The 121256-nt window shown below is 36.2% G+C and overlaps 12 protein-coding genes, 2 non-coding genes and 1 pseudogene across 22 annotated transcripts; 6 read left to right on the forward strand and 9 right to left on the reverse strand.

Annotated features, from left to right (window-relative positions):
- Positions 1-18704: 18704 nt before the first annotated feature.
- On the reverse strand, positions 18705-24358 carry LOC110623016 (oxysterol-binding protein-related protein 3C). The gene is made up of 10 exons (XM_021767867.2): positions 24018-24358; positions 23731-23824; positions 23447-23563; positions 23279-23351; positions 23074-23192; positions 22397-22518; positions 20966-21142; positions 20282-20426; positions 19344-19522; positions 18705-19228 (listed from the first exon to the last, which is right to left on the reverse strand). Exons 1-10 carry the CDS (start codon positions 24113-24115, stop codon positions 18982-18984), a joined length of 1371 nt encoding a protein of 456 aa, XP_021623559.1. The 5' UTR covers positions 24116-24358; the 3' UTR covers positions 18705-18981.
- Positions 24359-26053: 1695 nt separating this feature from the next.
- LOC110622945 (oxysterol-binding protein-related protein 3C) lies at positions 26054-30386 on the reverse strand. 2 transcript variants are annotated; one of them, XM_021767744.2, is made up of 10 exons: positions 30014-30384; positions 29635-29728; positions 29228-29344; positions 29060-29132; positions 28861-28979; positions 28506-28627; positions 28217-28393; positions 27584-27728; positions 26662-26840; positions 26054-26552 (listed from the first exon to the last, which is right to left on the reverse strand). In XM_021767744.2, the coding sequence occupies exons 1-10, from the start codon at positions 30109-30111 to the stop codon at positions 26306-26308; spliced, it is 1371 nt and encodes a 456-aa protein (XP_021623436.1). In that variant the 5' UTR covers positions 30112-30384; the 3' UTR covers positions 26054-26305. The 2 variants fall into 2 exon arrangements, with proteins under 2 accessions (XP_021623436.1, XP_043815529.1); XM_043959594.1 differs by lacking the exon at positions 28217-28393 and having other exon boundaries at positions 30014-30386.
- Positions 30387-31476: 1090 nt separating this feature from the next.
- LOC110623084 (respirasome Complex Assembly Factor 1) lies at positions 31477-34594 on the forward strand. Its single transcript, XM_021767993.2, has 4 exons — positions 31477-31870; positions 32260-32363; positions 33836-33965; positions 34079-34594. Exons 1-4 carry the CDS (start codon positions 31754-31756, stop codon positions 34115-34117), a joined length of 390 nt encoding a protein of 129 aa, XP_021623685.1. The 5' UTR covers positions 31477-31753; the 3' UTR covers positions 34118-34594.
- An 861-nt stretch (positions 34595-35455) lies between these two features.
- On the reverse strand, positions 35456-35527 carry TRNAG-UCC. Its single transcript has one exon. It is a non-coding gene; the product is annotated as a tRNA-Gly (tRNA).
- Positions 35528-36192: 665 nt separating this feature from the next.
- LOC110623212 (RHOMBOID-like protein 1) lies at positions 36193-40663 on the forward strand. The gene is made up of 6 exons (XM_021768159.2): positions 36193-36712; positions 37258-37421; positions 38157-38320; positions 38428-38687; positions 39080-39206; positions 39544-40663. Exons 1-6 carry the CDS (start codon positions 36345-36347, stop codon positions 39664-39666), a joined length of 1206 nt encoding a protein of 401 aa, XP_021623851.1. The 5' UTR covers positions 36193-36344; the 3' UTR covers positions 39667-40663.
- A 198-nt stretch (positions 40664-40861) lies between these two features.
- LOC110623367 lies at positions 40862-45232 on the reverse strand (annotated as a pseudogene).
- Positions 45233-51030: 5798 nt separating this feature from the next.
- Positions 51031-53260, forward strand: LOC110623277 (expansin-A4). Its single transcript, XM_021768220.2, has 3 exons — positions 51031-51320; positions 51481-51799; positions 52490-53260. Exons 1-3 carry the CDS (start codon positions 51170-51172, stop codon positions 52797-52799), a joined length of 780 nt encoding a protein of 259 aa, XP_021623912.1. The 5' UTR covers positions 51031-51169; the 3' UTR covers positions 52800-53260.
- A 4093-nt stretch (positions 53261-57353) lies between these two features.
- LOC110621253 (cytochrome P450 710A1) lies at positions 57354-59725 on the reverse strand. Its single transcript, XM_021765456.2, has one exon. The coding sequence runs from the start codon at positions 59109-59111 to the stop codon at positions 57576-57578; it is 1536 nt and encodes a 511-aa protein (XP_021621148.1). The 5' UTR covers positions 59112-59725; the 3' UTR covers positions 57354-57575.
- Positions 59726-60363: 638 nt separating this feature from the next.
- Positions 60364-66042, reverse strand: LOC110623500 (pentatricopeptide repeat-containing protein At1g09900). Of its 3 annotated transcripts, none has more exons than XM_021768656.2 (4): positions 65894-66042; positions 63361-65653; positions 62273-62380; positions 60364-61375 (listed from the first exon to the last, which is right to left on the reverse strand). In XM_021768656.2, the coding sequence occupies exons 1-2, from the start codon at positions 65949-65951 to the stop codon at positions 63402-63404; spliced, it is 2310 nt and encodes a 769-aa protein (XP_021624348.1). In that variant the 5' UTR covers positions 65952-66042; the 3' UTR covers positions 60364-61375; positions 62273-62380; positions 63361-63401. The 3 variants fall into 3 exon arrangements, with proteins under 3 accessions (XP_021624348.1, XP_021624274.1, XP_021624202.1); XM_021768582.2 differs by having other exon boundaries at positions 60364-60816; positions 61168-61375; positions 63361-66030; XM_021768510.2 differs by having other exon boundaries at positions 63361-66030.
- Positions 66043-78040: 11998 nt separating this feature from the next.
- LOC110623712 (putative hydrolase C777.06c) lies at positions 78041-84195 on the forward strand. 5 transcript variants are annotated; one of them, XM_021768952.2, is made up of 10 exons: positions 78041-78374; positions 78791-78926; positions 80169-80296; positions 80757-80904; positions 81007-81112; positions 81339-81397; positions 82171-82206; positions 82294-82403; positions 82632-82693; positions 83801-84195. In XM_021768952.2, exons 1-9 carry the CDS (start codon positions 78193-78195, stop codon positions 82687-82689), a joined length of 963 nt encoding a protein of 320 aa, XP_021624644.1. In that variant the 5' UTR covers positions 78041-78192; the 3' UTR covers positions 82690-82693; positions 83801-84195. The 5 variants fall into 5 exon arrangements, 1 of the variants encoding a protein (XP_021624644.1); XR_006351939.1 differs by lacking the exon at positions 83801-84195 and adding an exon at positions 81978-82075 and having other exon boundaries at positions 82171-82403; positions 82632-82671; XR_006351940.1 differs by lacking the exons at positions 82632-82693; positions 83801-84195 and adding an exon at positions 81978-82075 and having other exon boundaries at positions 82294-82400.
- A 692-nt stretch (positions 84196-84887) lies between these two features.
- On the forward strand, positions 84888-90695 carry LOC110624274 (putative hydrolase C777.06c). 2 transcript variants are annotated; one of them, XM_021769402.2, is made up of 10 exons: positions 84888-85440; positions 85583-85718; positions 86859-86986; positions 87498-87648; positions 87738-87843; positions 88066-88124; positions 89117-89152; positions 89437-89546; positions 89701-89762; positions 90359-90695. In XM_021769402.2, exons 1-9 carry the CDS (start codon positions 85256-85258, stop codon positions 89756-89758), a joined length of 969 nt encoding a protein of 322 aa, XP_021625094.1. In that variant the 5' UTR covers positions 84888-85255; the 3' UTR covers positions 89759-89762; positions 90359-90695. The 2 variants fall into 2 exon arrangements, with proteins under 2 accessions (XP_021625094.1, XP_043815573.1); XM_043959638.1 differs by having other exon boundaries at positions 90389-90695.
- Positions 90696-92918: 2223 nt separating this feature from the next.
- Positions 92919-92991, reverse strand: TRNAK-UUU. Its single transcript has one exon. It is a non-coding gene; the product is annotated as a tRNA-Lys (tRNA).
- A 4021-nt stretch (positions 92992-97012) lies between these two features.
- LOC110624413 (serine/threonine-protein kinase PCRK1) lies at positions 97013-100851 on the forward strand. The gene is made up of 4 exons (XM_021769574.2): positions 97013-97751; positions 97951-98211; positions 99539-99661; positions 100024-100851. Exons 1-4 carry the CDS (start codon positions 97320-97322, stop codon positions 100588-100590), a joined length of 1383 nt encoding a protein of 460 aa, XP_021625266.1. The 5' UTR covers positions 97013-97319; the 3' UTR covers positions 100591-100851.
- A 1305-nt stretch (positions 100852-102156) lies between these two features.
- LOC110624479 (probable serine/threonine-protein kinase PBL9) lies at positions 102157-105874 on the reverse strand. The gene is made up of 7 exons (XM_021769700.2): positions 105374-105874; positions 104975-105069; positions 104034-104356; positions 103755-103890; positions 103517-103659; positions 103284-103407; positions 102157-103064 (listed from the first exon to the last, which is right to left on the reverse strand). Exons 2-7 carry the CDS (start codon positions 105024-105026, stop codon positions 102628-102630), a joined length of 1215 nt encoding a protein of 404 aa, XP_021625392.1. The 5' UTR covers positions 105027-105069; positions 105374-105874; the 3' UTR covers positions 102157-102627.
- A 4242-nt stretch (positions 105875-110116) lies between these two features.
- On the reverse strand, positions 110117-114144 carry LOC110624571 (triosephosphate isomerase, cytosolic). The gene is made up of 9 exons (XM_021769807.2): positions 113989-114144; positions 113539-113614; positions 112888-113011; positions 112213-112297; positions 111939-112071; positions 111523-111617; positions 111028-111106; positions 110505-110587; positions 110117-110406 (listed from the first exon to the last, which is right to left on the reverse strand). Exons 1-9 carry the CDS (start codon positions 114025-114027, stop codon positions 110359-110361), a joined length of 762 nt encoding a protein of 253 aa, XP_021625499.1. The 5' UTR covers positions 114028-114144; the 3' UTR covers positions 110117-110358.
- Positions 114145-121256: the final 7112 nt, after the last annotated feature.

Genomic DNA, 121256 nt, shown 5'->3' on the forward strand with positions numbered 1-121256 from the left:
GGTAGGAATTCCGATACCGGAGTCTAGCCGGGTATTACATTCTCCCCCCCTTAAGAACATTCGTCCCCGAATGTTCCTCAACTAATACATGCATAGCGAAACAAACATAACATAGATGTAACACATATAACACATGGAACACATCTCAACTAACCTTAGAAGAGGTGGGGGTACTGCTGGAGCATGGACTCCCGGGTCTCCCAAGTGCATTCTTCCAAATTGTGGTGGTTCCAAAGGACTTTCACCATCGGGATTTCCTTGTTCCTCAACTTTCTGATCTGAGTGTCTAGAATCCGCACCGGCTGTTCAACATAAGTGAGATCCTCTTGGATCTCCACATCAGGCTCGTTAAGAACCTTGCCCGGATCTGACACGAACTTCCTCAACATGGAAACATGGAAAACCGGATGGATTCTCTCCATAGAAGCAGGCAAGTCCAGCTTGTACGATACATTCCCAATCCTTTGCAGGACTTCAAAGGGTCCAATGTACCGCGGAGCTAGCTTACCCTTCTTACCAAATCGAACCACCCCTTTCATCGGAGACACCTTGAGCAATACTAGATCCCCCTCCTGAAACTCTACCTGTTTCCTGCGGATGTCTGCATAACTTTTCTGCCTGCTGGTGGCAGTCTTTATCCTTTCTCTGATAATGGGCACCACCCTGCTGGTGATCTCAACAAGCTCAGGCCCTGCTAAGGACCTCTCTCCAACCTCTTCCCAGCAAACGGGTGACCTGCACTTCCTCCCATATAAAGCTTCATATGGAGCCATCCCTATGCTAGCATGATAGCTGTTATTGTAGGCAAACTCCACCAAAGGTAGATGTTGCTTCCAAGAACCGCCAAAATCTAGCACACACATTCTGAGCATATCTTCTATGGTCTGGATGGTCCTCTCTGACTGTCCATCAGTCTGGGGGTGGAAGGCAGTACTGAAATCTAACCTGGTACCCATAGCACTCTGCAGACTCCGCCAAAACCTGGAGGTGAACTGGGGCCCTCTATCTGACACTATAGATACCGGGACCCCATGTAGTCTGACGACTTCATCCACATAAACCTGCGCTAACTTATCCACAGAGTAGTTGCTCCTAACTGGAATGAAGTGAGCAGATTTGGTGAGTCTGTCCACAATCACCCATATGGAGTCTAGTCTGTTGGATGTTGCCGGTAACCCCACTACAAAGTCCATAGCTATGTTCTCCCATTTCCATTCTGGAATAGGTAGCGGGTTAAGCATTCCAGCCGGCTTCTGATGTTCCAGCTTCACCCTCTGACATATTTCGCAGGCTGACACGAATTGTGCCACTTCCCTCTTCATAGCTGGCCACCAATAAACCTTCTTTAGATCTTGATACATCTTGGTGGCTCCAGGGTGAACACTGTATCTTGCATTATGAGCCTCTCTCATAATGTCTCCTTTTAGCCCGATGTCATCTGGTACACATAGTCTATTCCCATAGCGGAGGATCCCCTTACTATCGAATCTGAACTCACTGTCTTTGCCTGACTGAACAGTCCTGGCAATCTTCACTAACTCCGGGTCCTCGTGCTGTTTCTGAGCCACCTGCTCCAGAAACACGGGGGTTACTTTCATCTGTGCAATCAAAGCACCTGTACCAGACAACTCCATCTGTAGACCCTCCTTAATGAGCTTATAAAATTCCTTCACCACCGGTCTCCTCTCTGCCGTGATGTGGGATAGACTGCCAAGTGATTTCCGGCTTAAGGCATCAGCTACTACATTAGCCTTACCCGGATGGTACTGTATCTTACAATCATAGTCACTGAGCAGTTCTACCCATCTCCTCTGCCTCAAGTTCAAATCTCTCTGACTCAAGATGTGCTGCAGGCTCTTATGATCTGTGAAGATCTCACATTTTACCCCATAGAGGTAATGCCTCCACATCTTGAGGGCAAAGATAACTGCTGCCATCTCCAGATCGTGTGTGGGGTAATTCATCTCATGCCTCTTTAGCTGTCTAGAAGCATAAGCGATCACCCTACCATTCTGCATCAACACACAACCCAAGCCTACTCTGGATGCATCACAGAATACTGTGAAGTCCTCATTGCTGGTTGGCAGAGCTAACACTGGTGCTGAAGTCAACCTCTTCTTGAGCTCCTCAAAGCTTTCTTCACATCGATCGGTCCACTCGAACCTCTGATTCTTTCTGGTCAATCTGGTTAAAGGAGCTGCAATTTTGGAGAAGTCCTGTACGAACCTCCTGTAATAACCAGCCAAACCCAAGAAACTTCTGATCTCTGTCACTGAGGTGGGTCTGGGCCAGTTAGTCACAGCCTCTACTTTCTTGGGGTCTACCTCTATTCCATTCTCTGACACTATATGCCCCAAGAATGATATGCTCCTTAACCAGAACTCACACTTGGAGAACTTGGCATACAAGCCATGTTCCCTCAAGGTCTGCAAAACTATCCTCAGATGATGGGCATGCTCCTCTGCATTCCTGGAATACACTAGGATATCATCTATGAAGACAATAACGAAGTGATCCAGGTATGGTCTGAATATTCTGTTCATGAGGTCCATGAATGCTGCAGGGGCGTTGGTTAACCCAAACGGCATTACAAGGAACTCATAGTGCCCATATCTGGTCCTGAAGGCCGTCTTTGGCACGTCCTCCTCTCTGATTCTCAACTGATGGTACCCGGATCTCAGATCTATTTTGGAGAAACAACCCGCTCCTGCTAGCTGGTCGAATAGATCGTCGATCCTTGGCAATGGGTACTTATTCTTGATGGTGACTTTGTTCAACTGCCTGTAGTCGATACAAAGCCTGAGGGATCCATCCTTTTTCTTCACAAAGAGTACTGGAGCACCCCAAGGTGAGGTACTCGGTCGGATGAAACCCTTGTCTACCAGTTCCTGCAACTGTTCTTTTAACTCTTTCATCTCGGCTGGTGCCATCCTGTAGGGAGGGATAGAGATCGGTCTGGTACCAGGCATTAACTCAATTTCGAACTCTATCTCCCTCGCAGGTGGTAACCCTGGCAGCTCGTCTGGGAAAACATCTAAGAACTCACTCACCACAGGCACTGAGGCGGGCTCTCTAACATGACTATCCAACTCCCTCACATGAGCTAGAAACCCCTGACATCCCCTCCTAAGCAACCTACGAGCCTGAAGAGCTGAAATTAGACCTCTAGGTGTACCCCTCTTGTCTCCTCTGAAGACGACCTCTGACCCATCCTGACATCTGAACTTAACTACTTTGTCCCTGCAGTCCAAGGTAGCACCATGGGTAGATAGCCAATCCATCCCTAGAATGACGTCAAAGTCTGTCAAATCTAGAACCACAAGGTCGGCGGACAAGCATCTTCCCTCTATAAAAACTGGACTACACTGGCAGACTGACTCTGCAACTGACGGGTCACACTTGGGTCCACTGACCCATAGGGGACACTCTAACTCAGAGACCATCAATCCTAACCTCTGAACGGCTCTCGGTGCGATAAAAGAGTGAGATGCACCCGGGTCCATTAATGCATACACATCAGAACACCCAATGATGAGATTACCTGACACCACGGTGTTGGATGTGTTAGCCTCCTGCTGCGTCATGGTGAAGATCCTGGCTGGAGCTGATGGACCTTCACCTCTGAATCCTGCTGAGGAAGAAGCTGACCCTCTCCCTCTGCCTCTGCCACTGGCCTGTGTAGCAGCTGGAGCTACTGGCCGTGCCACACTTCCTGAAGCTGTCTGCTGTGTCTGTGCCATAGGAACTGCTTTAGGACATTGCCATGACATATGCCCCTCTTGCCCACATCTGTAGCAGGTCGTCGTCCCATACCGGCATAAACCCCTGTGTGGCCTACCACACTTCGCACAAGCTGCATTATCTGCCCCAGAACTAGAACCACTGCCAAACCCCAGACTAGACTTGACCTTGTTCCAGAACTTATTCTTCTTACCCTTGGGCTTACCCCATCTCTTACTGCCTGAAGCTGCTGCACTCAAGGTAGAGGGATCTAACCTTCCCCCTCCCGGAGTTTTAGAACCAGAAGCTTGTGCCACTGTCTGTTTGACTGTCCCCTGAACGATGGCACTAGCCTCCATTCTCCTAGCCATGTCTACTATGGCGTGAAAACTCTCTCTATCTGCTGACTGTACCAAGGAGGAATACCTGGGATGGAGCTTCATGATATACCTCCTCGACTTCTTCTGGTCTGTGCTAAGGTCTTGCCCAGCAAAAGGCAGCAACTCCATAAACCTGTCAGTATATTCGTCTACACTCATGTCATCGGTTTGCCTCAACTGCTCGAATTCTATCATCTTCAATTCCCTTGAACTATCAGGGAAAGCCCATCCTGCAAATTCATTAGCGAACTCCTCCCATGATAGGCTATCCACCCTCGGCTTCACATAGTTTTTGAACCACTCACGGGCCTTTTTGCATTTCAAGGTGAAACCAGCCATCTGAATGGCTCTACTATCATCAGCTCCGATCTCCTCTGTGATCATCTTGACCTTCTCCAAATACACAAACGGGTCATCACCTGACTCAAACTGGGGAGCACCCAACTTCATGTAATCTGTCATTTTAGCCTTACTTCCCCCAGATGAGCTAGGTTGGGGTATCTGGGTATCTGGGACGGTAGGTGCTGATGGTGGAGGAGGTACAGCATCCCCTGAGGTAGGGTTTGCTGGATTTGGATGGTATGGTGGAGGTGGGTACATTGGGTACTGTGGATATGGTGGGTAGTATGGTGGGTATGGCATCTGTGTGGAATAAGGGTTAAAACTAGGGTAATCCGATGTACCTCCCACCGAATACCCGGGATTTTGGGTGTAGGGCGGGTAGTGAGGTGGCTGAACAAATCCCGAGGCTTGAGTGCCTCCTTGGGATTCTCCCATACCCTCTTCTGACATACTGACGCCCAAACTGCCATCCCTCCTTTGATCAACATCCATCTGATCCCCCATATCTTCTGACATACCTCCCTGCACTGTTCCTCTGACTGATCTGCTTCTTCCCAGATCTAAAGACCTTCTAGGGTCTCTCACTGCTCGGTCCCTGTTGGACCTACTTGACATTGCCCTAGGCAATGTTGAAGGACGGGCATCAATGCCCTCGTCCTGAGGTGGTATTCCAGTCAATCGTGCAGATCGACGGGTTCCTCTCATCCTGTTTTCTGAGAAACAGTAAACATCACATAAACATTAGCATTAAATGGTTCATGTGGGCACACATGAACCCTCATCACATACATATCACATCATTTATGCACATGCATTTTATCATGGCATATCATATCATCATAGCAAGACAGGACTCTACATCCTATCCTAGTGGACATGACTTTTGCCTATTGTGCTTGACCTTCTATAACTTCTATGAGCCCGACACTCTAGGTCCGACCATATGAACCTAGGGCTCTGATACCACTCTGTAACGACCCGAAAATCGGACCGCTACCGGCGCTAGGATTCAGGTCGACTTAAGGCCGCCGGAACCCGTAGCAAGCCTACATACATCCTGTTTACCTGTTTAATCCCATACATGATCAACAAACATACATAAGAATTAAAAACTTTTCTTTTTCTTCATTCACCAAACTCAACCTGTGCATGCACTATATTCATCATATACATAAACATTAATCCCTCTGTGGGACGTCATCAAAGCCTCAATGGCAATATATATTCTGTGTTGAGTTGGTTCACATATACATCATAAAATAAGATCATGTACGTACCAAGGGATTAACATCTACTATGGTCAAGCACAACTCTATCCTCAATAACATAGTTACATAAACATAATTGTTCAAACTTTACATTACATTCTTATCATTGTCATGTCCACATACTCTAGCTATTACATACATATGACTTTTCTCTTCTTTTCTTCTCTATCAATCCCGTACCTGCAAACCTGGGGTTAGGGGAGAGGGGTGAGCTAAAAGCCCAGTGAGCAGAAACTAAAAACATTATATTAAAATTCATGCTTTCATGGAATGCATCATATCACAGACAATTCACATCAAGGGTGAACCTGTCACCAATTAGTCCCAACATAGTCTCGTGCCAGGCTGTAGCATGGGGTCCTGGTCTTCCTGTCATAACATACATAAAGTCTCGTGCCAGGCCGTAGCATGGGGTCCTGGTCTTCCTGTCATAACATATATAAAGCCTCGTGCCAGGCCGTAGCATGGGGTCCTGGTCTTCCTGTCATATCATATATTAAGCCTCGTGCCAGGCCGTAGCATGGGGTCCTGGTCTTCCTGTCATATCATATATTAAGCCTCGTGCCAGGCCGTAGCATGGGGTCCTGGTCTTCCTGTCATAACATACATAAAGTCTCGTGGACTAATTGGATCATACAGCATTCACCCACAACCACAAAGGAAAATGCAATGCAACATATTCGTGCTCTAATGCAATCAGCCTATTACATATCATCATGATGCGTGAAGCATGCTCAAAACATTCAGTTATTTGATTTAAAACATTAAGCTTGTTTCCACTCACCTCTGGCTAGCTCTGACCAGACACTGAAGCAGCTCACTCACTGCTGGGGTCCTCGGTTCCTCGGGTCCGAACCTACACAGGTGGACTCCAATGAGGGACCAAACATATATAAACACAACTCTAATATATCCCCCAAAAACCCCCTAAAACATCATGAAAACATCACAGAAAATATGCATGAAACGGCTGAACAGGGCACCTTCGGCGGCACCTTCGGCGGCCGAAAGTCCTGGACAGAGACGAAACTCAGCTAGGTTCGGCGGCACCTTCGGCGGCCGAAAGTGCCAGACAGAGACGAAAGTCTCTTTTCGGGGGCACCTTCGGCAGCCGAAAGCTGCCTTCACAAGAGGGGTTCGGCGGCCGAAACTCCCTTCGGCTGCCGAACCTGGTTTCTGCCAAACGGCAGAAACTTGGTTCAAATGAACCTCCTGCCTCCCAAAACCATAGATCATGCATATATCTCAACTAAAACACACATACAAGTTCCTAGGGGCCTCAAACATGCATATACCCCATCTACAACACTTCATTCACACACAATCAAGCTACATTGCTCAAACATCATCAAAACCCATAGACACAACATATGTCCTAACATGCATTTCTACCCATAGATCTTACTTAAAACTTGTTTAAAACATAAAAAGGGTTCAAGATCGACCCTTACCTCTTGAAGAAACGAGAGGAAAGCGATCCTAGCTTGGAGATGGAGAGATTAAGCTCTTTGAACCTCCAAGCACTCAAAACTTGCTCAAAGCTCGATTCAAAAGCTTAAAAACTTCAAAGCAAGATGAAAACTTGTTAAAACCATGAAAGATCTAGAGGAAACACTCAAGATCGAGGGAGGAGCGGTGGAGACTCACCTTGGCCGACAATGGGAGAGAAAAAGCTCGCCCGTGCGGACCAAGGGGACCCTTTTATAGTGGCTGGCCAGGCCACGTTCGGGGGCCGAATGTGCCTCCGCATCCATGCAATGTTCGGCGGCCGAACATAAGGTTCGGCGGCCGAACCTGCACTTCCCTCACTTAGACTTTCGGGGGCCTAACGTGCCTCCCAAAGTCCATGCATGTTCGGCGGCCGAAAGTAAGTTTCGGCGGCCGAACCTGGGTTTTTCCTTAAAGAAATTTCATGCAAAAACTCAATTAATTCCATACTTAAAAACATTAAAAACATGAAAACATTTTATAAAAACATGCTTTCACCCCTTCTAGAGATTTCCGACAACCGAATTCCACCGGACGGTAGGAATTCCGATACCGGAGTCTAGCCGGGTATTACAAGTCACCTATCAAAGGGATCGGAGGAGCACCGGTACTTGTAGAAGGGAAGGTGAAGCTGGCCCTCACCTTGGGAGAAGCACCCAGAACTCGCACTCATTATGAGGTTTTCTTGGTGGTCAAACTCCCACTGAGCTACAATGCGATTTTGGGGAGGCCGGCGTTGTTCAGTTTCGAGGCTGTCACTAGCATCAGGTATCTGGCGCTCAAGTTCCCAACGGAAGGAGGAGTGGGAATGGTCCGGGGAAGCCAGGAGGAAGCAAGGGCAGTATACTTGGCCACAGTGACGGAACCAAACTCAGCCGGAGAAGCGCTTGATTCGGAAGTTTTGGAAGTCAGGGATGAGACAAAGGAAGCCCGGACAGAGCCCGTTGGAGAGCTGGAGACTTTCTCCCTATCAGAAGAAGAAACAAGTAAGGTCTTCAGTCTCAATGCCGGCCTCACCAAAGAACAAAAAGGTGAAGCCATGGCCCTAATCCGAAGTCACTCACCGACCTTCGCATGGAAGCCCTCAGACATGCCGGGAATTGACCCCAAAGTAATGACACACCAATTGAATGTCCTCCCCGAGGCCAGACCAGTAAAGCAAAAGAAGAGAGTAGTGGGAAGAGAGAAGCAGCGGGCAACCCAGGAAGAGGTGCAGAAGCTAGAAGAGGCAGGCTTTATTATGGAGGTTATGTACCCACAGTGGCTGGCAAATCCTGTGTTAGTCAAAAAAGCCAATGGCAAATACAGGATGTGTATAGATTTTACCGACCTGAATAAGGCCTGCCCTAAAGATTGTTACCCCCTTCCCGATATTAATAAGATGGTCGACTCAACGGCTGGTTTTGATTATATGTCTTCTTTGGATGCTATGTCTGGTTACCACCAAATCCCAATGGAAAAAACGGATGAGGAGAAGACCTCATTTATAACTGAAGACGGGACTTACTGCTACAGAGCTATGCCTTTCGGATTAAGAAACGCCGGGGCAACCTACCAACGACTAATGAATAAAATCTTTAAAAACCAGATCGGCAGGAATGTCGAAGTATATGTGGATGACATGGTGGTTAAAAGTTCAACCTTTCAGCAACATATAACGGATTTAAGGGAGATATTTGGGGTGTTAGATCAATACAGGATGAAGCTGAATCCAGCAAAGTGCGCTTTCTTCATCAGGGGAGGAAAATTCTTGGGGTACATGGTGAGCGGAAAAGGCATTGAACCCAATCCGGAGAAAGTGGAAGCCATATTGAATATGCCAGAGCCGACCTGTGTAAGGGACGTTCAGAGATTGACCGGGAGAGTAGTGGCGCTTCATCGATTTATGTCAAGATCGGCAGAAAAGTGTTTGCCATTCTTCAAAAAATTGAGGAAGGTCCCGAATTTTGAATGGACAGGAGACTGCCAAAAAGCCTTCACAGAGCTTAAGGAATACCTCAGCTCGCCTCACGTGCTCAGCAGCCCCGCAAAAGGGGAAGAACTCTTGATATACTTGGCAGCCTCAGAGCAAGCAGTTAGCGCAGTACTAGTAAGAGTGGAAGACGGGGAACAGAAACCTATTTTCTACGTCAACAAGGTACTCAGAGATACTGAGGTTAGATACTCGAACATTGAAAAATTGGCGTATGCCTTGTTGTTAGCAGTCCGGAAATTCAAAGTTTATCTGGAAGGCCATCAAGGAGTTGTGATGACAGATCAACCGTTAAAAAAGATCCTACGAAGGCCGGAAACTTCCGGACGGATGTTAGCATGGTCCGTGGAAATCAGCCCTTACTGTCTGGAGTACCGACCTCGGACAGCTATAAAATCTCAAGCGCTGGCTGACTTCATAGCAGAATGCTCATTCAACAAGGAAAAGGAAGGATCATCCTCGGAGATACCAAGCAAAGAAGGAGAGGGAGGATTTTCCCAAGAGTCCAGCTGGAAGCTATATGTAGACGGAGCATCAGGCTCTAAGGGCAGTGGCGCTGGGATAATACTTAAGGGGCCGGAGGGCTTCAAAGTATGTTATGCCTTAAGGCTAGAATTCAAAGCTTCTAATAATGTGGCCGAATATGAAGCCTTGGTGAACGGAATGTTGGTAGCTCTGGAAATAGGGGTAACCGACCTCGAAATAAATAGTGACTCTCAGCTGGTGATCAACCAGGTGACGGGAATATATCAGGCCAGAGATCCCATCATGCAGAGTTATCTTGATAAAGTAAAAGCTGTGGAAGCCGACCTCACGAGCAGAGGAATATTGACGAGATTTCAGCGGATACCTCGAAATGAAAATGAGGAGGCAGACCTGCTTAGTCGGCTGACCAAAGAAGAGTTAGAGCAGCTCCCTGATGAAGTCTACATACAGCATGTCAGCATACCTGCTTTCAAGAAGATAAACACAGTACTACAGGTGGAGCAGAGCCCAACTTGGATGACTCCATACTTGAGATACTTGGAAAAGGGCGAACTCCCCGAAGATAAAGTCGAAGCCAAAAAGATAGCAGCTCGAGCTGCCAATTACCAGGTAATAAGGGGAACTTTATATAGAAAAGGGAAATCCAGCCCATGGCTCCGGTGTGTGAGTCCGGAAGAAGCTGCAAAGGTAATGGAGGAAATACATAGAGGCCTATGTGGGGCTCACGAGGGAGCAGGGACATTAGCTAACAAAATATTCAGGCAAGGATACTACTGGCCCGCCGTTAAAAAAGAAGCAGAAGAATTTGTCCGAAGGTGTGACGTATGTCAGAGATTTGCTAATGCCATCAGGACCTCTGCCACTCCTCAAGCAAGCATATCCAGTCCATGGCCCTTCTCACAATGGGGAATTGACATCCTGGGACCTTTCCCCAAGACTACGGGGCAAAGGAAATTCGTAGTGGTGGCTGTGGAATATTTTTCGAAATGGCCAGAGGCAGAAGCAATAGCCACAATCACAGCCCGCAAAATGATAGATTTCGTATGGGGGCATATCATCTGCAGATTTGGCATACCAAGAGTACTTATCTCAGACAATGGCAGACAATTTGACTGCAGCACTTTCAGAGCCTTCACAACGAACATGGGCATATGGCATAAGTTCTCCTCTGTGGCTCATCCTCAGACTAATGGCCAAACGGAAGTCACTAATAGAGCTATCCTTCAAGGATTAAAGAAACGGCTGAATGGCGCAAAAGAGAATTAAGCAGAAGAGCTCAATAGCACTCTATGGGCACTCCGGACCACTCCTAGAGCGCCCACTCAAGAAACCCCGTTTGCACTTGCTTATGGCACAGAGGCTGTAGTCCCAGTTGAATTGCAGATCCCCACTCATCGAGTTCAATTCGTTAGTGAGAACGCTAATGGGGACAAATTAAGGAGCAACCTAGATGCTCTTGAAGAAGTTAGGGAAGACGCCCAAGTCCGAACTGCCGCTTACCAACAACGAGCAGCAAGATATTACAATCAAAAGGTCAGAGAAAGAAGCTTGAAGGTGGGAGACCTGACTTTAAGAAACCTGGAAGCCACTGGAAAAAGAGCAGCTGCAGGCAAACTAGCACCGACCTGGGAAGGTCCATTCAAAGTGACGAAAGTGGTTAAGCCCGGGGTATACCGAATTGAAGATATGCAAGGAAACCCCGAGCCCCATGCTTGGAACATCCAACACTTAAAAAGGTATTTCCCTTGAAATATTTGTAAAGAAAAAGCATCGTATTTTGACAAATATGAATAAATGGAAATTGTTTATACAATGAAATTATCTTTGTGAAAACACATTTTTCATGATAAAGAAAAGAACAGGGCTAAGAAAGATCCCTCGCAAACAAGGCCTCAGTAAGGCACAAAAACCAGCTGAGATGACGAAGCGACAGTAAGGCCAATGAGCCTGAATTTTGTACAAAAAACCGGCGAGGCCCCGAGGTCGTCCCGGAAATTCAAAGAAAAGACAGGATCCCGTAAGATCTCCTGGAAACAAAAAACCGGCGAGGTCCCGAGGTCGTCCCGGAAATTCAAAGAAAAGACAGGATCCCGTAAGATCTCCTGGAAACAAAAAACCGGCGAGGCCCCGAGGTCGTCCCGGAAATTCAAAGAAAAGACAGGATCCCGTAAGATCTCCTGGAAACAAAAAACCGGCGAGGCCCCGAGGTCGTCCCGGAAATTCAAAGAAAAGACAGGATCCCGTAAGATCTCCTGGAAACAAAAAACCGGCGAGGCCCCGAGGTCGTCCCGGAAATTCAAAGAAACAACCGGCGAGGCCCTGAGGTCGTCCCAGAAATTCAAAGACAAAACAGGATCCCGTAAGATCTCCTGGAAACAAAAAACCGGCGAGGCCCCAAGCCTAAAAATCCAATTCTGACCTCGGAAAGAGAAAAGCCTAGAGACAAAAAAAAAAAAAAAAAAAAAAAGGGACCGAGCTCCCAGCTCGACCAGACTTATATTCTTACGACACTCAAAGTCGAGCTCCCAGCTCGGACTGATGATTCGCAAAGGCCCAAGACCGAGCTCTCAAACTCGGGTAGACTTATATCCTTAAAGGATCTAGATACGAAGGCCAAAACAGAACGGCCGAGCTCCCTCCATAGCAGGACGCATAAAATACCCTTAGAAGGATAAAAAAGGCTATAATCAAAGCCTAAATCAGTTTATCTAAAACAAATATACGAAGTCACAACGCAGAAAGCAGGACTAAAAACCAAAAACTGACATGATAATTGTCATTAAAAAGGTACGAGACTTGATCCCCCAAAATCATCAGCTAAGAGCTGAGCTCGCACATTCAGAGCTCCTAAAATTATATAGTTTACATCACAAATACAAAGAGTAGAGATAAATGTCAAGAAATATGAAAAACAAGAAAGAAACTAACATTGCATTACTGACTATTACAATTTATTTCTCCGGCGAGGAAGGAGGATAAATAGTCCTTAAAGGACTTACATCAGTAAGTACACCCTCGCCTGCATTATCTCTATTTACAGCCATCCCTGAAGGAAGCTCGGTGTCCCTGGGGCCAGAGCTCTCAACATTAATGGTAGGGGCCACTTCTGACCTAGGGTGGAGGCCGTCTTTCTCAGAATCAAGATCATCTTCCTCCGACCCTACCTCAGATTCCTCTGACGAAGACTCAGATGGCCGGTCTATGTTCCTCCGCGAATCTCCTCGGGGCAAAGGGCAATCATCCTCCCCGTATAGCATTGACTCGCCATCTGAGTCCACTTCGCGCCTCCGAAGCTCGGCCAAAGGAACATCAGGAGCCTGTCTAGCTTCTCTTAAACCGCGATTGTAGCCAGTTACATACATGCGGTAGGCCTTATCAAGGATAGCCTTTTTCATCTCACCAGAAGCTTTATACTCATCAAGGTGTTCTTCACAAGCCTCAGCCACAAATTCCTTAAACTCAGAAGAGTCTTTGTAGTCCTGAAGATGAGCTTCACAGGCCTGATCAATTTTCACCTTCAGCTCATCAGACTCCTGATACTCCGTTATATACTGTTCACGCTTCAGCTGAACCTTCCCTTCGGCATACTTTACCACCTCAAGCAGGGCTAAACATTTACGTTCCAAAACCCTGACTTCATTTTTCAGCTGTTGTTGGCGAAGGTTGAACTCTTCAGCCGTGGAAGACAGATCTTTGATACGTTCAGAACTTGTGCCCAACTCCTGCTCAAGGACCTCCACCCGGGCTAGGGCACTTTCCTTCTGAGCCTTCACCTCACTCAGGTGAGCTTGAAGCCCCTTATAATCAGCCTTTAAGGCCTCATGTTGGCGCTGGACCTCGGTTTTTTGGCCAACAGCCTCATCCCTCTCCTGAAGGGCCGTCGTCATAGAGGACAGCTGTTTTACAACCTCTACACAACGAGTCTCCACTTCAGCTGCCCTCTCATCAGACTCCTGAAGAACTCTGCGAGTACGAGATAGCTCTGACTCCAGGGATTTGCTATGCTCTGTCGCCTCCATTGCTTTGTCCTCAGCTCTTTTAGAAGCCTCCTGGGCAGAATGCAACTCCACTCGGAGAGTTTGGATCTGCTCCCGGGCGGCTGCCAGGTGGCCCCTCGCGTCGCTGGTGGCAGTCAGGTTCTCATCACGACGCGCTTCCTCGATCCGGCGGTCCACGGACTCCCGGAGAGAGAGATCACGGGCATCCACCTCCATAACCAGGCCTAACACCTAGGACGGAAGAACAATTGTCAAGAAAAGACACAAAGCAAACTCAAAAGACAGGTAAAAACATAACTTACCATCAGCAGCATTTCTCCAATTGTGGTTCCGAGCTCCTCACGAGAGCGAGATTGGAAGGACACCTGTTCCTTGGTAGAACTGGCCAACTGACCAGTCAGGGCCAGCAGACGAGGATCTGAAGCCTCTGTTATCCCGCCGAACATCCGTTCCCGGAGAAGTGCGGCAACAGCGGAGGCCGGAGACTCCGAGGAAATGCTTGACAGGTCTAGAATGTTGTCAGTAGGGGACGACGAAGGAACAGCAGAAACGCCCTTCCCTTTCCCAATGGGAGGAAGAGGTGGGGAAGGACCCACAGCAGTCTGGGATTTTTTCCGAGCAGGAGATGGGACAGGCGTTCCAGAAGAGGTCGGACGCTTGCACCCAGTCCTTGAGGGGACACCTTCAGATCCCTCAGGCTCAGTCCTCGCAGGGGCAGGGGCACCTTCACCAGAAACCTCTGGGCTTTGATCCTCTAGGAGGATGACCTCCATCCCTGTCCTAGAGGCCTCCTTCTCGTCAACAGGGGACTTAAGTTTCCCCCCTAACACTTCCTCAGTAGAATGGACGGCACCCTGCCCCCCTTGTTCAGTAACAGCTAGGGAAGTTTCCCTTACGACCTCTGAGGTTGAGCTCGACCCACCTTGGCCAGGTGTCCGAGCTGATTTAATGCTGCGAGAGCTCGGCTTGGAAGCCCGAGCAGAGGCTTTGACAAGAGATCGGCTGATCTTCTTGGAAGAAGCGGCCTGAGCCAGCTCTGCAGCAACCTCAGTTACAGAGCGCCCATCCCCAAAGGCGTCAAAAATCGCATGCATGTTCTCTCGAGACAGTTCAAAATTCTTGGGGAATTTGATGCTATCCATTCTAACCTCGGAAGCTGCGAGAAACAAGAAGTTATAAAGAGTCAGCATACTTCCTGATATCATGAGCAAAGAAAAAAATAGAATAACCGAACAAAGCACTATACCCGTGTCCTGGATATCCCTAAGGTTTGACGCAGACATACACTTCTCGACATCATACTTCCTCTCAACGGAAGTCAGTCGAAGCAACCCGACCTGCTCAATAAGACTCAATTCGGGCAGATCGTTGCAGCCCGGAAAGATCTCCCCCCACCTCAGATCCACATCCCACGATCGGCAGGACCCTAATTTCAACTCCGCCACAAGGAAATTCTCTACCCATCCCTTTATAGAATCCTTGTAGCCCGTAAGAATAGACAGCCCATTACGGGGGGACAAGTAATAGAAGTTTTGCTTCGCCCTGACCAGGCGGAAAAAGGTGACAAACAGACAGGCCGTAGGAGCAAAACCCCAACCCAGACAGATAGACTCGAAACAGGACATGAATAAAATGGAATTTGGAGACAACATTCGAGGAGTTACCCCAAAGTATTCAAAAACCTCAACAAAGAAAGGGGTAAAAGGAAGCGGTAGACCAAATTCGCTCTGCTTCAGGAAAAACACTATACTACGAACCTCTTGGGGATCTACTAAACCAGGAGGGCGAGGGTAAGGAAGAACTATCCTCTCATTTGGAAGAGGTGCTCGGATAAGATACAACGGAGTATCTAAAAGCCTCCGGGAAATGTGATTAGTTATGTTGGAAGGGGTAATATGCGACTCAAGGTCAAAAACATCAGGAAGCTTTAAACTTGCCATAGAAGAACAAGGAAGCGTACCTGAGAACACGATGGGATGAAAGAAGAAACGTAGAAGGAATTGCAGGGAGACAGAGAGCAACCAAGCGCTAGTTCTTCAAAGGACAGAAGGAATTCGAAAAGAAAGAAAGAAAGGCTATTATGAGGCAAAGCGTCGATACTGAACAGTTTTGTCTTGGAGCAGTGCGATCATTAATTGTTCTCGAAGTTTACCCTCTCGACGGTTAGGTAACAACCGGCGAGACGGTAAAGGGGCAAAAGGATGATCGCTGGGCTTCTTTACATTTATCAAAGGCCAAGTATATGATGACAGTCCATCATTTAAGAGCCCATTTGCCACCCACATAATACAGGCCCAACCCATCAGTCAGAGCAACTTAGCCTACTACTTCACCATCCCTATGGTAAATGCCGAGGACACAGAGGGGCAAGTTATGAAAAGACTCAAAAGTACAAGCAAATGGGAGCATGATAAAGGTCAGATTTGTGCATCACTTAAAAATTACAAGATTTGATTTACCGCTATTAAACAAAGGGTGGGAGATCGGAAAGGAGCGCCAAAAGCACCTCGGAGTCATACAAAGCTGAGAGCTTAGAGTTCAACTCATCAGAAGCCGAGCTCAGAGGTCGGATTAGTCCAGCCCGGACAGCACGACTTGAGAGCTCGGCCAGCTAAAGGAAACTCCGAGCTCATTTCACTAAGCAAGGACAGAACTCTCAGGTCGGTCAATTCCGCTCGGACAACATAACCTGAGAGCCCGGACGGATGAAGGAGACTCAAAGCTCAATTCATCGAAATAAAGACCGACCTCACAGGTCGGTCAGACGGTCCAGTTCGAAAACTTGAAAGCCCAGTTGACTAAGTGGATCCGGAGTTCAACCCATCAGAGCTCGCAGATAGGTTAGATTAGCTCGGGAAAAAGCAGGACAGAGCTCAGTTGGTTAAAATTATAAGGCGAGCAATCTGAAGTATTTCACACATGATAAAAAGAGAACAGCTTAAGCATGAGAGCAAAACAAGAACTTCATTAAAAGAAAAGCACATTACAGCACGTTACAAAGGCCTACACTACGGGATGAAAGACTATCCTTAAAGAATTTACATATCCAGATACTTCCTCATCTGCGACTATCACCTATCCTATTATTCTAGTCTTCAGCTCGGAGGACTTCTCGTAGCTCGGAATGAGAGTTTCTCAGAAAAGGCCAAGATCTGTCTCGCTATCACAGGGGAACTGAACAAGTTGATTCCCATAAGCATTTCTCACTGTTCCCTTGGGCGAACATCCGGTTACCCAAATGTGATGCACGGTACATTCGAACAAGCTCAGATATGGTATGCCGACCGTGCACCACGCTTGAAAAACATAAGTCTTCGAGGCTATGGCCCCGAAGAGATCGTGAAGTACACATTCGAAAAAATCGCTGGAGACCTGACTGAATGCAGCAGATCCCAGCCTCACGTAATACTGGTACTTCACACCAAAGGGAATAATAATACTGGTACTTCACACCAAAAGGAACAACGAGCTGAGCGCCGGTGCCACTCCCATTTATATCAAAAGAGGACAACAGGGGCATCGAGGAAATCCCCTTTTTCTCTGCGGAAAAAGGCGAAGTTAGAGCGAACCCCTCAACAGCCCAGAACTTCTCTGGAGCCCGGACAACAAGCAGAGGAGGAGGCCGGCCAGACGACCTGGGTAAAGCAGTTTCAGCAGCTTCCCGAATGGTCCCATCCTTCGGCTGCCATACCAGAAGGATCTCCAATGCACCATCCAGACGCCTTAGAGGTAACATCAAATTTTCAAGAATTTTATACTGACCCATTTTTATTTCAGGAACTGCAAAAAATTTCAAAAAAGAGACAAGTCAGAAACAATTCTCCCTTAAGATGATAAGAGCAAAATCAAAGCAAACCTCTGGGGCACAAGGCAATCTGTTCGAAGAAGGCGTCGAATAGACCTGCCACAGATAAAACAAGAATTTCTCATTTCAACAGAAGGCTCAAGAATGAAGAAAAGCTGGCGCTGATATATACTTGGAGCCTGTGGACTTAGTACGGGGCAGAGCTACACTAGACTCTAAGCCAGCGATATCAGATTCTTAAAAGATATTCACGGAAAAGGAAAGAAAGGAGATGTCCAGATAATGATGACAAGAAAGTAAAGGCGGCAGAGGACAAGGAGAATAGAGAAAAGACAGAAAGAGGAAAGAGCAGATAGAATTCAGAAACTGCGCAACGACTGAAAGATGAAAGGATGTTATTAAGGCACCTGAACCCGAACAGACGCGATCATAATAGTTCTTGGTATTCACCCCCTCGGCAGTTGGAGCAATAACTGCCGAGAAGGTGAAGGGGCAATTGATGACTGCTGAATTCCTTCACCCCGGACCAGGGGCTTGACCACAGCCCAAGGCCCATGACGTAGAGGCCCACACACACCTGATATATATAACAAGCCTGGCTCATCCAACCTTCAAAGCCGGGCTCGACCCATCTTCCTCACTCAAGCCGGCCCGGCCCGCACGAAGCAGGCCCTCTCCACTCAGGCTTAGCATCCGGCCCAACTCTCAGCCCAGTCCAAGATCCAGAATAATATTCACTAGACAGCCTGGCAGATCCGCTCGAACGTACGCACGAGGAGAATCAGAGGCCGTTATGCATGGAGCATGCGGCTGATACCCTAGTACCTCCGAATCCGCATGGCAGAGACGCGTGGCCCAATCCTGGAGAGACCTTTACACGTCACCAGCAGGCAAGATAATGTATAAAAGAGGAGTCCCCTCCTCAGAAAGCTTAAGCCTTATTCAGTAATACAAAACCCTTGTAAAACCCTATTCTATTGGATCTCAGATCATCAACAGGAAAATCAAAATATGACAACAGTAACTTGTTGCCTCCATCATGAATGCAACTGGAAAATGGAATGACAGCAGTAGCTGTACCAAAATTTTTATGATGGCATCCCAACCGCCTATCACATTATTACATATATTGTACAGATATGAAACAGTAATAATTTTTGCCTCTTGTTTATTCCATTACTCCCCTGTTCTGATATTCTGCAAAGGAAATAAATTATCACATGCTTTAAAATAAAATACGCCAGCTGCTCAAAAATCAAATTTTAATTTACACTGGCCCCCTAAAGTTCCACAATCTTTATAAGCATCTTAGCAAGAGAGGAAAAATAAACTAAAACAAAATAGTCACCCTAAAAAGGTTCTTAACATACTAAGAAAAATAATTTGTCTCACACCCAATTGCAAAGTGAGTGTGGAAATGGAGATACAATGTACAGATGCCAACAAACAACAGTTAGATTCCACATTATACCGATTAGCCAACCAACTGCATAACCCAAGCAAACATGCAAATATGAGGACTTCATTCAGTTGACAAGTTACTATACTGCCAAGGATTGAATTCGATTGACTGGACATCAACCTCCACTATGCTGTCTGAGTTGTCCACAACAGCCCTATGTTCAGCGTATTTACCGTTGTACTGGTAAACTTCCAAGTCACCCCATGGAGTTGGGGTAACCTCATCAGTCATATCAAACCATCTTGGTGCAAATTTATGGCCTTTAGCCTCTCGTTCTCTTTTTTCGGCTCTCTGCCTTTCCTCCAAACTGACATTAGAAAGCAAAAGGCAAACCTTTAAACTTCAAAATTAAGTAATCTTGCAGCAGATTTAATTCTAGACATTATTCAAGTGATAAAAAGGCTGCAGAGAGAGAGAGAGACCTGCTCTTTCCAGAGCCAGCTTTTGATAGATCACCCTTTTCAAGTGCTAATCTATCAGGACGCAGGCGAGAATCAGATGCTAGCAACTTCCTTGGAGCTGTGTCAAAACTGTTAATTTTATGTGCAAAATACGTATACTGAAATTTATCATTTGCTGGAGCATCAGCAACATGCCACACCTGCAGAGCAAAATTAAATAAAAACTCAAAATGAGTAATAGTTCCAAGTGAAACGTTTTATTAAGGAGTCCAAACATCAGCAAACCCAGAGCTAGGTGCATTTTTAGTTACCAAAGAATAATCTATCTATCACAAATATTCAGGTAAGCACTGTCAATCCAATCACCATCATCATCCTTAAAAGTAGAGTTCCTTTTGTGCTAGTGGAATATAAATTTAAATTGAAAAAAAAAATGACTCGCAATTCATCTATAATCCAATAGTCCATTTGCAAAAATAGCATGTGTTTCCTATTTCAAAAATTTAAGTCCAACTATAAAAAGAGAAAATTTGTTGTGAATGGTCAAACTTGTTTGGCAGAGTATTTTAGCAAAAACAGTATTCTGAAAGCATGTTCTTGAAGTACCCTGTTTACTGTTTAGGGGAACAGGAAAATAATTTCTTTGCAGTTCTTCTGAAACATATTTCATGGTGGCAGATAGAAAAACAAATTCTCAGTAGACGATATTCTGAAACAATACAATATTCCAATAAACTTTTAATGAGCTCCCTGCAACTAAAGTGACTATTGCACTCCAAGGAAGGTGACAAGCTGTAATCATAACAGAATCTAAGTCATCATCCAAGTTGATATATCAAGATGCTAAATGCAAAAAATTGCATCATAAACCTAAACATACTAGTTACTTGACTTTTGTTTCACATCAAATAAAAACTGAAAAGGAAAACAAAGCAGCATATGGTAAAAGAAGTTCTTGCCTCTTTCAATTCTGAGCCTGGAAGAGGTTCTCCTTCCATATCACATGGTTGATAGCTCATTGACTCATTCCATTTCCCCGTCATCAATATTTTGGGCTCTTCAGCGGCATTATAAACATATCCATCCACCTCATAGCGACCAGCACTGGAATCAAGCATAATTATTCATTCACCACCAGCAGGTTAAGTTAATGGAAATTAAATGCAAGAATGGTAGAGATCTTGAGAAAACAAAATTTGAGGATATGAAGCCAACATCATCCAAGCTCCCAAACCCTACCCCAAACCTTCTATATATATATATATATAGGAGAACAAATAGATGAATAAAAAATACTTCAAACTCATTGAACCTGAACATGGTATAACCAATTCAAATTAAGCATTTCCAGCCTTGTATCATAGCTTCACTTCAATTGAAAACAGAAGTCATTATGGAGAGAGAGAGAGAGAGAGAGAGAGAGAGAGAGGAGAGTGGAAGGACAATGAGAGTGTAAAGTCTAAATACGAGTCCAACTTTATTAAAGCCGAACACTAAACTTCAAGCCATTCCCAAAATTTCCATTTTTCTGAAATGCGAAGGTAACTATGTCACAATAATACATTCATCAAACACCTATATTTAATACATAGATGAAGAGAATGGAATCTTAAAATTAGAAAGAGATAGAAATAGGTGATTACCCAAACCAGCCACATGGTTGAAAATATAGAACAACTTTATCTCCGGTAGTCAAATTCGTCATTATCATCTCCCCAGGTGAATCAACCCATGTCCGTCCAAAAATTAGATTGTTGACCTTTGTGAGGGGTGGTACTAGATCTAAAACCACACCGTCTCTTTTAAGCTTCACTTGTGTTCTGCAAAGGAGCAAATGAATTTGAATTTATAAATTTCTCAAATACTCAAACTTAATCAAATGAAACATCAAAGTATACTAAAATAAACTGCTAAATAAGGAAAAAAAAAACCTAGTTAGCTATGATAAAGCCCCTTATGAGCATGACACATGTTTTCCTTGCTTCGCTGAAAGAAGGCATTACACCAATTGTGCGAAAAGGGGAATTAAGGGAAAAGGAAATGTTATGTGCTGAGTGGAAAATGTGAGGAAAGCTAGTTTACCTTGTTTAGAGATGGGGAAGATGTGTGGGGAAAGAAAACTGAAGGGATCCAATACAAAAAATTTTCTTCATCCCAATAAATGTAACTTCTCTATTTTGGATAAAGTTAGTTATTTCCTTTGCAAACATTTATTCTCCAAAACTAAACATAAAAAAATGCAGTCTCCAAAGTTTTCTCAACGTTTTCCCCTTACATTTTCCTTCTATCCAAACAAAATAGGGGAATACCTTAAGTTTTAAGACAAAGGCTATGGCAAACTCTCCCTCCACTTCCCCATCCCCACCAATGCTTACCCTTGGCCTAAGGCTATAAACAAACCAAGATGAACTTAAAAAAGTTCAGGCTTGGTTCCTTAAAATCTTTTCGGCCCTTTTTCCAAGTCAAATATCAATAAACTCAAGTTTGACTCATTAAGAAACGAGTCAAACTAGGCATTCAATTTTAAGACAAAGGCAAAACTGTTACGAAGGCTACTGCAACCCCCCTCCCCCAACCAAGGTTATCCTTTTTGTCTAAGGGTGTAAACAAGCTGACTTGAGCCCAGTTTTAAAAAGCTCCTACATGATTTGTTAAAAATTTTTCGAGCTCAGCACATTTCATAAACGAGTTAATATACTTCAGAATAACTTTAAAACTAAATAATTTTAGGTAACCAAGTCGTTCACAAGCGGACTTGCGAATCTATTAAATAATTAAGATTGTGAACCCTAACAAGCCAAAGATCAACAAGCTCAAAGCTCATTTATTAAACAATCTTGAAAATTAAGCTCAAGTTTGGTTCATTAGAAAATGAATTAGCCAAACTGAGGTTTTATCCATTTGAGCATCAAATAGCTCGCAAGTAGTTTTGTTCATTTACAACCCTAACATAAGAGCAAATTCTGCCTTGATCGCATTAAGCATCTAAGGAGACAACAATGGAGCACTAAAACCTTAAAACATACAATATAATATGAAAAACAAACAATGAAAATTTTCAATGTAGACATTACCTTCCAACTGGATAAACATCAAGCGAGTTTCCTAGAAATTTAGTTTTTAACTTCGATGTCACATCATAAGTAAAATGCTCATTTTCAGCATGGCCAGCACTCATTGGGGGATGATGACTCACCTGATATAAAAGTATGGTCAGAGAATCAACATGGCAAGCAACATAAACAAGAAACAAACTGAAATGAAAACATCTTTCGACTAGTGAGCTTCTGTAAAATAAAGCTAGACACAAAATCACTTCAAAAGTTTGGATGGAACAAAACGGAAAGGAGAAAGAAAGAGGCTTTTTAGGCACATCTTACAATTGCAAGAATGCAACATAGCACTTATTGGAAATAAAATGAGAGAGTATTATTTAAGATGGTTTAATAATGGTCAATAGAGTGCCAAATGCCCCGGTATGAAGTGCGATAAGTTAGTAAGAGAAGAAGTGAGAAAGGAAAGGAAGAGACCTTAGATGATGCAAAAAGCAATATCAAAAGATTTTCAAGCCTTGAATATTAGTGAGAACTTAATGTCTAGCTGAATAGCAATAAAGGATCCATCTAATTGACCCTAAATAGTTTAGAATTAGTGTGGATATTGCAATTGCAGAAGTACATTTAAGAAATAAAGCAAAGATAGGAATGGAGCAGGTCCTACTTCAAGGGGGAAAAAAAAGTTGAAGACTCACCTGCTCTGCAATAAATGTAATACCACCATGATTAACCATTTCATAAGTCTCTCCAAGAATGGGATTAAAAGGCTTCCATGTTCGTTGGTAGGCATAGTAAACAGAAATAGCCCATGATGCTGCACCAGCAACATAACTTCACTTCATTACCCAACAATACTTGAATGAACCTTGTAAAATTTTAATGCAAAAGTATAATACTCACAAGCATACACCAAACGCATGTAAGGATCCTCGCATTCGTCTGCTTGATCCAACAAGTAGGAGTATTCCATCAACTGTAAGGGGCAGACATAATTTTTTAAAAATGATGTGCATTATACTAAAGTGAGCATCTCATACAATCATAAAATGCAGGGGGAGAGGCACAAACCTCAGCTATTTTTTGAATCATGGTCATTGGCTCGAAAATTAGGACAGGAAGTGTCACCATGGATGTAACATCAGAACCTATGTATTTGTGCATCATTTTCCAATAGCTATCTCGTTCCTATGTAGAATGATACCAAGAAATGAAACATATCACTTGCTTAAAAAAAATGATGAATGAGATGATGAATAGCATCCTGTCGGGTGCATAAGCCAGCGCAGGACTTCAACGGGAGAAAAAAAGGAAAAAAAAATATTGAGGTTGAGGCTTAACAGAAGGTGGCATACCTCCTGCTTCCATCTTCCTCTCTGAGCCTCCTCCTCTGCATCATCTTTGCCACCTTCTGGATTTATGACTTCTACACCTTCATAACCAAGTAAGCTGGAGACATTGAGAACAAATATGTACCCATCAAGTCGAGGACATTAAACATAGAAAATCCAGGAAGTGAATTCAAAAACTCAACACACTAGTTAAATGGATAAATAAATCGCGATTAAATTGAGCTATCAAACTAAATTATTTTCTCACAAGACAAAAATTTAACGAAGAAAAAAGAAAAAACTGGAGTTACCCATTAACAGATCTATGCATAGCGTTGCCAAACATGGTCAAGCCAGAGGTCATGGCCGCAAAAAACCCTTTACTTTGATTGTTATCAGGAGTACCCATCTCTGTGTATAACCCTGGCTGGTTTTCTTGATTCTGAATTTCAGTCCTCAACTCAATTCCTCGACGGAAGATCCAACAGGTCAAGACAGCTCTTCACAATCGCAGCAATTCAACGAGGAATATACTTATTATATATATGCAGAGAGAGAGAGAGAGAGAGAGATTGAATTGGAGCAATAAGTAGTTGATAACTGTGGAATGCCAGAGGGGGACAAGACGAACTTCGAAATTGGTCGTGCTTTAGTAGGAGGGATTTTGATGGATGTTCAATTTATTTTACTTTTAATTTTTTTCTAAAATATTTTATAAATTTTATGTTTAAGTTTTTTAATTAAAAATTTTAAAATTCAAAGGATTAAACTTATTTACTTTTAAATTAATTAATAATTTAATATATTTATTTCAAGATCAATAAATTAACTTACATAATTTTCAAACTAAATCAATTTGATTTTTTAATTTATAATTAATTAATGATAAATTTAATAATATTTTCAATATTATTTTATTAATAAAATAAAAACCCACAAATTAAATTATTTTTTTGTTTAAAATGGGTAAAATTTATTAAATTTCAGTGATTATTTTCCATATTTCCCTCTATGTAAAACATTCCCCCATTCTCTTTATTATTATTTTTTCTTTAGCTTAACTATTTCATTATTTACTTTTGGTAAGTTCAATGAATTATGATGAAATATATATTTACACCTTTTAGTTCTTTTAGATGAAACCATTTAATACTTAAAATATGATTTTATTATATAATTTTTAAATTTATAGAAATTATAATAACTAAATATAAATTAATTATATTATTAAAAATAATTTTATTTATTATCAATTACAATCTAAATTTTACTGACTGTATTATAAATTTTCATAAAATAATAAAATTACTCTTTTCTCACTTCATCAATATATAAATTGAAAGTGCAAATAATAAAATTGAAAGTACGTTTAGCAATATATATTATTAATTTTTCTATTATTATCTCACTTTAAAAATTTTAAAATATAATTTTATTTTTTATATGTACACTTATTAGTTTTTATTTTATTTAATATTAATATGTGAAAAAAGCATTACCATCTAAAGGCTATTTTAGCTAAATTATTTAAAAAAAACTTTTATTTATTAATTTAGATTAATAAATTTTAAACATAATATGTGACACGAAGATAATACATATTGATTTTGGGCATGTTAATTTCAATTTTTTTTTATTTATAATATCAAATAAATGTAATTTCTCAACACTATAACAATTATCATTAAGAAAAAAAAAAAACCCTTTAAGGCATCTCTCAAAATAAATGTGGTTTACTTTATTTTGTAAAATAATATTATTGATTAAAGAAGTACTATAACTATTTCATTAATGCACTCCAAGGTTTCGCCTGGTGGAAAGTGTATCATGTAACCTTGAAAGGTTTAAGGTTCGACTTTCCCGATCCCCTATTTCAAAAAAAAAAAAAAAAATTTCATTAATTGAATTATAATTTTTATTAAAATGAAAAAGTTAATTGAATTATTTATTGTTTAATATATTTTTACGTTTAAAATATACAACTACGAAGGTTATTTTTAAACTAAAAAATAAATTATTTTAACTAAAATCTTATAATATTAGTTTGATAAAAATCTAAATTTTTAGATTACAAAACAAAACACTCTAAATCATTTTTATGATTATTTTTATTAATTATTAATAATTATACTATTTAATTAATAAAATGAAAAGGGTCAGATAGTCACATTTCTCCATATTATCATTTACAATCAATGAAAATGGACCAGATTTAATTTCGATCAGAATTTTCTGTCAGAAATAGATTTCTAACTGGAAGATGGTGATAATCATACCCTCTATTTTTGTTTTTAATTACTTCTTCCAGTTCAGTTGTAAAAGAGTATACATTCAAGTACAAGCATCCAAAACAAAACCTAAAATTTTGCATAAGAAAAGTAACAAGAAAGGAATTGAGATGTTGGGTTTCTAATAAAAATGAACCAAAAAAAAAAAAAATAAGGCTCTTAACAGACTGAGAAAAGTAGAATTTTCCCAAATCAACTGGAAAGGAATTTTATCAAAAAGAACATACACGAGCCAACAAATAATAGCTAGATTTCACATAATGAGAGAGTTGCAGCTGCATAAACCGAGAAAACATGAAAACAAGAGAACCTCATTCTGCAGACAAGTTACCAAACTGCCAGGGGTTGAATTCAATTGATTTGACATCAACCTCCTCTATGCTGTCTGAGCTATCTATAACAGCCCTGTGTTCTGTGTATTTACCGTTGTATTGGTAGATTTCCAAGTCACCCCATGGTGTAGGTGTAACCTCGTCAGTCATATCAAACCATCGTGGTGTAAATTTATGGGCCTTAACCTCTCGTTCTCTTCTTTCAGCTCTCTGCCTTTCCTCCAAACTGACATGATGAAGAAAATGTACTGTAAACACCTTATAATTGGAAGAACAGATTTTGCAGCACAATCAATTCTGGGGCAGTAATCAAGTTTTAGTTAAGAGAAAGATACCTGCTCTTTTCAGCACCAGCTTTGGATAGATCACCCTTCTCCAGTGCTAATCTATCAGGGCGCAAACGGGAATCAGATGCTAACAACTTCCTAGGAGCTGTGTCGAAGCTGTTAAGTTTATGCGCAAAGTATGTATACTGAAATTTATCATTTGGTGGAACATCAGCAACATGCCAGGCCTACAGAGCAAAATTAAACAAAATTTGTACATGAGTAGTAATTCTAAGCATTTCTAGTTACCAAATCAAATATCAGCAAACTTGGAGCTCCTTATTAGTTACCAAAAAGATGTATCCAATAACACAAAAGTTATCCCAACGCTCAACAGATGCATGCTCACAACTGAGTCACCCTCATCTTCAAAAGTAAAATTCTATGCATGCTAATGGGAATAAATGTAAATAAATGAAAAGTGAACACTGATACAATTGCATTCAGACATCTGACTGCTCATTCATGAAAAAGGCATTTGGTTCCCATTTTCAAAAAAAAATAATAATAATAATAACTTCATGCATGAAAAAAGAAACAAATACTTTCAGCGGAAAAAATTCTTTGGGCAACTACCTACTATAAGGAACAGTTATCTGGAAACATGGTCACAAGCTAAAAAAGGTGCTTTGCAATTAGAGAAATAATTCTCAGCAGACAACATGCCAACAAGAAGTTATTCCACAAAAAGTATGTAGCTGTCATGAACTCTCTGGCTACAAGCATCTACTGCATTGCAAGGAAGCATTTGTTCCAAGTAAGAGAACTTTCATCATTACAGCCATTATGGCATGATAAAATTGATATATGCATAAAGAAGCACAATACCAGGGTGCTAAATGCCAACATCGCATAAGAAAACTTAATATTGTATATAGTTGTTGACTTTTGTTCCAACATAAAAGCTGCGTGTGATAAAAGAAGTTCTTACCTCTTTCAATTCTGAGCCTGTAACAGGTTCACCTTCCAGATCACATGGTTGATAGCTCATTGACTCATTCCACTTCCCTGTCATCAATATTTTGGGCTCTTCAGCAGCATTATAAACATACCCATCCACTTCATAGCGGCCAGCACTGAAATGAAGCAAAACAGTTCCAGTCACAACCAACAGGCCGCAATTGCAAAGCCAATATATATAACAAAAAAAGCAAATTAAAATCCAATGACTGATGCAATCCTCGAAGAAAACCACTTCCCCAATATATGTATACAAGAACAACATGTAGAAGACTTAAATTGATGAAATGAACTTACTGAATATGAACATAATGTAGGTAATGAATTCAAAGTTAAGCAATTCTAAATTCATACATATTCAAAGAAAGATAACAGAAAGGAGAGAGAATATGGACAGAGAATTGAATTGGTAAAGTCTAAATACAACTCCAACATAATTGTTTCCAATCATAGAAATTCAAGTCATCCCAAATTTCTCATTTTCAGGAGTTTGATAGGTATTTATGCTTATATATTCATCAAATACCCACATATTTACACTAGAAGAGCCAATGCTGAGGGAATGGAACCATAAATTAGACGGAGATAGAAACAGGTTAAATACCCAAACCAGCCACATGGTTGAAAATATAGAACAACTTTGTCCCCAGTGGTCAAATTCGTCATTATCATCTCCCCAAGTGTATCAACCCATGTCCGTCCAAAAATCAGATTGTTAACCTTTGTGGGTGGTGGTACTAGATCTAAAACCACGCCGTCTCTTTTAAGAGTTACACGCGTTCTGCGAGAAAAAGAACAAATCTCAATTTCTACACTATTAAAAGAGCTCAATCGTAACCAAATTAAGCAAAAATGATGCTAAAGATTGATAAAAAAAGAAATGCAGGTATTACCTTCCAACTGGATAAACATCAACAGAGTTTCCTAAAAATTTAGTCTTCAACTTTGATGTGATGTCATAAGCAAAATGCTCATTTTCAGCATGGCCAGCACCCATTGGGGGATGATGGCTCACCTGATATTAAGACATAGTAAGATAATCAACATTTAAAACAATTAAAAATAATAATAAAAAACAGAATTAAAAATGAAGCATCTTTGGAGACATGAGCTGCATACAGATTAAATACATCCAGAATGGATAAGTTTGGATGTCAAATGAAAAGGAGAAAGGCACTTTCACAAATCTTGCACCATGGGAATGAAACAGGTCTTACATCAAGAAAAAGCAAAAAGTTGAAGTCTCACCTGCTCCGAAATAAATGTAATCCCTCCTTGATTAATCATTTCATAAGTCTCTCCAAGGATGGGGTTAAATGGTTTCCATGTCCTCTGGTATGCATAGTAGACAGAAATTGCCCATGACGCTACACAAAATAACATAACTTCAGTTCATTATGCCAACAGTACTCGAATAAAGTTCATAATGCATAAGCATTCTACTCACAAGCATACACCAAACGCATATAAGGATCCTCGCATTCATCTGCTTGATCTAACAAGTAGGAGTATTCCATCAACTGTGACAGGCAGCAAAAATTTAGAAAATAGTAAAGAATATATGAAGTGTCCATAACATTAAATCATAATTTGAAGTAAACAGAGACGCACAAACCTCTGCCATTTTTTGAAGCATGGTCATTGGCTCAAAAATAAGGACAGGAAGTGTCACCATAGAGGTAACATCTGAGCCTATGTAATTCTGCATCATTTTCCAGTAGCCATCTCGTTCCTGTGTACAATACAGTCGGCTAAAATATCAGCACGTAGTAGCCAAAAATATGTTACGAGATGAATTCACAAATTTAACAAGCAAAGAGCAGATCAAACTGCTCTCGCACATAAATTCCAAGACACTAATTTCAAACTGAAAAATAGGGGCAACACCAAAACACGGTACTAAACACAGTACATGAGAGGATGTTGAGCATCCTGTTGCGTATATAACCCATGGTAGCACACCGATTGGGTAAAAAGATAATTAAACTATGAAGAACCAGGGAAGCAACAGAAGGTAGCTACCTCTTGCTTCCATCTTCCTTTCTGAGCTTCCTCTTCCGCATCGTCTTTGCCGCCCTCTGGATTTATGACTTCTACTCCTTCATAACCAAGGAACCTGTAGATATTGAGAACAAAGTATATTCATCAAATGGAGGCCCTTAAGCACAGAAAAGCCAGATACTGAATTCAAAACTTAACACCCCCCCCCCCCCTCCAACACACACACGCGCGCGCGCACACATAACAACCCAACAACAAAAAATTAAAAGGGTATTATGAAAAGTTAAGAAAATTAAGAGATCACACGATCAAAGAAAGATTTTGGATCGGTGTTCCGCGATGAATAGCTTAAAACTAACCAAATTCAAAAACAAAGAAAGAAGAAGAAAAGTAGAATTACCCATTAACAGATCTGTGCATAGCGTTGCCAAACATGGACAAGCCAGAAGTCATAGAAGCAAAAAAGCCTTTACTTTGATTGCTATTAGGAGTAGCCATTTTTTTTCCTGTATGAATAAGAAACTTTTGTGTTTGTTAATTCAGAAATCAGTTTTTGAACTCAAATGCTCAGCCGGAGACAGAGAGGGAAGGAGGGCTCCTTAAATGGCAAGAGTTGAATAGGAGTCGTCGATATGGACCAAGAAGAATAGAAGAGTCAAAGGTGTGAAATGAAAATAGAGGAAATCTGTGATTTTTCAGAAGGGAAAAGACTGCTTACGAAATCGAAACTGGTTGGCGGTTTCGCAACTCTCTTTTTGGTTGTCATCTCGGATTTGTATTCCATTTTCCAGATTACCGCGTAAATGACGATATATTCCAACTTTTCTTAAAAATCACAATTATGTTTTTTTTTTTATGATAAATGTTTTTTTTAAGTCTTAAGCTATGTAATTGACTATTATATTTGTATATTTTTAAAATTAAATAGTTGTCCAAATGAAGGTTATTTTGTTAAAAATGTTGATTTTATTCTCTTAATTAAATTAATAATAAATTAATTAAAACATCCATTAAAAAATTAAAATAATTTATTATATAGTATCTGATATTTACTTATTTTAATTAATAAATAATTTAATTTATAAATTTTTATTTAAAATTATTTTTTTAATTTTTAATTTTTTAAAATTTATAAATTTAATTTAATAATAAATATATCTAAATAGATGGAAAATGTATATTCTCTACCCTAGTTCCCTTAAACTCACCATTCACATTTTGAAACATTTACACCCATCTTAAATATAAACATTAATTTAAAAATCATAGATGGGCCCGTCGAGACAATGGATGAAGTGGAGGTAAGGGATGCTTCCACTAAGGAAAGTGGGAAAGAGAAATTTGTATATCTTTATTTAATTTATAAGGTAATGATTAAAATGAAAATAAAAATAAAGTAAAAAATATATATTAAATTAAAATTCTCTAATAAGTATGAGATAAAATTGAGCAGTGATGCAAGAATAATTACATACTGTTAAACTTTTATCGGGTGGTTTCTTGTCGGGTGGATGGTTTTCTTAGCTTTTTTTTAAATATTAAAACGTTTTTTACAGCATTCATTGCTTTTACAATTTTGTAATGTTGTTTGACATGATAAAATAAAATAAAATAAAATAAAAACATATCAAACAATTTATACCTTTATTTATTTTATTATGCATATAAATATTTTTATGAAAAGTATACATTATAAATAATTTTATATGATTAATAATGCATAAATGAATAATAAAACTATTACTTTAATTTTCAATTTTATAAACAGATAATGGAAAATTTAACGATTAAAGTAGCACGTGCAGCGCACTAAAGCAGGAATATGTTATATGCATAAATAAATTTCAACTAAAAAAATATATATATCAATCTCCACGATACATCCTCGCTGGTTGCTGCAGATCTACAGCCAGGCACTTCAATTTTTATTATTTTCCTCAAATTCGATCTCTCTTTCGGCAATCAAATCCAACCCTAGTTCGTTTTTGACTCGGCCGCCATTGACAATCCTTCCAACCTACAATCCCTACGAACTGAAAATTAAGCTATTGAAGGACTTCTTTGGTTGCTGACTTGCTGTAGATTCGATTTTCTTTTTCCCTTTTTGCAGAACTTATACTATTTGGTAGTTTGACCAACAATGAAAGAAGGGAAATCGACTAAATTGAATAATCAGCAGTTACAGCAACATCAAAACGGTCATTTGTCTCCTTTCAAATTTGCTAAATTGTTGGATCCAGAGGCTTCATGGGATAAGGTTGCTTCCTTTTCGAATCTTCATTTTCTCTCTCTCTCTTTATATATATTAATTTTTATTTGTTAATTTCTTAATATTCAAGTAATCAATTTTATTGAGTGTCGAGTAAATTACTAGATATAAAATCCGTTGTGGACTCGATTGCCAGACCGCTACTGCATTATGCAGTGAATATAGATTGTTATTCTGGTATGTTTTAGCTTAATACCGGTTTTGGAGTTAAACCCATTAATCCAAATTGGACTCTGGATTACCTTTCAGTGGCTTGTAATAGACATACAAATTGTAATGCCTCAGTGCAAAAGTTCATGGTGAGGAATTAGGGCTTTATCAACATACTTTTGAAGTTATTGATTAGTAATCTGTATATGTGTGTATTTTTTCCTCAGGATCAATTGGGTGATGTCTTGCATTGGATTAGGCAAGTAGTGGCAATTCTGTGTGGGTTGCTTTGGGGCGCTATACCTGTGGTTGGGGGCATATGGATCGCCGTGTAAGTTGGACATTAGGCACCCTTGTCTTCTGTTTGCTAACTGTATAATTTTGCAAACTTTTCTTTCAAATGCTATTTTCAGTTACTATTTGGAGTGTTTCTATTGGAAGAAATTTTAATAAATCCTCTAACTGTTCAAACTATATAACTAAGTCAGGTGGACATGTAATGAAACTGAGATTGCAACTTGCAAGCACGGATTTCATAAAAATTTACTATGATCTTACTTATGCTTGTGATATCAGTATTAGAATAACTAGTCGGAAATATTAACAAATCCCCAAACTGTGCTTCTAAGATCTTCAACATAACATGTTAAAATGGCGCCGCCAGGTTGTGTATTTGAATATAAATGGATATCTTTTAGCAAGTTGTGGTTGATTTTACAGGTTCCATGCCATCTCCGTGTATATCTAGGGATTTGCTGTTTTTTATCGTATAGGAGCTGTACATGGAAAGCTAATGACGAGTGTACAAGTAAATGCCCCTTTGAGCTTCACCAAAATCAGATTGTTGTATCTAGGTTAGAGAACTAAACCAATAGCCTCTTGAGAATGCCTCGAAAAGGAGGCTTTCCCAGTTTTTCTTTAAATAAAAGGGGTTAAGCCATTAAGGTATTAAAGACAATATGTTTTTTATTGCTTGAAGCACCAAGTGCGAGGGAAGTGCACAATATCCTTTACCATGTTACGAGCCACCCATGATGGACATTTTCCAGATGAAAAAAGTGTTTCTGATAAAAAAAACTGTTTACTTTCCTCTTTTGATTTACTGCTGTTTCATATTAATATTCCTGTATTATAGATTTTCGAGAAGAAGGTGACGAACTAAACTGAAATTCTTTTCCTAGAAATACCTTTCTCTGTCTCCAGTTAGACAGTTATTGTGAGAATGTATACTTTTGTAATGATGCAATGATCGAGGTTCCCATAACAAACTGCATCTAGGTAACATTCAGATGGAACATTTAGGAAATGTTATTAGGGACCATCATTAAATCTAATGGGACAAGGTCAAGGTAGATATTATAGAATGGTTCAGATGCACAATGGGGAGTGTGTTTTCGGTCTGTGATGTTGATGTGAGGATGAATTTGGAGTGGTTTAGATGGACAATGTAGGAATAACTAGAGTGGTGTTCAAGTTGTGTGTATAGGCACGGTGGACAAAGTTTGGACTCGCTTGTCGTGTGATGCCAGTTTTCCTATATAGAGTAATTAACATAAGTTCATGTTTCTGACGTTCACCTAGACTAAAATGTCTGCTTCCCACGTATGTATAATTCAAAATTCAAATTGTATGTTTGACTTAATAGGACTGAATACTGTACGTTGCACCAAGTCCAATACACAAATGAAGATATGTAAACATTTTATTTATTGAAATTTCATGGATTTCACTTGAAAAAATCTTTATTGTTTGCTATTGTCCATGGTGGATTGCTAAAGTTCTGCTGGTGATTTGGTTTGGCAGTTTTCTCATGATATCCTCTGGGATTGTATATGGTTATTATTCAATGATATTAAAGGTTGATGAGGAAGAATTTGGTGGTCATGGTGCTCTCCTTCAAGAGGGGCTTTTTGCTTCTATTACTCTCTTTCTGGTACTTATCTCTTTGTCATTATCTCTCTCTCTTTCAATGCAATGCTGTCTTCAAGCATGTTACATTTATCTAAGGAAATAACAAGCCCTATTTTACCTTTCTTTGCTCTTCAGCTTTCATGGACTCTAGTATATAGCTTGGCGCATTTCTGATTAGCTTGGTACACCAATTTGGCTGCCTTGTGCCTCCACTATTAAATTGTCATTTGATCTTACTAAGTTGTATGCGGCACCATTACATATGCCCTGAAAACAATGAGAAAGTTCTTGCTATTATTATCACTTAGATACACCATGATTGTGCAACACCTTTGATTTCAGGATGCATTTAGAATGCAAAGTTCTCATTGATGATAAATCAATGTTATCATAAATGTCAGAAATTGCAACATCTGGGAATCAAAATTCTGAATTGGCTCATTTTGAATGCTCAATGCAGTTTGTATAGATAGGAAGTCTTTTTTTTTTTTCTTCCAGATGAGGAACCTGTGGAAACAGCAACTGGTTTCCTATTCCTAATTGTACTTCCCTGCTGGGAGAGATTGAAAGCAATGTGCTGCAAAGCCAAATGCGTGAAGATTTTGTATGCTGATAATTATAATTGCGTGAGCAAGGGTTTAATTTTACCTATGCTCACTAACTTTTATCTGTGAATTTCAGCAACTTGAATTTGTATCAGCAAAATCACGCAAATCACAAACTTGGAAGTTTTTTTTTTTGTCCGCCCGTTAAAATGCACATTGTCAAAATTTTATATTGAACGTTAAATATCTTGTTCGTGGTTTATGAATTATTAAGATATAGTTGAAATTGGAAATGAGTTTTCTCTCCGATGCAAAAACATTTGATTGATTAGTCTTATTCGAAATTTCTTAAACGTATTCTCGATTTTGTCAATGATCACTTATTTCGATAAATTAATTGCAATTTTAAACAATAATATTTTCAACTTTTTGTTACTAATGAAAGTAAATAAAGTACATTTTTTTAGAAGAAAATAAAAATACATTAAACCTTGTAGTTTTGAAAATTGATTTTCCCCCTCGGGTCTAGATAATTTCGCGGTACCAAATAATATATTTTTATTAATACATTCAAACTCCCATTGATCAATTTCTCATTTATGCTGTTGGATTATTAAGTTAAACATCAATAGAATATCTTTAAATTAAACATTTTACTTATAGAACTTAAATTTAAATATAAAATTATTAATAAATATAAATTTAATAATGTTAATTATTTTTATGTGAGATATCGAAGTGATGTATAAAAAAAATCCAGTAATGTAATAATATATTAAATAAATAAATAGAAGGATGCCCCGTTTTTGAGCTTCTGGATGGTTTTGAAGCCATCAATCTAGCTTTTGTGTAAGCGCCGTTGATAATCAAAACGTGGCGATTGCTCATCTGTTATTATTTTTGCCCCCTTAACGTAACGACGCCGTAAATGCTAAAAAGGACCAAATGGGGAATGCTAAAAAAATCATGCGTCTGCCGGGAGTCGAACCCGGGTCTATTGCTTGGAAGGCAATTATCCTAACCGTTGGACTACAAACGCTTGTTGGTAGGTACCGAAGAATAAATAGATCTCAGATGCAGATTCAATTTTTCCCATAAATGTTACGAGAAAGGTTCCTAGCCTGTTTTAAGGATAATGTTGCATTGGAGGAATAGACATAAGTTTGACGTATGTATATGTCAGTTAATATATATCTTATAAAAATAGGTAATAATAAGAATGTTTAATGAGTGGGATATGTTTAGGGCAAAACTATATTCATTCATCACCAACGTAATCATGTATCTACAATGGAAAGAGCTTGCCAGCTTGGACACCCAATGAAAAAATATATCTCTTATTTGTCACAATGAAGATTCTATTTGGAAACATTTTTAGAAAATATTTTTTATATTTTCTCATGTTTAATGCAATTAAAAAAAAAGTTTTATACTTAAATGAAAAATAAAACCATTTTTAAAGAAGAAAAATGACTTTATTTATTTAAAAGAATAATCATTTTTTGCACTTTTATAATGTTCTTTACCTTTCATAAAAATAAATCTATTGCTTTTTAATTTATTTCAAATTATAAATCTCTATTAATTAATTTATTAATACTTATTTATTTAATATATATTGAAAAGTAATATTTTTAATTTTAATAATTTATTTTTTGATATATATATATATTCAGATTATCCACCATGTTAAATAATCAAACAGACTGCCGACTTATTTCCCTCGCCTCAGCAATCTCCCTTCTCTCTGTCTCCGTGTGATGTGTTCGTGTGACACAACCGTTTCTCTTCACATTTTGTGATCTCACCTCTAATGTGAAGTTGGCAGTATCAGCGAAGACTTTAAGTTCTTGATTATGGCGGTGAGAGAGCTGGCTATGAATGGTGTGGAAGTCAAGGTGCATTCCCAGCGGGGGGAATACGCTGTGCAACCGGTGGCCTCATCTTCTAAGTTGTCGCCCAAAAGATCAACTCCGTCATCAGCATTGCCTTATAATAATCCGCAGCACCAGCAATATGTTTTATCCGACGATTCCAGGCCGTTCAGGCGGTGGATGTCATGGTCGGTTCCACTTTTTGTGATAGCTAATATTCTTCTATTCTTTATTTCAATGTATGTCAATGATTGCCCCAAGAACTCGGAATCTTGTACTGGCAAGTTTCTTGGGAGATTCTCGTTCCAACCCGTCAAGGAAAATCCCCTTCTTGGTCCTTCCTCTTCCACGTGAGTGCCTTTTCTTTTGCTTGCTATTTCATGTTTTCATTTGGAGGTTACTTGAAACTTTAAAGATTTTGAGTTGTGGGATTTGAATATTATGAATCTCTATATTTGAATTTTCATTGCTTGTTCTCTTTATGTTTAGTGGGTGAATATTTGGGGATCTTGATTTTTCCTTTGCTGGGCAGGAAGCGTAGTTGCAATTATTGTGAACTTAGGTGCATTAGTTACTGTGAACTTCCGCTAGATTTTCCGATTTATTTGGCTGGAATGCTAAAACTAGATGAAGCATTTCCCAATTATTGGGCTCGTATTTTGTTAACTTAGCACAAAAATCTTGGAATCTTGCAGGGTTTTCAGGTAGTTTATCCAATTATGCGTTTAAAGACGTGCCCTTTAGAGTTTTTCATGGTTTACTATACTGTTTATCGACAACAGATGGAGTTATATTCTCTTTTTTTGGTTTGGGTCTGAGATAGCAGAGACATTAGTTTTTTATCTTATTTTCTTTTCCCGGGTCTAATGTGTTATTGTGTTGTTCGTTTCTTCAGGTTAGAGAAGATGGGAGCGCTGGAGGTGGATAAAGTGGTTCATCGGCATCAAGCTTGGCGCCTCATTTCTTGCATATGGTTGCACGCTGGTGTTTTCCATTTACTTGCTAACATGTTGAGTCTTGTATTTATTGGAATTCGCCTTGAGCAAGAATTTGGGTTTAGTATGCATCCACTTTCTTATTTTCTCCTTTGCTGTTAACTTTGTCATGCTTTTATGTGAAACCTGCTTCATTTAAGGTTATATTGATTTCAACTTTTGGAAAAGGTAAATGTGGCTGTCTGGTATATGACTGTACAAATAAGTGATACTTAATAGTGGTTCTTTGCGGTGAATGCAAGAATTAATTATTGTTTGTTCGGTCTTTTAAATTATGGGTCTTAAATTAATAACATAAAGGTTGCTGGGCTCATTGGGTTCATGGATCCGATAATTGAAAAAAAAAGTTATGTACTCTACCCAATTTAAATGCCGAAAATATATCTGAATGTTGTCTGTTGTCTACTTTGAGTTGGAAGCTTTTGAAGAAATGTATGATATTTAAAGGTTTGTGAATATCTTGATATCTGTCAATTTGACCCTGTGATGCTAATTATGGACTTGCATCTATGGAATTTCATGGATGAATACTCTATCCAATCACAATGCAGAAATTTGAAACCAGAGAACTTACACAAACACACTAGAAAAGCTAAAAATCTAAGGCTTGGCTGGTTCAGACTGCCCTCATATATAAAAAAATCGGATGATGAATTGAAAAGGGAGTGAGTGGAGAGTGGAAGTCTCTGAACTTGTGTGTGGCATTGGATCATTTTGTTATTCTTGGTTGAAGATTAGTTCTCAGTTAACACTGCTCAAAGTACAAATTATAATTTTTCTTTCATTTACATTTTTACAGTTCGAATTGGATTGGTCTATGTCATTTCTGGTTTTGGTGGGAGTTTGTTGTCGGCTCTTTTTATTCAGTTGGGTATCTCTGTCGGTGCCTCTGGTGCACTTTTTGGCCTACTAGGAGGCATGCTCTCAGAGCTGATCACAAACTGGACCATATATGCAAATAAGGTATATGTAGTTGCCTAGTTTCCTAATAAATATCTCACCGCTCGAAGAATGCAATATTTGTGGCCTAACTAACTTATATGGATTTTTCCTTCTTTTTTTTGGTGCAGTTGGCAGCACTAATGACTCTTGTTTTGATAATTGTAATAAATTTAGCAGTTGGAATCCTTCCACATGTAGACAATTTTGCCCATATTGGAGGATTTCTTTCTGGTTTGCTTCTTGGATTTGTGTTATTAATTCGGCCCCATTTTGGGTGGGTTAAACGAAAGGCTTGTCCTCCTGGATACATTGCACCTCCAGCTAAATCTAGACACAGGACATATCAGTATGTATTATGGGTTGTCTCTCTGATACTACTGATTTTTGGGTAAGTTTGTTTTTGTATGTTTGGGATTTGGTTTACTTATTTGATTGTGAGTGTATTTTAATGGATTCATCAGAATGATTAAAATAGTCTTTTTCAGCATATGGAGAAAATTAGCTAAGTAAGGTATAAATTAGACTAATGGTTAGTTTCTCTTATTAGATTTTCATATTATCATTGCTTGAACTTTTGTACCATATAGGGTACCTTGTGGTACACTGTCCAATTAATTATGTTGTCAAAATGAAATGATTAAGAGAAGGCTCCATTAGTTCTTTACCTTTACCTTATATAACTGAAAACATCATTGTGAATTCAGGAAATGTTTGTCTGGCACTGTTAGAATTCTTGGGAGTCTTCTTAACAGACTCACTGTGCTATTTTTCTTCTTCCAGATTTACATCTGGGATGGTTGCACTCCTTCGAGGAGTAGATTTGAATAATCACTGTTCTTGGTGTCATTATTTGAGCTGTGTCCCTACTTCACTATGGAGCTGCAACTCGCAGAAAGCCTATTGTCAGGTAACTGATTTCTATACTATCCCTTATTTGCATGTTTTTCATTAGTATGGATGCATTTTTCCTGTTGAATAGAAGCAATTGGAGTGGAAAAGATATTACTGAAAGGAAATATAGGATATTTTTGAAAGCTGTATATTTATTGAGATAAGTCAGGCTATGTATGGCCAATGTGCTTCTCTAATATTGGTGCTACAAAGCCTGATTCTTCTTCTTCTTGTGCCAATTCAATCTCTGATCAAACAAAATGATTAGCATTTCATAGTGCTTCTATTGTTGTTTTGCTGTAATTGTTTCTGATTTCTTCTTGCCATTCCTATGACTATCATTGTCTTTCCAGTCAAGCCAAATTGGAAATCAATTCAACTTGACATGCCTGAGCAATGGGAAAAGTCACACCTATCAACTCTCAGATATTTCGTCTTCCCATGTTCAGCAGTTATGCTCTCAGCTCTGCAGTTAATGTCCTCGGATAGATGAAACTGTAGCCAACTTTCTGTTTAACAAAATTGTTGCATGCATTTATGCATTTGTAGCCAACTTTCTTGTGTCACACGATTTACAGAATTGTGTCATAACTAGTCATAGCTGAATGAATCAACTCTATCCGTCTGCATCTGCTGAATTTCAAATTCAAGGATGTGAATTTGGAAATGCATTTGGCCAAAAAAAAAAAAAAAGCTTTGTTTGTTTTAAATTTTGTTTTTCTTTTTTAATGAATGTATAAAGTTGTTCAAAAACTTTAAATTCTTTGAAAAAAAAAAAAAAGAAAAGGTCAGTTTTTGTTTCCCAAAGGATAAATATTCTACTTCATTAGAAAAAATTACAATTGCAAAGTAGCTACGAGATTACTGTCTCAACTCTCAAATCTGAAGAGGGCTTGCTGATGGCAAAGCCAACCCAAGACAAAATGTAGAAAAACAAGCAAAAGCTTTAGGGCTCTTTGATTAAACCCAATGGTGATCGTGCCTACTGATTTTTGCATAAAATGGTGAAAAGTATAAAATCAGAAACTCTATCATGACTAATCTCTCCTTTCTCGGTCCTTTTCCCCCTTCTTTCTATTTTCTTTATGGCCTATTCACCATGAGTTTAGAGTATTTAGTCCGTAGATTTTGCAAACATCAAACTAAGAGATTCCTCCGTCTAGGGACTAGAGGGGTGTTTGGCAATGCGTTTAGGGGTTAAAAAATAACTTTTTTAAAAACTGCACCAATTTAGGTGTTGGAAAAAGTAGTTTGGAATTTTTATTTTTGTTATTTTGATGTTTTTATGATTAAATTATGTTTAAAATATTTTTAAATTATATTTTAATATTCTTTAAATAATACTTCTAAGAAAATGCTTTTTTTTCAACAACGATACTAAACAGACTCTAAATAGTTTTTGCCATTTGAGTTGCAGCTCTACTATAGAGATGGAAGCAAGCATTCCGACTAAAATAGAAAAAAAAAAATGGAGATAACAAATGGGGAGGGATAGAGAGAGAGATTGTAGGAGAAAAAGAGAGATAGGGAAAGTGAACTTAGCAATTTAGAAGGTTTTTTTTTTTTTTTTTTTTTTTAAACTATTGAAATAGTGAGATTTACACATTGTTTGGGTAAGGGTAAATTGGAAGTGAAGGAAAATAAACATTGTTTGGAAGAGAGAACAATAAAGAGGGAAATTTTACTTTTCCCTATCGATTTTTATTTTCTCCTACTTATTTTTTTATAAATAGAAGAGAAAGTGATAAAAGAGTTGAGATTTTGCATTGAAAAGTGTGAATTATTTTCTTTGCAAAAAAAATAAAAATTATTTTCCCTTCCAGCCTTTATTTATCCAAACACTAAAGTGAAAAATAAAGTAGTTATTTTCCTTCGCAAGCATTAAAGTAAATTTGGGGAGAATTGCTCTAATTTTCATATCCCAATGATCAAATTGTTGTTAATGAAAAAATTTACGGACTAATCTTGTTTAGTTAATTATTACACCAAAAATGGATCGTTAACTATTAATCTTGTTTTGCTAACCTCATACCAAACCTATCATTAATCCTTGAATATGGAAGAAAGTTGGCTACAAATGCATGCAACAATTTTATTAAACTGAAAGTTGTTTCATCTATCCGTGCACATTATCTGCAGAGCTGAGAGGACAACTGCTGAAATATCTTACAGTTGATAGGTGTGATTTTTCCCATTGCTCAGGCATGTCAAGTTGAATTGATTTCCAATTTGGCTTGACTGGAAAGACAATGATAGTTATAGGAATGGCAAGAAGAAATCAAAAACAAATACAGTATAAGCACTATGAAATGCTAATCATTTTGTTTGATCAGAAAGAATCAAGCTTTGTAGCACCAATATTGGAGAATGCACATTCGCTATACATAGCCTGACTTATCTCAATAAATATACAGCTTCCCAAAATATCATATATTTCCTTTCACTGATAGTCTTTGCTCCTATCCAACAGGAAAAATGCATCCAAACCAATGAAAAGCATGCAAATAAGGGACAGTAGAGAAACCAGTTACCTCACAATAGGCTTTCTGCGAGTTGTTGCAGCTCAATAATGAAGTAGGGACACAACTCAAATAATGACACCAAAAACAGTGATTATTCAAATCTACCCCTTGAAGAAGTGCAACCAACCCAGCAGTAAATCTGGAAGAAGAAAAATAGCACAGTGAGTCTGTTAAGAAGACTCCCAAGAATTCTAACAGTGCCGGACAAACATTTCCTGAATTTGCAATGACCTTTTCAATTATACAAGGTAAAGGTAAAGAACTAATGGAGCCTTCTCTTAATCATTTTATTTTGACAACATAATTAATTGTACAGTGTACCACAAGGTACCCTACATGGTACAAAAGCTCAAGCTATGAAAATCTAATAAGAGAAACTAACCACTGGCCTTATTTATACCTCACTTAGCTAATTTTCTCCGAATGCTGAAAAATGTTATTTTACTCATACTGATGAATCCATTAAAATACACTCACAATCAAGTAACTAAACCAAATCTCAAACATAAAAAACAAACTTACCCAAAAATCAGTAGCATCAGAGAGACCACCCATAATACATACTGATATCAATGAATACATGCTGATATCAATGTATCCAGGAGGACAAGCCTTTCGGTTAACCCACCCAAAATGGGGCCAAATTAACAACACAAATCCAAGAAGAAAACCAGAAAGAAATCCTCCAATATGGGCAAAATTGTCTACATGTGGAAGGATTCCAACTGCTAAATTTATTACAATGATCAAAATAAGAGTCATTCGTGCTGCCAACTGCACTATAAAAAAAAAGGAAAATAAGTTAGTTAGGCTACAAATATTGCATTCTTCGAGCGGTGAGATATTTATTAGGAAACTAGGCAACTACATACATCTTATTTGCATATATGGTCCAGTTTGTGATCAGCTCTAAGAGCATGCCTCTTAGTAGACCAAAAAGTGCACCAGAGGCACCGATGGAGATACCCAACTGAATAAAAAGAGCCGACAACAAACTCCCAGCAAAACCAAAAATGACAGACCAATCCAATTTGAACTGTAAAAATGTAAATGAAAGAAAAATTATGATTTGTACTTTGAGCAGTGTTAACTGTGAACTAATGTTCAACCAAGAATAACAAAATGATCCAATGCCACACACAAGTTCAGAGACTTCCACTCTCCACTCAATCCCTTTTCAATTCATCATCCATAAACATATTCATGAACCTGCAGATCTACTATGGAGATTTTTTTTATATATGAGGGCAGTCTGAACCAGCCAAGCCTTAGATTGTAGCTTTTCTAGTGTGTTTGTGTAAGTTTTCTGGTTTCAAATTTCTGCATTGTGATTGGATAGAGTATTCATCCATGAAATTCCTTAGATGCAAGTACATAGTTAGCATCACAGGGTCAATTGATATATATCCAGATATTCACAGACCTTTAAATATCATTCATTTCTTCAAAAACTTCCAACTCAAAGTAGACAACACACAATATTCAGATATAGTTTCAGCATTTAAATTGGGTAGAATACATAACTTTTTTTTCAATTATCAGATCAATGAACCCAATGAGCCCAGCAATCTTTATGTTATTAATTTAAGACCCATAATTTAAATGACCGAACAAACAATCATTAATTCTTGCATTCACTGCAAAGAACTACTATTAAGTATCACTTATTTGTACTGTCATATACCAGACAGCCACATTTACCTTTTCCCAAAGTTGAAATCAATATAATCTTAAATGAAGCAGGTTTCACATAAAAGCATGACAAAGATAATAGCAAAGGAGAAAATAAGAAAGTGGATGCATACTGAACCCAAATTCTTGCTCAAGGCGAATTCCAATAAATACAAGACTCAACATGTTAGCAAGTAAATGGAAGACACCAGCGTGCAACCATATGCAAGAAATGAGGCGCCAAGCTTGATGCCGATGAACCACTTTATCCACATCCAGCGCTCCCATCTTCTCTAATCTGAAGAAACGAACAACACAATAACACATTCGACCCGAAAAAAGAATAGAAGAGAAAAAAAAATAAAGTCTCTGCTTTCCCAGACCCAAATCAAATAAAACAGAATATAGCTCCATCTGTTGTCGATAAACAGTACAGTAAACCATGAAAAACTCTAAACGGCACATCTTTAAAGGCATAATTGGATAACCACCTGAAAGTTCCTGCAAAGATTCCAAGATATTTGTGTTATGTTAACAAAAGTACGAGCTCAATAGTTGGAAAATGCTTCATCTAGTTTTAGCATTCCAGCCAAATAAAAAGGAAAACCCAGTTGAAGTTCACAGTAACTAATGCACCTAAGTTCACAATAATTGCAATAACGCTTCCAGCCCAGCAAAGGAATAATCAAAATCCCCAAATATTCACACACTAAACATTATGAGAACATGAAATGAAATTCAGATATTCAGATTCATAATATTCAAATCCCACAACTCAAAATCTTTAAAGCGTCAAGCAGCTTCCAAATGAAAACATGAAATAGCAAGCAAGAGAAAAGGCACTCGCGTGGAAGAGGAAGGAACAAGAAGGGGATTTTCCTTGACGGGTTGGAACGAGAATCTCCCAAGAAACTTGCCAATACAAGATTCTGAGTTCTTGGGGCAATCATTGACATACATTGAAATAAAGAATAGAAGGATATTAGCTCTCACAAATAGCGGAACCAACCATGACATACCCATTTGAACGGCCTGAAATCGTCGGATAAAACATATTGCTGGTGATGCGGATTATTATAAGGCAATGCTGATGACGGCGTTGATCGTTTGGGCGACAACGTAGAAGATGAGGCCACCGGTTGCACGGCGTATTCCCCCCCGCTGTGAATGCACCTTGACCTCCACACCATTCATAGCCAGTTCTCTCACCGCCATAATCAAGAACTTGGAGTCTTAGCAAGAATACTAGGAGCTCAATTTCTTCAACTCTGAATAAGGGGTGGCAATTTGGAATACTTTTGTTGTTGCTCACATTTATTTTTGGTGCTTGATCTTTTAAATTTCTATGGGAATCTCTACGTGATGAAAAACTTTTATATGATTATCCAGGATACCAAACTGCCAATGAATGAAATGCATGGTGAGGGTGATGCTAAAAGCTAGCAATGGCAATATTGAAAGTGAAGTGGAGAAAGAACATAAGATGGAACAAGTGGATAATGATGGTAAGAGTGACATTATTGAAATTGATATAGCTTTCTCGGAAGTAGTGAAGATGAAGGTTGCCACCTCTCGCCTTTTACATTGTAAATTAAAAAAATAATAATGTTTGTGAATCAATCACCAATGACTATTAGAATAGATATGCAACAATTTCTTCATGGAACCCGTATTTAGAGAAATATTCATGTGAAGCAATTGATTTGTGTTGGTCATTATCCCATTTGAATTTCACTATGAAGCATTAGCTTAACTAAGGTTTGCAGCAATTGATAATACTTTTACAACTTGTTGCCTTTTGAGTTTCATGTTTGCTATGAATATGTGTTGATGCAGGACTATGTATAGAACTGAGGCTCAATTAGGATAGTAGAGGAATAGATTTAGGAAGTACAAGTAGAGGGATATAAAGTGTTTGCATGTTGGTCAGCCACCGTGAACCAATGGTACATTGGGTCTAGTCCATTTGGGATCGGCACAAGTTTCACGGGCCTAGTCCATTAACTTAGGTCTATCTCACCTTGGGTCTAGTTTGCTAAGCTAGCCCATAGATCTGCCTGAGTCAGTCTTGATTAGGGTTAGGCTCATTGGGCTCATCTCACCATGTTTGCAGGCTGATATAACTGTTAGGCTTTCACTGCTTTGATAACACATTAAGAATCATGGGCTCAACAGTGTGGAACATCATAACTGGCAGAGCTACGCATTGAACTATAAAATGTAGTGTAATACTGGCTGGAAGCGTAGGCGAAGTGGTAAATATGTGATGAATTACTGCATTCTAAATAAATAGTTTTTCACCGACAAATGGGTACTTGTAGAACGAAAAGAACACCTACCTTGGTGAGACCAAATAATTTCTGGTCATAATCCATCATTCACAATTCTTAAATGAAACATACAGTACACAAATGAAAGCAGGTTGGACCATATTGTATTCTCTTTTGCATGCATTTGGGTGGTGGATACCATGATTTCCCCCAATTACTTTAGCAACACTCCCCTGCAACATGAATATGTTTGGTAAAAAAATATTTTATTAACTACGACTTCAATAATTATTCACTAATAGAACGACTAATAGCTACTACAATAATTAATATTATTTATTTGAGTTATTTAAGTTATTTTTCGAAATTAATGGAATTTTACCTCTACGATATAATAATAAATAATTAATTAATAATAACGTAATTAATTAAATTGGTCGATGTATCCGTTCGCCTTTACTTCTATGACTGAGCTAGTGTAGGAATATGTAAGCAAGAAGATCTTACTTTTGCCTCAAAAGCAAAAGAAAGCAAGCATATTAAGATCAGTAATGTCGTGAGGATGGTAAACGATGGAAAAAAAGAAAGTTCTCAGATATGATTTTATTTTTTATTTTGTTGCTTGTGAAACATTTTAAGTTTTTCTTTTTCCCACATAGAGATTGCGTAAAGTTGAAAAACCAGTTTCTTTAGGCATGCAGGGTTTCATCAAAACAGAAATTGCATTATTTAGATTATTGGTCCCTACGTGCAACTAACAGATTGATTGAGACCCGGCAAAGGCTGCTCATCATAGCTTCCAATTTCATGCTGGTTTCTGCTCAACTATTACCCAATATCATTATTGTTGCTAGTTGTAATTATTGGTTTTGATCCAATTTTCAAACCCCCTGATCATCAAAATTAGGAGGAGAAATTTTTCAAAAAGCTACCTTGATATCATATTTGAATTTTGATTTCAAGTTTCACATTCAATTTCATTAGCAAGACAATAAAAAAGTAGTTCATAATATTATTTTACTGCAATTAAATATAAATTCAGCATCTTTCTAGCTATATATTTACTATTTCTATTTACAGATCAAATTCATCATACAGTGTGAAAAAGATTCATCCTCTTGGATTCTCATATGAATGCTCTTGTGATTTAAAAAGCCTAACAATTATTTTTATTCCCCAATGTAGGTGACAGGTGTTTTCTTGTTTGTAAGGCACAGCAAATCATGAGTACCCCACTCCATGTGAAACCCTCAAGTGAAGAGCAAATCCTACCAAATCAAACTCTCAAAGGACGTATTATCATTTTCTATTTCACCATCATTTTTCCACTGCTCTGTAACCTGTCTGTCTCTTCTGCATTATTCCAGTAAAATTTTGCTTTTTAATTTCTTTTTTTTTTTTATCTATTGTTATTTCCTATAAATAAATAATTCAGGGGGAAAACCCATTTCTTGATTCTGCCAAAATTTTGGAGTTATTCCTGTACCTAGATACTAGAGTTTTTGTAACCCTAACCCATGCTCATACTATTAGACAAGAGAGCGTCATAAATAATATGTTCCAAGATGGAATTCCTGTCTCAAATTTGGGCAATCAATCATCTACTTTGGCTGACACCCTTTAGTCAAAACTGGCTTTGAAGGAAACCATGTCCCTATCTACTTATTCCAAAGTGTAAGACTTTGTTCCAGAAAGTCAGTTGCTCAGGTTGGCTTCTGTAACCCAACAGCTCAGCACCTGCATAATTTTGATCTTAGTGTGCTTCATCAATGCATCAATGCATCAATGTGGGGATTCGGCTCTTTCTTCTTGCTAGTTACTTGGGTTCACAATCATGTCACCCCAAACCATCCCATCTTTTTCTTTAAAATATCTCCATCATCCTATATATTTTTAAATTCTATCCAATCCGATGGTTGAAAATCAATATGCATTGTTTTTCATTATTTTTTTTTTTGTAAAAAAAATAAATTCCCCTGATGAGGTGACATTCTGTTGGTAGCACCACGGGTCATATCCCTCCAAATTTGACAAATAAGGTGATGTATCATGGATTAATTTTATGTATGAAGATCACATGGGAGTGATTGTGAAGGAGCATAGACAAGGATGGTGGGGTGCACATTCACTTGTCCTCTTTCCCAAGTCTGCCCATTTGTATTTCTCCTTACCCACATGCAAATCAATCTTTGCTGCTACTCTTTCTCATGTGTGTTCACAACTTGTGATTATCATCCCTGCACAGCCCTCCCTTTCCTAGATATTAAAGGCCATAATCACATTTTGTTAAGGAACTATATGTGTGTGTGTAATTAACAACCCCAAAAAGAACTAGGTAACGAATGCAAACAAAAAATAAATGATAGCAAGCTGCTAAAATCAGTTGCCAATACTGCAAATCAGATGGTTACCTACTACCAAATACTGCAGAATCTCGAGTCTCATAGGTCCTCAACCTATAAGCTAGGGAAAATTATCGATGTTTTTATTTTTTAAAAAATTATTATTTAACTCCAATATTATAAAAAAATTTACTAATTAATTCATCAATTATGAAAATACATTAAAATATTTTTAATAATTTAAAAAAGTCTATTAATCTCATTAAAATATTTTTAACAGTTTAAAAAAAAATTTATTAATTAATCCCTCCATAGTTATTAAGTATTAAAAAAAAAAATTTTAAACAATTTCGATATGAAGAATTTAACTAATGAATATTTTATAAAATTAAGAAATTATTAATAATTAATAAATTCTTTTAAAATATAAAAATTAAATAGTAAAACATTTAACGACTAAAATTGATAAAGAGACTGATTAATAAATTTTTTAAAATTAAAAAACCAATTAATGAGTTATATCATAATATAAGGGCTAAATAAAAAATATATTTTTGCTTAATTATGCACATCAAATTCATTAAAGGGAAGGAGTAATGGGATTTAAATTTTAAGTCTTTGAGCTTCAATACTAGTAGATATATACTGAATTAGTGAATTATTAGTGTAGTAGTTGTTGACCTAATTGATGGGTAGTTATATCATATTTGAAAAAAACAGAATAATGGAAGGCTGAAAAAAGAAATTATGAAACATAATAAATATGCCAATGCATGAGTTGTGAGCAAAGAGTGGTTGCAGGTATGAAACTTATTTATAATATATAGACTTAAGACTCCTAATTCTTTTTCTTCAATCATGCCTGAATTGGTGGTAATCATATGACCAAAGCCCCAATTCCCCCCCTCCCCCTTTGAGAAATCAAATTTTTTTCTGATCTCATGTGGATAAGATGGAAGCTAGATAGTCAATGAAAATTTAATAATCATAAAAAAAATTATTCCAAGAAATTGAAAAATCAAAGTCAGCAGAATAAGGCAGTTGCCAAAATAATCCCAAACCTACCTAAGAGAAATTCCCTGCAAGTAATGCAGCATGGAGCCTTATTTTCCATGAGCAAAGTAGCAAACCCATGTGGGTATGTTAATGTTGTTCAAAATATTTGACTTAATTAATGTGGGTAATCAAGGTACAGACAGGAATTCTAAGATTGCTTACACAGTTAGCTTGGCAAAGCAGTCATGTATTCAAGAAGTCAACTTCAAATGGTTTGCCTTCATTCACTTTAATTTTCTTTGAGCTTAAAACATTCTTTGTATAAATAAACATCTCTATGTTTTTCCAATTTATTGAGTAAACCCCTCAATTTTATAAATATTAGTAAAAATAAAGCAGAAATAATATTAATATAACCAAAAAATGAAGAGGAAAAACAAAAACTACTTCTTTTATAATTGCCTGTTTACCATCATTATACAATCCAAATAAAGGAGAGAGAAGAAGAAGATGTACAAGTGAAAAAAGTAGGTAGACAAATTAATAAGTTAATATTGCCAATACCCAGAAGAAAAGAACAATAGGAAAGGGGTTAGAAAGCAAGAAATCCAAAAGGTTAATGACCAAATAGCAAAATTCCAAGAGAAAGAAAAAGAAACTATTTGAGCTTATTGCTGAGGTGGTATTCAGGGCATAAAGCTGATGGATTATCTCAAGCGGCATGTATCATCATTTTAGTCGGTAAATTAAAAGTGGTGGTGGAGACTGGAGAGTAGTGATCTTATGCGTGCGCGCGTCTCCACATTGTGTTTCCCTCTCCCTGCCCGGCTTTAAAGTTAAAGCCCACCGGGGTATATGGGCCGATGATTACGGCGATTCTTTTCCTTTCAGTGGGTCCCATTCCCCACGTTGGATGCCCTTTCTCCCCCTCTCTGTCGTCTTATTTGGGCCCCATCATTTTAATGGGGTTTAGCTTGTTTCCACCTCACACCCCATAAGATCTTCCCGCGAACCACTGACTAAAATTCTCCATCAAATCATAGCCGTAGATCTCGCCAAATCTTTCTACTCTAGACCTTAGATCTAATCCTTTTCACGCGCTTTTCCATTTTTTCTTTAGTTTTATCGTGTACTGGATTTGTACTCTTTTCCGCTCCTATCCACTTTTGTCCCTGGGTTCCTTAAGTGATGTCATGCCATGCAACAGCATCCAAGGGCATTTTTGTCTCACCAGAAAAATGGCTCTGTCAATGAATATTCCAGTTGATTTGCCTTTTGTCCCGATTTCCTTATTTAAATAAAATACAATTCCTCCCCTTACCCTTAGGGCATTGCTGTAGTGTGAATGGTGGCGCCCACACGTATTCTAGTTAGTTGCATGGGAATAAGCCCCAATCCCCACACACATATATATAATTATTTTAAAAATTATTTATAAAAAGAATTTAATTATTTTAAAATTTTCACTTCATTCCAAATTGTTTTTAAATATATTTTAATTAATATATTTAAAATGTATTTTTTTCATAATAATTTGTAGTAATTACCAATATCTAAACTAGTTTATATATAAATTAGTAGCAATATAAACTTAATCATAATAATTATAATAGACGAAAAGAGTGTCAAAATTAAAATTAAAAAAAAAGAGAGAGAGACAGAAGATATCTCTCCACGTAGAACACATCATGTGCCCAAGAAATTAAAATGGCAGGCAACGAAACTGGATGTGGAAGGGAAGGAAAATGGGCAAAAAGGTCTAAAAGAAGAATTTTTATTTAAACACTTGCATTAAAGAGCGAGTACGAATTCAACTCCAATCAAGTAGGAGAGAGGAGAGAGAGGGTACTCCAAAAAATCTGGTAGACCCCACTTCTATCCTTCTAAAGATTAAAAACCATAGGGGCGTATTCAGTACGTGCCAGAAAAGAGAGTGGGAGGAGCTTTTGTTATTTTCACACAAGAAAAAGAACAAGGAGAACTAATGTTATGTGCATTTCTAATAAATGCCTCTGTAGCTGCTGCTGCTGCTTGCTGTAGCTACCCCTTTGCCTCTTCTTTAAGTACTCTGCTCTTCCTCTCCTCAGACCCTCACATCTCCACTAAGTCTCTCTCTCTCTCTCAGCAGAGTAGGAGTGGGTATTTGTTGGTGGTTTTAATAGTCAATAAAGAGAGAAAATGGCAGTGGGTAGTGTAATTTCTATTGCAATTCTAGCAATGTCGGTAATGTGGATAGCTGAAGCCAGAATTCCAGGTGTTTACACTGGTGGTGCTTGGCAAAGTGCTCATGCAACCTTCTATGGTGGTGCTGATGCCTCAGGCACCATGGGTATGTCCCTTTGTTTCCCTGCATTTACTCTCATTGTTCCATTCTTGAGAAAATACCTATAAACTGAAGTTCTTTATGAAATTGTAATGTTCTCTTTTACATTTATTGGGATTTTAAAAACATCCTCTTTGCGGGTGTTTGTGTGTGTTTTTTCTCTCAGGTGGAGCTTGTGGGTATGGCAACTTGTACAGCCAAGGTTATGGGGTGAGCACTGCAGCTCTGAGCACAGCTCTGTTCAACAATGGACTGAGTTGCGGTGCTTGCTTTGAAATCAAGTGCGCAAATGACCCACAATGGTGTCACTCAGGCAGCCCTTCCATTTTCATTACTGCTACAAACTTTTGCCCACCAAATTATGCTCTACCCAATGACAATGGTGGATGGTGCAACCCTCCTCGCCCCCACTTCGACCTTGCCATGCCCATGTTCCTCAAGATTGCCGAGTACCGTTCCGGCATCGTCCCTGTTGCCTACCGCCGGTAAGCCAATTTCTCCTTTCTCATTACAACATTATCAACACACTCTCCCATCTTAATTATCAGCCAAATAACAAACATGATTATAGTCATACACATTATATTACTTAACGAAATATTTTTAATTGTTTTTAAGCAGCAAAACATTTTTTTCAGAGTTAATGCAGAAAAATGCCTTTTCTTCTCATTCATAAAATAAGATGGAAAATTGTTGTTGATAAAAAAATAAATATAATTGTGTTCTATGTATGTAGACTGAATGACTGAAATGCCCACTTTGTTGCACTGAATTTACCAACTGATAACCCTGAAAGTGTTTACGAATCCTATGCTGGGGTGGGGACCGCGGGGTTAGTTAGTTAGAGCCGTTTTTTATTCCGTTGTTTACTTGTGGTTACTCTCTTTCCACCGATTAATAATTAGTTCATCGTTAAAATTTGCAAAATATAAACTCCTTACATAACAAACCGGAAGTTTGAAAGAGGGAGGGAGAGAGAGAGAGAGAGAGAGAGATTTCTTCCTCTGGGACTGCGAACACAAGTGTGAAATGGGAACCTCACTTTTTTACTAGAAAACTAAAGCATCACATTGGTCAGATGTCCCACTCTAAAATTACGCTCCGCGTCTCATGCTAACATGTTATATGGTTTAATTTACTATAATGTCCTTATGGTTTGTGGTTTATTCGCGTAGGGTGCCTTGCCGGAAGAGAGGAGGAATGAGGTTCACCATCAACGGTTTCCGTTACTTCAATTTGGTTTTGATCTCCAATGTGGCGGGTGCAGGGGATATTGTGAAAGCTAGCGTGAAGGGTTCAAGGACTGGATGGATGAGCATGAGCCGCAACTGGGGTCAAAACTGGCAATCAAACGCTGTTCTGGTTGGTCAGTCACTCTCATTCAGGGTCACAGGCAGTGACAGGCGCACTTCTACTTCTTGGAACCTAGTCCCAGCCAACTGGCAGTTTGGTCAAACATTCACTGGAAAGAATTTCAGAGTCTGACTTTATTTAATCTAATTTTAACCAAATCCCAAAAACCCAAAAAGAAAAAAAAAATTAAAATAAATGAAGTGTCCCGCCATAATCTATTTCCATTTTTACCCTTTTTGGCACAATTGTTTGAAAAGTTAAAGCAGCTTATTTAGACATGAGGGTGAGAAAAAGGGCCGGTTTTGATGGTTCTGATTGGCGTGCTGAAGTCCATGGGGAGGGTGAAGTTTGAGATGCTGAGGTTTGGGGCTGAAGTGGCTATACAAAAATTGTAAGCCCGCAGCTCTTATATAATATAGTACTAGTCTGTTTTTTGTTTTTTTGTTCTGATCTTATATAAGTGTATGATGATGGGTATACCTTTGAGAATTGTATTGTATTGTATTGTACTGTACTAATTTATAGTTGAATTTGCTATGTATTTGGTTTGTCTCCTATAATATAACATTTTCTCCTTTTTCTTTTGCATTTTATCCCAAATGTGCTACGAAGAATGCTATAAATTTCCATCATTTTCTTATAAGAAAGAAAACAAAAATAAAAAAACTTGGGTTTTTGATGGGCATGAAGTTTCATTAATCAGGTATTGCAGTTGCAGTAGCAAAAATAATGTCACAAATTAGAAAGACCAAAATTTCACATGGTGGGGTTGGGTTCTCTTTCTATCCATCTTTGGTTAAAATTTTTGAGACAAAGTAACTTAGGATTCCCATGTTTTCACCTGAAAATGAAAAAGGAAAAATCCAAAGTGTAAAGAGCATTGGATACCTTAACACAAAATCCACTTTGTGTGTTGATTGTGGAAATAATTGAAGGTTAATGATCCGTTGAGATGTGCATGTGCATGTGCATGTGGTAGGTTAAGGTTGGTACAACATTTGCAGCTTAAAGAAGAGCAGAATTCTTACTCCACATTTTCAGCTTCAATGATTTTCACTTGTTTTTATACGGTTTAATTCAATAATAATTATATCAAAATTAAATTAAAAAAATTTCCCCACCCCTTAGCTCCCTTTAATAACCCTTACCAAAATCTTCATATAAACTGTATAAAATTAACAACAATTACAACTTCCATATATGAAATAATTAACTTATAAATAAAAATCATAAAATTTAAAGGAAAAAAAAAATCACATTGATATCTTAATACACATTTTCTTGGTGGGGATTTTTTAATATTAATCAGCTAAAATTAATCAATTTGATGGAAGAAAGATACTTTACAGGAAAATTAGAGTTGTATTTCTAAATATTTGATAATTATTTTATTTTATAAAATAAAAAATAAATAACATAAATAGTGAAGGATTGAAAAAGATGAAATGGGCATTACTCAAGTTGTTGACAATATGGGCTCAGAAAGTGAATTTCAATGGAGAATTCAAAATTATTTTTTCAAGTGGACACGGACGCCTGTGTTTTTGGGCCCAATCCATAGGAATGGATTTGAATTGGGCTTTTTTATTTAGTATATTTTTACCCAATTTCAAAATTTCTTTTATTATCTTCTAAATAGTTTACTTTTATTTAATTTAGTCACTAAATGTCATTCACTTGTAATTATTACAACTTAATTTCTAAAGATCCAAATGGTTTTTCAAATGATATGCTGTTCAACGTTTTAATCTCTCTAGAATGAAAAAACCTCTGAATAAAGTTGACAAATCCAATTTTCCTTTGGATGAGGATGGAAATGCTGGAAGCCGACAACGTTTCTTGTTGAATAATTTTATGTTTTTCTAGAAACCTAAAAGGTTGACTTAAGGATTTAGGTTTGAATTAGTCATGTAGAAATTAAATCCCAAATTCCCTTCAACAATTCAAACATTCCAGTTTAGCTACTTTATTTGAACTCTTAGGTATTGTTCATGTGCTCGCTTCAAGAGCTTTTTTTCATGCAATAACTGTGGAACACACTCATTCCATATTTATTGATTGAAATATTTTAAAATTTTAAATTATTATATTTTTTTAAAATTATTAAATTTTATTAACTTTTTAATTATATTTATTATAAAAATATTAAATTTTATTAAATATTAATTTTTTTTAAAAAAACTTAAACATAAAATAATATTAATACTTATCATTTATATATTATTATAATATAAAAAATAAAATAATTAAAATTATAAAAAAATTATAAGGTGGTTGAAATATTTCAAGAATTTAAATTATTATATTTTTTAAAAAATAAATTTTTATTTATTTTTTAGAGATAAGTTTATATAAAAATAAATTTAAAATTTTTTTTATTAAATTGTATAATTGATGGGCGAATTTAATTTTTAAAAAACTTTACTTTTTAATATTTTATATACAAATATTAATTTTTTTAATTTTTTACAAATTTAAGAATTAATTAATAAATTTTTTAAAATTATAAAAATCACATACAAAATTATTTTAAAAAAAATTTTTAATCTGAAATACTTCTAATTTTTATTTATTAACATTTAGCATTCACATGATTAAATTTTAGAATAAGAAATATTATACTTCAATTTTCAATACATATAATAATTAAAATTATGATTATATATAAAATTATAATTTATAATTTTATTTTTATATGTCAAAAAAATATATATATACATAGTCAAAAATAAATTTGAGTAAAAGAAAGAACTTGATGATGTTGGAGATGTTGAAAGGAGACAGATCTAACAAGGAGGGAGGTGGAGAGGGAGAAGAAACTGCTGAGGTGATTGGAGAAGAAAATGTTGAGAATGGAGAAGAAAATGTTGAGAAGAGAAGTTTATTATATAATTACTTAAAATATTTATGCTAAATATAAAAATTCATATGTAAATATTTAATTTAATAACAACTAAAATTATATTCATATGAAATTCTGCGTCAGCAGAGTATATGACATTCTCATTAATTGGGTGTAGGATAGGTTTCTGTAATAATCTATAATGGGCCTATAAGATTTTTTTTTTTTGAAATAGGGATTGGGGGAGTCGAACCTTAGACCTCTCAATGGGCTTATAAGTTTTGTGTTCCAGTTTTTCAAAACACGTGGCATTCATGCATTGTGTTACAGTTACTTTTTCTAAATCCAAATTTTTTAAAAAAATATTTGTCATCCTAAAGCAATTAAAAAAAGGGCTTAATTTTTGTATTAATCAAGGCAAACACAAAGATAAAATAAAAATATTTTTTATAAAATAAAATGGAGCACTATTACCCTAATAATTTAATAAAAATAAAATAATAATAATTAAAAAAAAGAAGAAGGAAAGCATGACAATGCGAATTCTAATTTTGGACGAGAATTGAAAATTGTAGATTGACTTTGATTAAAGGGCATATCTGTAATAATAGGGTGGGTGTTGTCAACTTCTATATTGTGTAAGAAAAGACAGTTGCCAACTATAGTGTTTCCATTACAGCCTATCCTACCTCACACCCTACGTTCACTTTTTGCTTTTCCTAATTCATACAAACCCTAATCCGTTAAAATAATATAATCCTCACCCGAAAGTAGTGCTCTTCTTTTATTAAAAAAAAGGACTGAAGCGAAAAATAAATGAGAAAGATAAATTATTTTATATTAAGAAAAAAAAATAAGAGTGAAAAAATTAAATATATAGATAATTTATTAAAAATAAATAAAATTATATTTTCATTCCTATAATTATTTATTTTAATGGCAAATAAAAATGATAAAATAGAGATTTTACTATTAAAAAAATTATTTTTCTCTTAAATATCCAAACAAGAAAAATATATATTTCTTAAATTTTTTCTCCACATTTTATTTTTGCTATTTTCTATCCTTTCAATTGTTTCTCAAACATATATCAATCAAATTATTACTAACCCCATTTTATAATTTTTATTTATTTTATTTTTTATATATATATAATAAAATTTTGCAATTTTTTTATTAAATTCTCAATTGTACTTATTTTAAAAATATTAAATTTTATTAAATATTAAAAATATTTTAATATATTTATTAAAAAATAAAAATTAAAATAATTAATTGATATATTACTACAATGTAAAAATAATAATAATAATTTAAAATAATTAAATAAATAAAAAAAATTACGTGGCAGAAAAAATATTATTATCAAAAATCATTTTAGTAGAATGATAAAATATAAGTATATTGATCTAAAATTTTAAAATGATTTAAAATGCTATAGCCTTGTTTCTATCTACAAATTATTATTTGTATTACATAATTTTATTTCGCAATAAAATTTTATTATGATAAAAAAATAAATTTATCAATCAATACTGCTGTTAATCTAATAATAAAAAATATTTTTTATAGAAAATATTTTATATAAAATAGATTTTAAAATATATTGTAATAAAATAATTTATTCTTTGTTATTTAATTATATATATATATTTTAATAAAATTTCAAAGCATAAAAAATTATTTCTTTTAAAAGTGACAGTAAATTTCGTTAATATAATTAATTTTTTAATTAAAAATATTTTTCATTAAATTATTTTTTAGTGTATAAAAATAAAAAAAAAATTTTACATATTTTTTATAAAATAACCGATATCTAAATGAAAAAAAAAAAAATCTAATGTGTCATAATCAAATCCACATAACACTCATTTATTATTATTTTTTCACTGGACAACAAACCTAAATTTCCACCAATCAATGTTCCCACAATATTAATAAAAAAAAATCCTACCCATCCATCACATCTATACACACACCAACGGCACAAATTAATCAACAATTTTTTTTTAAAACAAAAAAAAAAATCCCCAAGAGTTTGACGCAAATTGACGCGTGGCATTTCGTTATTCCATTCGGAATTTGGGAAATCCTGTGCAACGTCTAGAGAGGAATACCGTGCAACCGTCCTTCGGACAAATCGTTGGATTGTACACGATATCATCGCAGCCGTCGGTTCGGTGGCGTTTGAAATCAAGCAATGTAGAGAACATGGCGATAAATAGCACCAGATGATTCAAAGCATACCTCTGCCCCACACACTGGTGGGCCCCGGTTCCAAATGCCAGAAAGTTCCTCTTGAAGATTTGATCTTCTCGTCGCTCCTCCGAGAACCGGTCTGGGTCGAAGCGGTCTGCCTCGGTGAAACCTTGGAATGAACTCTCGTATACCGACGGGAACACTATGGTCCCTTTCGGAATTGTGTATGTCTCCGTCAATGGGAAGTCTTTCACGGCTACATGGGGAACCAAGGTAGCCGGCGCTCTGTACCTAATAACCTCGCGAGCCACCGCCTGGGTGTATTTCATTTCCCTGACCTGCTCTGCAGTTATCAGATTATTAGACTCCGGCGACCAGATGCTGGAAACTTCTTCCCGAACTCTGGATAAGATGTCGGGATGGGAGTCGAGCAGAGCCACTGCCCATAAAAGCGAAGACGTGGAAGCATCCTGAGCAGCAAAGAGGAAATCGAACAGGTAGCCACCGATTTCGGCGTCGCTGGTATGAGGCGGTTTAGGTTCTCCGGTGGTTTTTGCTTGGGAGATTTCCCTGATCGTTTCTTGCATCCAGAAATCCACCAAGCAAGTGGGCTCCTCGTTGTTGGCCATTCTGGTTTTGCTCTGTGCAGTACATCCGGCTAACGTTTTGGCAAGGCGGTCAACAGCAAGCCTGGCGTTTCTAAAGGCGAAACCTGGGACGTCAATAGGGAGCTTCATGGTACCAACATTGAATAAATTATAGTCAAACTTAAACCTCTCTCGAGCTTCAGGGCTCAAGTAGGGGCCAACCATTACAGTCTGTGAAGTTTCAAGGTTCATGTCGCGAGCCAGCAGACGAAGGGAAATGGGTTCATTGGGATTCTCGTTAGCCATTTTCTCCCATTGCTTCAAATGCTTGAGAATAATGAGCTGCTGAAGCTCTGAGTAGGTGGATAGAGCCCTGGGAGTAAAATTCGGAGCAATACGACGGCGGAGATCCTTGTGATCCTGGCCGAACATATAGATCAAATTATGCTCTCCAAATAGTTTCTTACCAAATGGGTGACCAACGAGCATGAAAGCGTCGGGTCTGACATTAGCGAAAATGAGATGGGAAAGCTCAGTGTCGCGAATGAAGACAATGAACCTCCCGATTATATAGTTAACAGAGAAGCCAAGCCCAGAAGAGAAAGCAGACTGAGCGTCCCAGAAATTGGTGGGGTCTCTAACCAAGGAGATTGCGTTGCCAAGAAATGGAAGAACAAGAGGCGGACCAGGAGCTTGGCGTTTCTTCACCAAGTAAGAGATCTGCTCAACAAGAAGAAGGAAAAAAACAAATGAAATTATATATGGGAGGGCTGTGGAGGGAGAGGGAATGGAAATGGAGGAGAAAAAGGGAAGCATAGTGACTTGTGGCTGTGGATGAGTGCCTTTCTTGAAAGAGAAAGAAATGGATGGGCATGCAGATTCAGAGAGATATGTTGTGTCCTTTTATAGATGAAGATGGCGATGGCGGTAGTTAAAACGGTTCAAAATTCAAACCTTTGAGTTTTGACGCAATGATAGGGTTGAAAGTTGAAAGACCCTGGCCTGGTGTACAGCAGCAAACAGTGAAAATGGTTTCCTTTTGTATTGCTGCTGATCAGAGCCGGTAAACGACAGGTAAAATGGGGGAGATTTATAGGACGGCCAAAGGAAGGTCAAGGAGATGGGCGAATGCAGATGGTGATTAGACGAGAGGAGGTGACGTGGAGAATCGGGAACATCGTGGAAGACGAGCACAATATGTTTGAAAACTTTTTTTTATTAAATATTTTAGTCAGTTGATATTAAAAGTCATTAATGTTTTATTTTTGTTTCAAGTTTAAGGCGAGCTAATTGTGTTTTGATGCTGATGGGTAATATTTTAGTTGATTATTCTGAAAGTGTGGGCTTCTTTTGAACAATTGGAGTGCCGTACAGCTGAATTATCCAGATGGAATCCTTGAATTGTTTAGTTCCATATTATTCCTTAGGTTGCTAGCCAAATCAAATTTTGGGAAACGTCAATTTCTGGTTTGGTCAAATTTTAGCTATTTACATATTTCCCAAATCCATTTATTAAAATTGCATCTACAGATTTAAAATTCTAAATTTCAAATAATATAAAATAGTAAAAATATATAAAGTAAATCTTGAAAATGCCTCCAAATACTTTCTAACACCACAATGGTACATAATGCAGTAGGTGGGCGTCAACTCCATCTTCTCTGAGAAAATGGGTTTCACCTCCAAATAATAGAGCTTCTCAATCATCTTGTTAATCAGAAGCACATGTCCTTTACAATCCTACAGCTTGAATTGGACAATTTTATTTGTTCCCACTGAAAAAAAAAAACTTTCCCTTTTTCTTTTCTGATTTAGTTCATGTGTGGTTGGACGTTTGTAGTGCGTTAATCACAACAAAATTAAATTATTTCATTCCTTGATTCCTACATATGGAAATAAATACAAAAGGGCAATTAAGAAGAGGATTTTGGTATAATCAGCAGCATTTTAAAACTTTGGTGGTCCATATTACATCAAAAGAAAAAAGAAGTTTTGGTTATCCACGTAATGCACAATGATCAAATAAATCATTAACTTTCAACATTTTAAACATTGTAGCTCAAACTCATTGGATCAGTAAACCAAATTTTGAACATAAATCTAAATATGTTCTCAGATTCATTTCATCCCTCCATGGTCAAAAAATAAAATAAAATTTCAAATAAACTTTAGCTCAGTGCACATCCAGAAAACACATGGTTAAGCTCCATTCCAGACTTGTTTACTTCTTGACCATAAAGAATTCTAAGCTGTCATTCCAGACGAGGAAACATCTGTTCCCTTCATATGCAAATACATTTACACTTCAGGAACCAGTAGTTGATGATTAGTAATGGGAAAAAAAGTACAGTTCTTTCTGCCTTGCCAAAGGACCCACATAATAGAACAAAGACAGCATGACAAGTTGTGATCTGCTGCTTGCTTCCTACCCAAATTCAATTGCACTTCAGGAACCAGTAGTTGATGATTAGTCACAATTAGTCACAGAAATGAAATACAGTTGTTTCTGCTATTCCAGGGCCTACAAATTAGAGTAAAGACAGCATCACAAGTGGTAATCTACCAGTAAAGATTTAACCAGTGAATCGGTTTCCAAATAGACAATAATCGGGAGGAATGCTTTCATGAACCTAGCCCATCACTTGTCATATAGACTAACCACTTGCACAGTGCCGCAGGACACATGCATATATCTATAAAAGAACTACCAAAACTTTGTCCTATAATTACTAAAACTACCACCTAAAATTACTCAAATAACATCAATTGTTTCATATGAGATTTTCTCTGATTACGGGGACCAATAAATTTACAACATGAAAGTTGAAACCACCACAAAACCCAGAAAATTTGTAAGAGGGAGAGACAAAACCTGAACAAGTAACAATTGCCTCCCAGTCTGGTTCAAAAAAGAAAAAGCTCTTAGCTACCATCAGCAACGCCCCATCACATGAATCCCAATGTGCCGCTTCTTGTTCCCCCATCAAGAAAGTCATAAGAGATCATTGCTTTCCATGGTGTTGACTAAGTCAGAAAGGTCCCATCCTCAAGTTCTCCGAGCACATTTTAGCGCAAATCAACTGTACAAAATTTTAGAAAGTTCAAAACTGAATTTAGCACATTTAAACCAATAGCACTAGCTGCTAGCAGTAGAGTGCACAGATCAAACTTTAACTTATACTGAAAAACATCCATTACAAATTCACTTACTTATTTGCAAAGTCATATATATGAACATATTAAGAAAGATGGGAGGAAAATCCCATTAATTCAAGATTTGTTTGGCTGTGATTGCAAAGATGTATTTATGGTAGGTGGTGATTTATGATAATGGCCAAACCTGTAGCACAAAAGAACAGGTGGATTGCTAAATAGAAATCTTCACGGAATGGGGTAATGAAGGATACTCGGAGGTGGGGCTGATCTCTCTTTGCTTGTGTTTCTTGATGGACAAAGGATCCTTTGTTTATATCTAGAACTAATCTTCAAGGATCAATTCCTAAAACCTTGTCTTTTTGGTTGGTTTCAAATGGGATTTGGCTAACAATTATTTTAGTAAGAATGATAATCATGTAATGCTAAAAAAGGAGTCCTATAATATGGAGACACAGATGATATTGAATTTCTTGTAAGCCTTCACGATTATCAAGGAGATGGAGCTTACTTGAGTCTTGGAATGGTAACTAATCAACTTGAAGCTAAGCTTAAAGAATTTAGGCACGTAATAAATTCTTTGGCTCTATGATGTACCATGTAGAGAAAGAGTAGCTGCAAGATTCATACACTTCAATTTTAGTTGAGAAGAATTCTCCATTCGATCATCTTTAGGGGAAAAAAACAAGAAGGTTTATTTCCTAGTGCTTTTCTATCAATATGATTCTCAGTTTCATTTCCACAGACTAATTCAGTTTTAACAACAATTTTTTACATAGAGAGAAGTCAAGCAGAGTTTCATCAAATCAAATTGAATTTCTTACCTGTATGCCTGATACAACACAGAACTTGTATTGGTCTTTCCTTTTCGATGTTTGTATGTGTAGATAACATCAGAAGTTTATGTTATGTCCATGTTTCAGTAAATCAACCTACAAAAGGGAGTGGCAAGCAATAAATACATCAACATAAAAGGTTGTACAATTCAAAAATAAAATATGCATGCATGTGCATTCAGACATACAAACTTCACGATTTATATCTACCATAATCAAAAGATTAGCAAGTGCTAAAAAAGGAAAAAGAAATCCAGCAATGCTGCTGCTACTACTGGTACTAGTAATGAAAATATTCCCAGAGTTGATATCAAATGATTGACGAGTTAAGTTCATTTGCTCAAAATTGTAATTCCATTCTATAACCTCCTTGAGGATTGCTTTGGCTCACAGAAAACAAACAAATTTCACTAACAAAACACCTACAATATAAAATCAGAGCACAACAATTTGAAAAGGTAAAATGACCAGGCTGTTAAATTATTGCACTGTGTTATCTGGAAATTTTGATCAAAGAAGTCAGAACATGGCTGCGTCAGTCTGTTTTTTATGAGTCATTTTTTCTCAAAGTATTCTTGCAATGGCAAACGAGAAGGGCAGAGGTTGAGCAATAGAGATGAGATGGCAGCCCCTTGTCATTCCTTTTCTTCTTTGCTTCTTCCTCTATTTTCTTTATTCCAAAGGCTGACCACAATGGACCTTCTTTTTAGCTTTTTATTTGCTATTAGCCATTTCCATAACACAATAGCTTATTCACATGATGTGCATCATGATTCCGCAGTTATTGCTGGATTTTTCATGTTCAAAAATTAATATATGATACAACTATAAATATTTTTTTTAGAAATTGTGTATTACATATCCAGTTAAATTCTTATTAAAAGAGTGATTTGACTCATTTTGATAATCAATTTTTCAAAAAACTTTATGGTACCACAGGCAGTATCATTATATTTTGGATGCAACTGGTATGAGTACAGTAGCCAAGATGATCCAAAGATTCTCCTAACAGTAACAGGGCAAATGGGATTTAAGAATTATGCGAAAAAACAAAGACAAGAATGAGAAGGTATTACCATTTGAAGCCCTTGAAGGTATCATTGGCAAAAAATGATGTTCACGAGCTTTGTGAGATATGTTGACCATGATGTAAGGTATTTCCTCGTTCAACAAAACGTAGCATGAGGTTATCTGCCTCCTCTGATTTTCCTTCTAATGTCAGTTTCTTACTCACCTTTTCACACAACTCCAAATCAGGAATCAGATTCCGGTTAAACATTCTAACAGCTACTCTATAAGATGATAGAGGAATCCCTTTACTCAAATAGCTCTCCATTAGCACATGGCATGTATTAGCATCAATTCTTGAGGCTGTTCTCAAAACCTTACCTAAGAGTTTATCAGCTGCCTCCAGGTCTCCAAAGCTACATAGTTTCTCAATAACTTGATTATATGCTGTTCTGCATTTTTTCCGTGAAAGCATTTTGTCCAATAATTTTAATAAATTTTCCACTTTTCCTATTTGACAATACCAGTGGATCACTGTTCTATATGTCACAGGTGTAGGATCCAATCCCTTCTTAAGCATCAGCAGAGTAAATTTAGTAGCCTCTTCTATTCTACCTTTCTTTGCAAGTGCATTAATTATTGTTGTATAAGTGACTGCATCAGGATGTTTGTTGTTTAGGTACATGTCATCCAGCAATGACAGAGCAGCATCTATATTATCCTTCCGGCAAAATCCATGAATCACAGTAGTAAAGTTTACTGCATTGACAGCACAACCCCATTTTAAACACTCCTCCATAAATATTTTTGCATCAACTGTTTTTCCCTCCCAGCAAAGTGAATTAATTAATAAATTAATTTCAACAGGAGTTGGGAAAAATCCCTTCCTAAGCATCTCTCTCACCACATCACAAGCCTCAGCCAGCTTCCCTTCCCTTCGCAGCCCATGCATCACAACACTATAAGTGATAGCATTTGGGGTCCACCAGTCTTCCTCGCTCATGTTCATCATCTCCCTTGCCTCCAATGATTTTCCATTTCGACAAAGCCCATTTAGCAAGGCAGTATAGGATACAGTGTTTGGCTTATATCCATGCTTGTACATTTGCTGAAGCATCTTTTTAGCCTCCTCTACCTGCCCAACCTTACAAAGTCCATTAACCACAGCAGTATACGTCACTACATCAGGAGAGCAACCTTTAGTGAACATTTCATTCACAATTGCTTTTGCCTGCTCTATCTTTCCCTGCTTACAAAATGAGTCAACTATAGCACTATGCCCAACTTTATCAACCTGAAATCCCCTTTCTTCAGCTTCCCTTAAAAACTCAATTGCTTCATCTGCATGCCCATGCTTGGAAAGCATATGAATTAGAGTATTATAAGTAACCTGATCAGGAAACAGCTTATTGTCCTTCATCATCTTCTCTAATAAGTCTTTTATTTCTTTGATCCTCTTGTACTTGGAAAGAAAACCCAACACAGTATAGTAACTAACTTTATCCGGGGAGCATCCTTTGAGGGGCATTTCAGCAATCAACTCCATGGCACCGTCAATTTGATGAACATCACAGTATCCTTTGATCAAACAATTATAAGTGAGAACATCTGGTGTGATTCCAACAAGTTTCATTCTCTCTAAAAATCTAAGTGCCTTCTCCAACTTATTTGCCATTATCAAAATGTGAATGGTAGTGTTACATATCAACAAATTAGGTTCAATACCTGCTTTCTGCATAACAGTCAAGACTTGCATTGCATTCCTCAACTTACCTGCCCGACTATATGCCACCATTGCATAAGCAAAAGCTTCAGGCTGACACACAATTCCTCTACGTGCCATGAGCCGAAGAACTCTCCTAGCACCTTGACACAATTTAGTTTTACTAAGGACCTCAAGCATTGCATAATACACAATTGGGTTGTGCCTATACCGCCATTGCCGGTCAGCCCAATAGAAAAATTTTAAAGCAACCCTTTCATCATCTTGGGACTGCAAAACAGCACAAACTTGTCGAGGTTTGAGGCTTCTTAGTAAACGCCTCATTTCCCCTTCAAGCTTAGGATTCCAAGTCGACCTAAGTTCAATCAACCTACAAATTTCTCTCACCAAAGGGTGTCGAAATTCTTCTTCTTCTATCTCAATTTTCCTAACGCCTTCATTTTGACCATGGTTTCTATTAACAGAATTCACAACCAAAATATCATTATCATCATTATCACTATCGCTACATTCTACATCTCCTTCAATCTCGTCAAAACTACTACTTTTGCACTCAGCATCATGAAAACCCATTAGTCTAAACTTTTTAGAACCATCGTTGCTATCATAAAAATCCTCTCTTTCTCCATTTCTTGAAGCTAAAGAAGAGGAAAACGAATTGAACAAAATTAACGCAGAAGGGTGACCACAAATATTGCATGTGGATCTATATGCAAAATCAATACCAAATACAGAAGGACGTAACTGAAAGAAATCAGCTACCTTGTGAGGATTAGCAATTGCTTTGCGAATTGCATGGTGAGAATTGAAAACAAAAAACATTTCAACAGAACAGGCTTATGCAGGAAAGAAGACAGAATTTGGAGCTTAAACTTCACCTGGGCATCTAGTTTTCGCTTCCTCCAGACACAAGTATTGCTGCTTTTCAAATTTCATGCCTCTTCTGAAGGGTTCAAATGGGGAGTGACTGCACCCAACACTGAACCCAGAAGCGAAGTGAACTAGAGGAGGGTTTATTTTGGAAATAGGAAACTACTCCCATTATTTCCTAAAATTAATTATTTAATTTCTTTATTTATAAAAATACATTAATTAACTTTTATTTTTTATTATTTTTTTAAATAAAATTATTAATTATATTAATAAAATTACATCAAATAAATATAGACATCAGTGCAGAGACGCCACAAGATATGAAACATTAGAGTAGTATTACAACTCTAGAAATATTAATTATAAAGTCTAACAAAAATTTACAATCATTCAAAATTAAATTTTTATATAAGATAATTTTGTAAAAATACTTGTAAGTGTCTGTCACCCCAACATAAGATAATTTGATAAAAATACTCATCATTTTTTCTCATCTCTTGAGTATAAATTATTAAAATATCTCGAACAAAATAACGAAATAGAGTTTGTACAAGATAAAACTTGAATAAAGTTTCAATACTAACATTTTCATTGCAATTCCAAAAATTTATAATAACTAGTAAACCTTAATTAAACATTGCATTCCGAAATAATCAAATTAATAACATTTGAAGAATAGTCGACCACAGAAACAGACTCATAACTCTTTCAATGCCTTATTTCAATTTTTATCTATTTATTGAGAATCAACTATCAAAATGTAAAAATTACTAAAAAATTCCATACGAGAATAAGAGTTTTTATTTTCATAAAAAATAAAATGTTTGGCTTGTAACCAAAAATCAAATCTTTCAATATAATAATTATTTAAGAATTGCTGCTGTAACGACCCGAAAATCGGACCGCTACCGGCGCTAGGATCCAGATCGGCTTAAGGCCGCTGGGACCCGTAGCAAGCCTGACATGCAACCTGTAAACCTATTTAATCCCATACATGATCAACAATCATACACAAAAATTACAACTTTTCTTTCTTTCATTCCTCATACACCAAACTCAACCTGTGCATGCACTAAACATAATCATAATCATAAACTTGATCCCTCTGTGGAATCTCATCAATACCCCCAAAGGGTGGCATAACATGTGTTGAGTTGGCTAAACATAGACATTAATAAACATTAAGATCATGTATAAAAAAAGAGATTACAATAACTATGGTCAAGCACACTTCTAAACCTCAATATCATTACATTACACATCTATACATCATTATACAATTTGTCATGTCCACATTCTAACTATTACATACACGTGACTTCATTACTCTTGTAAACCTCCTGGTCTACCCTGTACCTGCAATCCTGGGGAAATTGGGAGAGGGGTGAGCTACTAGAGCCCAGTGAGCAGAATAATAAAACACTTGAAACATATGATAACATGAAATGCATCACATCACAGCTAATCACATCAAGGATGAACTTGTCACCAATAGCCCTCTACATGGTCCAACTGTGCCAGAACGTAGAATGGGTCCTGGTCTTTCCCTTACATATCATAACATAACAGTGTCCAACTGTGCCAGAACGTAGAATGGGTCCTGGTCTTTCCTTTACATAGTGCCAGCGAACGTAGAATGGGTCCCACTGGTCTTACTTTCCGTACCGTACATATCATATCGTCATATCATAGATCGAGGGCTATGGATCATTCAACATTCATCCACATCAACATCAAAATGTGCAATGCAACATATTCGTGAATTCTAATGCAAGCAACCTAATTCATCACATGGCATTCATGATGCATGAACAATGCTCAAAACTTTGAAATTTATTTACTTTAAACGTAAAGGTTTATTCCACTCACCTCTGGATAGCTCTGACCAGACACTGGGGCAACAGACTCACTGCGGGGGTCCTCGGTTTCTCCGGTCCGAACCTACACAGGTGGACTCAAATGAGGGACCAAACATACCTGAATATAACTCTAAACTATTCCCCAAAAACCCCCTAAAACATCATGGAACAATCATAGAAAAACATGCAAGAAATGGCTGAACAGGGCACTTTCGGCGGCAGGTTCGGCGGCCGAAAGTCCCTCCAGAGCCGAAAGTCAGGCAGGTTCGGCGGCACCTTCGGCGGCCGAAACTCCCAGACAGAGGCGAAACTCATGCAAGTTCGGCGGCACCTTCGGCGGCCGAAAGTCCCAGACAGAGACGAAAGTCTCCTTTCGGGGGCAAGCTTCGGCAGCCGAAGGCTGCCTCCACAAGCATGTTCGGCGGCCGAAAGTTCATTCGGCTGCCGAACCTGGTTTCTCCCAGAATGGCAGAAACTCAGCTCCCCTATGCATTTATGCCTCCTATCTCATCCAAACATGCATAAACCTATTCTACAACATTCCTCAATCATACACAAGCAAACATACAAGTTCCTAGGGGCATCAAACCATCAAAACCCCAACTACAACACACAAGCAACTCACATTGTTCAAAATCACATCAAAAACCCATAAGCTCAACCTAAGCTATACATGCATTTTCTACCCCATGAACTTGCATAAAACTTGCTTAAAACATAATGTAAGCTAGAGATCGACTCTTACCTCTTGAAGATCGAGGGTGGAGGCGATCTAACTTGGAGTTGGGAGAGATTTGAGTTCTTGAACCTCAAAGCTCCAAATCTTTGCTCAAAAGCTCAAATCTTCAAAACAAAACAAAAACTTGTGAAAATCTTGAAAGATTTGAAGGAAAAGACTCAAGATCGGTGAGGGGCGGCGGAGAACTCACCTTGGCCGGAAATGGGGAAAAAGCTCGCCCGTTTTCGGCTAAGGGACCCTTTTATAGTGGCTGGCCAGGCCACGTTCGGGGGCCGAACGTGCCTCCGCATGCATGCCATGTTCGGCGGCCGAACTTGAGGTTCGGCGGCCGAACCTGGACTTTCCTCAACCTATGCCTTCGAGGCCTAAGGCACACCCGAAATGCCTGCATGTTCGGCGCCCGAACTTTGTGTTTCGGCGGCCGAACCTGAGTTTTCCTCCAAAGCTATTTTCATTCAAAACTCATTTCCTTTTCATTTAAAATCATCAAAAACATTTAAAACATTTCATAAAAACATGATTTTACCTTTCTAGAGGTCTCCGACATCCGAGATTCCACTGGACGGTAGGAATTCCGATACCGGAGTCTAGCCGGGTATTACATTCTCCCCCCATTAAGAACATTCGTCCCCGAATGTTCCTCAACTAGCACATAGCATGGCATACACATAACATACATGCAAAGCACATAAAACTCACAAGGAACTAACCTTAGAAAAGATAAGGGTATTGCTGGAGCATGGACTCCCGTGTCTCCCAAGTGCACTCTTCCATATTGTGGTGGTTCCACAGGACTTTCACCATCGGGATTTCCTTGTTTCTCAGCTTTCTGATCTGAGTGTCTATGATCCGTACTGGCTGCTCAACATAGGTGAGATCCTCTTGGATCTCCACATCAGGCTCACTAAGAACCTTGCCCGGATCTGACACAAATTTCCTCAACATTGAAACATGGAAAACCGGATGGATTCTTTCCATTGAAGCAGACAAATCTAGCTTGTACGACACATTCCCAATCTTCTGCAATATTTTAAAGGGTCTGATGTATCGTGGGGCTAGTTTACCTTTCTTCCCAAAGCGAACCACTCCTTTCATTGGAGACACCTTGAGCAATACCAGATACCCCTCCTGAAACTCTACTTGCCGTCTGCGGATGTCTGCATAACTCTTCTGTCTGCTTGAAGCAGTTTTGATTCTCTCTCTGATTATGGGTACCACCCTGCTGGTAATCTCTACTAGCTCAGGCCCTGCCAAGGCCTTCTCTCCAACTTCCTCCCAGCAAACAGGTGACCTGCACTTCCTTCCGTACAAAGCTTCATATGGAGCCATCCCGATGCTAGCATGATGGCTGTTATTGTAGGCAAACTCCACCAAAGGTAGATGCTGCCTCCAAGAACCGCCAAAGTCCAGCACACACATTCTAAGCATATCCTCGATAGTCTGGATGGTCCTTTCGAATTGTCCGTCCGTCTGGGGGTGGAAGGCAGTACTGAAATCCAACCTAGTACCCATGGCGTTCTGCAGACTCTGCCAAAACCTGGAGGTGAACTGGGGCCCTCTATCTGACATTATCGAAACAGGAACCCCATGCAGCCTGACGATCTCATCTACATACACCTGCGCTAACTTGTCCACAGAATAGCCACTCCTGACAGGGATGAAGTGAGCAGATTTAGTGAGTCTGTCCACAATCACCCATATGGAGTCCAATCTGTTGGACGCCGCCGGTAACCCCACTACGAAGTCCATAGCTATGTTTTCCCATTTCCATTTTGGAAAAGGTAGCGGGTTAAGCATTCCAGCCGGCTTCTGATGTTCCAGCTTCACCCTCTGACACACTTCGCAGGCGGACACGAACTGTGCCACTTCCTTCTTCATAGCTGGCCACCAATAAACCTTCTTTAGATCTTGATACATCTTGGTGGCTCCGGGGTGAATGCTGTATCTTGCATTATGAGCCTCTCTCATAATGTCTCCTTTCAGCCCTATGTCATCTGGTACACATAGTCTGCTCCCATAGCGGAGGATCCCCTTGCTGTCGAATCTGAACTCACTATCATTGCCTGACTGAACAGTCCTGGCAATCTTCACTAACTCCGGGTCCTCATGCTGTTTCTGAGCCACCTGCTCCAGAAACACGGGTGCCACTCTCATCTGGGCCACCAAGGCACCTGTACCAGACAACTCCATCTGTAGACCTTCCTCAATGAGCTTGTAAAACTCCTTCACCACTGGCCTCCTTTCTGCCGATATGTGGGATAAATTGCCGAGTGATTTCCGGCTTAAGGCGTCTGCCACAACATTCGCCTTACCCGGATGGTACTGAATCTTGCAATCATAGTCACTCAGCAGCTCCACCCATCTTCTCTGTCTCAAATTCAAATCTCTTTGACTCAAGATGTACTGCAGGCTTTTATGATCTGTAAAGATCTCACATTTAACCCCATAGAGGTAGTGCCTCCACATCTTGAGTGCAAAGATTACTGCTGCCATCTCCAGGTCATGTGTGGGGTAATTCAACTCATGCTTCTTCAGCTGTCTAGAAGCATAAGCGATCACTCTCTCGTTCTGCATCAGTACACAACCCAGTCCCACACGGGACGCATCACAAAAGACTGTAAAGTCCTCATCACTAGATGGCAGAGCTAAAACTGGTGCTGAAGTCAACCTCTTCTTAAGCTCTTCAAAACTCTCTTCGCACTGGTCGGTCCACACAAACTTTTGATTCTTTCTGGTCAACCTGGTCAGAGGAGCTGCTATTTTCGAGAAGTCCTGAACGAACCTCCTGTAGTAACCTGCCAAACCCAAGAAACTCCTGATCTCCGTCACTGAAGTGGGTCTAGGCTAGTTAGCCACAGTTTCTGTCTTCTTGGGGTCCACCTCTATCCCATTCTCTGACACTACATGCCCCAAGAACGAAATACTCCTCAGCCAGAACTCACACTTAGAGAACTTGGCATACAAGCCATGTTCCTTCAAGGTCTGCAGAACCAACCTCAGATGATGGGCATGCTCCTCTGCATTCCTGGAATACACTAAGATATCATCTATGAAGACAATAACGAAGTGATCCAGGTATTGACTAAATACTCTGTTCATGAGATCCATGAATGCTGCAGGGGCGTTGGTTAACCCGAACGACATCACAAGGAACTCAAAATGCCCATATCTGGTCCTGAAAGCTGTCTTTGGCACATCTTCATCCCTTATCCTCAACTGATGATACCCGGACCTCAGATCTATTTTGGAGAAACAACCCGCTCCTGCTAGCTGGTCGAATAGATCATCGATCCTTGGCAGAGGGTACCTATTTTTGGTAGTGACTTTGTTCAACTGTCTGTAGTCGATACAAAGCCTAAGGGATCCATCCTTCTTTCTCATAAACAAGACCGGAGCACCCCAAGGTGAGGTACTCTGTCGGATGAAGCCCTTTTCTACCAGCTCTTGCAACTGCTCCTTTAATTCCTTCAACTCGGCTGGGGCCATCCTGTAGGGAGGGATAGAGATCGGTCTAGCTCCAGGCACCAACTCTATTTCGAACTCTATCTCCCTAGCAGGTGGTAAACCTGAAAGCTCGTCTGGAAAGACGTCCTGAAACTCTCTGACAACTGGCACCGAGGCTGGCTCCCTGACCTGACTACTAAGCTCTCTCACATGAGCCAAATACCCCTGACATCCCTTCCTAAGCAACCTACGAGCCTGAAGAGCTGATATCAGACCTCTAGGTGTGCCCCTCTTGTCTCCTCTGAAGACTACCTCTGACCCGTTCTGATCTCTGAACCTGACTACCTTGTCCCTGCAGTCCAAGGTAGCACCATGGGTAGATAGCCAATCCATCCCTAGAATGACGTCAAAGTCTGTCAAATCTAGAACCACAAGGTCGGCAGAGAGGCATCTTCCCTCAACAAAAACTGGACTGTACTGGCAAACTGACTATGCCACTGACAGGTCACACTTGGGTCCACTGACCCATAGGGGACACTCTAACCCAGAGACTATCAGACCCAACCTCTCAACGGCTCTCGGAGCAATAAAAGAATGAGATGCACCCGGGTCCATTAAAGCATACACATCAGAATACCCAATGACGAGATTACCTGACACCACGGTGTTGGATGTGTTAGCCTCCTGCTGAGTCATGGTGAAGATCCTGGCTGGAGCTGATGGACCTTCACCTCGGGAACCAGAAGAAGAGGCTGCCCCTCTCCCTCTACCTCTGCCACTGCCCTGAGTTGTGGCTGGAGCTGCTGGCTGTGCCACACTACCAGAAGCTGTCTGCTGGGGCTGGCCCATAAAAGGTGCTCTAGGACACTCCCGAGCTATGTGTCCCTCCTGTCCACATCTGAAACATGTATTAGTCCCAGCTCGACACACTCCCCTGTGCGGCCTTCCACATCTCTGGCATTCTGTACCATCTGAACCTGAGCTCGAGCCACCGCCAAATCCCAGACCGGATTTCAACTTATTCCAAAACTTATTCTTCTTCGGCTTCTTGGTGGTGTTATCCCACCTCTTCTTACTTGAGCTCTGAGAAGAGAGACCTGGCCCTCCTCTGCCTGGGGTCTTAACCCCTGAAGACTGGGTCACTGACTGCTTCACTGACCCCTCAACTATAGCACTCGCTTCCATCCTTCGAGCCATATCCATCACAGTGTGGAAACTTTCCCTCTCAACTGACTGAATCAACGAGGAGTACCTAGAATGCAGCTTCATCACATATCTCTTAGCTTTCTTCGTATCTGAATCTAGAGCTTGCCCTGAAAAAGGCAATAGCTCCAAGAATTTATCTGTGAACTCCTCCACGCTCATGTGCTCTGTCTGCCTCAGTTGCTCAAACTCAATCATCTTCAGTTCTCTGGAACTGTCTGGAAAAGCCCAACTAGCGAACTCATTCGCAAATTCCTCCCATGTCATGCCGTCTAGTCTCGGGTCCACATAACACTTGAACCATTCCCGTGCCTTCTTGCACTTTAAAGTGAACCCTGCCATCTGAATGGCCCTGCTATCATTCGCCCCTAGCTCATCAGTTATTGTCTTTACTACTCTCAGATACTCAAAGGGGTCATCCCCTGACTTGTATTTGGGAGCATCCAGCTTAAGGTAATCTGTCATCTTTACTTTGCTCCCATCGGCTGAGCTAGGTCTAGGAGGTTGAGTAACTGGGGCTGCTGGTTCTGTAGGTGGTGGAGGTGGAGGTGGGGGTGCAGCATTCCTCGAGGTGGGGTTTGCCGGGTTTGGATAGAAGGGTGAGGGTGGATAAGCTGGGTACTGTGTGTAAGGTGGATAGAAAGGTGGATAAGGCATGTAGGTAGGATAGGGGTTAAAGCTGGAATAATCCGATATACCTCCCATCGGATACCCTGAACCCTGTGGGAAAGGTGGATAATGGGGTGGAAAACCATACCCCGAGGCCTGAACGCCTCCCTGTGACTCCCCTGTCCCCTCTTCCTCCATGCTCACATCCAGGTTCCCATCCCTCCTCTGATCCTCTTCCGTAACCTCCCTCACATCTGAAAAACTTCCTCCTCTATCAGTCCCCCTTCTACTAGCGTCAAAAGACCTTCTAGGGTCCATTGACACTCTTTCTCTGTTTGCTCTACAAGACATTGCCCTAGGCAATGTAGGAGGACGGGCGCTCGTGCCCTCATCCTCAGGTGGCACTCCAGTCAATCTTGCAGATCGACGGGTTCCTCTCATTCTGTTTTCTGAAAAACAGTACACATCACACAAACATCAGCATCATATGGTTCATGTGGGCACACATGAACCCTCATCACATAAACATATCATTCATATCATAGCATCAATGCACATGTATATAATCATGGCATTTCACATCATCATACAAGACAGGACTCCACATCCTATCCTAGTGGACATGATCTCCCTATTGTGCTTGACCTTCTAGAACATCTATGAGCCCGACACTCTAGGTCCGATCCTATGAGCCTAGGGCTCTGATACCATTCTGTAACGACCCGAAAATCGGACTGCTACCGGCGCTAGGATCCAGATCGGCTTAAGGCCGCCGGGACCCGTAGCAAGCCTGACATGCAACCTGTAAACCTGTTTAATCCCATACATGATCAACAATCATACACAAAAATTAAAACTTTTCTTTCATTCATTCCTCATACACCAAACTCAACCTGTGCATGCACTAAACATAATCATAATCATAAACTTGATCCCTCTGTGGAATCTCATCAATGCCCCCAAAGGGTGGCATAACATGTGTTGAGTTGGCTAAACATAGACATTAATAAACATTAAGATCATGTATAAAAAAAAGGGATTACAATAACTATGGTCAAGCACACTTCTAAACCTCAATATCATTACATTACACATCTATACATCATTATACAATTTGTCATGTCCACATTCTAACTATTACATACACGTGACTTCATTACTCTTGTAAACCTCCTGGTCTACCCTGTACCTGCAATCCTGGGAAAATTGGGAGAGGGGTGAGCTACTAGAGCCCAGTGAGCAGAATAATGAAACACTTAAAACATATGATAACATGAAATGCATCACATCACAGCTAATCACATCAAGGATGAACTTGTCACCAATAGCCCTCTACATGGTCCAACTGTGCCAGAACGTAGAATGGGTCCTGGTCTTTCCCTTACATAGTGCCAGCGAATGTAGAATGGGTCCCACTGGTCTTACTTTCCGTACCGTACATATCATATCGTCATATCATAGATCGAGGGCTATGGATCATTCAACATTCATCCACATCAACATCAAAATGTGCAATGCAACATATTCGTAAATTCTAATGCAATCAACCTAATTCATCACATGGCATTCATGATGCATGAACAATGCTCAAAACTTTGAAATTTATTTACTTTAAACGTAAAGGTTTATTCCACTCACCTCTGGATAGCTTTGACCAGACACTGGGGCAACAGACTCACTGCGGGGGTCCTCGGTTCCTCGGGTCCGAACCTACACAGGTGGACTCAAATGAGGGACCAAACATACCTGAATATAACTCTAAACTATTCCCCAAAAACCCCCTAAAACATCATGGAACAATCATAGAAAAACATGCAAGAAATGGCTGAACAGGGCACTTTCGGCGGCAGGTTCGGCGGCCGAAAGTCCCTCCAGAGCCGAAAGTCAGGCAGGTTCAGCGGCACCTTCGGCGGCCGAAACTCCCAGACAGAGGCGAAACTCATGCAAGTTCGGCGGCACCTTCGGCGGCCGAAAGTCCCAGACAGAGACGAAAGTCTCCTTTCGGGGGCAAGCTTCGGCAGCCGAAGGCTGCCTCCACAAGCATGTTCGGCGGCCGAAGGCTGCCTCCACAAGCATGTTCGGCGGCCGAAAGTTCATTCGGCTGTCGAACCTGGTTTCTCCCAGAATGGCAGAAACTCAGCTCCCCTATGCATTTATGCCTCCTATCTCATCCAAACATGCATAAACCTATTCTACAACATTCCTCAATCATACACAAGCAAACATACAAGTTCCTAGGGGCATCAAACCATCAAAACCCCAACTACAACACACAAGCAACTCACATTGTTCAAAATCACATCAAAAACCCATAAGCTCAACCTAAGCTATACATGCATTTTCTACCCCATGAACTTGCATAAAACTTGCTTAAAACATAATGTAAGCTAGAGATCGACTCTTACCTCTTGAAGATCGAGGGTGGAGGCGATCTAACTTGGAGTTGGGAGAGATTTGAGTTCTTGAACCTCAAAGCTCCAAATCTTTGCTCAAAAACTCAAATCTTCAAAACAAAACAAAAACTTGTGAAAATCTTGAAAGATCTGAAGGAAAAGACTCAAGATCGGTGAGGGGCGGCGGAGAACTCACCTTGGCCGGAAATGGGGAAAAAGCTCGCCCGTTTTCGGCTAAGGGACCCTTTTATAGTGGTTGGCCAGGCCACGTTCGGGGGCCGAACGTGCCTCCGCATGCATGCCATGTTCGGCGGCCGAACTTGAGGTTCGGCGGCCGAACCTGGACTTTACTCAACCTATGCCTTCGGGGCCTAAGGCACACTCGAAATGCCTGCATGTTCGGCGGCCGAACTTTGTGTTTCGGCGGCCGAACCTGAGTTTTCCTCCAAAGCTATTTTCATTCAAAACTCATTTCCTTTTCATTTAAAATCATCAAAAACATTTAAAACATTTCATAAAAACATGATTTTACCCTTCTAGAGGTCTCCGACATTCGAGATTCCACTGGACGGTAGGAATTCCGATACCGGAGTCTAGCCGGGTATTACAGCCGCTATAAATCTGCATATTCTAAAAATTAATTAAATTATATGTGAGAAATATCCCCACTATAGAGAAACTATAATTGACTATTGAAATATCTCTAGACCTCTTAATAGGGACAACAACATCTTTTCTTTATCCATAATCAATTGATGCAGATCGTCTTTCTTTTGAAAAAAGGAAAAGAAGAAATTAAGTTTAATAAAAAAAAAAAAGCCGAGAGCATTAAGCCACCACCACAAATATGTGGAAACTTTAATTCAAATAACTTTTATTTTTTTATTTAAACAGTTTTTAAAGGATATTTATCTAATTATACATTTAAATAGCAATATATAAAATTGCTGAATTTTTCTTTATCTAATTATACATATTCAACCATTCCATTCTTATAATTTTAAAATTTTCTGAAAAAAAAATTCCAACTATTCAATTTGACTTAATTTATTTTAAAAAAATTAAATAAATTCTAATAGAATTGTATATGATTTAATCTTAAAAAAATAAAATTTTTAATTTCTAATAAAAAATTCATAAAAAATAAATAAATTTTTATAATATTTTTAATAATTATTTAATAGTCGAGAGAGAGTTAAATTTAAATTATATTAATCATTTAATTTATAAAAATAATTAAGTAGTATTACATATAAAAATAATAAAAAAGAGAGCTCATAAAGAATTAATCTTTTATTAAATTTAAATTTTTTATGAATAATTATTTTATTTTTATTTTTATTTATTTGTAATTTTTTATTATATATTATTTAAAAATTTATAAAATTTAAATTTAAATTCATTAAATAGAATTTTATAATTTTAATAATATAAATTATAAAATTATATTAGAAATATATAAAATATAAAATATATTACTGAAATTATGTAATATTATTAAAATTATTTTATATATATATATAATATTAGTTTTTTAGTATGATTTCAGTTTATTTAAATTTTAATTTTTATATAAATTTTAATAAAAAAATTAAAATTAGAATCACAAACTTAATCTAATAATAAATGAATTTGAACAAATTTAAAAAATATCAAATTTTACATATTCAATTCTTAATTTTTAGTTAAAAAAAATAAAAAATTAAAATTAAATAATTAAATAAATTGGATGCTGATTCAATTTCTATAATATAGATTTTTTTTTTCATTTTAATACTGTTTGATACTTTGGGAACTCCAAAACTAGTACACTCCTAATAAAATTAATTATCTTTTAAAAAAATTGATATAGTTATTCATATATTAAATTATTATTGGCTTGTCATTTCACACAGATTGGTTACACGCTGTCAACTTATAATTTCCTAAAAACGGCCGCCAGAAAAAAGAGAACAACTTTCGCGGGCAGATCCTCGCTATGAATGTAATCCTTGTCTTCGTTCTCCTTAGTCCACACGCAACTTAAAAAGTTTCTCCATTTCACAGTGAACGCTGAAATGGAGTCTCCGTTGGTTGCTGCTGATAACAATGGTGGTACTAGATCCGCTCTGATCTTTCTCGGCACCGGCTGTTCCAACTCCATCCCATTCGCATCATGCCTGATTCAGCCGTCTGATCCTCCTTGCCATGTTTGCTCCATGGCCCTCTCTGTCCCACCCGAGCAAAACCCTAACTATAGGTTTTATTCCCTGTTCTAATGATCCTGAATCTTGGTACAAAATTCTTTTAAATTTATCTATTCGAGTCATAAATTTTAATCGGTGACGTTGATCAGAGTTTATGTGGCATGGAATCCATTGAATATGATTCTCAAAGTCGATTCATCTAGACCAAAGGCAGAGTTAATGCCGCGCCAGCTTAGTAAGCGTGGGCCTATAACTAATAGGAATACAAGTGTAACACGAAATAAAGTTCATAGCTTGGATTAGTAATCAATTTATATAATTTTAAAAAGTGCCCAAGTTCTTGATAATTGCTTTTTTTGATATTTTTCATTGCTGACAAAATTGAGGGACATGAAAATTGATGTATGTATGCACGTGCTTTTGTTTCCTTCTTTTTAATTAATTCTTTATGATTTTTTTTAATTGTCAGGTGCAATACATCTCTTCTTATAGATTATTGTGAGAAAGATGAGAAACACAGTTACATATTGATTGATGCTGGGAAGACATTCAGGGAGCAAGTGCTTAGATGGTTTACTCACTACAAGATTCCTCGAGTAGATTCTGTTAGTAATCTTTTGCTCTCATTAATGGCTTAATCTGTTGACTCAAAAATTTTCCGTTACTTCAATCATTATTTTCGCATAGTGAATGGATAAAGTATCTGCTACGCTCCAAATGAAGCAACACTTAATCGATATCGAAACACTATTTGCTAATCTTGTTAGGTCCCATCATATGAATGCTAAAGTTATTATTATTATTACTATTATTAGTCTTGTTAATATAGGAGGGGACAAAGCTGGAATGGCAGAACAGGATTATATCTAATAGGGAATCAAGAAAATCATAAAACTAACACATGGATTATGATACATGTTTATACATAATATCGATTATCATTGTATTTGTATCACTAGTTTTCAGTATAATCACATATAGTAAAAACAAATTATATCATGTATTATATCATGTATTTAACAATCTAGATTTATACCTAACTTATGAAATCACAATGCTCGGCACTCTTATTAATAAGAGTTTTGAAGTACTAAGCTAAAACCTTTTGTTCACTTCCCTCTATTATCATTTTTTACTATTTGAAATTGTGTGTGGCTGCACTATTTTGCTATTGTTGCTTTCGTTTATTTACGTAAGTCAATGACAAATTTTGTACATATCTATATATAAAGTTTCTTAGGATTACATTGAAAGATTGTTGATTTTCTAAGTATAAAACAAAGTATGTGTCCAGTAGCAAAAACATGTCTTCTGATGACATGGAATTGGGTGCACATGAGTGAGTGAACCATTTCAATTTCCTCAAGGGAGTAACGGTATCATCATATAATTTTGTCTTTGATGGAGCAGAATAATGGATATCAGATACTCTGTTCCACTTAGTGTTGAAAGCTGCATCGAGTTGATTTAAGTCTCCACATCTCTCTCATTTTCTTTTAATTATTTACTAAAGAATTTTGGTGATCTCATACAAAGAATGGTAGAATGGGGAGGAAATAACCTTATCAGGGAAGAAACATAAGAAAGCAATAGCCACCACTCTGACAAAACATTACGGGTTCCTTTTCTGAATTAGAACTCAGCTAGCATTTTGCCTTGGCTGCATAATTCATGACTTCACGTCTTGCAATAACTGTTTGCCCTTTAAATATCACATTCAGCTATTTCCTAAAGGCTGCTGGCAGTTAATATTGTTGTTGACGTAACTGAACATTCGACAGAAGCATCAAGCTGAATACTTTTTGAACCATGGACAGGTATTAGGACTAATTTTGTATGAACTGCAGATCATTTTGACTCATGAACATGCTGATGCAGTTCTGGGACTTGATGACATACGTGCTGTGCAACCATTTACTGCAAACAATGATATTGATCCTACCCCTGTTTTCTTAAGCCAGTCTGCTATGGATAGGTATGTCTGATATTCCTTCTCAGTTGGTTTACAGCTTTCAACAAGTTAGCTGATCTTCATTTTCATACTTAATGGGGCAAAAATTATGGTCATGTCTTTGGCTTGTTAATGGTGCTTCATTATGAAATATGCCACTAAATGTAGAATAATTTGTTATGAAATATTCAAAAAGACATCTTGTAGTTCCTTGGTTGCCTGGTTTTATCTTTTCTGTTTAATTATATGGTGTGTCTATGGATGAGTTATTTTATCATTTGGGATTAGCTTTATGCCTGAATTATTAGAACATTACAAAAGTCAGCTGGTTTACCAAAACAATAAACTGATGTCTTTTGTAGATTTCCTGACAATATAACCAATGAGTGGAATTCAGCATACTATTTATTTGTTGTTACTTTTGTTTGTATCAACTGCAATCTAAACAGTTAGATTGTTTGATATCATTTTGCCTTGGAAACAGCATCACTTTGAAATTTCCATACTTGGTAAGGAAAAAATTGAGGGAGCACCAGGAAAGAAGGCGGGTAGCACAGCTGGATTGGAAGATAATTGAAGAAGATTTTCAGAGGCCATTTGTTGCATCAGGGATACAATTTGTCCCTTTACCAGTTACTTGCTCTGAAACTCTACAAATATGCTTTTTTTTTCTTTAGTAAAAAAAAAGACATACAATATGCATCCTCTTTTCTCACATTTGCTTTCTAATGCAGGTAATGCATGGAGAAGACTATGTTTGCTTGGGATTTCTCTTTGGCAAAAGATGTCGAGTAGCTTATATATCTGATGTTTCACGTTTACCTGCAAGCACAGAATTTGGTGAGTATTAATTGTTCACCCAGTTCGTCATGGTAAATTTTTATGCATATTTTGCACCCCATACACAGGTTATGCATCTCCTAAATGCTGCTAAATGAATGGAGATTGAATCATTTATTGGTAGAGTAAGATTTGCTTTTTCTATTGTAGGATATTTTAAATGGAATTTAGTTTTCTGGTTTTTTATCACATCTTTTTTCTTAAATGCTACTCTCGGTTTTTGCAGTAATTTCAAAATCAGGGGCTGGGCAGTTGGATCTTCTTATCTTAGACTCCTTGCTCAGGGTCAGTCATAAAATTATGTTTGTTATATTTTCTTGATCATATGGATTTGAAAATTGTGAGAATTGTTAATGGTTAGATCTCCAAAAATCACTTTCATATGCTGAGTGCCGACTGACAATTCTGCAAGCACTCCAACTTTAGCCAGAAAAATGAGTGTCTGTAGACATTTGTTCACATGTAAGTACAAAGATGCAATATCCAGTAAAGCAGGTGTTGTTAGTATTTTTTATAAGGGACTGGTGAATGGGTTCAGTGGGTGAAGGGAGTGAAACCTGTTTCTTTTTTCTACCTATGGTTGGACCGGTTCAAGCTCATTAAGAGAGAACTTGAGATCTCTTAAAATAAATAGAAATCACACATAATTTTATAGAAGTTTATTTGAATTATTTTCCTACAAATGAATTTTACCAAATGAAGCCTTTGTATTGTTTTGCTTCATATGCTTGGTTATATGGGGATCAGTTTGTTCTGCCCTTAGAACTCTTTTTGTTTAAAACTAAGACTGAATAAAGGGTGGTTGCTATAGTTTTCATTAGAATGATTGGAGATTGAATAGATGATGTGGTTAATTTTCTAACAGTCATGGGTGTTGTAATCTTTCTCCAAATTGTATCCATAAGCCCTTCATGTTTCAAAGGAACCTCCTTAATTGTATGCTCCTGTTCTGCTATGATATGGGTATGACCAATTTTTGTTTTGCCATTCAGCTTTGTATTTTCTGATGGTTTCAGTAATTTATCTAATTGACCTTCCTGCTTGCCTCATCTATGCAGAATGGATCCCATAATGTTCACTTCTGCTTACCTCAGGTTTCTTCTTTTGCTTTCTAGTTGATTATTTTATCTTTTTAGCATGTTATAAATGCTTCTACTGCCACTTATGCTGTCTATCTGAAGTCCCTTGAAGCTGTGAAGAGGTTGTGCCCAAAGCAAGCACTTTTAATCGGAATGAATCATGAGTTTGATCATTACAGGGACAATGACTTCTTAGCAGAATGGTCTGGAAGGTATATAATTTACTCTTGATAATCATGGTCTTTTTAATGACATGCATTTTCAATCACAGCTGACATGGTTTGGCTGTTGGGTAAAATGCATTTACTGAGACAAAATCATATCAGCATAGTTCAATTCTTGGCTGGATTCAGGTTTTCTACTCCATTTTGTCCGCATTCTTCTTTTTATCTTGATTGAAGCCTAAGCAACTGACATTCTTTTGTCTCTGGTTTTTATAGGGAGGGAATTCCGGTGCAGCTTGCCCGTGATGGTTTAAGAGTTCCTATAGACTTGTGATAAGGTAAGCCGGTGTCATTATCAATTTATCCGATTTTATATATGCACTGTCCCATTGCCATTTCTACTTCTATAACCAAAAAGGGGGAAAAAAAGTGAGCCACAGAGAGAAAGGTTTAATATTTCTCTTATTGACCTTCACAATAATACTCGTGAGTACTGAACTTATGTTTCCATTAGGTTTAACAATTTTGTACCTTGTATACTAAAAGGTATTATCTTAGCAAGCTTGTATCACCTGTGTCATCTTCAAAGCATCTGGGAAACCAACATAAAACAGAATTAGAGTGCCAGCAAGTTCCAAAATATGGCAGGGAAGAAGAAGAGAATGTGGAGAGAAATTAAAAAAAAAAAAAAAAAAAAGAAAGAAAGAATGTAAACGATAAGAAAATAATAAAGAAAAGGAAGTTACTTTCCTAGCTTATTTATTTGGTCTTCGTTTGTTTGTTGAAAAATGTTTTCCACCTCTTATATTTGAGACACTCAAGGAAAATTGTTTAATAAAAAATATTTACTAGTTAAATAAAAAACTAACTCATTTTTAAGAAAAATGAGTTTCTCTTAATATTGTTTACACTATTTAAAAAATTTATTAGTTTTCTATATTTTTTAAATCTCTACTAAAAAATAGAAAGTAAGTTATTTTGAAAAATATTTTTTTCAAAAAATATTTTCTAAATATAAATTATTTTTTAAAATAAATAAAATCTTTAAATAACGAAAATCAGAAAATTGAATCAAATCGTAGTTTCCGATGACAAAATATAGATTCACCAATGATTTTTCTCAGTTTCTATTCACATACTTGATTGCAATCATATGAGTTCTGAACTAGATTGAATTGTCAGTTTTGACTTTAAATGGAATGATTCTAGTTATAGCAAATCTGTTCCTTATCTTTGGTCCTTCACCATTTTATAATGCAGTATGAGTTGAAAGTTTTTGTACGGACTTGATCCACCATGAACTATAGATATAAATAATTGTGGGATCGATATGTGAACCCCATTTTTAACATTTATATTCTATCGTGAATTAGGTTCATCTTAGATTTTCAGAAGAGGATGATATGTTGAGATCACTAATGAATTACACCGACTTTTGGTTGCAGGTTGAGATATAAACTATCAGTTACATGGCATCACTGGATATGTGATTTATAGTTTCCATCCCCTTCTGACGGGAGGATTAAAGATGTAAACTAATCAATTATCACTAGAATAAGTAATTAATAGTTTCCATCCCATTATGCAGGCAGGAATAAAGATGTAAACTTATCAGTTGTCATCAGATAAGTAATTTATAGTTTCCGTCCCATTCTGAGGGGAGGAAAAAACGGAGTGAAAGCTTAATAGTATTATATGAGTGGTATTGATATAAAAGTTCAGGAAGTATGTGAGAATACGAGTGGTATTGATATAAAAGTTCTCCGGCATCTTCTTGTGATAATAATATACTTTGGTTAATAAGACAGCAAAATTTGGGAATGAAAGCCCTGTGATATAATACTTTTGGTATTGATATATACTCGCATGATAATCAGGCAGGGGTTGCTTTAGCTTCAAATTATAATCTCGATCTCCGGCGACGTGGTAAATAAAAAACTTAAAATGTCCGGCACCATCAGAACCTTGTGTTGTACAGTTGCTAATTTTCTTTTGTTTACTATATGTGACTGACTATTTTATATTTTTTCTTAGCGCTTTGAGTGAAATTAAAATATAGTGTTAGCATGTAAGAGCTGGATGCGACTCTTTGCATTGTCCTCCTTTTCCCCTTTATTTCTTTACTGTTTCAATTCTATAATTAGAAATTATATGAAATTAAATTTTATAATTAAAATTATATTCAATTCAATTGAATTTCATACAATTTTTATTTAATTTAATTTCAGAATTGAAATTCATTTGCTTTCAATCCAATCCCAAAATTACTCTTTAAGATAATATATAATATATATATATATATATATTAAAAGCCTGTAATTGTTGTTGTGGTTGTTCGTGTAAAGGGAACCTAGAAATTTCGAATTCTTCATCTGCTAAGAGTGGTGTGGGGCACGTGAACAGTGATTGTCGACGCGATGACGGATAGGGCGGAGGAGAGTCGGGCCCGGGCGTTGACGATGGTTCAAGTCCTTGTAGTTTGTCCATTGATTAATTTATTGATAATTATATTGTGTTTGGCTGGGGTGGGGTTGGCTGGGGTGGGGTTTTTCTTTCTTTCTTTCTTTCTTTTCAAGGGAGATGAAAACTACAATTTAAGTTTATTTTAAAAAAAACACTACAATTTTGAGTAGAGTTCAGGGAGATCTGCCTAATTTCTTGTTTTTTCTATAATTTTTCCATAAATTAAGAGTTCTAGATAGCAAATAGGAAAGGTCAGAGCACAGTACTATATTGGTCCACTTGGAATATCATAATCTTATTAGTTTCTTTCACCTGTAAATTTAATAGAGTTCTAATGACAAAGAACACTAGGCAAATTTTCATTACCATTTGATTTCATCCTCCCAAACTCAAGCATCAACACCATCTTCAGCCTTCACAATTAGAACTCAATTGCAATGGAATCTCAAAATCTCACCCAAAACAGCATTTCTAATGCTGTTAAATCAGCTTTGATCTTTCTAGGGACCGGGTGCTCCAACACCGTCCCCTTTGGATTGTGCCTTGTCCAGCCCTCGGATCCACCCTGCCATGTATGCTACCAGGCCCTCTCTGTCCCACCTGAACAAAACCCCAACTACAGGTTCTACTGCTTACTTTAATTGCTCTTGAAAAAGATCTTCGTTTTATTATTTTGTTAAATTCTTTTAGTTGCTATGTTGGTTTCTGAGTAGGTTAGCAAGTAAAACTTGGTATGCTTGTTTTTTTAACTGTTAAATTCGCAGGTGCAATACATCTCTTCTTATAGATTATTGTGAGAGTGATGAGAAACACAGCTATATATTGATTGATATTGGGAAGACGTTTAGGGAGCAAGTACTTAGGTGGTTTACCTTCCACAAGATTCCTCGATTGGACTCTGTGAGTCATCTTCTACGCACATTGCACTCCCGTTACTCATTAATTCATTCTCCCAAAACTTTATGCTACTTATGTGAAATCATTTTCTCAAAGTGTATTTAATTGAATAGCTCTTGAAAAGGCTACTTGTTAATTGTATCAGATCCAATTATATGAATAGATGGATTTGTTTTTCTATTATATTAGTGGACAATGTTTAAATTGTGAAACAAGATCAGATCAGGATTGAGAGTGACAATTCGTAAATGTGATTTTCATCATAGAATTTGGTATCTGATTGATTATGCCATCAGAATAGTAATAGGCAGCTCCAAGTAGCTGGTGCTCAATACTACATTGAGTTGATTTGAGCATCTTTTTTGCTTTTCAATTTTTTTCATTGAAGAATTTATGGATACCTCATTAACAAAATGTAGACTAGGGAGAAAAGAAGCTCTTTTGAAAGGAGCATAAAAAAGTTCACTGACCGTTTTAACTAACATATTCTCAAGTTCATTTTCTGAATTATCATCAAGTCCTTTATTGAACAAAGTTTATAAAGTTCATTTTCTGAATTGTAACATAGGTAGCATTTTTGTCTTTGGCACTTTATTGCATGAGTTCTGGTGGAGAAGTTGGCAATAAAATGTCATGTTCAGCTATCTCCCTCAGGCTGCTATTGGTTACTAATGCATAATTGAATGACCAACACAAGCAAAAAGTTCAATATTTTTTGAGTCATGGAGGATGTCAACAAATGTCAATATTTGAAATCCATATCTGAAGTGGAGATGTATGATCCACATGGTTTGATGTTAATCTCAAAAGACTAGGAGCCAAATGAGTAGGTGGTTTAGTCATTTTTTTAAATAGCGTATGGCTTTTACTGACATCTTAATGTACTCGAGCAGCAATATCACGTTATTTGCCAAATCAGAATGCTTTCTTTTCTTTATGAGCACCGAGCATAGCTTCTTTTTAAGGAATGAAATAAACTGCAAATATTAACTGTCTACTATGAAATATTATAATTTAAAAGTGGTTGAATTTACATCACATTATGATGCATGCTTGTGCTAACATTATTCATTTTACATCTTCCTTCATAACTGGGGCCCTATATTAATGGCAGTACTAGGACTAAGTTTGTGTGAACTGCAGATTATTTTGAGTCATGAACATGCTGATGCAGTTCTTGGTCTCGATGACATACGTGCTGTACTACCATTTAGTCCTACAAATAATATTGATCCAATCCCCATTTACCTAAGTCAGTTTACCATGGAGAGGTAAGTTTGCTATCTTGGTCTTCAAGTAACTCTCATTTTCTACCATATTGCAGAGCATTATTTTCTGATACTAAGGTATGCATTTAAACTGTGAATTCAAGTTTTAAATCATGTTTGTTAACATGTGATTAATACTAGATTAGTAAAATAAATATTAATGGAATCTTTAGAGTGTGTGCATGAACATGGTTTAGAAACCATGTGTTTATGTTGTATTTATTTTTCTTCAGTTGAGATGCCTTTCTTCAAGATGCCATGCATTCACTGTTGTTGTACATAGATCTTAGCTGCTGAAGCATGGGTTAGCTTACATGGTATTGGGTTATTTAATTAAATCTCAAAATCCCTTGGATGCCTATTTCTTACATTCTCTATCAATTGTTTGATAACCCAATGTGATTGTGTTATTTGTTGCATTTTCTATTTATCATTATTTTTTGAAGTATCAATGCCAAATTAACTTAAATCATCATTTTCATGTCCATCTGTCCGTATTTTACCTTGGAAACAGCGTTGCTATGAGATTTCCATACTTGACGAAGAAGAATTTAAGGGAAGGCCAAAAAATAAGACGAGTGGCAGCACAGCTGGATTGGAATATTATTGAGGAAGACTGTCAAAGACCATTTGTTGCATCAGGAGTAAAATTTGTTCCTCTGCCAGTTAGTTGCTCTAAGACTCGCTTCAAAGATCTACACAAAAAAAAAAAGTACAAAAATATATTTCGTCATTCTTATGTTTTCTAATGCAGGTGATGCATGGAGAAGGCTATATTTGCTTGGGTTTTCTCTTTGGTGAAAAAAGTAGAGTAGCGTACATATCAGATGTTTCACGTATTCCTGCAAGCACTGAATATGGTGAGTATTATTTGTTCATCTTGCTTGGATTTTTATTTTATTTTTTGTGCATATTTTACACTATATATGATCTGTGAGTTTGCTAAATTCTCTGAAACTAATTGAGATCGATTTATATTATCCTTGGAGAAACATTTTCCAGCTTAGTTGGATTTGATTATTTGAGGATACTTTTTCTGATATTTGTCAAGTTTTTTACTTAGCAAATCTTGACGATTGCAGTAATTTCAAAAGCTGGGGCTGGGCAGTTGGATCTTCTTATCTTGGATGCTTCACGCAAGGTAAGTCACAAAATTACTTCTGCTGTGCTTTCTTGATCCCCCATTAATAGTTTCTTTGGATATAGAAGTTGAGAGCAGTTTAATAATTAGATGCCCAGCAAAAAAATTGCAGAGTAAATAGGCATTCTTCTGTAACGTTGTGACTTAAAGTTGTGCACAACATCCTGCCCGAAAATGAGTAGATTTCTTAGATTCTTTCCCCTCTTCTCTCTTCTCCTTTGTTTCTCTCGACTTCCTTTCCATCCGCAATGTCCTCTCTTTTCTTGTTGGCCAACACTCCCCTCTATATCTTGTGATTGTTCCAACTTCATATAGCTTCAGCATCAGCCACAAGTCTCTTTCATTTGCCCCAGACCCACCCACCAAATGAAACTCCGCCCTTTCCAACCAAGCAATGAGAAACAATGGATCACCAGCAGAATCACTAACTCACATTTTCCGCATAATCAAGTCATAACAGATGAAGAGGTCAACTTGAGTAATAAGTTGCACATTGTCACGGGGGAGCTCTTCCTTTCTCTTATTAGCCCAGGGGAAGAATCGTTTAATGTAAATCTATGCTGGTAATGGATTTTATTAATATGTTAAGTTTGAATAGATGATATTGTATGTAGGCATTTAGAAGGACATTAACTTTTTTTCTTTTATTACACATTTTGATGTAAACTTGTCTTCCTTGGGCTTGTGCCTTTGTGTTGCTTGAAGCCGTGAAATACTGACATGTGGTTGCTTGTGTTGCTGTTACTGAAAGGATTCAGTTTGGTTTTATCATTTATTCAGTTCAGTTTGGTTTAAGCTTCTAATAAATTTGGGTTATTCAGTTTGAGCGGTTTGGTTCTGTTCTGAACTAAACTGACCAATTGCTCATCCCTAATTCTCTCTTTCTTTGTATTTTTATATAGGATATTGATATTTGTGTTGCCAGTCCACTTTTGTGTTTTATAGTTTCAGGAATGAATACCATTGACCTTCTGCTTTCTTTTGCTCTGCAGTATGGACTCCCTGGTGCTCACTTCACTTTATCTCAGGTTAATTTCAGCAGTTCTGCATATTTTGATGGCCAAAAAAAAAAAAAAAAAAATCAGTTCACATGTTTTTGCAATTCTTCCTAAAGCTTATAGTTCTTTGCAATTTTATCATGATTTAAAACTTGGCAGCAATTATCAAAATCTTGCACACAATTGCAGAGGTGCCTTGAAATTAAAAAAAAGAAAGTTGCAAAAATAAAGAAAAAATTGGAAAAACATGTAAATATTTGTGTATTTTGGTCATTATGTTAATTGTAAAAGCTTGTGCTGCCATTAATTGTTAGAGCCTTGAAGCTGTGAAGAGACTATATCCAAAGCAAGCTCTGTTTACTGGGATGGGTCATGAGCTTGATCATTACAAAGACAATGAGTTTTTAGCAGAATGGTCTAAAAGGTGTGCAATTTTTTTAATTGATGATGACAGTCATTTTTGAAGCCTAATTGATAAATTTATTTACTGAAATAAGGTCATATTTGCATAATCCAGTGGGATTAATATTTTGTTTTTCGTTTTTTCTGCATTTTTTCTTTTGTTACCATTTGTATAGGGAAGGAATACTGGTGCAGCTTGCACATGATGGCTTGAGAATTCCTATAGACATGTGATAAGGTATGATAATGTCCTAAGAAAGTATTATGTTCTATTAGTCAGACTACGTCACCCATGAAAAACAAAATGGTGTCTCGCATTCTAGGTGGGATCATACGCTTTGTTGAGTCACATGCACTACATTGAACATTCTATATGTGAATCTTTAAAGCTTCAGATTAATATCATGACTGCACAACAACATGCGTAAAAAGACCACCACCAAATAGATTAAGTTTTTGAATATTCATTAAGTTTTTGAATATTCTTTCATCGATTTAATTAATAATTTACCAAATAAATTAGTTTAAATTACAGTTTTACATGATATAAATGAAATCAAGCATTAACAACATGCATAAAAAGATAATTGTACCAGATAATTATTTTGTCTTTCACAACAACTAGAGTTACTAGCCACAACCAAAGAAAAAACGAGTGAAATGAATAAAACAACAAATTTTGCATTTATGTGTAAAGCTTAGGGGAGACTTGAACAAACAAAATGGTGACACTCTTCAGCTACAAATTATTTTAAATAATTTAAGTTCTTTTCTACCGATAGGGGGAATAATATTGAGGGTGGTGTTATTATCTATTAACTAATTCTACTGCAGATATTTTTGCATGTTTTGGGCATTCCTTGGAGTTGTGATGTGTTCATCGCTTCCTGGCTCTTCCAAAAGAAGTTTGTTCTTTCCTAACAGCTGATTCTGTTTGAGTGGTTTATTAGCAAGTTTGACCATTTTTCACTTTGATCTTCTTGGTCTGCCAAACATGGTACTTTGTGCTCTTCTTACAAGTGGTAATCGGGAGACTATTCAATACACAGAGTATTAAATAAGAACATTCTGTATATCCACATATATATGAGATATTTTGCTAATTATAAGAGGAATCAACCTGTATTTATGTGAATGAAAAGTATTCATATGGTATGGCCATTGGCCACAACTGTACTGGGTTTCCATCGCTGTAATTTTCATTTCTCACCTCAATCCACGGTGGCCTCAGGATCATGTGAACAAACACCATCATCATCATCTTCACCTCCAAGATTTCTTGGCGACGTTGATGGACTTCTGCACACATCAAGGAGGAGAACTAAGTTGATAACTAATGGATTGCTCACCTAAACAGTTAACCAGTCGTTTGTTTGCACATTGTGTGTGAATATTAAAATTTTTTATATTATTATTATATAATATTATTTTATAAAATAATATATTTTTTTTATATAAATTCACTGTCTACTTAAAAAAAAATATTTTTGCTAAAATTTTAAAATTCAATTGTAACAAAGAAAATTAAATTTTTTAGTATATATTATCATATATTATTAATATATAATAATAAATATTATTAAAAAAATTATATTCTTAGAAAAATAAAGTTAACTAAGTTTTAATAATGATAGCGGTGGTTGTGGTAATGGCATAATATAAGTATTTAATTATATATAATTATGTTAGATGAACATTATTTTATAATAATATGGTATAAATATATTTTATTATTAAGAAAAAATAGGATGATATTTTTAAAATATTTAGATGGCTCATCGAGAATTAAGCCATCGAAAATTAAGTTAATGTCGAGAGTAATATAATTATATATTTAATGCTAGATGTTAAGAAAATAATAGAAAAAAGAATTTTAAAATATGAGCAATTTAAAAAAGGAGAGAGAACTATGTGAAAAAATACATATAATAGAAACCGTATTAATGATTTTATATAGAATGGATGATGAAAGTCATATTTATAAAATAGGTAAGGAAAGTTATATTTTTGTAAAAAAAAAATTAAAATTATTATAATTATCAATAGAATAAATTATAATAATTTAAGTTTAATAATTTGATTATTTACTATTTGTAACAATTGATTTAAAATACTAAAATTATAATTTTACTTTTTATTATATTTTAATTATTTATATTTAATAACTTAATAAAATTTTAGTTTAATAATATTTTATATAATTAGTTCTATTAATTATTTAATTATTTTATATTTTCATTAAAGTTAATATTTTTTATAATAAATTATATATATTTATTTGATATAATTATTCATATCATATATAATATTTATAATTAAATTATATTAATTATAATTTTATAAAATTGTTAAATAAATAAAGAATAATACTGTAAATAATAAAAAAAATTTATATAATCTTTTATTATAAAATTATTGCTATGCAGCAAGTGCATTTTTTATATGGTGTTTATTTAATTTTTATAAATATATTTTTAATATTTTATTTATTATTAAAATAAAAAATAACATTTTTTAATAATAAAAATATAATAACATTTTTATTATAATATTAATAATATAATATATTAAAAAGTAATAAAATATTTAAAAAATTATATAAAATAAAAATTGTATTTATTATATTAGAAAATAGTAGAAAATTAAAAGGTATATATTAATAATAATTAAAAAAATAATAAATTATATTTATTATATTAAAAAGTAGTAAGAATTAAAAAATAATTTAAAAAATAATAAATTATATTTATTATATATACATTAATTATTGTTTTATATAAAAATAAAATTATAAATATATAAAAAAATTATAAATATATGTACCCCATATATTATAATTATGTAGGATTAATTATGTAACTTGTAAATATAAATTTATTCTCATCAATCTATTTTAAAGTTCAATTATATATATATTATTTACGAATGATAGAAATGTTATTAAAAAGACGTAGTTATTGATTTATTTTAAAATTTAATTATATATATATTATTTATTAATGATAGAAATATAATTAAAAAATTTAAATATATTATTTTTATTTTATAGTTAAAAAATAAATATGTATTAATTTTTTATTGATTATTTTTAAGATATAATTTTTTTTAATTTTAAATTAATTAAATACATACTCAAATATTTAGTCTTATATTTATTTTTGTATAAACTAACTTTTACAGCCAACTTTATTAATAAAATAAAAAGCAAAAAAAAAAAAAAACAAACTGATAATTACGTGGGAAAAGGAATAAATGATCGAGTGGAAATTAAACCACAAGACCAAATATTTTACGCAGCCCAAACCAGCCCAGCATCTAAATCTCGTCATTGGTCATGACTCGCTTTTCCATCTAAAGGACTGAATAAAAAAGGCATTTATACACACAACAAAAACGCCGTCTGTGGGAATCGAACCCACGACCACATGGTTAAAAGCCATGCGCTCTACCAGCTGAGCTAAGACGGCTTTGCATTAAGTGTTCTTCTCGTTCAAGGATAAACGGAATATAATGAATATGATTAATAAAAAGAAATTAATACTTAACTAAACTCTTTCATTTAAAATTTCAATTTCACTTAATTACATTAAGGATCAGAGATAAGTCATGAAAATTATTATATATATGATGAAAAATTCCATCCGATTCTAAATTGTATAACAGATATAAATTTCTATTTAAATATTAAATAACAATTCAGTCAAATTTTGGTTTATGAATTTTAAAGTTTAAATTATTAAAATTTAATTGAATTATATATATTTAATACGTTTGAAGTTTTTTTAATGTATCAATATAAAAATTTTAAATTATTAAAATTTCAATTCCATCTCGCTCGGTTATACTTTTTCCCTCTATAAAAATGTTAGATCAACTGCTCACATCTAACACTCTCACTTCGTCCCTCTCTCTCAACTCGACATGTCCGGTGTGTGGATATTCGACAAGAATGGTGTGGCTCGCCTGATACGCAACCCTACAAGAGAGTCTTTCGAGCAGAAAGAGCCACCCTCTCCAGGCACAGCCACGGCACCGGGTGCTCGACCAAGGGTCCTCGTCTATCTCCCAACCAACCAAGTCATTCGCTCCTACACTGACCTCGAACACAGACTCACCGAACTTGGCTGGACACACTACTCTAACTCCAACCAACCAAACCTCCTACAATTCCACAAGTCTGATCACTCTACCCATCTCATCTCTCTTCCAATAAATTTCGCCAATTTCAAGTCCATTCACATGTATGATATTGTCGTCAAAAATCGATCGTTCTTTGAAGTTCGAGACCCTTTATCGAAGGAAGGCTAGCAAGCTAGCTAGCCAACCTAGTGTTTGATCGCTCCGTATATAATCATAGAGTAGGGAAACAAAAGATACCCATTTAATAGAGTGCTTTATAATCAACATCTTGCAAGGTTAGGTATCGATTCCCTACAGAGATATGAAGGTGTACTTACGAATTAACTACATGCATGTCGATGGATAGTCTGGAAAGTGGAGGCATGCATGTTATGTGGTCAATGTACAACAGTAGCCGATGCTTTGTTTTGATTCTAGTTTGCGTTATTAATGTTCTTGTTCTTCAACCTGTCGATGAGGTTCCTTGTGTTTTTACTAATTTTAGCTGGTATTTTAACCCACCCTTTACCCTGGTTCCTTATTTTCCTTTTCAAGGGCAGAATAATCTAAAGTGTATTTTCTTCTTATGATTTTTTCTTTTTTTCTTTTGGTGAAAATGTTTTGTTCTTTTCTTAGTTGACACTTGACAACACATTTGCATGAATGCTTTAATGTGAAGGGTATATTGACCTTGACTATTCGACGGGGCAAGTACGTTCTCCTTCATTAATCTTATCTCAATAATTCCACCGATATTTAATTTGTAAATTAAGGTAGCAAAAACATGCAAAATTTACAAGTATTAAGAAACGCAAGTGAATGGTCATGTTGTGTTGATATCGAATTGTCATGTATGAGGACGAAGAAAGTGATTAAATGAAAAGCTGAAAGCTTTCTTGGGGAGGCTGGGTGTTATCTGATTCTATACAAACAGAAACAGAAACAAATCCCGTGTTTGTACTATATATATATATATATATATAATATACATACATGCTGGCTTCTTATCTTTCAGTTTCAGATGACTATGTGGCTATGCCCTAGCTTAGCTATACAGTACCGTAGGTTCCTGCACAGTGTGACAGCACGACCACCACCATAATCTTCTTCTTCTTCTTACATCCTCTCCTTTTCCCTTTAGGTATACCCCTGTGGGTTCATGCAATTGCAAGTTCTCTCCTTGCATATTTAATTACCTTATCTTTCAACATGCCCACAAGCTCAAACTTTGTTTTCAGTGGCATTGCTTTTTTACAGAAACACTATATTTTTGCATGTTCATGCGTGCATGCCTCATTTACATGAGGAAAATCTTTAATGTTTGTTCACATGAAGCAGATGTTAATTAATTCCGCTTATTATTCAGACATGAACTACAAAAGATTAATTTGATCGGACATGAACTTATAGTTAAAGGACGAATTATTAAGTTGGTAATCTAATATATTTTAAGTAGAAGATGACAGGAGAAAATGATAATGTATCAAACTACTAAAAACTTAAACAAAACATGGATTTAGCCATATCCATAAACGGAGACCACAAAACCAAAACGTTGGCAGAATGGAGATGAGATTATAGGAAAGGGATGGGCATTAAAGATGAGATTATACAAAAGTGGCTAACGACAGTGTCTGCTTTCTGCAACGTTATACACGAAATTTTATATTTATATTCAAAATTTAAAATTAAATATTTTCCTCATATAAAAGGCATGCTTCCTAATCAGTGAATGACGAATCAATACCCAAAATGGAGCATTGCCAACTTTGATATTATAACTCTATTGACTTAAAAGATTTAGTCAAGGCAAAATAATATGATAAATTAAAAATCTGTCTTTCCACCTCACCTCTTCAGAATTATAGTATCTCTAATTTAATATAGGTATATCTATACACACCTTAGTACGCTAATAAAAAGTCTATATATATAGTCAAAAGTAATTATTGAGATCGAAAAATAAATAATTATTTTAAAAATAAAAATATTTTGTTGATAATTATAAAAATTATTATTTTGAACAAAGATAATAATAAATAAAAATAGCTACTTTTACCCTTATTAATTTGCTATTTCATATAGATAAATTTATAATTTATAATTTAATTTGGTAGTAAGTATATTTAAATAAATTTGAAAAATTTTAAATTTTATTCTCTTAATTTTTAATTTTTAATTAAAAATAAATAAAATTTAATTTCTGATCAAAATTCTACAACCATGTGAGTGGACTTGGTCTTGCGCTTGCATTAAGTCAGCAAATTTAGTCGCAACTACTTGACCATACTTTTTTATATAAAATAATTTTATTTACATCATAATGAATTATAATTAATTGATTTATTTTATATAAAAATTTTATTTTCAAAATGAATTTTTATAAAATTATATATAATTTTATTTTTTAAAAAATAAAATTTTATAAGCAAATAATTTTTCATCTCAACTAAAAAATAATTGAATTAAAATGAATTTTTATAAATTTTTATATTTTTTCTTATTAGTTTTTAAAATTTTTTTCAGCTACAATATTACGTGATTTAAATTAATTATAAATAAGTTTTTTTTGGAAGCTACAATAAATAAGTTAAATTTTTATTTATAAAATTATATTAATTTTGATGTATAAGTTGAAAAAAACATAATGTATGAAAAAAATAATTCTGAAAAAATTCCAACAAATTTCTTGAAAAATAATGATAAAAGAGTTATTAAATTCTTTAAATAAATTAAATGGATACAAGTTTTCTGATTTTCAAACTTAGTTTCTTTTTTCTTTTTCCAATTTGTTTCTTTTGACGTTTTCACTCATGTTTTTTGTTGATCAAATCTAAAAGGGTTGGAAAACTTATAATAAGGATGATTTTGACATATAATTTCTTATTTTAATTTATTATTTTGAAATTGTATTTAAAATTGTAATATTTTATATTTAGCATAAACATTGTGTAATAAATATAATTATATTAATGTACCTGAAATATCAATAAATTATTTAATTATAGTTATAAAAAGTTTTTATAATATTATAAATATATCATTATTTAATGAATTTTATAGATATATAAATTTATTGATATTTCAAGTAATATATATATATATCTAAAAAGTAAATTAAATTTTTTTGACATTGTGGAAAAATTACTTGTTTAGCTTGTAATTCAAATCCTTGAACATGAAAAAGTTTCTGTTTTCTTCTTAATTGAGATGGACGTCTTAAATTTTACAAATCTTTAATTTTATTGAAAAAATAAATAATAATCTCATTCCCACTGAAAAGGCAAAATAAAGATTTCCAGAAAAGAAAAGAAAAGGATCGTTTGAGGATATAAACAAGTGAAAAATACCCGTTGAATCCCTCAACTAACTTGAAGAGGAAAAGATGGGACCTCTCTAATGGCCTTTTTTTTCTTTTTCCTTCCTGTAAATGCTCAGCCTGCCATAGCAAAATTAGCAATCTGCTGCTCTCCCTCGTGAGTCTCTGACTCTTTCTCTGCAAACGACACGAAATGGGTCCATCTTCTTCTTCTTCAAAACTCATTAATCCAATCTTCAAGAATCAGGACCAAAGTTTCTTGGTTTTATCTCTTTTCTCGCACCAGACACTACCCACTTGCCTTTCACTTTGACCCCTTCTTTTTTAAAAAAAAAAAATACTTTACTGGGAGAAAATATGAAGTGCTTTCATTTTACCAACGGGGAGAGGCGGGAGGACGAAGAGGGAGGCAGCGGCGGCAGTGGAGGAAGCGACGTTGTTTCAAGGGTGGTGTCCAGGGTGTCGTGGGCGAGGTCATTGAGTGTGGCGTCGAGTAGCGTGGACACAAGGCGGTCTGAGTTTGACTCCGAATGTAACTCGTCGAGGGACTTGTCTGACTCGCTCGGTTTCCATGAGTTTTTGTCTCAGCGAAGGGCTAATGATCTAAGAGTCTTCACTTTCGCGGAGCTGAAATCGGCTACCCGAGGGTTCAGTAGAGCTCTGTTGATCGGAGAAGGAGGATTTGGCTGTGTTTACAAAGGTGTCGTTAAGGTTCCTGATTATGAAAAGGACGGTATTGATTCTAAGATGGACGTTGCTATAAAGCAGTTGAATCGTCACGGTTTCCAGGCATGCCTTTTTCCCTTTCTTTTTCCTTCACTAATAGATTTTCTGATAATGTTAATTAATTTGAGAGACAGAACAAATATAGCTGGATTGTAATTATGCAGATTTCAGTATAGAACAATTTTGACTATTAATTTGCATTTTCATGGAGGAAGCTTAAGCTTATGGGGAAAATTTTGTGGTTTGCATTTCTAGCATTCAGGGGCATAAGGAATGGATAAATGAAGTGAATTTATTGGGCGTAGTTAAGCATCCGAATCTTGTGAAGCTAGTGGGATATTGTGCTGAAGATGATGAAAGAGGGATGCAACGGCTTTTAGTTTATGAGCTTATGCCTAACAAAAGCTTAGAGGATCATTTATTGGGTCGAGTGCCAACACCTCTTCTGTGGATGACAAGATTAAAAATTGCCCAAGATGCAGCTCGTGGATTGGCATACCTCCATGAAGAAATGGATTTTCAGGTATGTTAAATGTTGTATTCTATGGGAACATTTGATTATGAGTAGTATAATTTGTGGATCACTTGCTGATGTTGGAAACAATTTAAATAATCGTGTGAACAGTTCTTCACTCTATCTTGAAGATGCACTCAATGGGAAGAATTCAAACTGGATTACCTGCTTCGATCTGGTTAACTATGCTCATGATGGAACTTACTGCTTTTGTTTGATCATCTTTGTTGGGTTTAAGAATTTGGTTTAAAAGATTAAAAAGGTTTAAAAAATTAAAATATAAAAGATTGAGTTAAAAGTTAAAATGTTACCTAAAATATAAAAAAATTAAAGAAAGAACCAATAAAAGAAGATGAAGAAGAAAGAAATATAATGGCTGTTTTTTTTATTGCATTTGCTACATTTTGATTACATACATTATTGAATTTAATAAGTTTATTTATAATAAAAAAATAAACAATTTATCAGATTTTATGAAAAGAAATAAACATTCAAAATTTAAAAAATACTTGAGTTCAATTTTCAAGTAGATGTTATTATTTTCAACAATCCTCTTTAACATTCCCTTGAAATATATTTTTTTTTTTTAGAAAAATACTTTTCCTGACTTTCAGCATCCACCATTCGTGCTTATTTGTTGTTTTGGTCTCTTTTTGGATTTATACATTTTTGTGATATTACCTCTTTATTTACAAATTCTCCAAATGTATTGAGTCTCTACTAGCAATATTTTCTTGCTAGTATTTTTTCAAGAAGATTCGAAGGAGGTGATTGAAATAGATTTGAAGGAAGTTAGGATTTTGAAAGAGTTTTAGTTTTTCAAAGGTCTTTTGGAAGAAGGAAGGCTCTAATATCACCCTTGTGTTTAAAAAGGATTTAGTTTAAAGGGCGACAAAAACACTCGTTGAGTTTAAGAATTTAATTTAAAAAATTAAAAAGATTTAAAATTTAAAATATAAAAGATTGGAAAGGGATTAAAGATTAAACATGTTTTAACCTAAAATAAAAAAACGAAAGAAAGAACAAAGAAGAGAAGATGATGAAGAAAAAAATATAATGGTTGTTTTTTTTATTGCATTTGCTACATTTTGATTACATACATTATTGAATTTAATAAGTCTATTTATAATAAAAAAAATAACAAACTAATACCATGGATGGTTATAACCATAAAATTTAAACAATTTATCAGATTATATTATCTGATTTTATGGAAAGAAATAAACATTCAAAATCTCAAAAATACTTGAATTCAATTTTCAAGTGAATGTTATTATTTTCAACTATGTTTCTTTCACCTGGTTGTTTGCTTAGGATTTGCAATCTATTGATGCAGCTGATATTTCGAGATTTTAAAACATCAAATGTTCTGCTAGACGAGGACTTCAATGCAAAGCTTTCAGATTTTGGTCTGGCAAGGCAGGGACCTCCTGAAGGGCTTGGACATATTTCAACCTCTGTAAGTTATTTCACTTTCTTTTTTTTTTTCTCACTTTCTTTTCTTCTTTTTCAATGTAAGTTTATAGCTTTCATACTAAAGGACATGTCTATGTTTCAAAATTTTCACCAGAGCACTCAGCCTTCTTTTTAAACTGTCTGTAAGATTTTAACAAGATTTGGAGAAGCACCGGAATTTCTCTGAATGCCACCTTTTAATTAGGCAAGAATTGTATAATTGGTCCAGTAATTGATATCATTAATATAAATTTCTAAGTAAAGAGGATGCCAGGTTCAAATAACATTGCTTTATTTTACAAATTTTATATCTTCCTGTTACACATAAACTGTTCTCCAATAATTATTTTAATTGTATTCTTAAAGGTTGTGGGCACAGTTGGTTATGCTGCTCCAGAGTATGTTCAGACTGGCAGGCTGACTGCAAAGAGTGATGTTTGGAGCTTTGGGGTGGTTCTCTATGAGCTTATCACAGGAAGGCGAGCCCTTGAGAGAAACCTACCTCGGGCTGAGCAGAAGCTATTGGAATGGATTAGACCATATGTATCAGATTCAAAGAAGTTCCACCTTATTGTAGACCCACGACTTGAATGGCAGTATTGCATCAAATCAGCTCAGAAACTAGCAGTCCTTGCAAACAAGTGTCTAACAAAGCAGCCAAAATCTAGACCTAAAATGAGTGAGGTAGTAGAGATGCTGGGAAGCATCATCAGTGAGACATCATCTCAAGATGAAGTTGCCTGTGAACCTGTTTCTGAAGCTGAAGAAGTCAAGGAAGAAACGTCCGTGGGGACTGATGAGTCTATTAAACAAGGGAAGGCCTATAGGAAGAAGGTTTTGGATCTAAGAGAAATAGTCAACTTGAGGAACAGATCCATTGGGAAATTAGATTGGAGAAATTGGACTCCTGGGTTGGTAAGAACTTCAGAATAAATATTTGGGCCCAAGTAGATTGCATACTCCCTTTATTTGTCATAGGGAATGGAAGATCCTCCTCACAGTTGAAGAGATGAATACTGAAACACATGATGCAAAAGGTTAAATTGTATTCATTTTCTTCTTGTTTGCAAGATAGCTGTAAATATAGATTGTTGGGCCAGAAAAGTTACAAGACATGCCCACTTCACTTATCTGAAATACACACTGTAATGACAAATTTGCATGTCGAATATAATAGTCTTTAATTTTGTCCGAGTTGTGGCTGGTTATATGTGCGAAGAAGCTCGTTTTCAATTGGCGAGTCTTTATTGCCTAGCTGGGTGATTTGCTTGGTTTCCTGCCCCTAGCAGCCAACCGCGTTGCTGCTGCATGTTCTTATCATTTTATGTTGCGTCTGAGAGGTTATCAGGGTTTGCCAGTGTATTTACACTCTCGTGGATCATAGTATATATGTAACACAAAGTTTGTTGCGGGTGAGAGGAGTTGGATTCGACCCGCTTACGTTTGAATCCCTACTCTGAACAAGTTGGCGCCATGGTCTTCTGGGTTGGCCATTGGTCGGTTCTAGTTTTTAAGGGGGCTTGGATTAGCCATATGGTATATTTGATCGCGGGCCTGATTTCAATTTTAATGTTAATTTTGTTCAAACATCAAATTCAGCCCTTTTAGAAAAATGGTTTGGTTTATTGAATCGATTCAGTTTTAAATCAGACAGTAGCCAAATCTAGTATTCCCCACCTTAGAACCCAATGTGTCCATGCATATCCCTGCTTCCTCTGCTCTGCTTCTCTGTCCAAAATTTTCCCCTCATTTAGCTTCTCTTTCTTTCCGTCTTAGAGAAAATGATTTGGCTGATCCCATTGTTTCCGATAGCCACCTTGAGAAAGGAGGGTTATTAGCTTATAGACAAGTGTTTTTGCATGAATTAACCTGGAAATTCCCCAAAGGAATTCTCCTCCTTCCAGAAGACATGCTATGTGAAAAGTCCCAGTTGTTCTGAATCTTCTCGGCTAGGCTGGTTTTATTTGACAATAACCAGCTACCGAGAAAGAAAACTAGCACAAATCTAGCATAGGGAGACGTCAAATTTTACCTGCATTCCACCACCACACATCTAACGTAACCTTTCCTCTGGTTGGACTTTTGTTGTTCACTTGTTGGGCCCAAATGTGGGTCCCATGGAAAAAAGTTTACTTTTGCCTTTTAATGGTTGCCGATCATCAGATAATGCTGGTCGAAAGTCACAAGTCCAACTAGTGAAAAAGTTCGAACTTTGAAAGGCATCACCAAGTATAAATCACATCCACGTGGAAGCACTTTTAACTTTAGTACCCATGCATCCTCCAACTTTCCGGGTGCACTAGGATCATCTGCAACTCCAAACTAATTTACTGGAGCCACTTTTCCTTTTTTTTTTTTTATCACCTTCTCTTATTGCTCTAGAGCAGAATACGGTGTTCACTGTTCCCAGCTTTTCCACCAATGCAAGTTCATGCAATTGAACTACGAATGGAAGCGATACATTGGCTAAATAACCGAGCATCTTCTCTCTTCTCCTCATAAAAAGAAACAAATTATCTCTATTATAACACAGCAGTACATCTAAAGGATGATCACTGATCCATCTGAGAATATACATATATATCAAATACAACAATCCAAACCGGGAAAGAAAAGACCAAACTCGTAATACAAGAGCACTTGCATCCCTGATTAAGCTGCTTCTTTCTTTCTTCTTTTCTTTTTTTCTTTTTCTGTTTTTTTGAAAGGCTGCTTAAGTAAGTCTCGCACTTTTGTAGATCTAAGAGGAGCAACAATGTGGGAACTCATATCACAAGCTAACCAAGAAGTTAGTCAGCAGAAGGTTGATTTTTGAATACATTGACCGAAACATGAATTGCAGAGTCACTTGACAAGTACACTTTTACTTGAATCCCTTGGATTCACTGAGATAGTTGTTAACCGTTGCTAACCCGTCTGCATTGTATTGAGCTATAGAGAGATGCAGCTTTCATCAAGTTCATTCCATTTTCACGCAGAAAGAGGGGAATCAGAGGGACATGGGTAAGCAGCCACGCTCCTTCCACCACTAGCATTATCTGCACTTCGTCTATGAATCCTAGGTGCATTGCTTGAAGGGTTGTTAGTGCTTCCAGTTTCTTTGGAATCCTGCAGCTGCTCCAGCAATGCCTCAATCTCATCCATGTTTGGTCGGAGCTTGGGTTCTATGGATAGGCATCGCAATGCAAGCATAGCTGCTTTATAGGCAACATCCATTGAATACTGCCCTTCAAGACGATTGTCTAGGACACGAAAAATCTTTCGTTTGTTTGCCAAATAGGGTTTAGCCCATTCCACAAGATTGTGTTCTCCAGAGGGCCGATTTTTATCAATTGCTCTCCTTCCAGATAACATCTCCAACAAAACAACTCCAAAGCTATAGACATCACTCTTGGTGGTCAAATGACCTAGTCAGTAAGGAAGCAAAGTGAGTTTCAGCACTACCACATGTGACAAAACTGAAAACAGGCAAGAACACCAACAATAACACAAGACAAATCCTTGTAACAAAAGAAGAAAAAAGAAACACCTGAAAAGGTCCACTTTAAGTAGTCAAAACAGGTGGACACTATCCACTAGACATTCTAACCAATTAATTACTAAATCCGATCATGATAGAGTAATACCTGTGGCTAGATATTCTGGAGCTGCATATCCATAGGTACCCATAACTCTGGTAGACACATGACTCTTATCACCTATTGGCCCATCCTTGGCCAGCCCAAAATCAGAGAGCTTCGCATTGTAACTCTGTGATAGAATCACAAAAGAAATTTTCATGACAGCTGATAAAGAGTTTCTGGTATCATCAAATAACCACATGAGAAAGTAGAAAATTGTGTTTACATGTCACACGTACTGAATCAAGTAAAATGTTAGAAGTCTTGAAGTCTCGATATATAACTTTATTTTCAGCACTATGAAGAAATGCAAGCCCTTTCGCAGCACCATGAGCAACCTTCAACCGGAGATTCCAAGAAAGAGACTGAAAGTAAGACCCTCCTGGTTCAACAGCAATTAAGAGTATGTGAAGTTAAAAATGCTGATAAAAAACATTGTGGCCTGACAATGTTAGAGATGGAACAGGAAGGACTCACTCCTAAATAAATGATTTTCCAAGCTGCCACGAGGCATGAACTCATACACCAAAAGCCGGTGTTCATCCTCCAAACAATAACCAATTAACTTCACAAGATGAGGATGATAAAGTTGTCCCAGATAATTTACTTCAGCCTGTAAATGAAGGGGAAAAAGCAAACACAGAAGTGAACCTCTAAGTAAACTTTAATAGTCTCTTCAAACAAAAAGAAATCAGTTATGATACTAGACCAATTCTCTTCCTATCTACAAAATTATGAGGGAGAAAACGGACTCACCAACCACTCCTTGTGCCCTTGGAAACCCTCTTGGCTAAGCTTTTTCACAGCAATAACCAGTCCAGTTCCAGCCTTGGCAGCACTAAATGAATGCTCATCAATCCAACCCTTAAAAACCAAACCAAAACCACCTTCTCCTAGGACACTATCGGGACGAAAATTCCTTGTGGCCGTCTTGAGATCAGAAAAGTTGAAGCTCTTCAGATTGGAAGACTGCAAGATCTCACCTTCGCTCCTAGGAGTTGGGGGCGCAGAAGCTGATGAGACCTTGCCACTTCTGCTATGATCATTCCTATCTGTGCTAACATCTTTTGAACTCAACCCTGCACAAGCCAATGTGTAATCTCTACATAAATTATTGCCACCCCCATATGGCTTAAAAGATCCCATGCATTATCAGACTTCAGCAATCCTATCTCAGAGCAATATTACACCTTTATGATTACCATGAAACTAAGAAAACGAAAGCCAGGTAAAATCTGATCCTCCTGCTGTTCTGATATATTAGAACAATAAGATGACATTAATTTAGATTGTGAATAGCATAAATGGATTCAACTAATCGAGACTACAAGCGTGTCCTTCTTTTCTTGATTTATCAGCAAACCAAAAAGACCATGTTGACAATTGAGAAGCACCGATCTTTCAAAGTCATCCAATTTAGCAGATTTAAACTCCTCAACAAACTATATTTATGCAAGAACAGTAATTGGCTAATAAAATAAAAAACAACTACTACCAATCAAGCATACCATACTTGGGGGCAAAAAACGGAGCAACTCCTAACTTGGTTCAAATCCATATGAACCAGAAAAGGAAACATTATCAAATGGGGAAATAAGGAAAAGGAGACGAGGAAAAATAAAAAGGAACCACACTAAGTAGGCAGCACTATATAATTACATGGGTCTGGGAAATAAAAAGCGAGAAAAATTAAGTACCTGCGTTCCATGGGCTCTCAGCTTTAATTTGGGAGCTCAAGCAAACCCCCATCAAATTAAATCAAGAATCAAGGTACCCTTTTGAAGCTCTTTTCCTACAAAAGATAATCAAAGAGAGACCTGAGCTCCAGAGGTCTTGAAGAAAAAAAAAAGAACAAAATTGAAGCAGTAAAAAAGAGCAGATCTAAGTGTGCAACCAAAAATGTTTCTTTTTGATGCAGCAAAAGGGTTTTATCCAGAAAACAAAAACAACAACAATGGATTGTTTTTTGACTGCAACTTTCTACTTGCAATAAAATAGGAAAAAAAGCAAACAATTATAAAAGAGAAGGGGGAAAAGAAAAAAGAAGAAAACTTATACACCCATGAATGAAAAACGTAAAGAATTCATTAACCCACCTCTCCTTTTGTTACTCCAATAACAAATTACACACAAAGAAGTAGAGTCACAAATATGGTAGCGAGAGAGAGAGCAAGTTGACCAGGTTTGAGCTAAAGCCTAGAGCTTTAGATTGATAGGAAGACAGAGGTGAATGAATTGCATTGATGGCGAGCTGATCACTGTTGAAGCTCAACGTGTTTAATACCCGCCATATCTCTCTTGCTGTCTCTCCCAGAAGACACAATTCAGAGTCAAGTCAGAGCAGATAAGCATGCAGTGGCAGCCACCACTCTCCACCGTTAGATTTGGTTTCTATCAAAGAATCCAACAAGTCATGTATAGTTTCACCATCATCAATTCTGGCTCCACTTCCCATCTTCTTTGCCTGGCTTGGCTTTAAAGCAACTTCCTTTTTCTTGGATTTCTTCCGCGCCTCAATTTCTGGCCGTAACAGTTGGATTTTAGTAATCTACTAATTTTTCTATAATATGCTTTTGAACCTTTTTCGTCGACAATGACGACTGTTACCCAAGTCTTGTTTTTCATTTTATTATTTAACTAAATTAAATATCTTTTTTGATATAATAATAATTCTCCTTTGGATAAATATCTTTTTTGGATAAATAACTCTTTTTTTTTTTAAACACGCAATGCATTTGCATTTCCAAGGTTCATAGAGGGAAAAGCGAATACAGGCTCAAACTGGGCAAAAAGGAGCAGCTTTTTCAGAGCATTCTCGACCAAACCCATAGATGTCGAAGAAGCACCGCCGAGAAAACTACCGACTAGGGCCGCCAAAAAACCGCTGGAGAGGCCAAAAACAACAGAAAAAAACCACACCTCCTCAGCAAACGTTTTCCATGCAGCACCGAAAGAGCCCCAAAAAAACCAACAACTGAAAGAAGGAAACAAAACAGAATGAAACGTTTCCCATGCAGCACATCCATAAAATGGCATTGCAATTTTAGGGAGTAAAAATTTATGAAATCTCTTTCTATGTAACCGTCGGATTTCGCAGAAAAAAAAAACTGAAAGTTAGTCCAAAAAATGAGAATAAATTTAATATAATTTAAAAAATAATTTAACTAAATTAGATCTATTTAAATTTAAAATAAAATAAATTCATAATATTTATATTTTAAATTGATATAAATTCGATTTAAATATATACACAACTTGAGGGCTGTAAAAAGCCAATTATGCATATAAATAGTATATAAATTAATTAGATAGAAAGTGACGGAAGAGAAAAATATGGCATTGTCTAGACTAGACAAACTTAATGCGGAGACGTGGGGTCTCATCCCAAGTGGTCTCTTCTTTCAAAATCACGTGAAAAGGGTTTCAAGAAAAATAATACCTCAAAAGTTTGTCTCACATTATCATCGTACGATAATAAATTATTTTTAATAATATTATAATCCTTCCCATTTCCACAAATTCACATTCCCTTCAAAAAATGTTTTTAATTAAAAATAATTCAATGTATAAGTGAAGTTAACAAAAAATGTTTTAACCTTTTAGAAACTAATAACTTTTAAATTAGCACATAAGATTTTTAATGTAATGACGTAACGCTTTTGTAAGGCTTGCGTTACCTGAATCAGCCAATCATTCCTTACCTCTGCCAATCACCGACTTCCACTTTCTTTAAAATTTTTAATCATTTTCTATTTTCGAATTAACTAAGGGGGAAAAAAAAGGATGACTAAGCTTGATGATGAGAAATTTTGATTTTTTTTTTTTTAAGTACCTTTTGATTTTGTGTACACTTGTTTTATATATATATTAACAAAATAATTTAAATTTTGAATTACATTTAATTAAAAAACATGTTAAAATAATTTAAATTAAGCAACGATTTTAAACGATTATTATGTCAGTTTCGAATTTATCCAAATCGGATGTCGGTGATTGGGTTAACTAAGAGCCTACTTGCTTGGCTCCACAAACAAGGGGGGCTGAGCTGGGGCTTGGCTTTCTCAAGCGATCTTGGAAGCCGAATCATCCTTGTTAGCTGTAAAGTGGCGGCCACGTAATCACAATTTCACCATTATTTATTTTCCTACTTCAACCCCTTATTTATAATTAGAGATTCAACTAGAATTTAATTAATTAAAAATTTTAATCAAAATGATAGAATTTATTTATTTTTTAAATTATAATTTTTTAATTAAAAATAAATAAAATCATATCTGATTTTATTAAAATTTAATTAATTTTTTACAAAATAAATCATAACAAAAGAAGATAAATGTTTTCTAAATTTATCAAATTGATATTTATTAATTAAACCCTATATTTTTTTTATTGAGGTTCTATTAATATGATTTTTTTTGTCCTGTAAAAATAAAATATTTTCAAATAATATTATACACTAAAAATGATTCTTCATATAACTTATGTAAAAATAAATCGAATGGCCTATAACTCCACGTGAATTGGTTGTACAATACACGTGTAATAGTCTTTGGGTGTGGTGTTTCAGGGCAACGAGAGCGGTGGGTGTAACTGGTGTTGGGCTGTGGGAGACAGATTTTTGGATTGCGTAAATCCTCCCGGTGTTTCAATTTTATAATTGAAATTGAAATTGAAGTTTATAGATGGGATTTATTTTATTGGAAGTTTTATAATTTATTACTATTTATTCTTTTAATAAAATCATTATATTTAAAAATAATAATAATTTTAAAAAATGATAAAATTTATGAAATAAAAAGAGTAATTTATTTATATTGATAAGTTTTTTTATAATATATGGATCAGATAATAGTGTACTTTTTAAAATAAAAAAAAAAAGGTATTGGCCTAATAAATAATGGCACATAGAGAAAACATTGATTTCATAGTCAATAAATGAATGAGCCGTATGATTTAGGGCACCCGAAATCAACGACATTTTATCTTTGTTTTTGTTTTTTTTTTAATTATTGCATTGTGCATAATAGGAACGCAAGTTGCTGCAGTCTGAATGATCATATTCATAGAAATACTTTCTCTTTCACTTGCTGTCCCAATACTTTCTATCCTTTTTTTTTCTATTTTTCCCTTACTTTTGAACATTCATGTTACAAGTGGCTCAAAAATCCCCCCAAAAAAAATCTTCAATGATATATCATATTCATGATTAAAAAAGAAAAAGAACAGGGAAATAGAAAACAAACAATCAAGGAAAGAAAATAATCAACCTAAATATCGCAATACAAGGGAGAAAATACAGCCCAAAGCATCCTAAGCAAAGGCCTGAAGAAAAACAACCCAACAAGATTATTAAGTCCCATATAGAAAAGGATCCAAACATACCACAAACTCTAGGAATTCACCCTTCTACCCTAGCCTAAAAGCATGTTTACTCACTGAGGAACAGCGAGAAGCACATCACATAAACTCATAAACAACCACCTCCGAAACTAGACAGAAAAGGAGAAAACAGAGGAAGATAACCAAAGGGATGCATGCAGCCGATGAGAAGAAACGCTGGAAGCCAATAATCCTAGCCTTGTTACTCGAAAAGGTTTTCCCAGCTCAAATTCTCAAAACTCACCAGATATTAATCATCAATTTTTAGTAAACTTTATTTTAATACACTAAAAGTTATGTTTGGTTCAATTTCAATTTTTAAATTTTTATGGAATTTAGTTAAATTCCATGTTTTACATCTAAATAAAAATAATAATTTAATTCTAATAATTTAATTCTATGGAATTGGATATAACTAAAACGAATTCTTATCAAATTTAATGAAATTTAAAATGAACACCTTTTGAACTAAAATACTCTTCTTAAATAATTTTCTCTTAATAATTTATTTATCTACTATTATTATATATTTACTATTATTGTATATAGACAATTATATAATATATTTTCTTCATTTTTTTAATTTTATAATATCTAAATTTATTTTCTCCTAAATTTTCAAATTATAAAAATTTATTTTAAATTTATTAATACATTTTAATGGATTTATGTTTTTTTATTAATTGTTATAAATTTATTGTATGAATTTTTTTATAGAGTAGAACTTTTTATTTTATTTTTAAAGGTAATTTAAAAAATGAAAAAAATAAATTATATAGAATTCAATTGAATTTTACATTTTACAAATAATAAATTCATTTCAAATAGAATTTATTTGAATTCTAAATAGTTTTGTAAAATAGAATTGAACCAAACAAATTATTTTGTATAATAATAAATTTAAAAAAAATTTGACAGAAATTTGCCTCGCCACTCCGATTCACCACAAAGCGAGAAGAAAGGAGCCATGCCCGCCCTCAACATTCGGGTTCCTCCAAGAGAAAGCTCTAAAGCCATTTGGGATCTAGAAGCTGCAGCGGGGCGGAGTAATGGGGGTTTTCCATAACTGAGAACTATAAGTTATCTTTGTTCAAAGATATAAGGTATCAGTATTACTGTTAACTGTGATTTCTGTCAACCAGCAATTACAAAGTAGAATCTAAATATATCCTAATCCTCGCACATTATGCCAACAAAATTTAAGAAAAATGAGATAAGTCTTTATCTTTCCATTGGCATATCAAATTAAAAGGCAAGGCTTCAATAACAAAGATTAGCTCTGTATTGAAATCAGCAGTAGCGTACCTAAATCGATGCCCAAACCTTCTCGGCGCACAAACACCAACCATACATCTAAGACCTTAATTATACTTCAAGCAATGCCACCAGGATTAAGGTCCCTCGGTTTCACGAGATGCTCAAGTGGAGGAGGAAAGAAAAAGGAGAAGAAGAAAAAAAGAGAAGACAATTCAAAGCTTCATTTAATTTCGAAATCCAATCTAAACAAGCAACCGCCACAAAATTAAAACAGTCTCGAACCACACCCCTTGTAAATCTTTCAGAGTTCAAGATAAGATTCAATAACAGAGGATTGGCTTATTATACTAGGCAAGCACAAGGGACAGAAAAACAGCCAGCAATGGTTGCGCCAAGTCACAGAAAAAGGCATTCATGTAACTGAACAGATGGCTGGAGACCTCCATCACTCTTTCTTGACAGTGGCAGACTTGATTATGTCAATGAATTCCGGCTAACATAAAGCAAATACGAGTAAAAAATCAGCCTCCAAAGTTCAGAACAACAAAGCAAGTAAGAAACCATGACAGCTGTATCAACAAAATAGCCCACCTTCAAAGAAGCTCCACCAACCAAAAATCCATCAACGTCTGGTTTTGCAGCCAACTCTTTGCAGTTTCCACCATTAACGGAACCTAAAAATTCGATAAGAAGCGCAAACCTAAGTTCCAAGCAGAATTTATGATTCACATTGGCTGACATACTAAGGAAGGAGATTGATCTTCCCTACAAGATGACTGTAGGGTGCTTTTGCGCCTGCTTTTATCCAAATCATCTTTCCCCTTTTGCCCCAAAACCCTCTAGTTCTCCCACAACTAGAACCAGCACAATACAGTTCATAGTTTGTAACTCTTTAAAATACAATATAATCATATGACTTGGTAAGTCGAGTCAGGCCTCTTCAGGCATTTGACTTTGCCATTAGTAGACAATTAAGAACAAAATTAAGGACATCACATAGGATAAAGCACGAGGATACACAACGCGCTTGTTCATATGCAATGATTGGCAGACTGTTAAGTCTATAAACAGTTATTAAGTTTAGAAAGCAGAGCATAAAATAGGTTAAAATTACCTCCATAGATAATTCTTGTTGATGCTGCAACATCAGCACTAACATTGTCGTGAAGCCACTTCCTCAGTTCCAAATGGACCTAAAGCATTTATCAACCAAATGTAGTAAACAAATCAGCTTCAATAGGTAATTAAGCTACTTCCCATGAAATCAATCAGAGCCCTATGCAAAGACTAGTTGTACTAACATGAGTAGAGGGTTATATAATGCAAGAGCATCAGATATATGAGTCATGAATTAGCATAAAATTAATCAAACATAGAAGTTTCTTCAATGGCAACCAAATTATTTTAAAATTGGCAATAAGAACAGTTTGTCTACATGTGTCATTCTCATATAGAGAAGAGAGTTCTGTAGGTTACTAACCAACACTCGAGAATCAACTTATAAGATCCAAGTATCCACAGAATCCACAGAATTTAAATACAAGAACTGTGAATGTAAAGATCACAGAAAGAAGACATTGACTAAATAACCTGTCAAATTCAAGCTTACCTCTTGTGCCTGAGCAGGTGTTGCAACCTTTCCTGTGCCAATGGCCCAAACTGGCTCATAAGCCAAAACAACATTAGTCCAATTGGTTACTTTTTCTGCAGGGAAATGACAAGGGATTGTTCATCAGCTGTGAAAATAGGCAGACAAAGAGGAGAGCAGAGAAGTAAAATCTACAATGTGCAATTACATGTCCAAGTAGAAGATACTTCAGGGGGGAAAACGAAAAACTTTGCAATTATATAAAATATATTTGCTAAGAGAATATCTTCAGTTTTCCACTAATGCAAGATCCCAGCTACAAACTAGGTAAGCATAAACTTCTCTAAAAGCAACCCATCAGCCTCCCCTAACCAATGCATAGAGAAACTTGGTCCCAAAATCCTAAAAATGAAATTTGTGTCTCGAGCTATAAGCACCTGCAATTGCTTTTGTTTGTGCGGCAACAACAGCCATTGTAGATCCTGATTCTCTCTGCTCAAGTGTCTCACCAATGCAAGCAATCACTTTTAAACCTTGAGAAAGTGCATATGCAACTTTATCCCCAACAAACTGCAATAACAAGACACCACATAAATAATGCAAAAAAGAATATGAGAAAAGAAAATGCTACACCAATAATAAGTACTCTAGAAGCTAAAACAGCACATCATTAGTGAATGAGATATGCCTAATGCAACATGACATGCTTACCTCATTTGACTCATTTAAGAGAGATCTTCGTTCAGAATGTCCAAGAATGACCCACGGAACGGATAAATTCACTAGCATCTCAGCACTGTGCACAAAAATAACCATCAACTTCAAATAACAAAAAAGAAAAAGAAAATTGCATATCACACTAGCCAGTTTGCTGAAATGCACACGCATAAGAATGGCATAAAAACATTTTTTAAGCTAGAAATTCCCCTAGAAAAATAAGCTATACAAGGATCAAATTTTGGGTTAAGTTCTTAGCAATAAGGGCCACTGAAACAAATTCAATATTACAAACTCTTGCTTTTACATCTCAGGGAATCTTGGATTTCAGTTATTATATAACCTTATCATGCCATATCTCATAAAATACATCATCCAAAACACAGTAAGGCTTGTCCTGCCTAAGATGGGAACTGTTCATCAGGTGCAACATCATACATGGTTAAAGAAGTCAATAAAGGCATACCTCCTCAAATGTCATTGATAAACCCATTGAACCATACAAAATACAAAAAGCAAATAGCTGTAACTCTACATTTTTCACTTTAACAGTTGTGTACAGAGAATACTAGCCCCGATAAGTGTGTTTTTTAACCTCAAACCACAAAATATTTAGCAAAAAAGGAGCTGCAGCAATGAACAGAGATGAAAAATCAGATGTAAACATACCTAACTTCTCCAGTAAAAGCACCACCTTTACGGACCCAACAGTTTTGTGCAGCAACCTGGAAGTCAGGTCTCAGTAAACCTTTTACCAGTGGAAGAAAAATAAAGGGAGGGCTCACAACCACCTCTGTACAACAGAAAAAGAACACCATGAAAAGCATGAAATCGGATTATACAAAACTACACATATGCAATCAGGGAGAATGAGAAAGTGAGGCACAAAAACTGTTTAACTGAGGCAAGCAACTTGAGGACTATAAGTTAGAATTCAGTATCATTCACTGCTGCATGTCTACAGGCAATTAACTTCATAGCCTATGTGAGATTCAATATTACTCTTCCAATGCCTCAGAAGTGCTCACAAGCAACTTGCATAAAGTGAGCTGAATCTATTTCTTTTCTTCCTATTTTTGAGCAATGGAGTTTTAAGAGAGTAATGGCTATCTAATAAGTGATTCACCAATAATTTTTTATTCAACAGAATCTAAGTAGGACATATTCCATTTCCCAGTATAATTGAACGACATTTATAGAGACCCAAATATTACTGTTATAAAGAAGGATGGAAGCAGAAGCGGCCAAGAGATTCCGATTCATGGTTTCCATTCTAATTCCGCCTTTCAAAAAAGAAATAAAGAACCCACCAAAACTTACCCACAACATCCTCAGGAGGGACCTCAGCTTCGTTCAAAGTGGTGACAATTTTCTTCACCTCCTCAGTCGTTCCATTCTGCAACTCAAGAAAAAATCAAATAAATAAACTCAACCTGTTAAAAATGGTACAATTAACACAAAATCACACATTAAAACCGACTAACGATTCGTCATATTTCATATGCAAATCAAATATTGAATATCGGACTTGAATTCATCAGATCTAATAACACCCGCAAAAAAAAAAGAAGATAAAATGATAGGATTCTTCAAGTCATGGAATGGTGATCAAAAGATCGGCACAATTCCATAATACAAACTCTCCAAAAAAGAAGTTTAAAATCTATATAGAAAACAAAAGGAACAAAAGGAAATGCAACCCCAATACAAGCAATAAAAAGAAAAGAGCGAGATAAACAGAATAAAACGAGTAATAAATCGGAAACATACGCATTTCCAGTTGCCGCCGATAAAGAATTTTCTGGCCATAATTGGGTAATCAAAATGAGAATAGAAACAGTAAGCGATCCAGAGCGCGTAGCCACTGGGACTTTCTTATACTAGACCCTCCCACGCCAGGTGGGTGCTTTGCATTTTTCGTTATGACAATAATGTCCTCTATTTTTTCCATTCCATTGCAAAATTACAAGGCCATCAGACTTGGAGTATTATATTTTATAGAAAAATACTAACAATTGAAATGTTATTATAAATTATTTTTATATTTATTTAAAAAGGTAATAAAAATATATTTATATAATTAAAATAACATTTTTTTAAAAAAAATTAGTTGAAGTTGATTTGGAAAATCTTATAAAATATCACTTGAATGAGAGAAACGGAGTAATAATATAATTAATATTTTTAATACTTAAAATTTTAAATTTGCTTTGATTTCATTTTAATAAAATTCATTTAAATTATATAAAGATGTATATTTTTATTAAAAAATTAATTTATATTTAATATTTATTAGAAATGTAAATATATTTAAAAAGGAAAAAGTGTAAATGATAAGATAAAGCGAGAGAAAAATAGAAAATGACAGATGAAATGAAAATAAAAGAAAAATAATAGTATAAAATGAGAGATAGTGATAAAAAAAGAAAGGAAAAAAAAAGAGAGAAAAAGAAAGAAGGTAAAAGAAGAAAATAATTAGAGAATAATAGAAAAGAAAACTTATGGAGAAGAAGGAATAAATGAGAGATTTAGGAAAAATGATTGGAGAAAAGAGAGAAAAGGCAGAAAATGATTGGAGGAGAAAATAAATTAAGATAAATAATAAAAAAGGAAAAGAAAGAAAATGAGAGAAATTAATATAAATAAAAAGTAAAAAAATGAGAAAAAGAAAAGAAAAGAAATTAAAGAAAATAATAGAAGAAAATGAGGGTAAATTATTAGATATCATTATATATATAATGAAGTGGTGCATCAAGTTAATAATATTAAGATAAATAATTAAAAAAATAAAATAAAATTAAATATCCATCTTAATTAATGTATAACTTTTAATAGTAGTATAAATTTAATAAGTAGTTTAGTGTACTATTTCAATAGGATAATGTAATATATTTAGAGTACTGAATATTCTCTAAAAAATGAAGTGAGAAGAAAATAAAAAAAAATAAAAGAGAAAAAAATTATAGAACAAATTAATGATAAAAAAAAAAAAGATAACAATTTCTAACGGACTGGGCAACAGATTGGCAATCCATTTGCTAAATTTTTTAAAAAGCGGGCTATTAGAGAATTATCAAATGATTTAAAATCTATAAATAAATTCATTTGAAAAAGGAATGGGTGAATTTTATACGATCTAATTTATTTCATAAATTTCAATACTTTTCTTTTACATATAAATTTAATGCTAAAATTTCGTAGCAAAATTTTAAATTTATTAATAAATTTAAAATTTATTAGAAATTTCAATATTTTTTAAATAAAAATAAATTTAATTAAATTTATATGCTTTCATTAAAAAATTAAATAAATTCAATTTAAAATTTTAAATCAATTAAACTCTTACACTTTTATTAAGAGTAATAGATTTTAATTTAATATAATATTATTTTTTTAATAATAAATTATTATTTTTATAATTTAAAATATAAAAAATAAAAATTTTAAAAAATATATAAATATAATAAATAATTTTTAAAATTACAAAAAAATTTATCATATAAAAAATAAAATATTATTTTTTAAATAATATTATATTAAATAAAAATTTATTTGACCTCTGAATAATAGCAAAAGTCAATTAATTTTGAATTAACTCTTAAATAAAAATATATAAACTTAATTGTATTTATATTTTTTTAAAATTTATCAATGCATTGAAATCATTTAAATTTTAAATCGATTAATAAAATTCAAATACTAATTATTTTATAAACTTATATTAATTACAATGGATTTTATCCGTAAGTACACCAACGAATTATTAACAGATATTAAAATCTGTCCACAAATTTTTTAAGTTAAAAACCAGTAATGAATATAAAGGCAGTGTAGCCTTGCGCATTCCTGTTGCCTGTAATACGGGGTAAATAGAGTAAATTATATTTTAATTCTCAATTTAATATTATTAATAAATTAATTTTTTATTTATAAAATTGAATATTTAAATTTTTGTATTTTTATTCTATTCAACAAGCCATTTTTCTATTTATTTTGTATTGGTATGTAAAATAAAAATATCAATTTTACTCCATATAATTGTGAAATCATTAAATTAAATATATTCACGTTCAAAGAATTTTAAACACTCTTGTAAATATTATCTATTACCATATTTCTCGTGAGGAAAAACCATTGAGCATACGGTAGGATGGATTGGGGACATCTCAGCTTGTTCATGTTCATGTCCGAGTAGTCTTCCTTCGGCAATCCCAATTCCTCTGAGCTTGTCCCTCTATTTTTTTATTTGTGCTTATCCCTCTTCAACCCCAATATCTGATGATCGATTTGGAAAATGTCAGCCTTTGATCGAGAACTGAAATTGCGCATACAGTGAAACAAGTTTCTTCTGTGCATTTAGGGTTCTTGGAATGAATCATATATATATATATATATATCACGTGATAAAAGTTATCCAAACATTAAATATAAAAGCATGTATAAACTGGTTGATACAAGAGTCATCAACTCTTATCTCTAACTAATAACATGCATTTGAATAGATATTCAAATATCAATTTCCATACATATATATTTATAAAACCCTAGCATATGCATCTAATTAGAAATATTTGGATTGTATTGATCACATACCTCTTTATGTTTGTTAGCTTGCATATCATCAAGGTACTTCACAACTTCTTTCTTTGATCGAAATTGGCGGCCATCTGGACTCACATAGTACTGCATGTGTACAACTCATCAATATTGATGGATAACCAAATACATATCCATATTTACATTACTGTCCCTGTACCTGTAAACTTCACATCTAAGAGACTGGGATCAAAAACAGGATGTACTTTCGTATCAAAAGAGCATATATATAAATTGATGCTCTAAATTCAATCATTTTTAATTAAAAATGAACTTGCCTTGTCTACATGGCCCGCGCTTGCACCATTGCGCCGGACCCATTTTTTAACTGTCCAACCATCTGGCAGCCAAGAAGGTACATCAATAACAAGTTGTGGCTGTGATTCCTTAGGAGGCTTGCTTCTTGTCCTCCCTCTGTGCCGTTTAGGCATGGGTTCTACCTCAACATGGATAGGCTGTGGAGGAGCAGGAAGAAGAGGGACCCTATTTTCTTGAACATGTTCATGGGTAGGGTTCCGTACTTGAGCCTTTTCCTGAATGTATTCAGTGAAACTGAATGCTAGATCCGGTGGAACCTTTTCTTGAAGAAATTCAGGTACTGATGTACTTTCAAGAAAAGTATAATCAATTGGAGTTGAGCTTAGATCAAGATAATCCCTCAAATCTAAGGGTGTACACTGCTCAAAGATGCTGACAAAATCATCGTTTTCGAACTGTCTCAAATCATACTCAGTCATGGTACGCATTTCATTCCTTTTGTTCATTGTTTGACAAAACAGGGAGAGATCTAAAGAGACAATGGAAAGGGATAGAGATTTCACCTAGCTTGTCAAAATTTTATAACATATACTAGAATAATGCACTTTAATTTCTTACCAATCTTGGATTGTCATGGGCAGTGTGATTTTACTGGAAAAATTAGCTCCATATTTAAACCAACCTCGTCAGAATATTCCACCTACAGTTACATTCAAAGGCTGCCTACCAATTACAGATTAGAATCTAATTCATTCATGCTTATCTCTATTCCTATTCACATTAATTACTCCCATATATGTAAATTTGGTATTTAAAAAATATATTTAATTTTACATTTTGATTTTTTTAAAAGGAGAAGAGAGTTACCTTTTAAAAATAAAATAAAATAAGAATAGGAATGTGCTAGCTAAAGTATTGATTATATTCAGTGGCGGAGTCAGGAGTTTTCCTTTGGTAGGGCACCGGCTGCGCCGCTGCGGCACCTTCATCCTCTTCAAAGCATTTTTCAGTCGTCGGTACGGCACGTGCCCCTTGTCGTACCTTCCTCCCGCCCCTGATTATATTGTCATGAAAGAAAGAAAATTTTGATATTTAGCAAGAAGAAAGAAGCCACGTATATATGAGAGTTTGCTAGTGTGTGTGTATTATTTGCCTGCTTTATTTCATTTTTGGTAGTTCTTGAATTTTAGATTATACTTACCATTTATGTTCATTAATTTTTTTTTTTTTTTAGTTTTATTCTAATTCATTTCCTTTCCAATTATTACAGGTATTCAAATTTTTTAATAAAATCTCTCTATTTTGCTGGCTTCCAACTATTCTAGATAATATATATGCAATTTCAAGTGAGACATTCTAGAAAAAGTTCTTCAATTTAATATATTTAAATTCGATATCTCATATATAATTTTATATGTTTATCTTTTAACTTTTAATTATAAATTAAGAGTTTTTCAAAGAAATCGGATTAGTGCATCATATAATTAATTGTTTGATTTAATTTAAATAAGATATTTCTTTTGTAATATTTAAATTATTTATTTTAAAAAATATCCATTAAATACTTGTTTGTCGCTTTTCTTAAAATAGTTTTATTCTTAAAATTAAAATCATAACATAAAATTAATGCGCTGCAAAACAAAATATATACTTTCATTTATTTTTTCATATCTTGTTATCATATCATTTAAAATTAACTTATCGATACAGAAAGAAATTTATCAGGAAAATATAAGAGCAATAGCGAAGGTTGGTAGGTCAGATTAAAGAGAAAAAAAAAAGATCGGTAGGTCTGATTCAAAGAAAAACAAGAGGTCGGCGGATCAGCAAGTCGAATGGTCGAAAGATCAACAAGTCTGATTAAAATAGAAAGAGAGGTCGACAGATCGGTAGGTCGACTAGGGCTGTGCAATCGGTCGGTTCGATTCCGAATCGAATCGAATTGAAAAAACCGAAAATTGAAGTGTTACAATTTTGAAAACCGAAAAAATTGATTATGGATATATAACCGAACCGAATCGAACCGATAAAAATCGGTTCGGTTCAGTTTGGTTCGGTTCAAACCGAAATCTGCAATTTTCTTTTAATTTTATATTTCTAATTTCAACAAATAATTCAATACATATTTCACATAAATTTATCAATAAATAAACCCAATTCTTCAACAAGATTCAAAATCAATAAATAAACCCAATTCTTCAACAAGATTCAAAATCCATAGACAATTGATCTTATACAACAAACAAAACCTAACCAAAGAAAAGCTCCACAGTAAACGCTATACAATGCAAGAACCCAATAAGCAGATTCATTATTTAGCAATAAAACAAAAATCATACCTCAATAAAAGAGGACAGACAGTCGACGATCGGCGACGACACTCAGCAAATCAATAGGGAGGGAGGAAAAGAGATTGATGGGGAGCGAGCAGTTCGTGACTTTATTCAGCAGATTGACGGGCGGCAACACTCAGCAAATCAATAGGGAGGGAGGGAAAGAGATCGATGGGGAGCGAGCGGTTCGTGACTTCGTTCAGCAAATCGACGGGCGGCGACACTCAGCAAATCAATAGGGAGGGAGGGAAAGAGATCGATAGGGAGCGAGCGGTTCGTGATCTCGTTCAGCAGATCGACGGGAAGAGGTTGACGGTCGACGGTCAACGGGAAAGAGAGAGAGATTAATGGGAATGGGATTCGATGATTCATCGTTAGGGATTTTGATTTAGACTGTGAGTGAATAGGGTTTCGGGCTGGGGGGAATCAGGAATGGGGAGGAGAATGGGGAGGAGAATGCCTGGGGTCGAAAGGGATGGAGAGCTTGGGGTGCTGGGTTAAGTAAGAGAGGGGGAGGGCTTGGGCTTGGGTTGGACCTAGCCACTAAATCGGTTATTGCGGTTTGATCGGTTATTTAATATATTTGAACCGAACTGAACCGAAAACCGAATAATTTTAAATATATTAACCGAACCAAATCGACCGTCCCGACTAACCGAACCGATAAATCGAAATCAACCGGTTCGGTTCGGTTTTTCGATTTAGACCGAGAAATGCTCTCCCCTAAGGTCGACAGATCGATAGGTCGAATGGTCGGAAGGTCGACAGGCCTGATTAAACGAGAAAGAGAAATCGATGGATAAGCAGGTAAGATGGTTAGAAGATCGGCATGTTTGAATACAAGAGACAGAAAGGAAATTACTAGAAAAAAGAAATTATATTAATGGCTGTAAAGATATAAAGAGCGAACAATCTCTCCCAGCAGAGAACTGCTATCATAATACTACTATCGATATTGTTTCCAAATCTAGCGGTAATAAATTTTTCAAGTAAAGTTTAGCTGTCATATCTACAACAGTATTTACCTGACAGGAAATCCATTAGAAATAAATATTTAGAATACTAGAACAAACATCGAGCATAGCCAAAATCGGAGTCCTAATCTCTCACGATATGTTAGTCGATAAACTGCAAAGAACATGATATACAATAGCTGAATCAATCTCACATATAATCGATTGAAAACTCGCAGTGTATGCCATTTTAACGGTTGCAAGAATAGCACGTGCCTCCTTTGGTACAACAAAGGAACACCATACTCGCATAGCAGTACCATGCACTATCTTGCCTATATTATCTCTAGTCACTACACAAACAACAGTAGGGAAAAACTGATTCAGCCAAGCCACATCACTGTTAAGTTTGGTACATTCCATAGGAGAGGACACCAAGCAGCAACTGAACTGTAATACCCGGTTAAACTCCTGTATCGAAATTTTCACTTTCTAATGGAATCTCAATCAGAATCTGAAATCTCGAAGTTGGAATCTTTAGAAAGGTAAAATATGATTTTCATAAAATGAATTTAAAGTTTTCTTTAAATCATGTTAAAAAAAAAAGAAGAAAAAAATGAGTTTTGAAAAGGTTTTAAGGTTCGGCCGCCAAAGGTGGTTTCTTCAGCCGCCAAAGGTGGTTTATTCAGCCACCTATAAAATACCTTCAGTTCAAAAATCAAGAGAGTTTTTTCTCCATCTTCGGGCAGAGGTAAGTCCATGCCCTTTTTCAGATGTTTTTGCTAAAATTACTTCAATTTCTTGGAGAATTCATGAGTTTTTACCTTGTTCTTGAAACTTTGAGTTTGGACTTCAAGTATTAGCCTTTGAAGACCTTCGGAAAATGATTTTCCCTCTT

This window comes from Manihot esculenta, chromosome 1 (genome assembly GCF_001659605.2).
Source record: "Manihot esculenta cultivar AM560-2 chromosome 1, M.esculenta_v8, whole genome shotgun sequence".
NCBI lineage: Eukaryota > Viridiplantae > Streptophyta > Magnoliopsida > Malpighiales > Euphorbiaceae > Manihot > Manihot esculenta.

Coding starts and splice junctions, on each gene's coding strand:
- LOC110623016 (XM_021767867.2), bottom strand. CDS start 24,115: ATGGGTACTCCTGATAACAATCAAAGTAAAGGGTTTTTTGCGGCCATG. Junction 23,352..23,446: donor TGATTCAAAAAATAGCTGAG/GTTTGTGCCTCT, acceptor TGCCCCTTACAG/TTGATGGAATACTCCTACTT. Junction 22,519..23,073: donor TTACATTTATTGCAGAGCAG/GTGAGTCTTCAA, acceptor CTTTTATATCAG/GTGAGTCATCATCCCCCAAT.
- LOC110624413 (XM_021769574.2), top strand. CDS start 97,320: ATGAAGTGCTTTCATTTTACCAACGGGGAGAGGCGGGAGGACGAAGAG. Junction 97,752..97,950: donor TGAATCGTCACGGTTTCCAG/GCATGCCTTTTT, acceptor TCTAGCATTCAG/GGGCATAAGGAATGGATAAA. Junction 98,212..99,538: donor ATGAAGAAATGGATTTTCAG/GTATGTTAAATG, acceptor CTATTGATGCAG/CTGATATTTCGAGATTTTAA.
- LOC110623084 (XM_021767993.2), top strand. CDS start 31,754: ATGAAAGAAGGGAAATCGACTAAATTGAATAATCAGCAGTTACAGCAA. Junction 31,871..32,259: donor CAGAGGCTTCATGGGATAAG/GTTGCTTCCTTT, acceptor TTTTTTCCTCAG/GATCAATTGGGTGATGTCTT. Junction 33,966..34,078: donor CTTCTATTACTCTCTTTCTG/GTACTTATCTCT, acceptor TTTGCTCTTCAG/CTTTCATGGACTCTAGTATA.
- LOC110621253 (XM_021765456.2), bottom strand. CDS start 59,111: ATGCTTCCCTTTTTCTCCTCCATTTCCATTCCCTCTCCCTCCACAGCC.
- LOC110624479 (XM_021769700.2), bottom strand. CDS start 105,026: ATGGGGGTTTGCTTGAGCTCCCAAATTAAAGCTGAGAGCCCATGGAAC. Junction 104,357..104,974: donor TGAGAGCCCATGGAACGCAG/GTACTTAATTTT, acceptor TGGCTTGTGCAG/GGTTGAGTTCAAAAGATGTT. Junction 103,065..103,283: donor TCCAGAATATCTAGCCACAG/GTATTACTCTAT, acceptor CTTACTGACTAG/GTCATTTGACCACCAAGAGT.
- LOC110624571 (XM_021769807.2), bottom strand. CDS start 114,027: ATGGCCAGAAAATTCTTTATCGGCGGCAACTGGAAATGC. Junction 113,615..113,988: donor TCGGCGGCAACTGGAAATGC/GTATGTTTCCGA, acceptor CTTGAGTTGCAG/AATGGAACGACTGAGGAGGT. Junction 110,588..111,027: donor AACAAGAATTATCTATGGAG/GTAATTTTAACC, acceptor TCGAATTTTTAG/GTTCCGTTAATGGTGGAAAC.
- LOC110623212 (XM_021768159.2), top strand. CDS start 36,345: ATGGCGGTGAGAGAGCTGGCTATGAATGGTGTGGAAGTCAAGGTGCAT. Junction 37,422..38,156: donor TGAGCAAGAATTTGGGTTTA/GTATGCATCCAC, acceptor ACATTTTTACAG/TTCGAATTGGATTGGTCTAT. Junction 38,688..39,079: donor CTGATACTACTGATTTTTGG/GTAAGTTTGTTT, acceptor TTCTTCTTCCAG/ATTTACATCTGGGATGGTTG.
- LOC110622945 (XM_021767744.2), bottom strand. CDS start 30,111: ATGGCTACTCCTAATAGCAATCAAAGTAAAGGCTTTTTTGCTTCTATG. Junction 28,394..28,505: donor GATGTTTATCCAGTTGGAAG/GTAATACCTGCA, acceptor TTTTTCTCGCAG/AACGCGTGTAACTCTTAAAA. Junction 26,841..27,583: donor CAGGCTCAGAATTGAAAGAG/GTAAGAACTTCT, acceptor TTTGCTCTGTAG/GCCTGGCATGTTGCTGATGT.
- LOC110624274 (XM_021769402.2), top strand. CDS start 85,256: ATGGAATCTCAAAATCTCACCCAAAACAGCATTTCTAATGCTGTTAAA. Junction 85,719..86,858: donor AGATTCCTCGATTGGACTCT/GTGAGTCATCTT, acceptor TGTGAACTGCAG/ATTATTTTGAGTCATGAACA. Junction 87,649..87,737: donor TAAAATTTGTTCCTCTGCCA/GTTAGTTGCTCT, acceptor TTTCTAATGCAG/GTGATGCATGGAGAAGGCTA.
- LOC110623500 (XM_021768582.2), bottom strand. CDS start 65,837: ATGTTTTTTGTTTTCAATTCTCACCATGCAATTCGCAAAGCAATTGCT.
- LOC110623712 (XM_021768952.2), top strand. CDS start 78,193: ATGGAGTCTCCGTTGGTTGCTGCTGATAACAATGGTGGTACTAGATCC. Junction 78,927..80,168: donor AGATTCCTCGAGTAGATTCT/GTTAGTAATCTT, acceptor TATGAACTGCAG/ATCATTTTGACTCATGAACA. Junction 81,398..82,170: donor TCTTAGACTCCTTGCTCAGG/GTCAGTCATAAA, acceptor TCATCTATGCAG/AATGGATCCCATAATGTTCA.
- LOC110623277 (XM_021768220.2), top strand. CDS start 51,170: ATGGCAGTGGGTAGTGTAATTTCTATTGCAATTCTAGCAATGTCGGTA. Junction 51,321..51,480: donor TGATGCCTCAGGCACCATGG/GTATGTCCCTTT, acceptor TTTTTCTCTCAG/GTGGAGCTTGTGGGTATGGC. Junction 51,800..52,489: donor GTCCCTGTTGCCTACCGCCG/GTAAGCCAATTT, acceptor TTATTCGCGTAG/GGTGCCTTGCCGGAAGAGAG.